This window comes from Rhinoderma darwinii, chromosome 2 (assembly GCF_050947455.1).
Source record: "Rhinoderma darwinii isolate aRhiDar2 chromosome 2, aRhiDar2.hap1, whole genome shotgun sequence".
NCBI lineage: Eukaryota > Metazoa > Chordata > Amphibia > Anura > Rhinodermatidae > Rhinoderma > Rhinoderma darwinii.
Genome location: NC_134688.1, coordinates 331,164,731 through 331,308,909, shown reverse-complemented (window position 1 = coordinate 331,308,909; position 144,179 = coordinate 331,164,731).

The window sequence follows — 144,179 nt, the reverse complement described above, 5'->3', positions numbered from 1 at the left end:
TTAGACCCCACAGTTCTTTCACAGAACTTATTTGAATTGGGCTGTGAATTTAAAAAAAAAAACTTTTTTCCAATAAGATGTAGTTTTGGCTCAAAATGTCTTATTTTCACAACGAATAAAATACCCCATTTTGTTGCCAAATTTGTCCTGAGTGCGGCAATACCCTATTTGTGGCCATAAACTGCCGTTTGGGCCCATGGGAGGTATTAGAAGGAAAGGAGCGCTATGTGTTCTTTGGAGCCCAGATTTTGCTGGATTGGTTTTCGGGTGCCATGTCGCATTTGCAGAGCCCCAAAGGTATCAAAGCAATGGAAACCCACCAGAAGTGACCCCATTTTGGAAACTACACCCCTCAAGGAATTCATTTATGGGTGTTGTGACCATTTAGACTCCACAGTTTTTTCACAGAATTTATTTGAATTGGGCTGTGAATTCAAAAAAATGTAATTTTTTCCAATAAGAGGTAGTTTTGGCTCAAAATTTCTTATTTTCACAAAAAATAAAATACCCCAATTTGTTGCCCAATTTGTCCTGAGTGCGGCAATACCCCATTTGTGGTGATAAACTGCCGTTTGGGCCCATGGGAGGCCTCAGAAGGAAAGGAGCGCTATGTGTTCTTTGGAGCCCAGATTTTGCTGGATTGGTTTTCGGGTGCCATGTCGCATTTGCAGAGCCCCAAAGGTATCAAAGCAATGGAAACCCACCAGAAGTCACCCCATTTTGGAAACTACACCCCTCAAAGAATTTATTTATGGGTGTTGTGACCATTTAGACCCCACAGTTTTTTCACAGAATTTATTTGAATTGGGCTGTGAATTAAATTTTTTTTTATTTTTTCCAATAAGAGGTAGTTTTGGCTCAAAATTTCTTATTTTCACAAGGAATAAAATACCGCATTTTGTTGCCCAATTTGTCCTGAGTGTGGCAATACCCTATTTGTGGTGATAAACTGCCGTTTGGGCCCATGGGAGGGCTCAGAAGGAAAGGACCACCATGTGGCCTACTGGGAATTTTCTGGTGCTAAGTCGTGTGTGCAGAAGCCCCTGAGGTATCAGTACAGTTGAAACCCCCGAGAAGTGACCCCATTTTAAAAACGACACCCCTTAAGGAATTCATCTAGAGGTGTAGTGAGCATTTTGACCCCACATGTATTGTGTCAAAGATAATGCGCAGCAGATGGTGCAGAGTGAGATTTGCAATTTTCTATATATATGCCATGTCAGTGTCCGATATATTGTGCCCAGCATGTGCCACCGGAGACATACACCCCATAAACTGTAATGTGGGTTCTCCCGGGTACGGCAATACCCTACATGTGGCTGTTATTAGCTGCCTGGGCACACGGCAGGGCTCAGAAGGAAAGGACCACCATTTGGCCTACTGGAGCTTTTCTGGTGCTAAGTCTTGTACGCAGAAGCCCCTAAGGTACCAGTACAGTTGAAACCCCCAAGAAGTGACCCTGTTTTAAAATCTACACCCCTTAAGGCATTCATCTAGAGGTGTAGTGAGCATTTTGACCCCACAGGTATTGTGTAAAAGATAATGTGCAGCAGTTGGTGCAGAGTGAAATTTGCAATTTTCTATACATATATGCCAATTCAGTGTCCGATATATTGTGCCCAGCATGCGCCACAGGAGATATACACCTCATAAACTGTAATGTTGGCTCTCCCGGGTACGGCAATACCCTACATGTGGCTGTTATCAGCTGCCTGGGCACACAGCAGGGCTCAGAGGGGAAAGATGAGGAGGGGTAAGCTGTGCGAAGTGGATCAGAGCGAGTAAAACTGGGGTAAATTAAAAATAAAGGGATGGATGATAAATTTTAAAACACTTTCATACAGAGCTCTGGTTTTTCGGGACACGCGTCACATTGATATATTGTGTCCTTCCTTATCCCCCTCTTATAGCAGACTCTGCACCTCTTTTGACTTTTTCCCTTCTTGCCAGTTTGGGGAACTTCTCCTAAAAAGTGTTGCCCTGGTACGATGCCTGTGGCCCCGCTTCCAGAAGTACTGTAAGGCTTCAGGACTTGATCTGACAAGTCCACCCCTCCCATGTACCTATTGTAGTCCAGGATGCAGTCTAGTTTGGGGGCCCCTGTACTGGTACCTCGTACAGGTACATGGGTACTGGTGTGGCATCTCTCTTGTCCTTGTACTTGACACACAATATGTTGCTGCTAGATTGTGCCCTGCTCTCACCCCTTCTGAGTGTTTGCCCAAGCAGAGTCTTAGGGAGGCCTCTCAGGTTTCTTCTAGCAGTGCCGCATGCCGCAGGACTTCTGGAAGCGAGGCAGTTGAAGAGTGGGACGCTGGTCTAAAAATTATCCAGGTAGAGGTGGTAACCCTGGTCCAGCAGTGGGTGCACCAAATCCCACACAATTTTTGTATTAACTCCCAGTAAGGGGGGGCATTCTGGGGGCTGAGTACTGGTGTCCTTCCCTTCATATATCCTAAATCTGTAGGTATGCCCTGATGCACTCTCGCACAGCTTATACATCTTCACGCCATACCTTGCCCTCTTACCCGGCAGGTACTCGCGGAATTGAAGCCTCCCTTTCAAATGTACCAGGGATTCATCTATAGAAATACACTTCTCGGGGGTGAATGCTGGGAAAACCGGGCACTGAAACGGTCTAATAGGGGTCTCCGTTTATACAAACGGTCAAAACTGGGGTCATCTCGGGGTGGGCACGGCTCATTATCAGTATAATGTAAGAAGCGAAGTATTGCCTCATTTTTATTTTATTTTTTAGTTTCCAGCTCAGTTCTGAAGTTGCTTTGAGGGGCCCATATATTAGACACCCTTATCAAACACCCCATTTCAGAAACTAGACCCCTCAAAGTATTCACAACAGCATTTAAAAAGTTTATTAACCCTTTAGGTGTTTCACAGGAATTTAGAGCAAAGTAGAGGTGACATTTAATTAATTTAATTTAATTTATTAGGCACCATGTCCGGTTTGAAGAGATCTTGTGGTGCTAAAACAGTGGAAACCCCCCAAAAGTGACCCCTTTTTGGAAACTAGAGACCTTGAGGAATCCATTGTAGTTTTCTTGGGGTGCATGCGACTTTTTGATCAGTTTTTATTCTAATTTTAGGTGGCGTGGTGACTAAAAAAACAGCAATTTTACTATTGTTTTTTATTCAATTTTTTTTACTGCGTTCACCGTGCGCTATAAATGACACATTCACTTTATTCTGCGTGGCGATACGATTACGGCGATAGCAGATGTTTATAGTTTTATTTCATGTCTTATGGCGTTTGCACAATAAAATACATTTTGTAAAATATAATTTATTTTTTGTGTTACCTTATTCTAAGAGCCATAACTGTTTTATTTTTCCATCAGGAAAGCCGTGCGAGGACTTATTTTTTGCGTAACGAACTGTAGTTTCCATCAGTACCATTTTTAGGTACATGCGACTTTTTGATCTCTTTTTATTCCATTTTTTGGGAGGTGAAGTGACCAAACAATTGTGATTGTGGTACGGTTTATTATTATTTTCTCTTACGGCGTTCACCGCGCGGGATAAATAACGACATCGTTTTGTAGTTCAGGACGTTATGGACGCGGCGATACCAATTATGTATAGTTAATTTGTTTATTTATATATTTTTATTAATAATAAAGAACTGATAAGGGAAAAAAGGGGGACTTTTACTTTTATTACTTTTAAATCTTTTATTTTCTTATTTTTACACAACTTTTTTTTACTTTTTCACACTTTTTTTACTTTGTCCCACTAGGGGACATGAGGGCAGGAGGCTCTGATCGCTATTCTGTGCCGCAACCCAATTCCACCTATTGAGCGAATGAACCGCGACACCCGCACATTAATCAGCCTGCGCACTCTCTCCAATGCCGCCATGTTCCTCGCTCCTCGCCACACCGTGCGCGCCACTATCTCGGACCAAACCACAACACAACGGGCGAACAGGTCCTGAAATCGCGCCAAATCAGTCCGTATAAACGATAATAACTCAGCCATTTTTACTTGGCCGATATCATTCCCCCCAGACTGGATGATCAGGACAACAGGTCCTTCCGTGTGCCTCATAACTGCCACAACCTCTGGCAGTAACTGCACCCACCGTAGTCCCCGGACACCTCTCCAGTGGACGTCGGCCTGTGAGAGGCCCAAATTCGGACCCAACGGCCTCCGTACTGCTCGGACCGCCGCCCAATGCACATATGAGTGCCCCAGGATCCACACCTGGGGGCGCCGAGACCCTAACAAAAGAAAAGTCAAACTAAATTCCCGGACAAATGCGAAAAGGATACAGACAGGAATAGCATAACACGATACCCTAAGGAAACGAGGAAGGAGGGGAGGGGTGGGGAGGGGGGGGCATCAGGGGGAGGAGGAGAAAAAGGAAACTAACAGGGGAACCACCATGATTAATCACACTTTAAAACCAAATCCGGTCGCACATACGACTAATATCTATTAGAACACCATCTACCCAAACGCATGATAGCCACTGAATCCAAGCCCAAGGCATCTGCTTCCGTGGCAGCGCCAATCCTAAACGAATGCGTGCCAAACTCGCCCTGTGGCAGCCCCAGGTACTTTAGCCCGGCCTTAAAAACCGCCTCAAATTGAAAATGCGACATCGCTGAACCATTTTGATGTATCAAGAATTGAGCCCTTGGGCGCCCGTACAGACATAAATTCTTGGACCAACCTTACCGGACACTCCTGGCCCCCAATCTTCCTAATTGACAACCAAGCTCCCCTCCCTGCCGTATCTGTCTTTGACCTCCGAACGCAGACCCGGAGGGAATCCCCCAAAACCACCACATCAGATCCGAGGAGCCCACCGCTTGTGTTCACGCTGGGTGGAACCAGCCCACTAACCCGTAATGCGGCGAAGAAAGCCAAAGAAAAAGCCGCGCCAAACAACGAAACCTCATATTCATCCCGGCACACAAAACACAACACGGATAGAAGCCGACCCAAGAGCGCAAAAGATACTGGACGCCTCGTGTCCCTGGAAAACGCCTCTTTCCTCCACCCTTTCAAAGACTGCCTAACAACAAATTATTTTGTAACATCTCTACATCCCCACAATTTTAACATAAAGGCCACACCTGCTAAATGTTTTCCTGCAGTGGCCGCACTGCAACCCTCCTGACGTAACTGCACCAAGCTTGCAAGGGTGATATCAAGGTGACAACCATCCTGTGATGGGAAATTACCCCCCGCAATCTCCAACCACCGATCCCACGCTCTGCAATGACTCTTCCAAGTCGCTGGCACCACAGAACCCCTCAACAGTCTCATAAGTTGTCCTCGACCATGGCCCATAAGTGAAGGGGGGGGGACTCCCCTTCTGCCAAAGCTGCCGGGTGCAATTCCCGAAACCAGGACATCTGTGAACGAGACAAAGCATCGGCCATCACATTACGGACTCCCGGAACATGTTTTGCACGAAACCACACATTTAACTCCAAACATTTCAAAACCAACCATCGTAATAACGCTAATACCGGCAATGAACTAGACGACAAACCGTTCACCGCGTGCACCACCGCCATGTTGTCTGTCCAAAATACAATCCGCTTATTCACCGTCACGCTACCCCACAACTCTATAGCAACTATAATCGGAAACAACTCCAATAACGTCAAATTACGTACCAAACCTAACTCCCCCCAATGCGAGGGCCAAGGGGATCTACACCAACTTCGGCCCAAAATTGCTCCAAAACCATCACTCCCAGCTGCATCCGTAAACAATTCCAAATCTATATTAGACAACTCAGCGTCCTGACACACCGACCTACCATTAAATGAACTCAAAAAGGAATGCCAAACAAACAAATCCTTTTTCATCCAGGACGTTACCCGGATGAAATGATTCGGTTTCAATATACCCCTAGTGGCTAAGGACAAACGCCTAGAAAAAACACGACCCATTGGAATTATCCGACAGGCAAACACCAGCAGTCCCAATAACGACTGTAACTGTTTTAACGTCACTTTTTTAGACCCCATGACCTGGTCAACTTGCGACACCAGACTTGCCAATTTGTCATCAGGCAAGCGAAAAAACATCTGCACGGTATCAATCTCAATGCCCAAAAATGACAAAACAGTTACCGGGCCTTCAGTCTTGTCTTCCGAAATAGGTACCCCAAAACGCGACATTACCTGTCTAAACACCCGTAGCAACGTGCTGCACAACCCAGAGCCCGCAGGGCCCACAAAAAGAAAATCATCCAAATAATGAATGACCGAAGCAAAACCAGATTCCAAACGAACTACCCATTCTAGAAAGGACGCAAACATTTCAAAGTAACTACACGATATGGAACAACCCATGGGAAGGCACATATCAACATAAAAAGCATTATCTAAACAACAACCCAGCAGGTGAAAACAGTCCGGATGAACCGGCAGCAAACGAAAAGCCGCTTCAATATCAGACTTAGCTAACAACGCGCCCTGTCCTGCCGCCTGTACCAGCCTCACTGCAACATCGAAAGATGTATACGAAACCGCCGCATCCGCCCTGGGAATCCCATCGTTAACAGAACTGCCACGAGGAAAGGATCAGCCTAAACTTCCCCCGCTCCTTCTTCGGAACTAAGCCAAGGGGGGAAACTCGCAGATTCGGATACGGCGGCTCGCAGAATGGACCTGCCATTCTCCCTAACTCCACCTCTTTCGCCAACTTTAGACGCGCAATGCCAACATTCTCATTGATCGACTTCAAATTGTCAGCCAACGACAATGTTGCAGAATATTCAAAAGGAATCTCAAAACCAAACGAAAACCCGCTAGTGAGCACCTCTGCTTCCCGCCTCCTGTGGTATCGCTCTAACCATGGGACCATCTCGAGAACGTTCACCGGCGTTCTCCGCTGCGCCGGAAGGAGGTGCCTTGACCGGCTGCTTGCCTCTCCGGAAACACCGGAGCGCCGAATGAGCGCCCCCACAGATGGAGCATTCATGTCGGAATTTGCACGTGGCAAAGAACCGACAGTGGCCCTCGTTGTAGAGCCAACAGGCCCCCGTGGGCCTAGCGGCCGCAGCTCCAGGGGCGGGACCTGGCGCTGCGGCCGCACCGGGAAAGGGTCGTTGCTGTCTGCTCCCTTGCGCTAAGATGAGCTGCAACCACACGTCCGTTGCCTTAGTCGCCCAACTAATATCGGGCGACAAAGCCAAACGACGCCGAAATTCTTCATCATAACGCCACCAGGCCGCACCACCGTGCAGCCTGTGCGCGCTGAAAATTGTGTCAAAATAAACAAACAACTCGGCCCCTTTCCCGGGATACCGCTGGCAAATCACGTGAGCCAGTGTAGCATAACACTGTACCCAGTTGCCAAACGTTTTCGCGACTTTTGCTTTCCTATCCGAACCTCTCTCAAAAACCCGCTCCTTATCAACAGTCACCTGCTCCACTGAGACCAAAGACCAAATATCCACAAATTCATTCTTCCAAATCTTGTCCTTGGTCTCAGCTGACAAATGAGTCCCGAGAGGAGCGACCCCACAAAACAAAGAATCTCAAAACGTCAAACTAGCTAAAGTATTTTCTCTCTCAGACGGGAGCTTAACCCCCCTGGTGGCACAGAGGGAACCGACGTTCCCTCATTCACATTCAAACCAGCCACCACGGCTTTTAAAACGGAAATCAAATCAGCACCCGAAGCATTAGATTTATTAAGCCATGCGTCACCGCAGGCCGACTCACCGCTCCCAGAGGTCCCACCGACACCAGGGGGTCCGTCAGCCACTTGCCGCGGCACTGGAACCACGGCCTGAACCTCCTCCACCGGCCCGGCGGGAGGGACAACCTGGGACAGCTGCTCACGATCCACCGACAAGTGCCGCACCTCCCGGCGTCGACTGTGTCTCTGCGGTCGTGACGATCTCCGCGACGACCTCCTCCACGACCCTGACGAGGCAGATGCCGATGTCGCTGACGAGGAGGAGAATCCCTCACTGGAAGACGAGGAAGACCGCCGACCATGCCTCTTCACTCCACCTGATCTGCGACGTCTGTGATGGCCGCGATGACGATGTCTTCCAGCTCGGCGTTTCCTCCCTCGCCTGGAACGCTCCCTCACCGGACCTGCAGGAGAAAAATGAGACAAGGCAGGAGAAGGGCAAAACGGGTCTACCGCTCCCCTGACCCTATCCTCACTAGCACGCTCCCCTCCCGGCCTCGACCCCTGCTGACAGGGAACCGGGGGAGATTGGAGTTGAGAAGCAGCAGGCGCAGCAGAAGCCCCCGCCCCAGGGCTATGCCGCGTATTCACCGCTCGCTTCCTTGTACTCGCCGCCATCTTCTTTCCATGGGCGCCGCCATCTTGTTTCCTGGCCGACCTGCGCCGGCCAGGAAGTCCCGCCTCTGTTCTCCCCACAGACATTTCCGGCTGCACAGAGAACAGAACGGGGAGCGATGGCGTCGGCCCCTGCGGCTCACGGGAACCGGAAGTAAGTCCCAGCTCCCGCGAACATGCCTCGTGGTACGCGACCATGGCGGACCAGTTACCTGGGCCCGCCATACTCACCCCGCTGTCCCGGAAATCGGCCGCCGTATCCGTGCCCGCAACTGCAGCTCGAGGTGGGTTGTACCGTGCCTGCGCCGGTTTAACAGCAGCCCTCTTACCGCCATGGGGAGGGACGCCAGCGCGACGAGTGGACGGGGGGGGAGGGTGGCACTATGTCGACCGACGAGGCGCCAGGCGAAATAGGCCTAGGGGACATGCTGGGACCAGCGCACAACGGTGCAGCAGTCATAGCGCCCCGAACAGCAACGGGGCTAGGGCTCAAACGAACTGGGGGGCGAATAACGCGTTGCGGCCTACCTCGGGTAGCCGCTCCCGGCTGTTCCATGACACGCTCTGATCCACTTCGTCCCCCATCAGCTAGCAGGGATTCCAGCCAGGCAGGCCCTTCCAACGCCACCCGCTGTGCAACCTGCCGCAAAAGATCTTCCGCCATCAGTCCTGAAGGATCACGCTCCGAATCTTCCAGCAGCAGCAAAGGTGTTTCGTCCACTGCAGCTTGAAGGTAAGAGGGCTTTCTGCCCCAAACCCCTGCCTTATATCTTCTTAACCACGCCCCTCTCAACCCCTTGTTCACCAATCCTGGTCCTGGGCATTATTAAAACGTTCCATCCTTCTTAACCCCTTGCAGTCCCTGACACTCTCACTAGGCGCTTCAGTGTCTGCAAAGACCGGTGGACCAGGATCTGCAAGATGGCGATGGGGAGGAAATGCGGGCTGTGCAGCATGTTGAGCCGGTGGTTACGATCGCGGACAGACTGGAGCGTTTTGCCCGTACTGCAAATGAGCCCAGGGAAAGGTGCACTGGGGAGCAGCATATTCCTGATCCTGTTGTTCTCGATGGAACTGCAGCAGTGAGTGCTACGGCCTCCAGGGCAGCTGAGAAGCCGGCTGGTGAATCAAGGAGGGAGTCGATATCTGTGCAGCAGGCAATGGAGGGAGGTGAGCCTACATTAAGAGACGTTTTCTTGGCTATTAACTACTGCAATTCCACACTGTCTACCTTGAATGTGAAGGTGGGTGCCATGAAGGAAGATATCGCTATTATTAGGCACGATATGCAAAAAGTTAATGAGCGATTAGGTGAAGTGGAGGGACAGGTCACAGACCTGGAAGATAATATGTTTAAAACCAGGAAAGATTCGAAAAAATCGACACAAGAAATTGTGGCCTTATTTAAGAAAACCGACGACCTAGAAAATAGGTTACGTCGTAATAATGTCAGACTGATTGGAATACCGGAAAAATCGGAAGGTCTGAACTGCACGGAATATCTAGAAAAATGGCTGCGTACTTCTTTTGGGGATGACACCTTCACACCATTATTTGCTATTGAGCGGGCTCACCGTGTGCCGACTCGCCCATTTCCACCTGGGCACCCACCGAGGCCTATACTGGCTAAGTTACTACACTATAAAGACCGGGATATTATTCTACGGAAAGAGAGGGAATGCCTGGATCTGGTTATAAATGGTGGAAAAATTTCCATATTTCCGCATTATTCAGCAGAAGTACAGCGTAAAAGAGCGAGATTCCTAGATGTCAAGAAGAGGCTGAGAAATCTTCAAGTGGCGTACTCTATGCTATACCCAGCGAAGTTGCGTGTCGCAGCTTTGGGAGGAATTCATTTTTTTGAAAATCCGCAAGTGGCCATGCAATGGCTTGATGGACACGAGAGGCAACTATGTGTCAAGACGCCCTGAAATATGTTTCATATATCCTATTTTGCTGGTCATATATCCTGTATTTTGATTAATGAAATGTAAAGGAATGAATATGTGATCTAATCTGTTGCTATTTACTGGTCTCTCAGGCAGCACTGATGGGCTTTATGCCCTGCAAGTTTATTGTTATATTTTTAATGCAGGATACGTGTTTAGATAAAATGGTCATACGATCTGTACCATTCTATTATGGTTTCGTATATTTCATCAGTAGGAATCTCAACGCCCACTCTCTCGGTGAGAGAGGTTTACTATGTTTATATGTGGGGTTTTCTTTTGGGGGGATTTTGGTAATAAAGTCGGCACCTAGTTGGATTGTACACTGCTGTTTACAGATGACACATGTACGGCTAAATATTGTGTTTTATTCTAAATATGGCGAATTCAGTCAGATTTATTAGTTTGAATATTAGGGGAATGGCTGATGCCACAAAACGTCAGGCCATTTTTCAACTTATTAGTGAGCACCAGCCGGCGATTGTCTGTCTGCAAGAGACACATATGATAGCTGAAAGATTACAACAGTTAAAGAGGAGGTGGGTGGGATTTAGTGGTCACTCTACATACTCAGTATATTCTAGGGGAGTAAGTTTTTTTAGTACATAAACTGATTCCATTTAATTGTCTGGACATGGAGGTGGACGCAGAAGGTCGATATATTTGTGTACTTTGTACCATATATTCAAAAATGTTTATAATAATATCTATATACATACCTCCTCCTTTTTGTAATAGAGTCTTATTAAAGGCCATGTCTTTTGTGGCGGATAAACCAGGGATACCTTTGCTCCTACTCAGGGATTTCAATAATATTCTTGATTCCAACTGGGACAAATGTAGAGAGGGGGACAGGAGTGAAGAGAAGGTCGGGACTCCATTTGGTACATTGGTACAAGAAATAGGATTGTTGGACATATGGAGATTACAACACCCTTGTGAACGGGAGTTTTCCTGCTGTTCATCCACGTATTCTTCTTTATCCCGTATAGATCTGGCCTTGGGGAATGAGGGTATGATGCCCTTAGTTAATCAGGTGGAGTATCTACCTAGAACGTTATCAGATCATTCTCCCATTAGGGTCACGGTTGATATTAATAACCAGAGTCCCCAACGCCCGAGAATCTGGAAGCTGAACCCTTTCTGGCTGACTTTGGTTGATGGGCAATGTTTCATTGCCCAAAGGCTAGAGGACTATTTTCAAATTAATTGTGGCTCTTCTTCTGTTCCCTATGTATGGGATGCAATGAAGGCGTATTTGAGAGGCCTGTTTATGCAGGCAATTAGCAGGCACAAAACAGCTACTAGGGTGGAGGATGCGAGATTACATGAAGAAATGAGTAAGGCAGAAGCAGCATTTATTTTAAAACCTACTGTGGTGCAGCAAATGGGTTTGCGAAGAGCACAAGAGGCACTTAATTTACATCTGTTAGGCTGTGTTCACACTGAGTTTTTTGCAGGAGGAAAATTCCTCCTGCAAAAACTGCTCCAGTAGGTTTTTGCACAGTGGTTTGACAAAAACTCGTCAAAACACTCGTCAAGGTTTTTTTTCCCTCTTTCTGACTCATTGAAATGGGGTTTTGGAGGCGGAAACCGCCTCAAGATGGGTCATATTGCTTCTTTTTACCACGACAAGTTTTTTTTACTCGTGGTAAAAAAACTCGTCTGCCTCCCATTGAAATCAATGGGAGGCATTTTCGGGCGGTTTTTGAGGAGTTTTTTGGCGCGGTTTCTGCCCCAAAAAACTCGTCAAAAAACTCAGTGTGAACAGGGCCTAAGCTGTAGCGAGCAGAAAACTGCAGTTTTTTGCACAGAATACCTTTGAAGAAGGAGAAAAGGCTGGTCATATGCTAGCAGTGGTAGCAAAGGCACAACAGGGGGTAACATATATCACTGCTTTAAAAACGGCAGAGGGCTATTTAGTTACAGAGAATTTGGAAGTTGTAAAAGTTTTGAGAGACTTTTATTCAGACTTATATACCTCCAAGGTGCATCCATCTACATCTGATATTTATACATTCTTAAATAAAGCAGAGCTCCCTAAGCTGTCAGGAAGCGCCGAGGCACTTCTGGATTCTCCACTCACGTTGGAGGAACTGGAAGAAGCGGTCAAACAGATGGCTAATGATAAGGCACCTGGGGCGGACGGGCTACTAGTTGAAATTGATAAAAAATACTCTGAGGTGCTCTTGCCCAAATTATTAAAAGTATTTCATTATTCATTGGATTGTGGTTCTTTGCCGGCTTCTATGCAAGAAGCCATTATTGTGGTCTTGCCGAAACCCGGGAAAGATCCTCAATTAGCTGATTCTTATCGACCGATTTCATTATTAACATCTGACGTTAAGATTCTGGCAAAGGCATTAGCTCTGCGGTTGAATGGTGTTATCTCTACCATTATACACCCGGATCAGACGGATTTTATGCCTGCTAGGTCGACAGCCATGAATTTGAGACGTTTATTTTTAAATCTTCAGCTGAGGGCAGACAATGTAGGCGAAAGAGCCATTTTTTCACTGGACGCTGCTAAAGCGTTTGACAGTGTGGAATGGCAATATCTTTGGTGCACCTTGGAGGCTATGGGTTTTGGACCATCTTTTATAGCATGGATTAAGGTCCTGTATTCTTGCCCTACAGCCAGAATACAGGCAAATGGAGGATTGTCTCCCCGGTTTGCTCTTGAAAGAGGGACTAGACAGGGATGCCCATTATCGCCCCTCCTGTTTGCCGTGGCAGTAGAGCCCTTGGCAGCGCGCATACGTGTGTCAGACGATATTAAGGGCTTCTTGTATGGCTCGTGCAAGAAAAGGTAGCGCTTTATGCAGATGATATGCTTTTGTACTTGGGGGATGTGGGTAGCTCTCTGGCAGAAACAATATCCCTAATTGAGAAATTTGGGGCATTGTCTGGGTTCAAAATAAATTGGGATAAATCCCATCTGCTCTCTGTGGATTCAATGTGCTCTATATCAGGGGTGCATGGGGTACCTGTAGGACGCGTTAAACATCTCAAATATTTAGGGATCAAGATCTCGACCTCCCCTTCTGAATATGTTGCTCTCAATTTGCAACCCCTTCTGGTCAAATTTAAAATGAAAATAATGGCCTGTTGTAAATTACATCTGACAATTGTGGGTAGGGTCAATCTTATTAAGATGATCCTAATGCCACAATTATTGTATATTTGACATAACTCCCCTGTATGGACCTCATTACATAGCTTTTATTATATTAATGCACTTTTTAGGGACCTAATATCGCGCAAGGGTCGCTCAAGAATTAGATTAGAAATTCTACAGCGCGCAAAGCATGATGGTGGTTTGGCCCTACCCAACCCTTGGATATATTTTCTTGCCTCCCAATGTCAGCACTTTAAGGGGTGGGGGGAAATTATATCAAAGGGATCCAATGGATCGATTCTACAGGCACAGTTTGGATCATCTGTTTTATTCTCAGTTTTGGAGGCAGGTCACTCTATGTTGGCGGGCAGGAATACTCCCACATATACACTAATGCGTAAAGTATGGGATAAGGTCCGAGCTATTAGAGATATGGGGGTTTGCATAATTTTTACACCTTTATGGGGGAATAAGGCACTTCCGGAATTCTTCTCTCTTGAAGGATTTGAGGGTTGGAAAGCAAGAGGCATCCTTTATGTCTCACAGTTGCTCCAGGAGGATGTATTTAAAACAGATCCAAGAGGAGTTTGAATTACCTCGAAATTCCCTCTATCAATACTTACAGATATGACATGCTTTTGATGCCCAGAAGAAGGCAGTGGATTTGGCAATACACGCAGATGGGGTGTTGTCTGTTTTACATACCGGGAGTGTTACATCGGGGGTTATTTCACATATTTATCAGTTGTTGATCAGTAAATTTTTTGATAAATACCCCCTGATGGCTTCTAAAAAATGGGAAAGAGATATGGGTCCCATCTCTGAAGAACAATGGATAGATATTATGAAAGCAGTTCCGAATATTTCTCTTAGTGAGGCTGGGCGCCTTTCTCAATTATATATTATCCATAGAGTATACAGGACTCCTAAATTTCTTTTTCATATTGGGGTAAGGAGTGATTCGAAATGCCCCAGATTCGCGGAAGAGGGAGCTGATCATATGCATATGTTGTGGTCCTGCCCACAGTTAACCACGTACTGGATGGATGTACTGAAGGTGATTCAGGAGGCCTATGAACCTGTGTTGCAAGGGACTCCTATGGAGTGCGTTTTGGGATGTATTATGGACACCCACCCTCTACTTTGGAGCAGTTGGCTATTGTAAGGTTGTTATATATAGCTAGAAAACTAATTGCACTACATTGGATATAAGGCGCCCCGCCGACTAGGAGCGAATTCATTGCAAAAGTGAATAAAATGATTGTATTGGAAAAGGTTGTCTATGTAAAGCGCAAAACGCTTAAAAAATTCGAATCCATATGGGGACCATGGGTAGGGGTAATGGAATCTATATTATAAAATTTATTCAGGGACTCTGTATGACCGCCAGCCTTTACACGGTATTGGGGTTATGTATATAGATGTGGGATAAGGAGAAGGGGGGAAATAGAGAGGATTAAATATCTGCTATATATTATATCTGTTTTGTATTATACATGCTTGTAGATGATTAAGCTACTTGACATTTGGAAAATGATCTGTCCCATGTACCTTGTATTTTGTGAATAATGTATTCGATATTTGGTAAAATTTTTATTTCATATACTATCTAAATTTGGAATTTTGTGACGATGCCTGGGGGGAGGGTTTGGGATAGGGTTTGTTTAATATGTTTTGTACTATATAATTTTGAAACTTCAATAAAAAAATTATCTGATTTAAAAAAAAAAAAACAATTTTAAAACAAAGAATAATAAGATTGCAAAAACATTCAGTGAGGGAAAATGTACAGAAATAAATGTACGGTATAAACAATAAAACAGATACAAAGTATATATAATCTTAAAGAGAGCACGAAAAGAGGGAATTAAACATTCCAGGGGAAATAAGCGAGACAACATTGCCAATAACAGTCGATCACCTGAAAAAAGAAAAATGGGTATATGGTAGACCAATAATCAACAATACAGTAAACAATACATAAAATATAATATATAAAATAAATTTCTAATAAAAAAAAATCGCTGTGTTATTGACAAAAAGTCGGGTACCTGAGATATTATAAATAGGGCAGGTAAAAGAAAAAAAACTAAATTGAAATAAAAATAAAAATAATGGGAGGTAGGGAAGGATAGAAGAAGGATGACGTTCAAAGCAACAAAGAGGAAGGCGACACCTGAAAAGCAGCTAAAGCAAGGAGCAAGTTCGAATCAAGAATTGTCATCCAACCATCGAGGAAGAGTATCATTGTCTTTAAAAACAATCCAGCAGGTCCATGATCGTAGAAATTTGTCAGTTCTACCCATATCACTCACTAAAAGACTTTCCATTCTCATAATATGGTTCAGTTTTGAAACCCATTCCTGTAAGGAAGGGCATATAGTAGATTTCCAGTGCCAAGGAATTACAGTTCGAGCGGCTGACGGGAAATGTATAAATATGCCTCTTTTCAAAATTGCCTCTTGACACGGAATGAGAGATAAAATGTCTATCGATGGCAGCACAGGAAGGTTAGGTCCAATGAGAGATTTCTAAAGAGTAAAAATGCATTTCCTAAAATGGAGAAGGGCTGGACAGTCCCACCACATCTGTAGCATGGTTCCAGGAGCAACGAGGCATCTCCAACAAGGATCTGACACGGAGGGAAATGCTCTATGTAAGTAAAATCGGATATTGGTACTATCTGGTAAGGATTTTATCGTTTGTTTTCCTGAACATAGCAGGGAGATGGTAATTTATGAGTGAGGAGGAATATTTTGTGCCAATTCCTGTTCCCAGGCCGTACATAATTAAAGTGTAGGGTACTGGAGGAAGAACACAGCAGACCATGAAATGTTGACAGAAGTTTGGAAGGGAGAGATGGTAGTAATAAGTATGTCTTTATCAATGTTTTTTCTTTAGAGCAGAGGGATTCGGGAACGCAGCTACAAATGCCCGAAGTAGTAAAAATTCCAGCCACGTTAAATGCCTATCAGGGCAAGATGCACGAAGGGATGTGTTCCAGATTGACAAAAAAAGAGGAGGGGAAAAGAAAAAAAATTCTGGTATAAGAAGGCACTCGGCTCAAGTTGACTATAAAAATATGAAATTTATTAGAATATAATAAAAACGTAACGTTTACGATCTTGCATAAACTGACAAACAGACCAACATCACAAGCCCGGCCGGGTGGTAAATAACATGATTCACAAAAATTGAGAGACAATCCTAATCAAAAAGACCATATATTGGGCAATCTTTGCTTAGTGCATCAATATATTCATCATAATAAAGAGAATAATTACATACAAGTTGGATGAGAATCATGAAGTGGTAAAACTCTCAATCAAATAGAACCACTGAGAAAAGAGGAGGGCTAAATATAATACCATGGACTGATAAATAAAGTACTGACTTTAAATAGTATAATAACCACAGGGCAACTGCTACACATAAACATGAGGAATTATGCAAATAAATGGAGCCTTGTCGGACATAGGTATAAACTGCATAACATAACTGCATAAAATAACATTCAGACAGTCAAGGCATATAGTGAATGTATGAAAGGATATACTTATCATAAAATATGTGCATGACAACCGACAAGGAATCCTGAGAAAGGTTCTGTCAGTGGAGACGACTATATCATCCCTATGCAAATAAGAACCACAGTTCAGGGAGGTTATTTCCCAAGGCCGGAGATCAACAACGGCAGGGCGATCACACTTCCACTATATTCGTCTTTTAAAGTCTCCCAGATGGTAATAGTATCTTGCATCAATGTGATGATAGAATTTTCAATCCTAATTATGCGCCAAAAAGCGTACACAAAATGCGTAAAAAAACACGCAAAAAAAGTGTCAAACACTTAATCAAGCTTCCCATTTACATCAATGGGAAAGCGAGCTGTTCATTTTTTACGCAAGCGTTTTTAAAAAACGTGTTGCGTAAAAAAGGACAGTGGGGTGTTGTGTGTGGTGCAGTTGCATGTTTGGGGAGATTTGTGTGTGTGTGTGTGGGGGGGGGTGCTCGCCGCTGATTCTTCAAAACAGCTGATAAGCAGCTATGAAGGATCAGCGGTGCCCGTGCATACTCCGCTGCACAAAAATAGGACACAGCTCTGCTGCGCACACTACACACATACACACAGCTCTGCTGCGTGCGCACACATAGCTCTGCTATATAGACACACAGCTCTACTACACACACGCGCACACACACACACTCCGCTACACACGGACAGCTCTACTACACACACACACAGTTCTGCTACACACACAGCTCTGCTACACACACACACACACACACACACATACACACACAGATCTGCTACAAACACACACACACACACACACACACACAGCTCTGCTATACACACACACACACACACACACACACCTACACACAGCTCTACTACACACACAGCTGTGAGAGAGAGACAGACAGACATACACGCACCTTACCTGCATGGCGTCGGCTTTCCCCATACAAATCAGCTTCTTTGCTTGGTCACTCTGAACTGCGTTTGCGCAGTACAGCGCAAGATGGCAGAGGCAAAGGACATAATGAACAGCTGCCGTTCATTATGTCCTATGCACTGTAGCTGCCATATTCCATCTGTGTATGTGTCGTTACGAGACACATACACATATGAAATAAAACATGGCAGCCCCCAGTACAGTAAGAAGGTGTTAATAAAAAAAAACAATGTGTGTGAAAAAATAAAGTCAATATAATATTTTAATATTAAATCAAAACACATAAATAAATAATAAAAAAAAATCATGACACCTTTCCTTTAACCCCTTCCCTCTTTGGCCGCTTTTGACCTTCCTGACAGAGCCTCATTTTTCAAATCTGACATGTTTCACTTTATGTGGTAATAACTCCGGAATGCTTTTACCTATCCAAGCGATTCTGAGATTGTTTTCTCGTGACACATTGGACTTTATGTTACTGGCAAAATTTGCCCGATACATTCAGTATTTAATTGTAAAAAACACCAAAATTTTGCAAAAAATTGCAAAAATTAGCATTTTTCTTAATTTAAATGTATCTGCTTGTAGGACAAGCAGTTATACCACACAAAAATGTTGCTAACTAACATCCCCCATATGTCTACTTTAGATTGGCATCGTTTTTTGATCATCATTTTATTTTTCTAGGACGTTACAAGGCTTAGAACTTTAGCAGCAATTTCTCACATTTTCAAGAAAATTTCAAAATGCTATTTTTACAGGGGCCAGTTCAGTTGTGAAGTGGCTTTGAGGTCCTTAGATATTAGAAACCTCCAATAAGTCACCCCATTTTAAAAACTGCACCCCTCAAAGTATTCAAAACAGCATTTAGAAAGTTTCTTAACCCTTTAGACATTGCGCAGGAATTAAGGCAAAGTAGAGGTGAAATTTACAAAGTTCATTATTTTTTTCCAGAAATTCATTTTGAATCCATTTTTTTTGTACCACAGAATGTTTTACCCAAGAAATGCAACTCAATATTTATTGCCCAGGTTCTGCAGTTTTAGGAAATATCCCACATATGGCCCTAGTGTGCTACTGGACTGAAGCACTGGCCTCAGAAGCAAAGGAGTACCTAGTGGATTTTGGGCCTCCTTTTTATTAGAATATATTTTAGGCACCATGTCAGATTTGAACAGGTCTAGTGGAACTAAAACAGTGGAAACCCCCCAAAAGTGACCCCATTTGGGAAACTACACCCCTTGAGGAATTTATCTAGGGGTGTAGCAAGCATTTTGACCGGCCAGTTTTTTTGCAAAAATTTTTGGAACTAGGCCATGAAAATGAAAATCTACATTTTTTCAAATAAAATGTAGGTTTAGCTAATTTTTTTTCATTTCCAAAAGAACTAAAGTAGAAAAAACACCACAACATTTGTAGAGCAATTTCTCCCGAGTAAAACAATACCCCACATGTGGTAATAAACGGTTGTTTGGACACACGGCAGGGCTTAGAATGGAAAGTGCGCCATTTGGCTCTTGGAGCTCAAATTTAGCAGGAATGGTTTGCGGAGGCCATGTCGCATTTGCAAAGCCCCTGAGGTGACAAAACAGTGGAAACCCCCAACAAGTGACCCCATTTTGGAAACTATACCCCTCGAGGAATTTATCTAGGGGTGTAACAAGCATTTTGACCGCACAGGTTTTTTGCAGAAATTTTTGGAAGTAGGCGGTGAAAAGGAAAATCTAAATTTTTTCAAATAAAATGTAGGTTTAGCTAATTTGTTTTAATTTCCACAAGGACTAAAGGAGAAAAAGCACCATAAAATTTGTAAAGAAATTTCTCCCGAGTAAAACAATACCCCACATGTGGTAATAAACGGCTGTTTGGATACACGGCGAGGCTGAGAAGGGAAAGAGTGCCATTTGGCTTTTGGAACTCAAATTTAGCAGGAATGGTTTGCGGAGGCCATGTCGCATTTGCAAAGCTCCTGAGGGGACAAAACAGTGGAAACCCCCAACAAGTGACCCAATTTTGGAAACTACACCCCATGAGGAGATTATCTAGGGGTACAGTGAGCAGTTTGACCCCATAGGTGTTTTACAGAACTTATTGTAAGTAGGCCGTAAAAATGAAAATCTACATTTTTTCAAAGAAAATGTAGGTTTAGGTATTTTTTTTTCATTTCCCCAAGGACTGAAGGAGAAAAAGCACCGCAACATTTGTAAAGCAACTTCTCCCGAGTAAAACAATACCCCACATGTGGTCACAAACATCTGTTTGGACACACGGTAGGGCTCAGAATGGAAGGAGCACCATTTGGATTTTGGAATGGTTTCTGGGTGTCATGTCATATTTGCTGAGCCCCTGTAGTACTAGTACAGTGGAAACACCCCAAAAGTGACTCCATTTGGGAAACTGCACCCCCTGAGGAATCATCTAGGGGTATAGTGAAAATTTTGATCCCAAAGGTTTTTTGCTGAATTAATTAGAATTAAGCCATGAAAATGAAAAATATTTTTTTTTTCCAACACGATGTAGTTTTAGATACACATTTTTCATTTTTACAAGGAATAGAGAAGAAAAAGCACCCCAACATTTGTAAAGTAATTTGTCCCGAGTACGGTAACACCCCATATGTGGTTATAATCAGCTGTTTACATATATGGGAGCATTCAGAAGAAAAGGAGCGGTATTTATCTTTTGGAGCGTAGATTTTGCTGGAATGGTTTGCGGACGCCATGTTGCATTTGCAAAACCCCTGATGTACCAAACAAAAGTGACCCCGTTTTAGAAACTACACCCCTAAAGGCATTTATCAAGGGGTGTAGTGAGAATTTAGACTCCACAGGTGTTTTGCAGAAATTAATACGCAGTGGATTGTGCAAAGTGAAAATTGCAATTTCTCCACTGATCTGCCCATTCACCGCACAAGATGTTGTGCCCCTAGAGAATCTTACCCCATAAATTGTTAAGCGGGTTCTCCCGGGTATGGTAATGCCTTACTTGTGGCCATAAATTGCTGTTTGGGCACACTGTAGGGCTAAGAAGGGAAAGACCGCCATTTTGAGCATGGATTTTGCTTGGTAGTAGTTCTGTTTGGGGTTTTGCTGGTATTTTAGTTTATAATGTGGGGGCATATGTAATCTGTGTGGAGTACATCAGGGTATATGTAATCTGTGCGGAGTATATCAGCGTATATCTAAGCTGCGAGGAGTACATCAGGGCATAATAAGAGGGTATAATATTTGGGTAAATAATACAATTATCCATAGATGTGTGTTACGATGTGAAGCGATCTGTTATGCGCAGGCCGGTGTCACACTGATAAACAGTTTTCTTTCTTATCCCCCTTTTGTAACGCTCTGCACCTTTTGGGGACTTTTTCTCCTTCGTAGTTTGGGAAATATTGCTGAGAAAGTTTTGCGCTGGTATAATACGGGCGCCCTCGTTTCCAGCGGATGTGCTGTGTCCATTCCCTTTCGTAGTTCCTAAATACTAGGGCCCTGAAACTGAAGGAATGTTCCCCTCCGGCCTGCGCATTGAGATGTTTTTCATCACCGCATTACTAGTGCCATAACTTTTTTGTTTTTCAGTTGATTGAGCGGTGTGCGGGCTTGTTTTTTGCGAGACGGGCTGTAGATTTTATTGGTATCATTTTGGAACACATACGACTTTTTGATCACTTTTTATTTCATTTTTTGGTAAAGGAAATTACCAAAAACAAGAAATTCTGGAATAGTTTTTTATTGTTTTTTTTATCGGCATCCACAGGGCGCCATAAATTACATGTTAGCTTTATTCTGCGGGTCGATACGATTACGGCGATACCAAATTTATATAGTTTTTTTTATGTATTGCAGCTTTTGCACAATAAAATCACTTTTTTTATCAAATCATTTGTTTTCTGTGTCGACATTCTAAGACCCATAACTTTATTATTTTTGCGTGCACAAAGCGGTGTCAGTGATTATTTTTTGCGGGACGGATTGCTGTTTTTATTAGTACTATTTTGGAGTAAATGTGACTTTTTGATCACTTTTTATAGCATTTTTTGGAAGGAGATGTGACCTAAAAACAAAGACTCTGGCGCTGTTTTTCATGGTTTTTTTTTACGGCGTTCACCGTGCGGGATAAATTACATAATTGTTTTGTAGTTTGGGTCGTTACGGACGCGGCGATACCAATTATGTATAGTTTTTTTTATTTTTACGGTTTTTCCCATAATAAAAGACTTACTATGGGAAAAAAGTCAGTTTAGCTTTATTTTTATTTGAAATGTGTGTGTTTTTATTGTTTTACCACATTTTTATTTACTTTTTTTTACTTTTTTTACTTGTCCCACTAGGGGACTTGAGGGCCTGATGCCCCGATCGCTAATCTAATACACTGCACTACATACGTAGTGCAGTGTATTAGCGCTGTCAGTTATTCACTGACAGCAAGCCTATGAGGACACGCCGCAGGTGGGTCCTCATCGGCTCCCGTACAAGGCAGACTCGGACGCCATTTTCTGGTGTCCGATTGCCACAGCAACCCAGCGATTGCATCACTGGGTTGCCGATCGGGTGAAAACCTATCAGATCTATTGAGCGCAGCATCTGAGGGGTTAATCTGCCGGATCGGAGGCTAGCTCCGGTCCTGGCAGTTACAGGAGGGTGCCAGCTGTATAATACAGCTGTCAACCCGCGGTGATGGTGCCGGCTCTGCTTCTGAGCCCGCACCATCACTGCGCCGTACATATACGGCGCTTTGCGGGAAGCACCTCCCGACAGCGCCGTATATATACGGCGGATGTCGGGAAGGGGTTAAGGTCAGGTAAGCCAGCACCACCCTCCTCTTTGGGTCTACATAACACAGACATACTGATCCTTGGCTTAATAGGCCTCCAAACAAATTTGTTCATAGCTCTTTGGAGTTGTCTAAAATAAGACTGAGGCTCTATTCACACGACAGGGTCCGAGTGTCGGACGATAAAAACGGCCGTTTTGCATCCATTCCGTTTCCGTTCCGGGCCGTGTTTCCGTTTTTATCGGCCGATTTTACCCGTTTTGCATCCGCTTTTTTCTCTGTCCTTTTTAAAAATGGATGAATTTCATTTGTATATCTTTTGCCACACACTTCCCTCTGTAGATAATGCCACACACTGTCCTCTGTAGATACTAACAAAGCTCCCTGTAGGTAGTGCCACACTGCGCCCCTTGTAGGTAATGCCACACAGCCTCCCTGTAAGTAGTGCCACACAGCCCCCTGTAGGTAATGCCACACAGCCCACTGTAGGTAATGCCACACAACGCCCTGTAGGTAGTGCCACACAGCCCCCCTGTAGGTAATGTTACACAGCCCCCTGTATGTAATGCCACACAGCCCCCTTAAGGTAATGCCACACAGGCCCCTGTAGGTAATGCCACACAGCCCCCTGTAGGTAGTGCCACACAGCCTCCATAGGTAATGCCACACAGCCCAATGTAGGTAGTGCCACACAGCCCCCATAGGTAATGCCACACAGCCCCCTGTAGGTAATGCCCCACAGCCCCCTCTAGGTAATGCCACACAGCCCCCATAGGTAATGGCACATAGACCCCATATGTAATGGCACACAGCCCCCTGTAGGTAATGCCACACAGCCCCCTGTAGGTAATGCCACACAGGCCCCTGTAGGTAGTTCTACAGAGCACCCCCCTACCTTTCTGTAGATAGCGCCACCGTTCCAGGAGAAGTCCCTGACTTCACTGTCCATATATGGACAGTAAAGTCTGGGACTTCTCTGGGAGCAGAAACACCGGCCGCAGCTTCGGGAATTCCACAACAGAAGTCCCTGACGTCACTGTGTCCATATATGGACAGTGAAGTCAGGGACTTCTCCTAGAGTGGAAACACCGGCCGCAGCGCCAGGGATTCCGCTTCAGAAGTCCCTGATGTCACTGTGTCCATATAATTGACTTCTCCTGGAGCTGAATCTCCAATCCCCGGCCACATCGTTGCCGAAGCTGTGGCCGGGGATTGGGGATTCAGCTCCTACAGGGAGAAAAAAAATACCCTCCATCTCCTCAAATGCACTTCGCACTGTGAGGAGAAGGAGGAGAGAGAGCGAGCGACAGAAAACATGGCCGTCACTCTGAACACATTCCACTGATGGCCGTGTATTACCCGGCCCCATAGACTTCTATGGGAACCGGGCGGCCGTGAGAATGGCCGAAAATAGGACATGTCCCATTTTTTGACGGTTCGCTTTCCCGGGCCGTCCAAAAATCGGTCGTGTAAATAGCCCCATTTGGGGTCTGTTGTTCCTACTGCGGCCATGTGACGGTTGTTTTTTGAACGGCAATCGGGAAACCCTGTCGTGTGAATAGGGCCTGAGGTGCGAGTATAGGCACAGTTTGAAAATATGTAGGAATCTGGAAAAAACATCCAATTTGATGGCGTTGATTCGACCGAACTAGAGTTATATTCATCCAAATCTCTCAATCACCATTGTTTTTTGAGTTTTGCTTTCACAGCATTTATTGTGCAGTTCGTTACAATTAAGGTGATATCAACTTTATATAATTTTTTTATGGTTTACTACTTTTGCACAATAAACACACTTTTTATAAATATAGTGCACTGACATATGCTTTGCACTAATCTGTATTCAGTGGAGCACCCAATTGCAGAGGATAAAGTCCAGCAGTCCATCCAGAAATTCATATATAAAGATTATATGCAATGGGGCTACACACTGTGTGGTCCAGATAAAAATTCAACACACTGACTGCAGGAAGAGTTCCTCGCCATCCCCAATATCAAGGAGGTTAGATGTGGTAGATAAGGTATCAGAACGCACTTGGTGTTTCTACTGCTTGGTTCTGCAGAGGATAAAAGCAGACAAACATAGTGCAGACTGCAGCGTTGGATAAAAATCTTTTGGTACTTTGTTCCATATACTCAGGGCCGCCATCAGGAATTTCAGGGCCCCCTACAGCTAAATTTTCTGGGCCCCCTACCGTGGCACCGCCTGTTAACGGTACTCCGTCCAGCACTATATCATGGTACCCAGGGCCGCCATCAGGGGGGGTATTAGGGGTACTGATGTGAGAGGCCCGGCCAAACCTAATTGAAAGGGGGGCCCGGCAAACTGCCGCGACTTGCCTTTGGTAGAAAAAAAAACGTTTTTTTCACCAAAAGAATGTCATGAGCTGCGGGCCCCCCTTTCAATTAGGTTTGGCCGGGCCTCTCACATTAGTACCCCTAATACCCCCTAATACCCCCCCTGATGGTGGCCCTGGGTAGCATGGGGGCCGTCAAACACCGCCGCCCGTGCGACCGATCACGCGCACCCGCAAACTCCCGCGCATGCGCACCGGCGACCGCCTGGAACCGCGCACCGAATTTTGAGGCAGATTTTGACCTGCCCACACTATCTTGCCGCGTTTTTTGCCTGCGGCGATTGAGGACAGCAGACAGAAAACGCAGCGAAAAATGCATTTTCTGCCTTCCATTGATTTCGATGGGAGGTCAGAGGCAGAACCGCGGCAAGAAAGGACGTGCTGCTTTTTCTTTTTTCCGCGACTGGCTCCCATTGATTTCAGATTAAATCAATGGGAGGCGGTTTTGGAAGTTGTTTGGTGCTGATTCTGACGCAGTGTCCGAGTCAATATCAAGGCCCAAAAACTCTGTGAACTGGGCCTTATTGTTAGGGCTTATTCAGACAAACGTGTAATACGTCCGTGCAATGTGCGTGATTTTCACGCGCCTCGCACGGACCTATGTTACTCTATGGGGTCGTGCAGACTGTCAGTGATTTTCACGCAGCGTGTGTCCGTGAGTCCGCTGCGTAAAACTCACGACATGTCCAATATTTGTGCATTGTTCGCGCATCACGCACCCATTGAAGTCAATGGGTGCGTGAAAATCCCGCCCAGCACTTCCGCAGCCGTATAAACTATGAATGAAAACAGAAAAGCACCACGTGCTACAAACATACAAACAGAGTGTCATAATGATGGCGGCTGCGTGAAAATCACGCTACCACGCATAATACGCTGCTGACACACGGAGCTGTTATGGACCTTTTGCAAGCGCAAAACGCCACGTTTTTGCGCGCGCAAAAAGCACACGCTCGTGTAAATCCGGCCTTAGGGTAGGAACACACTAGGCATGAACGCTGCGGGTTTTATGCAACACATTTTATTGTGGAAAATCCGCAGCGTATTACAGTCGCAGCAGAGTGGATGAGATTTGAACAAATCTCATCCACACGCTGCAAAAAAAATGGACCTGCCGTGTGGCTTTTTAACCCCTTCCCGACATGCGCCGTACATGTACGGCGCTGTCGGGAGGTGCTTCCCGCAAAGCGCCGTACATGTACGGCGCAGTGATCGTGCGGGCTCAGAAGCAGAGCCGGCACTATCACCGCGGGGTGACAGCTGTATTATACAGCTGGCACCCTCCTGTAACTGCCAGGACTGGAGCTATTCTCCGATCCGGCAGATTAACCCCTCAGATGCTGCGCTCAATAGAGCGCAGCATCTGATAGGTTTTCACCCGATCGGCAACCTAGTGATGCAATCGCTGGGTTGCTGTGGCAATCGGACGCCAGAAAATGGCGTCCGAGTCTGCCTCGTACGGGAGCCCATGAGGACCCGCCTTCGGCGTGTCCTCATAGGCTTGCTGTCAGTGAATAACTGACAGCGCTAATACACTGCACTTCGTATGTAGTGCAGTGTATTAGAGTAGCGATCGGGGCATCAGGCCCTCATGTCCCGTAGTGGGACAAGTCAGAAAAGTTAAAAAAAGATAATAAAAATGTGGTAAAACAATAAAAACACACACATTTCAAATAAAAATAAAGCTAAACTGACTTTTCTCCCATAGTTAGTCTTTTATTATGGGAAAAACCGTAAAAATTAAAAAAACTATACATAATTGGTATCGCCGCGTGCGTAACGACCCAAACTACAAAACTATTATGTAATTTATCCCGCACGGTGAACGCCGTAAAAAAAAAAAACATGAAAAACAACGCCAGAATCTTTGTTTTTAGGTCACATCTCCTTCCAAAAAATGCTATAAAAAGTGATCAAAAAGTCACATTTACTCCAAAATAGTACTAATAAAAACTACAATCCGTCCCGCAAAAAATAATCCCTGACACCGTTTCGTGCACGCAAAAATAAAAAAGTTATGGGTCTTAGAATGGCGACACAGAAAACAAATGATTTTATAAAAAAAGTGATTTTATTGTGCAAAAGCTGCAATACATAAAAAAAACTATATAAATTTGGTATCGCCGTAATCGTATCGACCCGCAGAATAAAGCGAACATGTAATTTAGGGCACACTGTGGATGCCGATAAAAAAACCAATAAAAAACGATTCCAGAATTGCTTGTTTTTGGTAATTTCCTTTACCAAAAAATGAAATAAAAAGTGATCAAAAAGTCGTATGTGTTCCAAAATGATACCAATAAAATCTACAGCCCGTCTCGCAAAAAACAAGCCCGCACACCGCTCAATCAACTGAAAAACAAAAAAGTTACGGCACTAGTAAAGCGGTGATGAAAAAACATCTCAATGCGCAGGCCGGAGGGGAACATTCCTTCAGTTTCAGGGCCCTGGTATTTAGGAACTAGGAAAGGGAAGGGACATGGCACATCCGCTGGAAGCGAGGGCGCCCGTATTATACCAGCGCAAAACTTTCCCAGCAATATTTCCCAAACTACGAAGGAGAAAAAGTCCCCAAAAGGTGCAGAGTGTTACAGAAGGGGGATAAGAAAGAAAACTGTTTATCAGTGTGACACCGGATCGCTTCACATCGTAACACACACCTATGGATAATTGTATTATTTACCCCATTATTATACCCTCTTATTATGCCCTGATGTTCTCCGCACAGCTTACATATACCCCTTATGTGCTCCGCACAGATTACATATACCCTGATGTACTCCTCACAGATTACATATACCCTGATACACTCCGCCCAGCTTACATATACCCTGATGTACTCCGCACAGCTTACATATACCCTGATGTACTCCGCACAGCTTACATATACCCTGATGTACTCCTCACAGATTACATATACCCTGATGTACTCCTCACAGCTTACATATACCCTGATGTACTCCTCACATATTACATATACCCTGATGTACTCCTCACAGATTACATATACCCTGATGTACTCCGCACAGATTACATATACCCTGATGTACTCCTCACAGATTACATATACCCTGATGTACTCCTCACATATTACATATACCCTGATGTACTCCGCACAGATTACATATACCCTGATGTACTCCACACATATTACATATACCCTGATGTACTCCTCACAGATTACATATACCCTGATGTACTCCGCCCAGCTTACATATACCCTGATGTACTCCTCACATATTACATATACCCTGATGTACTCCTCACATATTACATATACCCTGATGTTCTCCGCACAGATTACATATACCCTGATGTACTCCGCCCAGTTTACATATACCCTGATGTACTCCACACAGATTACATATGCCACCACATTATAAACTGAAATACCAGCAAAACCCCAAACAGAACTGTTACCAAGCAAAATCCATGCTCAAAATGGCGGTCTATTCCTTCTTAGCCCTACAGTGTGCCCAAACAGCAATTTATGGCCACAAGTAAGGCATTACCATACCCGTGAGAACCCGCTTAACAATTTATGGGGTAAGATTCTCTAGGGCCACAACATATTGTGCGGTGAATGGGCAGATCAGTGGAAAAATTGCAATTTTCACTTTGCACCATCCACTGCGTATTCATTTCTGAAAAACACCTGTGATGTCTAAATTCTCACTACACCCCTTGATAAATGCCTTTAGGGGTGTAGTTTCTAAAACGGGGTCACTTTTGTTTGGTACATCAGGGGTTTTGCAAATGCAACATGGCGTCCGCAAACCATTCCAGCAAAATCTACGCTCCAAAAGATAAGTACCGCTCCTTTTCTTCTGAATGCTCCCATATACGTAAATAGCCTATTATAACCACATATGGGGCGTTACCGTACTCGGGAGAAATTACTTTACAAATGTTGGGGTGCTTTTTCTTCTCTAGTCCTTGTAAAAATGAAAAATGTTGATCTAAAACTACATCTTGTTGGAAAAAAAAAATATTTTTCATTTTCATAGCTTAATTCTAATTAATTCAGCAAAAAACCTTTGGGATCAAAATTTTCACTATACCCCTAGATGATTCCTCAGGGGGTGCAGTTTCCCAAATGGAGTCACTTTTGGGGTGTTTCCACTGTACTAGTACTACAGGGGCTCAGCAAATGTGACATGGCGCCCAGACACTATCCAAAAGCCAAATGGCGCTCTTTCCCTTCTCAGCCTCGCCGTGTCTCCAAACAGCCGTTTATTACTACATGTGGGGTATTGTTTTACTCGGGAGAAATTTCTTTACAAATTTTATAGTGCTTTTTCTCCTTCAGTCCTTGTGGAAATGAAAAAAAATTAGCTAAACCTACATTTTATTTGAAAAAATGTAGATTTTCATTTTCACAGCCTAATTCCAAAAATTTCTGCAAAAAACCTGTGGGGTCAAAATGCTCACTATACCCCTAGATAATTTCCTCAAGGGGTATAGTTTCCAAAATGGGGTCACTTGTTGGGGGTTTCCACTGTTTTGTCCCCTAGGGGGCTTTGCAAATGCGACATGGCCTCCGCAAACCATTCCTGCTAAATTTGAGCTCCAAGAGCCAAATGGCGCTCTTTCCCTTCTAAGCCTTGCCGTGTGTCCAAATAACCGTTTATTACCATATGTGGGGTATTGTTTTACTCGGGAGAAATTGCTCTACAAATGTTGTGGTGCTTTTTCTACTTTAGATCTTTTGGAAATGAAAAAAAATTAGCTAAACCTACATTTTATTTGAAAAAATGTAGATTTTAATTTTCATGGCCTAGTTCCAAAAATTTTTGCAAAAAAACTGGCTGGTAAAAATGCTTGCTACACCCCTAGATAAATTCCTCGAGGGGTATAGTTTCCAAAATGGGGTCACTTGTTGGGGGTTTCCACTGTTTTGTCCCCTAGGGGGCTTTGCAAATGCGACATGGCCTCCGCAAACCATTCCTGCTAAATTTGAGCTCCAAGAGCCAAATGGCGCTCTTTCCCTTCTAAGCCCTGCCGTGTGTCCAAATAACCGTTTATTACCACATGTGGGGTATTGTTTTACTCGGGAGAAATTGCTCTACAAATGTTGTGGTGCTTTTTCTACTTTAGTTCTTTTGGAAATGAAAAAAAATTAGCTAAACCTACATTTTATTTGAAAAAATTTAGATTTTCATTTTCATGGCCTAGTTCCAAAAATTTTTGCAAAAAAACTGGCCGGTCAAAATGCTTGCTACACCCCTAGATAAATTCCTAGAGGGGTGTAGTTTCCCAAATGGGGTCACTTTTGGGGGGTTTCCACTGTTTTAGTTCCACAAGACCTGTTCAAAGCTGACATGGTGCCTAAAATATATTCTAATAAAAAGGAGACCACCAGGTGCTCCTTTGCTTCTGAGGTCGGTGCTTCAGTCCAGTAGCACACTAGAGCCACATGTGGGATATTTCCTAAAACTGCAGAACCTGGGCAATAAATATTGAGTTGCATTTCTTGGGTAAAACATTCTGTGGTACAAAAAAAATGGATTCAAAATGAATTTCTGGAAAAAAATAATGAACTTTGTAAATTTCACCTCTACTTTGCCTTAATTCCTGTGCATTGTCTAAAGGGTTAAGAAACTTTCTAAATGCTGTTTTGAATACTTTGAGGGGTGCAGTTTTTAAAATGGGGTGACTTATTGGGGGTTTCTAATATCTAAGGACCTCAAAGCCACTTCACAACTGAACTGTCCCCTGTAAAAATAGCATTTTGAAATTTTCTTGAAAATGTGAGAAATTGCTGCTAAAGTTCTAAGCCTTGTAACGTCCTAGAAAAATAAAATGATGTTCAAAAAACGATGCCAATCTAAAGTAGACATATGGGGGATGTTAGTTAGCAACATTTTTGTGTGGTATAACTGCCTGTCTTACAAGCAGATACATTTAAATTGAGAAAAATGCAAATTTTTGTAATTTTTCGCTAAATTTTGGTGTTTTTCACAATTAAATACTGAATGTATCGGGCAAATTTTGCCAGTAACATAAAGTCCAATGTGTCACAAGAAAAACAATCTCAGAATCACTTGGATAGGTAAAAGCATTCCGGAGTTATTACCACATAAAGTGAAACATGTCAGATTTGAAAAATGAGGCTCTGTCAGGAAGGTCAAAAGCGGCCAAAGAGGGAAGGGGTTAAGCCGCAGCGTGTCAATGTATTCTGTGGAATCGCTGCTCCTCTGTTGCGGAAATGCTGCGGTTCTGCCGCAAAAATCACACATGAGAAGAAAAAAAAGGTACTTTTTTAAATTGATAAAGTTTAGACTTGCCCCGGCCGTAGTCCTGGTGACGCGATCCTCTATTCTTCGCGCAGCCCCGCCTCCTGTCATGACGTTTCATCCCATGTGACCGCTGCAGCAGTCACATGGTCTACAGCGTCATCCCAGGAGGTGGGGCTACGTTCAGAAGAGAGAGATGCGTCACCTAAACTACGGCCGGGGCAAGTCTAAACTTTTTTTTCCCTGCAGGATTCCCGCAGCGGACATGCGTCACGAAACCTGCGCCACTATTTGGTGCGGTTTTGCTGGCAGAATTCCCTGCGGCTCCCGGGGTGGATAAGCTGTGTAGTTTTACTCAGCATATCCGCCTAGTGTGTCCCTTATGATGTCGCTCCTGGAGCTGCTGCCTGTCTCTAAATAGGCAATTGGTTCAGTAGAATTTGGAATTATTTTTTTTTGTGAACCAGCTCAAAAAAATACAAAACTTTTGTGTTAGGGCCTGTTCACATCACCGTTCGCTTTCGTTCCGGGGTTCCGTCTGAGGTTTCTGTCGGGTGAACACGCTGCGGCTTAAAAAGTCACACTGCAGGTCCATTTTTTTTGCAGCGTGTGAATGAGATTTGTTCATATCTCACCCACTCTGCTGCGACTGTAATACGCTGCGGATTTCCCACAATAAAATGTGTTGCATAAAATCTGCAGTGTTCGTGCCTAGTGTGTTCCTACCCTAAGGCCGGATTCACACGAGCGTGTGCTTTTTGCACGCGCAAAAAACGTGGCGTTTTGCGCATGCAAAAGGTCCATAACAGCTCCGTGTGTCAGCAGCGTATGATGCGCGGCTGTGTGATTTTCGCGCAGCCGCCATCATTATGACACTCTGTTTGTATGTTTGTAGAACGTGGTGCTTTTCTGTTTTCATTCATAGTTTATACGGCTGCGGAAGTGCTGGGCGGGATTTTCACGCACCCATTGACTTCAATGGGTGCGTGATGCGCGAACAATGCACAAATATTGGACATGTCGTGAGTTTTACGCAGCGGACTCACGGACACACGCTGCGTGAAAATCACTGACAGTCTGCACGACCCCATAGAGTAACATAGGTCCGTGCGAGGCGCGTGAAAATCACGCACATTGCACGGACGTATTACACGTTTGTCTGAATAAGCCCTAACAATAAGGCCCAGTTCACAGAGTTTTTGGGCCTTGATATTGACTCGGACACTGCGTCAGAATCAGCACCAAACAACTTCCAAAACCGCCTCCCATTGATTTAATCTGAAATCAATGGGAGCCAGTCGCGGAAAAAAGAAAAAGCAGCACGTCCTTTCTTGCCGCGGTTCCGCCTCTGACCTCCCATCGAAATCAATGGGAGGCAGAAAATGCATTTTTCGCTGCGTTTTTTGTCTGCTGTCCTCAATCGCCGCGGGCAAAAAACGCAGCAAAAAAACGCGGCAAGATAGTGTGGGCAGGTCAAAATCTGCCTCTAAATTTTGAGGCAGATTTTTTTTTGCCTGCAAAATACTGTGTGAACAGGGCCATACAGAAACAGCACTTTGAGATAATTTACTCACTGTGTCAGAAGAGAAGCTCCCACTCCAGTCCTCTTCCGGCGATGTCTTCCAGGCGAGGTCTTCGGTCCAGACGTCCAGTCCTTCACCTCCAGCCAGGCTCCAGGTAAGTTTTGTCCATGTGTGTCCGCGGCTGCGCGCGCTTCGTTCGCGGTTGCGCGCGCGGCCGATCGCGGGTGCGCGCGCGGGCGGTCTCCAGTGCGGGCGTTCGTGGGTGCGCGCTCGCGAGTGTGCACGCGCGGGAGTTTCCTTGTGCGCGCGATCGGGTGCGCGCGCGCGGACGGTTTGACGGCCCCCCATGACGATGGGAGGGGGCCCGCAGCAGCAGCAGCTCACGACATTCTTTTGGTGAAAAAAACGGGCCCCATTGCAGGGGCCCGTTTTTTCCTACCAAAAGAATGTCGCGGCAGTTGCCGGGCCCCCCTTTCAATTAGGTTTGGCCGGGCCCCTCACACCACTACCCCATATACCCCCCTGATGGCGGCCCTGCATATACTCACAGAGTGGCAAAGTAAAAAGCGCTCATAAATATATAAAATCTCCACGTTACACGCCAAGCCTCTCCTTCTCGACCCTGAGTTTCGCTTTGTCCAGCTGTTTCTGCATCCGAAGAAGCTATACAAGGCTTGCAGTAGAGAACAGTACCACTGATAAGGTAGGTATAAAAGAAGGAACAGATGATAATTCGAAAAGGGGGTATGAGATACTATTTAATTGTATTGGACCAATGCATTTCTGCTGGTGATTCTATTGGGCCCAGTTCTTTTAAATCTTTTTGGCACCAAATGCCAAAAACGTACAATTTAAATATAGTATTGGCCCTATAGATACCATTTTAAGGACATCTTGAATAGATATGAATAGGGTCAAGACTCTCAGATCGGGGTGCTAGCTGCATCTGGTGAATATTTTCATATTTGTCAATGCGGAATCATGAAACTGAATTGGTGCTGGGGGAGATTAGTGTGTCAGTACTTTGTATGGTACACTTAGAAGGTGCTGGGCAGCCCGCCTGGTCTTATAGTATGGGTGTAACTAATAGGCTGTATGCCAGCATTGTGCACTACATCTAACCATGTGACTGACACACTCATAAAAGTTATATCTGCTTGCAATAATAATATTAAGAAGCCACCCACCTCATGAAAAGTAGGCACGAGAGTGTCTGGTCATCAGTATATTGTACCTCTGCAATCTCCCTCTATGTAGCATTGTGGTTTATCTGCGTCCTGCTGGGGAGTGGTGTGTGTACATGCCCTTGTGAGTAAGTATGGCCTGTTCAGCTTTTTTAAATGAACCCTTTCATGACTAAGGGTCATTGATACCACTGTGTCCAGGTCAAATTCTCCATTTCTGATATGCACTTTTTTAAACTATAATATCTTTGCAACCGCTTTGAATATCCTAACTATTTTTACTTTGTTTTTTTTACAAAGACTTATGAGGCTTTAATTTTCTGGATTAGTTTAATCAATTCCATGTTTTAAATTTTTTTATTAGCAGACAAATCACTAAAAATGAGAAAAAAATAACACTTTTGTAATTTTTAAAAATATATTTATCTATGTTATTTATCTGTGTGTGTGTGTGTGTGTGTGTATGTATAATATATATATATATATATATATATATATATATATATATATATATATATATATATATATGTATATTGTGAAAGTGATTAAAATAATGTTTAATTGATTTAATTTTGTGCAGCAGCCATCTTGTCTGGAGTCTTCATCTTGTTTCTTTTGTAATGAATAAGAAAGTCGTTACTCCTTTAAAGAGGCTCTGTCACCACATTATAAGTGGCCTACATTGTACATGATGTCAGGGGCGTAGCTAGGGGGGGGCAGGCGGGGCATGTGCCCCGGGCGCAGCTTAGAGGGGGACGCCAGCGCCCCCTCCTCCTGCACTATAATTGTACCTGTGTCGCAAGGACACAGGTACAATTAGAAGCAATGAATGACCGGGTACGTTCCGTGCCCGGCCATTCAGCGTCTTTCCAAGTATGAAGCGACTGGTACCTTTTGTACCAGTGACCCTTCCGTCGATGAAAGGTGCTGACTGACTGACAGGGAAAGTCATCCTGCCCAGCCAATCAGCGCCTTTTATAGACGCCGCGTTCAACCCCCTGGAGACCTGCGCAGATGAGAGCAGGTCTCCATGGCTGCCGGACGGCGTGGGAGCGGGAATAAGGTTACATAGTTACATAGTTACATAGTTAGTACGGCTGAAAAAAGACACATGTCCATCAAGTTCAACCAAGGGAAGGGAAAAGGGAAGGAAAAATTTCTACACATAGGAGCTAATATTTTTTTGTTCTAGGAAATTATCTAACCCTTTTTTAAAGCCATCTACTGTCCCTGCTGTGACCAGCTCCTGCGGTAGACTATTCCATAGATTCACAGTTCTCACTGTAAAGAAGCCTTGTCGCCTCTGCAGCTTGAACCTTTTTTTCTCCAGACGGAGGGAGTGCCCCCTTGTTTTTTGAGGGGGTTTTACAAGGAACAGGATTTCACCATATTTTTTGTATGTGCCATTAATATATTTATATAAGTTAATCATGTCCCACCTTAGTCGTCTTTTTTCAAGGCTAAATAGGTTTAATTCTTTCAATCTTTCCTCATAACTTAAATTCTCCATGCCCCTAATTAGCTTCGTTGCTCTTCTTTGTATTTGTGAGTTTGAATAGTTGAGTTTAGGTGAGTTTGAATAGTTGTATTTTTTTTATTTTTTTATTGTAATAAAAGTGTGCGGCTGTATCTACGGGGGGGGGGGTGTCTATCTACAGGGGGGGCTATCTACAGGGGGACTATATCTACAGGGGGTGGGCTATCTACAGGGGGACTATATCTACAGGGGGTGGGCTATATACAGGGGGACTATATCTACAGGGGGGCTATATCTACAGGGGCGCTATATATATAGAGGGCTATATCTACAGGGGGGGCTATATACTGGGGTGGGCTATCAATGAAGCACCATATACAGGGGTGGGCTATAGCTACAGGGGGTGCTGTATAGTATATAGACCCCTGTAGATATAGCCCACCCCTGTATATGGTGCTTCATAGATAGCCCCCCCCCTGTAGATATAGCCCCCTGTAGATATAGACCCCTGTATATAGTCCCCCTGTACATATCCAAGCCCTGTATATAGCCCACCCCTGTAGATATAGCCCACTCCTGTATATAGCCCACCCCTGTATATAGCCCACCACTGTATATAGCCCAGCCCTGTATATAGCCCAGCCCTGTGTATATAGTCCAGCCCTGTATATAGCCCAGCCCTGTATATAGCCCACCCCTGTAGATATGGTCCCCCTGTAGATATGGTCCCCCTGTAGATATGGTCCCCCTGTAGTTATAGCCCACCCCTGTATATAGTCCCCCTGTAGATCTAGCCCACCCCTGTATATAGTATCCCACAAATAGCTCCCCCTATAGTGCTCCACAGAAAGCCCACCCCTGTATATAGCCCCCTTGTACATATAGTCCACCCCTGTATATAGTGCTCCACAGATAGCCCACCCCTGTATAATCTAGTGGAGCACTATATACAGGGGTGGACTATATGTACAAGGGGCTATATACAGGGGTGGGCTATCTGTGAAACCCTATATACAGGGGTGGACTATATGTGGAGCACTATATACAGGGGTGGGCTATATCTACAGGGGGGCTACATACAGGGGTGGGCTATCTGTAGAGCACTATATACAGGGGTAGGCTATATCTACAGGGGGGCTATATACAGGGGTGGACTATATGTACAAGGGGGCTATATACAGGGGTGGTCTATCTGTGAAACACTATATACAGGGGTGGACTATATGTGGAGCACTATATAAAGGGGTAGGCTATATCTACAGGGGGGCTATATACAGGGGTGGGCTATCTGTAGAGCACTATAGGGGGAGTTATTTGTGGGACACTATATACAGGGGTGGGCTATATGGGGGCACTATCTACAGGGGGCTCTATGGAAGGCACTATCTACAGGGGGCACAGTGTGTGTGTGTGGGACACGGTGTATGGTACTATTATAATTAGAGGTGCAGTGTATGGCGCTATTATATTTAGGGGCGTAGTGTGTAGTATAATGATAACTTTATATTTATTTATAGGTGCAGAAATGTTGGTAAAGTGAGAAGCTGAAGACATGTGAGCGGCAAACTGCAGAAATGAGCTGTCCTCGGGAGAAGTCGTCATAGAGGTCTGGACCGGATGGAGGAAAATAACTAGAATCTGAGACGTCACCAGTGAGTCACTTAATGTAAATGTTTATTCTGCCTCTATTCAGTAATGTAGTCACTGTGTGATCTGCAGCGAGATGATGGGTGGTGTGATTATAATATGATTTATTTTTTGTGAAAATACATCTCCCAGCATATCCTCACCATTGTTCAGGCCATGCTGGGAGCTGTAGTTTTACGCCGTACACACCTATACGGCAGGGGTTGCACTAAATTGAGCTGTATTTGTTCTGGTGCTGTATATATGTATTGAGCTTGGTTCTGGTGTTGTGTATAGAATCATATTGCTTGTAAAATGTACAAATGTTTTTATGCTCGCGTTACATAAAAAGAAATGACACGTCGATTGGTAGAGAAAACAAACACGGCGAGGGGGAAGGAGATGTCGGGAAAGAGGTTGGTGTGGGGGCGCCATACTGAATCTTTGCCCCGGGTGCTGGAGAACCTAGCTACGCCTCTGCATGATGTGATCGGCGCTGTAATGTAGATTACAGCAGTGTTTTTTATTTCGAAAAACGATCATTTTTGACGGAGTTATGACCTATATTAGCTTTATGCTAATGAGTTTCTCAATGGACAACTGGGTGTGTTTTACTTTTTGCCCGACCATTCAACGCCTTTCAACAGCGCTAGCAGCGCGATGACGTCATTGCTCCGCTTCCATGCTTGAAAGGCTCTGATTGACGGGGCAAGTCATTCTGCCCCGCCAATCAGCGCCTTCGAACGACGCGTCGTTCAGCTCCAGCAGACTTGCTCAGAAGAGAGCAGATCTGCATCGCCACCGGACGGGATCATGTGAGTATGTAAAGTTTTATTTTTTTCTGTACTAAAACTGTGAGTGGCATTATCTACAGTGGGGGCTCTATCTACAGGGGGGGGTCGTCTATATGTGGGATGTGGGCCTCTGTATACAGGGGGGGGGGTCGGGTCTATATGTGGGGATGTGGGCCACTATACACAGGGGGGATCTATATGGGGATCTGGGCCACTATATACAGCAGGGTCTATATGGGGATGTGGGGCACTATGTACAGGGGGGTATATATGTGTGGGGATGTGGCCCACTATAAACAGTGGGGTCTATATGTGGGGATGTGGGGCACTATCTACAGGGGGGTCTATATGTGGGGCACTATATGAAGGGGGGTCTATATGTGGGGATGTGGGGCACTCTATACAGGGGGAGCTTTGTGAGGGGATGTGGGGCACTATATACAGGGGGAGCTATATTTGGGGCACTGTATACAGGGGGAGCTATATGTGGGACACTATATACAGGGGGAGCTATATGTGAGGTACTATCTACAGACACAGTTTATGGTACTATTATAATCAGGGACACTGTATGGCGCTATTATATTTAGAGGTTTTGAGAATTTTAACTTTGTTTATAGGTGCAGCAATGTTTTAAAAGTAAGAAGCTGAAGACATCTGAGCGGAAAACTGCAGAAATGGGTCATGGCCGGAAGAAATCCATCATAGAAGTCTGGACCGGAGGGAGAAGAAAAGAACTAGAATCTGAGACGTCACCTGTGAGTCACTTAATGTAAATGTTTATTCTGCCTCTAATCAGTAATGTAGTCACTGTGTGATCTGCAGCGAGATTGTTAGGGATCTGCCAGGTACTACATCTAGGTATACTCCTGGGATTAATCAATCCACACCTGAGGCCAGACCTGTTCGACTGACACCATCTCCCACCAACCAGGGTGGCAGGCTCAGGAGTGGGAGAGCCTATCGCGGCCTGGTCAGTCGGAGTTAGCTCCGCCCCCTGTCCTTAATTACCTGCTGTGTTCTCCTCCTCAGTGCTTGTAATTCTTTTGGATTCCTGGCCCCACTGCTGCTTGCTCCAGCCTGCTTCTGCCGTGCTTCTGCCTTGCTGCTGTTCTGCTTAACCCGCTTTGCTTTGCCTCCGGCTTCATCCTGGTCCTGACAACTCATTCACCGCTCCGTTTCCTCGCGGCGTTCCGTGGGCTACTGCCCCTTCCCTTGCGTGTTCCCTGTTTGTTCTCCCGTGCACTTAGACAGCGTAGGGACCGCCGCCCAGTTGTACCCCGTCGCCTAGGGCGGGTCGTTGCAAGTAGGCAGGGACAGGGCGGTGGGTAGATTAGGGCTCACTTTCCCTTCACCTCCTTCCTGCCATTACAGAGATGATGGGTGTTTTGTTTTTTTGTCAAACAGCATCTCCCAGCATATCCTTACCATTGTTCGGTCCACGCTGGGAGCTGTAGTTTTACGTCGTACAAACCTATACGGCAGGGGTTGCACAAAATTGAGCTGTATTTGTTCTGGTGCTTCATATATGTACTGAGCTTTGTTCTGGTGCTGTATATATGTATGAGCTTGGTTCTAGTGCTGCATGTAAAGGATCTGCCAGGCACTGCGGGGTTAACTCCCAGAACTAATCAGTCAGCACCTGAGAATACATCCCTGAGACTGACTCCTGCTTCCACCATTCAGGCTGGCAGGCTTAGGAGTGGGAGAGCCTATCGTAACCTGGCCAGACTCAGCTAGCTCCCGCCCTCGGTCTATTTAAGCCTGCACTTCCTGTCCCTCGGTGCTTGTTATTGCTTTTGTTTCCTTCCTTGTGGTTCCTGGCCCAGCTACAGCTCCTGCTATTTTTGATCCTGCTCCATACCGACCCTGGCTTACCGACTACTCTTCTGCTTTTCGTTTTGTACCTCGCACACTCCTGGCTTGACTCGGCTCGTTCACCACTCTGGTTGCTCACGGTGTTGCCGTGGGCAACGGCCCCTTTTCCTTGCTTGTGTTCCTTGTATGTTTGTCGTGTTTGTCGTGCACTTACTGAGCGCAGGGACCGCCGCCCAGTTGTACCCCGTCGCCTAGGGCGGGTCGTTGCAAGTAGGTAGGGACAGAGTGGCGGGTAGATTAGGGCTCACTTGTCCGTCTCCCTACCCCCTGCCGTTACATAATAACAAGCCCATACCTAGTCTACCCCTGGTCCCTGACACCACTATGGATCCCCGTGAGACCCTGGCTCAGCAAATGCAGGGTCTCTCCCTACAGGTCCAGGCCCTGGCTCAGAGGGTCAACCAGCCTGATGCTACCCTGGTAGTTCCCCGCACCGCACCTCTTGAACCCCACCTCAAGTTGCCCGACCGGTTCTCAGGGGACCGGAGGACTTTTCTTTCCTTTCGGGAGAGTTGTAGGCTTTACTTTCGTTTAAAGCCTAATTCCTCAGGTTCTGAGAGCCAGCGGGTGGGTATAATTATGTCCCGGCTCCAGGAAGGGCCCCAAGAGTGGGCCTTCTCCTTGGCTCCTGACGCCCCTGAACTTTCCTCCGTTGATTGTTTATTTTCTGCTCTCGGACTTATTTATGACGAGACTGACAGGACTGCCTTTGCCGAGAGTCAGCTGGTGACCTTAAGTCAGGGTAAGAGACCTGTTGAGGAGTATTGCTCTGACTTTCGGAAGTGGTGCGTAGCTTCTCGGTGGAATGACCCTGCCTTAAGGTGCCAGTTTAGGTTGGGTCTGTCGAATGCCCTGAAAGACCTGCTAGTTAGCTATCCCTCTTCTGACTCCCTAGACCAGGTTATGGCTTTAGCGATACGACTTGACCGACGTCTCAGGGAACGACAACGTGAACGTTTATGTGTTTTCTCCTCCGACTCCCCCATGATGCCTCCCGAAGCTCCGTTGCTTCGTTCCTCCCCGAAAGATTCTGAGATACCTATGCAACTTGGGGCCTCCGTGTCCCCCCAACAACGTAGAGAATTCCGCAGGAAGAATGGTCTCTGCTTCTACTGTGGGGACGACAAGCATCAAGTGAACAACTGTCCTAAGCGTAAGGTTGCAGCCAGAGAACTTCCGCGTCTAAGTGATCATCGGGGAGGTCACTTGGGCGCACAGGTATTTCCCGTAAATATGAAACGTACTAAGATCTTGCTTCCCTTTCAGGTCTCTTTTGGTGGTAGGTCTGCTACCGGCAGTGCTTTCGTGGATTCAGGGTCCTCTACTAATATCATGTCTGTGGAATTTGCTATGTCCCTTGCTATGCCTCTTATTGATTTGCCTAAACCTGTCCCGGTAGTGGGTATCGACGCCACTCCTCTTGCTAATGGTTATTTTACACAGCATACCCCTGTTTTTGAACTCCTTGTTGGCTCCATGCATTTGGAGCAATGCTCTGTACTGTTGATGCAGGGATTATCGTACGATTTGGTGCTAGGTCTTCCCTGGTTGCAGTTGCATAATCCTACGTTTGACTGGAATACTGGGGAGCTAACCAAATGGGGTAATGAATGTTGTACGTCATGTTTTTCTGTTAATTCTATTTCTCCCCCTAAGGAGGCGAATACGCTACCCGAGTTTGTTCAGGACTTCGCTGATGTTTTCTCTAGGGAGGCCTCCGAAGTGTTACCACCTCATAGAGAATACGATTGCGCTATCGAATTGGTACCAGGAGCTAAGCTTCCTAAGGGTAGGATATTTAATCTTTCTTGTCCCGAACGTGAAGCTATGAGAGTGTATATCCAGGAATCCCTGGCCAAGGGTTACATTCGTCCCTCTTCTTCTCCGGTAGGTGCTGGCTTCTTCTTCGTGGGGAAGAAGGATGGTGGTCTTAGGCCATGCATTGACTACCGTAGCCTGAATAAGGTCACGGTAAGGAACCAGTATCCCCTTCCTTTGATTCCGGATCTCTTTAATCAGGTTCAGGGGGCCCAATGGTTTTCTAAATTGGATCTACGGGGGGCGTATAACCTTATTCGCATCAAAGAGGGGGATGAGTGGAAGACTGCGTTTAACACGCCCGAAGGCCATTTCGAATACCTCGTCATGCCCTTTGGGTTGTGTAATGCCCCTGCGGTCTTCCAGAATTTCATAAATGAGATTTTGAGAAATTACCTGGGGATTTTTCTGGTAGTGTACCTTGATGACATACTGGTGTTTTCCAAGGACTGGTCCTCCCACGTGGAGCATGTCAGGAAGGTGCTCCAGGTCCTTCGGGAAAATAAACTGTTTGCCAAAACCGAAAAATGTGTGTTTGGGGTACAGGAGATTCCATTTTTGGGTCAAATCCTCACTCCTCATGAATTCCGCATGGACCCCGCCAAGGTTCAGGCTGTGGCGGAATGGGTCCAACCTGCCTCCCTGAAGGCGTTACAGTGTTTTTTGGGGTTTGCTAATTATTACAGGAGATTTATTGCTAACTTCTCGGTCATCGCTAAGCCCCTTACGGACCTCACTCGCAAAGGTGCTGATCTCCTCCACTGGCCTCCTGAGGCTGTCCAGGCTTTTGAGGTCCTTAAGAAGTGCTTTGTCTCGGCCCCGGTGCTGGTTCAGCCCAACCAAATGGAGCCATTTATCGTGGAAGTTGACGCATCTGAGGTGGGAGTGGGGGCTGTCTTGTCCCAGGGTACCAGGTCCCTCACCCATCTCCGCCCCTGTGCCTACTTCTCCAGGAAGTTTTCGCCAACTGAAAGTAACTATGATATTGGCAACCGCGAACTCTTAGCCATTAAATGGGCATTTGAAGAGTGGCGCCACTTCCTGGAGGGGGCTAGGCACCAGGTAACGGTCCTTACCGACCACAAGAATCTGGTGTTCCTAGAATCTGCCCGGAGGCTAAACCCGAGACAAGCTCGATGGGCGTTATTTTTTACCAGATTCAATTTTTTGGTTACCTATAGGGCTGGGTCTAAAAATATTAAGGCTGATGCACTGTCGCGTAGCTTCATGGCCAGCCCTCCTTCGGAGGAAGATCCTGCTTGTATTTTGCCTCCAGGTATAATCATTTCCTCGATCGATTCTGATTTAGTCTCTGAAATTGCTGCTGATCAAGGTGCAGCTCCCGGGAACCTTCCTGAGAACAAGCTGTTTGTTCCCCTGCAATTCCGGCTAAGGGTACTTAGGGAAAATCATGACTCCGCACTATCTGGCCATCCAGGCATCCTGGGTACCAAACACCTCATTACCAGAAATTATTGGTGGCCTGGGTTGCCTAAAGACGTTAAGGCCTACGTCGCCGCTTGTGAGGTTTGTGCTAGGTCCAAGACTCCCAGGTCCCGACCAGCGGGCTTACTGCGTTCGTTGCCCATTCCCCAGAGACCTTGGACACATATCTCCATGGATTTTATCACCGATTTGCCTCCATCCCAAGGCAAGTCAGTGGTGTGGGTGGTGGTGGACCGCTTCAGTAAGATGTGCCACTTTGTGCCCCTCAAGAAACTACCCAACGCCAAAACGTTGGCTACCTTGTTTGTGAAACACATCCTGCGTCTCCATGGGGTCCCTGTCAATATTGTTTCGGACAGAGGGGTACAATTTGTTTCATTGTTTTGGAGAGCCTTCTGTATGAAGTTGGGGATTGATCTGTCCTTCTCCTCTGCCTTCCATCCTGAAACCAATGGCCAAACGGAGAGGACTAATCAGTCTCTAGAACAATACTTAAGGTGTTTTGTCTCTGACTGTCAATTTGATTGGGTCTCTTTCATTCCCCTCGCCGAATTTTCCCTTAATAACCGGGTCAGTAACTCGTCTGGGGTCTCTCCTTTTTTTTGTAATTTTGGGTTTAATCCACGGTTCTCCTCCGTTTCACCTGGTAGTTCCAACAATCCTGAGGTAGAGGTCGTTCATCGGGAACTGTGCACAGTCTGGGCCCAGGTTCAGAAAAACCTAGAGGTGTCCCAGAGCGTACAAAAAACTCAGGCTGATAAAAAACGTTCTGCTAACCCCCTGTTTATGGTCGGGGATCTGGTGTGGTTGTCGTCTAGGAACTTGCGTCTCAAGGTTCCGTCCAAGAAGTTTGCTCCCCGGTTTATTGGGCCGTATAAGGTCATTGAGGTCCTCAATCCTGTCTCCTTCCGGCTGGAGTTACCCCCGTCTTTTCGGATACACGACGTGTTTCATGCCTCCCTCCTCAAACGCTGCTCCCCGTCCTTGGCTCCCTCGAGGAGACCTCCTGTTCCCATCCTCACCCCGGAGGGGGTGGAATTCGAGGTGGCCAGGATTGTGGACAGCAAGATGGTCCAAGGCTCCCTCCAGTACCTGGTCCATTGGAGAGGATACGGGCCCGAGGAGAGGACTTGGGTACCCGCCCGGGATGTTCACGCTGGGGTATTGGTCAGGAGGTTCCACCTGCGTTTCCCCAGTAAGCCAGGTCCACTTAGAAAGGGTCCGGTGGCCCCTCATAAAAGGGGGGGTACTGTAAAGGATCTGCCAGGCACTGCGGGGTTAACTCCCAGAACTAATCAGTCAGCACCTGAGAATACATCCCTGAGACTGACTCCTGCTTCCACCATTCAGGCTGGCAGGCTTAGGAGTGGGAGAGCCTATCGTAACCTGGCCAGACTCAGCTAGCTCCCGCCCTCGGTCTATTTAAGCCTGCACTTCCTGTCCCTCGGTGCTTGTTATTGCTTTTGTTTCCTTCCTTGTGGTTCCTGGCCCAGCTACAGCTCCTGCTATTTTTGATCCTGCTCCATACCGACCCTGGCTTACCGACTACTCTTCTGCTTTTCGTTTTGTACCTCGCACACTCCTGGCTTGACTCGGCTCGTTCACCACTCTGGTTGCTCACGGTGTTGCCGTGGGCAACGGCCCCTTTTCCTTGCTTGTGTTCCTTGTATGTTTGTCGTGTTTGTCGTGCACTTACTGAGCGCAGGGACCGCCGCCCAGTTGTACCCCGTCGCCTAGGGCGGGTCGTTGCAAGTAGGTAGGGACAGAGTGGCGGGTAGATTAGGGCTCACTTGTCCGTCTCCCTACCCCCTGCCGTTACACTGCATTTATGTACTGAGGTTGGCTCTGGTGTTTTATAAATGTACTGAGGTTTTATTCTAGTGCTGTATATATGTACTGCGCTTGGTTCTGGTGTTGTATTTATGTATGAGCTTCGATCTAGTGCTGTGTATATATATGTGTATGAACCTTGTTCTGGTGCTGTATATATGTCAGAGCTTGGTTCCAGTACTGTATTTATGTACGGAGCTTGGTTTTGGAACTGTATATATGTTAGAGCTTGGTTCTGGATCTGTAGTTTATATAGCATATATCTATAATAACAAAATTGCAGGGCAGATGGAATTGTTCTTAATTCATTGTATATTTCATGGGAACCTGTCTGGTAGTTTTATCCCCTTGAACCACCACCATGCGGTAATACATGACCTGACAATATTTCCCCTGTATGTTTTTTCTCAGATGCATCAAAATCTTTAAAATCCACTTTTAAAACGGCGCACACTATATGCCAATTACTCATTAGAGGGTCATGGGGCGGTGCCGCTATCCTGACGAGTCACATAGTCCTGCCTCCAAACCCAACTTTCCATGTTTGATTGACATCCCCTGGCTGATACAACTTTCTCGGATGCGCCATTGGGGGGGTTGTGTGGCACTATATACAAGGGGAGCAGTGTGGCACTGTACACATGGGGAGCTGTGTGGCACTATATACAAGGGGCCGTGTGGCACTACTAAGGGGGGGCTGTGTGGCACTATTTACTAGATGGAGGACTGTGGCTCTATCTACAGGGGGCTGTGTGTGGTGCAATCTACAGGGGTCTGTGTGGGGCACTATCTACTAAGGGGGGGGTGGGGATGTGCAGCACTATATACAAGGGAGGGGGGCTGTGTGGCACTATATACAAGTGGAGCGTGACACTGTTTATAGGTGGGGCTGTATAGCACTGTCTACAGGGGGGCTGTATGGCACATTCTACAGGGGGCACTATCTAGGAGGGGGGCTGCTTGTGGCGCCTGGGGGGGCCTAGTCAAGAGTTTTTGTCCTTCTGCTATGGGGCCCAGTCTTTCCTAGTTACGCCCCTGGATGGCATTTTGAACCAGGGACGGCCTGGACCGGGGGGAGGGGGCATGCCTTATTTTACTTACCTGATGTGCCGCATTATGGTGCCCATCTGTAAGAACACTCCTCCTCCTCTCTGACGCTGTACGCAGCACGCGCCGCCAGAGAGGAGCAGGTCTGCAGAAGGAGTGGTCGAGTGCTCTCTCCTGAAGAAGAGGAGTAACGAGATGCACGATGCACGAGGTGAGCGGTGAGCGGTTGCCTGTATTAAAAACTGAGCGCCACTTACTGCCTTCACTAATTTAAAAGGTGTCGGTCGGCGGTAGCTGGGGGACCGGGACCTGGGAGTATACTGGAAGGGAAGTTTGGGCATTTTACTGACAACCAAGGGCTCTATGAGGGGAGAATAATCCACCCCATAGAGGCCTCACGTTACTATAATGGAAGGATAGGGGGATGCAGGGGAGGGTCGGTCTGAGCGTCTGACTTACTGCAGAGGGCTTTATGGGGGGGAGTATTCTGGCCCCTTTTTAGAGCAGTCAGTCGGATGCTCAGACCGCCCTAACCTTTCATTATAGTAACTAGTGAGGGCTCTATGGGGGGAGTGCTATTAAATTAGTAGGGGCAGGATCGAGCTGTTACCGATCACATCTAAGTTCATAACTTAGATGTGATCGATAATAGGCAACCTAATGGATTCAGGCCTCAGCACTAGATACAGCTGCTCTGTATACAGGATACAAAGCAGCTGTATCTCAAAAAGTAAAAATAATTTTCAATAAAAAGTAATAAAAATTTGCACCAATCACATCATATATATATATATAAAAATAAAAAAGTTTATAAAGGTGTACATAGCCTTTAAATTATAACTAAACTTTTATCATGCTATACTGACATGTCAGAAGTTTTCATTTGTGGGGGACCGAGCACTGAGACTCCCACCGATCGCTAAAACGAAGCAGCTGAAGTGCTCATGTGAGCGCTCATCTGCTTCATGTCTGGAAATAAGTGTATCGGTTTACGGACTCAATAGAAAGTCTATGAGCCCGTACACAGATACATTTATTTCCGGAAAAAGCCGAACAGACACGAAGCAGCTGAGCGTTCACACGAGTGCTTCAACTGCTTCGTTCTAGCGATTGGTGGGGGTCTCCGTGCTCGGACCCCCACCAATCCAAACTTCTGACATATCACTATGACATGTCAGAGGTTTGTCGAACGTTTAGCGGCACTTTAAGATTTTTTTCAATACAATGGTAAACGTGGGAGAGTTATTTCAATAAAACTTTTTTTTTTATGTCTCTGTTTTTTAATACTTCCTTACCGCCTTAGTAATGGCAGTTGTCCGATTGAGAGCGTCCATTACTAAGAAGGGGCTTCGTATTAGCTAGTAAAAAGGCTATCACTAATCCTCTATTATTACCCCTGTACCCACCACCACCAGGAGTACCTGGGAAGAGCTGGGTACGATCCAGTACCCGACCATCTGAAGTGAAGGGTACTGGGGTGGCCGCAGGCTGGTACTATCAGGGTTGGAAGGGACAAAAACCATGGCCCTTCCCACCCTGGTAATGCTAGGCTGCTGCTGCTTTATTGTATCGGGCTGGTTATGAAAAATGAAGGGGATCTCACGTATAAAAAAAATTCTATTTATTTTGAAAAAATGACGTGGGGTTCCCGCTATTTTTCATAACTAGCCAGATACAATAAAGCAGCTGCATCCTAGCATCACCAGGGTGCGAAGGGCCACGTTTTTTTGGCCCTTCCCAGCCTGATAATACCAGCCTGAGGCCTAACCGTCCTTTCAGATGGCCAGGTACTGATTCATACACGACTCTTCCCGGTATCCCTGGCGGCAGTGGGAACCAGGGTAATAATAGACCTACTGAAAGCCTTTTTACTGGCTAATGCTAAGCCCCAGCCTTAGTAATTGAACGCTGTCAATCAGACAGCAGCCCTAAGGCCATAATAAAGTATTAAAAAAAACAGACAAACGGTCCAGCGGAACCTACCAGAAAAACTTAGCAGTATAAAATGTAAAAAAAAATTAAATTTGCCACAATAGAAATCCCTGCTCCGCCGTTTGCTCTTGTAGGCCACAGCCTGGTTTAGGCCTGAGGCCTACAAGAGATCGGGAGCACGCTGATGATGTCAACTGCCCGGCACGATGACGCCACTGCATCATGCCGTCCACGCCGGGCCACTGAACTCTGTTAAAAATCATAAGTCAATTAGGTAATAAAAAGGGGGCATAGGAGTTGTGTTAAACCATTTTCAGTGTTACTGCTGCATTGCTGATCTATGATACTAAAGTAACACAGTAAGTAGACTTCTTTAAATCTTTTCTATACCTCAAACAGCACTTTAGCAAATAAACAAATAAACAACAAATGTTTACCTATTTAAAAAAATGTATATATTGCGTGTTTGTTGTGTAAAGCTCGTAATGAGAAAACTCTGATAGATTGGGGGGGGGGGGGGGGCGTCTTTTTATAGTTCGCCTCAGGCAGCACAGAGGCTAGGTTCACGGTTCACCCCTGCTTGTGAGACAATATAAATGTAAATGTGTTTTATGATGTTATGCAAGATGGTATGTTTCTGGAAGTTTCCAGAAGGTGGGAGGAGTTTAGTTTATATATATATAGTAGACCTTTTCCCCTCAGCGTGGCAGTTGGGGCTAGTTGACAGTGAAAGCAGGTAGTGACCAGTTCTGATGAAGATCAGCACATGGCAGTTCAGCCCCTGAAGACAGGCTAGAGCAGCTCAAAGAGGCGTGTTCTTTCTTGCCGTGGTTCCGCCTCAGACTTCGCATTGAAATCAATGGTAGGTAGAGAAAGCGTTTTTTGCAGCGTTTCTCTTTTTTTGCCTGCTGCCCTCAATGGCCGCGGTGGAAAACGCAGCAAAACACTTGGCAAGAAAGTGCAGGCAGGTCAAAATCTGCCTCAAAATTCCTTCTGGAATTTTGAGGCAGATTTTTTCTGCCTGCAAAATCCTCCGCTTGAACTGTGCCTTAGGCTACAAAATCTGTGAAGCTGAGTAACCCCAGGAATTGGGAATAGAGCCAGGGTGCCTGCCAGGGTAAAGAGGTAATGATTTGGGTCAGAAAAGCCCTATACAGCATATGTTCCTGGGATCAACCACGGGTAGCAGCAGAGTAATGTGGAAGATGCCATACTTGCACTTCGCTGTGTCATTAGCTTTGCTACAGATTGAGATTATCACAGGACCTTGTATCTCCATTTTGTGTGAACTTGTGTTGACGCAATCCTGGCCAAAATTTATTAGACTGGAGGTTTAGGTGGGTGTGTTAACTGACAGCCGTCAGTACACTTATCCAGATCCAAATCCATATGTTATATCGGTAAATCGGTGAGAAGTAAGACACAAAGAGACAATGCTTTGTATACCCAAAAAAAACCTTCTCTGCATTATTGATAAAATGCAATTACAATAATATCTTTCAAAAGGGGAGTAGCCTTGAGCTCAGCCAATTACATACAATAGGGAGTTGGTTGTGCTTAGCCAATCACAAGAATGAAAGGTTTTTTACATGTAAGAGTACAATTTCCCATAACATGCAATGTCACCTGGACTGATGGGTCATAATGACCCCACAGCTGTCATGTCACCAATCTATTCTCCACAACAAAAATGGTAAACAAACTGGGACAGTGATGTGTCTTAGGGCAGATTGACACGAGCGTTGCGTTTTTGCGCGCGCAAACAACGCAGCGTTTTGTGCGCGTGTCAGCAGCGTGTGCAATGCGTATTTTAACAATGTATGCGTGTAATACGCGCGTAAGACATGCGTTTTTCCCGCGCGTGTAAAAAACGCACTCAGCTGTTCTGTTTACGCCAGGCTTCAAAAGGGCCATGAATGCAATACCCCTGCTTCATGTGTGCACCTGTGTTAATTCATTTGTGTGCTTTGGTGGCAACCCACTGTTTCTACCAGTATTTTAGGGAAGTTTGTCTGCCACACTGCATTGATGCCACCTAGCTCTCTGGCCCGTGTCCTATTAGCATGGATGCTATCCCGGAGGTTTGGGCAACGCGGTAGCCTTCTACGGCCACACCGGCGGAGATCAGGTAGGATGTGGGTTCACCCAATAGTGGCCCAACGCACCTCTAAAGGGCATTTTCATACCCTCCATGCTGACCTCCGTCGTCACCCTGAGAAATTTCGGGCCTTTTGCCGCCTGTCTGTGCATGCCTTTGATATGCTGCTGGGGCTGGTTCGGCCTGGAACACAAACATGCGACGCTGTATTTCCCCCGAGGAGCGTCTCCTTCTGACGTTACGGTATGTGCAGTTTTGTGATCCAGGTTACACATTATTGTATGTCCTTAATGTCCTAACTAACATGTTTGCTTTGTGGTTTGCTTGTATGATTTCCTGTAGATTTTTGGCGACCGGCAATAGCTACCATGCCCTTCATTTTGAATTCCTTATTGGAGTCTCCACTATTTCCGGCATTGTCCCAGCAACCTGTGTGGTCCTGTGGCAGAGATTGAAGAGCAGCGTGATCCCTCAGCCTACGGCCCAACACTGGCTTCGAATAGCGCAGCAGTTTGAACGCGACACCCAATTTCCAAACTGTATTGGTGCACTCGATGGGAAGCACATCCGTGTGCAGAAACCGCCCCACTCTGGCTCTCGCTACTTCAATTACAAGCAGTTTTTTTCAATAGTCTTGCTTGCCTTGTCGGACTGTAATTTCTGCTTTACCATCGTGGACATCGGGTCCTATGGCAGCTCTGCGGATGCACGCATTTTTCGCTCATCCAGAATGGCCCAGCGTCTAATGTCCAACCAACTTGATGTCCCCAAGCCTAGCATCCTCCCTGGCACCAGCGGTCCACCCGTTCCTTATGTTATGGTTGCAGATGAAGGTTTTGCCCTCAGCAGACACGTAATGCGGCCATTTGCGCGGAGGGGCTTGGATAACCGTAGGCGCATTTTCAATCAGCGACTATGCAGAGCACGGAAAGTCGTGGAATGTGCCTTTGGCATCATGACCAGCAAGTGGAGGGTCCTGATGACATCAATGCAATTGTCGCCGTCAAATGTCACATGTGTGATCAAAGCCTGTGTTGTGCTGCACAACTTTACCCGCATCCATGATGCCGCTCATGATGGGGAATATATGGTAACATCTGCACCCACCACCAACCTGGGCCAGGCTGCTCGGCCTGGCCGGGCACCGACATGTGGGCAGCGAGTGCGCCACCAATTTGCGGAGTATTTTGACAGGCAGGCTTGAGATGTAACCTGCCAGAACGCTGCCATTTGAGGTGTGGTGAAGTTACTATTCTTTGAGAGAACGTCTGTTTATCCCTCAAGGCCTTTTTTGTTTTGGGGGTGTGGGGGAGGGTTAGGGACTCGCAAAACTTGAGGCCCCTTGACGTGGGTTGCGAGCTTAAAGCTCGGTAGGCGCTTGGAATACCCTTTTTAGACGGCAAGAATGCATGGACATCACATCCTCTTGTGGAAACTATGTATTTCCTGCCCTATATGTATGTGAGCCTTTCGGGGTGAGTAAAGTTAGTTATGGCCAAACACTAACTATACTAATTACAGCTGAGTTCCTGGTATTCCAAACCCCTTCCGACCAACGAAGACCTCAAAGATGTGGTGGAGAAATATAATACCGTCACAACCTCTAACGCAATGGCACTTCATAGCGGTAGAGGCAGTAGAAATGGTGCGCAAGGTAACAAAAGGATTGTCCACACAGAAGTTAAAAATATCAAACTTTAGCGGTCATGTTTGTGGCACATACACGCCATATCAGCAAAATACAGAGGCGGGAAAACATACCCGAACTAAAAAGTGCACCAACATGATGCATATACAACAAATACATGTAGGGATTCCTAGCATGTCATCGCTTTGTAACATGTGCCCGTAGAAAAAACTTGCCCCTACAGATTCTGATAGGCATGGGGCGGCGAGCTGTAACCAGACAGTTCCGCACCACTATGCTGTCCCCGGCCCTGAGGAGCCTGTTCCTGCACAGCATATTGGGGTTGATACTGCGGTGGGTAGCCCTGAGGCTGCATGTGAGCCTGTAAACTTGGCCCAGCTATGGAGTATCGAGGAAAGTGACGGACTGGCCCAGGCATTGGGGCAGGGGAGAGGTATCTTGGGGCAGGAGGGTATTGCGCCATCTGCGAGAAGACGGGGGCAGGTTGGGAGGGCCGTGGCACATGGGCACGCGCTGAGGGCATATAGACACTACGCCAGTGCTCAATAGAAGTAAAGCACCGGCCTGGACTTAGCGGGGGTGTCGCACAGTCGATTAGCGACAGCATATTTATTTGCAGCCGCACCAACCTATCCTCTGGTACCCGCCGCATCAAAGGTGCCATGCTCCGACAAAAAAAATCATGATGGTCCTCATCAGCAGCACGGCGCAGGTACTCAAGAATACGGGCGTCCACCTGTGCAGCTGCGGGTGGGTTAACAGGACGTCTGCGGCGGGGTGCTGCTTGACTAGGTGCCACTTGGTCCGGTTGTCCTGCTTCAGGCGCTGGGGCGACTGGACCAGGATCCTCTCTGGTGGCCTCCGGGGTTAGGGCGACCAGGGGAGCAGCGGATTCGGACGCCTGGCTACACTCGTGCCGTGCCTCCTCTTCTGACGCATCCAGAGTGTCGCTAGTTCTATAATATAGGGGACACGTCAGTTGAGGAACCAAATGTCATGTGCAAACACAAAGGTGTTTTGGCGTATCTAACATTTTTGGAAGGTGACGTGGCCACAAAGGGACAACAACGAGTACTTACGGTCGCATGTCCATTATTTCCCGCAGGAACAACAGCTGGTCGTAGTAAATGTAGCGCCGTTTTCATGGACCACCATCTCCGCTACGGGCGCCGGATCCATGTTCTCGACGGAACTGGTCCCTCGAGCTGCGCCACCGTCTCTTTACATCGTCCACTGTATGATGAATAAAGAACACATCATTGAATAAACTCAGCAGATGTGAGTGCGCACACAGACAGTGCATATAAACTGGTGTACCACACGTCTACACAAGAACAAACCTAAGTTGATGATACTATATAAAGATGGCACTGAACCGAAACGTTGGCAATGACAGGCAATTATTCAGCAGGGACGCAATATCCAATATGGATGTCATTATACACATCAATGGCGACACACAGATATCCACTCACCAATTCGTTGCCGGTCACGGGTGCGGCTGTCGGCCCACTCCTGGTCGAATAGCGCCTCTGCTATCTGCTCCCATGCTGCCTCCTTCAATGTGCGGTCATGGTACGACTCCGCATGTGTGTTCCAGACCTCCGGACGCTCCTGAACTAACCTGATGAGCTTCGCCACATCCATCTGCCGAGGCATGCCTGCAAGGTGCTTGTGGTGCTTTTGCAAACGGTGTAGCCTCTTTTTCAAAACCTGCTGTCTAACCAACTTCCTGCTTTTATGCTGGTTTCAACTAGTTAGTTCAAACTCCTTTGCATTGAGACAACGTGTCCTGCGTGAAAAACGCGCGTTCGCAGCTGCTGCCAGCGTATGACATGCGTGATTTTCACGCACCCATTGACTTCAATGGGTGCGTGATGCGTGAAATACGCAGAGTTATTGAACCTGTCGCGTATAGTACGCAGCGAACAAACGCTGCGCAAGAATCACGCACTGTTTGAACTGCCTCATTGACTTCTATAGTGCTGTGCGTGACGCGCAGAAAATACGCGGCCTGCACGCGCGCAAATCGCGCTCGTCTGAATCCCCCCTTATTCTGTAATTTAGCCTATGACTTATTGGTTGCGCAACTATGTAACTATATGGGGGCTCCATGGATCAAAATTGTTTATAAAGCACATTTGGAAGCCAAGTCAACAACTTAAACTCTTTTTTTGTGTTCCTCAAACAATTCCGAAACAATTTTGAAGTGTGGGAGGGCGCATTATCCTGCTGAAAGAGTCCACTTCCATTAGGGAATACCATTGCTATGAAGGGTTGTACTTGGTCTGCAACAATGTTTAAGTAGGTAATACGTGTCAAAGTAACATTCACATGATTGCCAGGACTGAAAGTTTCCCATCAAAACATTGGTCAGAGCATCACACCGGCTACCCTTCTTCCCATTGTACATCCTGTTGCCATCTATTTCCCAGATAAGCGATGCACACACACCTGTTGATCCACATGATGAAAAAGAAAATGTTATTGATTAGACCAGGCCACCTTCTTCAATTGCTCCATGGTCCTGTTCTGATGCTGAAGTGGCCATTGTAGGTGCTTTTGACTGTTGACAGGAGTCACTATTTGCACTCTGACTGGCCTGTGGCTACGTGGCCCCAAACTAAGTAAGCCTCGATGCACTGTGTGTGTTCTGACACCTTTTTATCATAGCTAGCAGTAGCATTTTCTGGAATTTGTGCTACAGTAGCTCTGTGGGATCTGACTAGATAGGCTAGCCTACACTCTGCATGAGCATCAATGAGCCTTGGGCGCCAATGACCCTGACGCCAGTTCACTTGTTGTCCTTCCATGCACTACTTTTGGTAGGTACCAACCACTGCATACCAGGGACACCCCACAATACCTGCTGTTTTGGAGATGCTCTGAACCAGTCATCTAGCCATCACAGTTTGGCCACTGTCAAATTTGCTTAGATTTTTGTGCTTGCCCATTTTTACTGTTTCCAGCACATCAACTTCAAGAACTGACTGGTTACATGTGGCCTCATATATCATACTCCTTGACAGGCCCCATTGCAACAAGATAATCAATGTTATTCACCTTACTCCAAAAAGCAACCTTAGGGCTCAAGCACACAGGGCCAGCCTAGTTTAGTTGGTGCCCTATGCAGTACCCCCCTATAATGTGCCATATTTCTCCCACATAATACAGTCAGAGTTCTCAAACACAATTGCTGCAAGGCGCCAAAATAACACTGCCAGACAGTTACCTAAGTAAGGGTGCACTCACATATATCAGTTGCATCAGCATCCGTTTTTTTTTGTCTCTCTTTGATTACAATTGATGCAAAAAGTGATGCAAAAATCAGGCTTTTTCACAATTTTTTGCTACAAAACCCTTAGTTGTCATCGGTTGTCACAAGGCTCCGTTAACGTCTGCGTCGGAGGCTCCGTTAGGGGCCGCCATTGCAGGTACGGTAGGGATTATCTAAGACAATAGCGCAGCATTTGTTTCCGGTAAAACTACGGGTAAAAAAATTTGTTCCATCGGCCGCCGGCAGTGTCCGTTGTGCAACGGAACCGTTGCTTCCGTTATTCCCTTGTTCTGCTCCTTTGATGGAGCAGAACAACGGAATGTCACAATGCAGGTGCTGACTGAGCAAGCAGTTAGTGGGGTAGAACTGGAGGGTTAAGACATGGGTCAGCAGGATCAGGCAAGAAGCTGGGTTAATGTAGTTAGGGGCAGTAGAAAGGGGTCCAAGAAAAGGAAGGCCAATCCTGTTTCTGATATTCCAAGCAAAATTGCCAAATTGGGTGACGATGCAAGGGTGTCGGTCACGTTAATGGCAGCCCTAGTGGATACTTATCTCCCTAATAGCCGGAAGAACAGCCAAGCTAGTAGTCGGCGGGATGGTAATGCAGGTAAGGCAAGACCATTTCTAGTTGTAGGGGATTCTATAATCAGGAAGACGGATAGAATAATTTGTCGCCAAGACTAACGGTTTGCTGTCTCCCTGGTGCCAGAGTTCGGCATGTGGTGGAACGGATGGATAAATTACTGGGAGGGGCTAGTGATGATCCAGCTGTCGTGGTCCATGTTGGTACCAGCGACAGAATAAATGGTAGGTGGAGAAGCCTTAAGAATACTTTTAAAGAACTAGGCTGCAAGCTGAAGGGAAGGACCACCAAGGTTGTATTCTCAGGAATGTTCACAAATGCCAGAAGTCTAGCAAGCAAAATGGGGGAGCTGGAGGCCTTGATACTAGAGGAACATACTGTATGGATATAGTTGGTGTTGCTGAAACATGGCTAGACTCTTCATATGACTGGGCTGTAAATCTACAGGGTTTTACACTTTTTCGGAAAGACAGGACAAATAGGAAAGGCGGTGGTGTATGTCTGTATGTGAGAAGTGACACGAAGATGAGTGTGAAAGAGACAATAGTGGGCAAAGATTGTGAGGAGGTTGAAACCTTGTGGGTGGAATTACAAAGGGAGGTAAACACTGAAAAAATTACTTTTGGTGTAATCTATAGACTCCCCCAATATAACTGAGGAGATGGAAGGTCAGCTATATAAACAGATGGAGTTGGCTGCAAACGCTGGTACTGTAGGGATAATGTGAGATTTTAAGTACCGGGATATTAATTGGCGTCATGGTTCGGCTTCAACTGCAAAGGGGAGACATTTCCTCAACCTGTTGCAGGAAAATTTTATGGGCCAGTTTGTGGAAGACCCAACTAGAGGTGAAGCTCTGTTGGATCTGGTCATTTCTAATAATGCAGAGCTTGTTGGGAATGTCAATGTTTGTGAAAACCTTGGTAACAGTGATCACAATATAGTTAAATTTGACTTATACTGTAAAAAACAAACACAGGCTGGGAGGGCAAAAACACTTCATTTTAAGAAGGGCAATTTCCCCAGGATGAGGGCTGCAATTCAGGATATAGACTGGGAAGAACTAATGCCAAATAATGGTACAAATGATAAATGGGAGATTTTAAAATCTACTTTGGGTAATTATAGTGCAAAATTTATTCCTATAGGTAACAAGTATACATGACTAAAATTAAACCCCACATGGCTTATACCTTCTGTAAAAAGGTCAATATATGACAAAAAAAGGGCATTTGAAAAACACGAAATACAAATCTGAGGGTACAGCAGTAGCCTTTGTAAATTCTAAAGAGCTTATAAAATCTGTAAAAAGGTAATAAAATCATCCAAAATACAAAATGAAAGGCAGATGGCCAAGTATAGTAAAACAAATCCCAAAAAATTAGTATATAAATACAAAAAAGCCAAGGTCTGAACATGTAGGACCACTGGATAGTAGTAATGGGGAGTTGGTCACAGGGGATCAAGAGATGGATGGGTTCTTAAGATCTGTATATACAACAGAAGAAAGAGCAGCTGATGTAGCCGGTGCCAGTGCTGTTAATATATCAGTTGATATACTGAATTGGATGAATATAGATATGGTTCAAGCTAAATAAAATAAATGTACACAAGGCCCCGGGACCAGATGGGTTACACCCTAGAGTACTTAAAGAGCTTAGTTCAGTTATTTCTGTCCCCCTCTTCATAATATTCAGAGATTCTCTAGTGACTGGTATAGTGCCAAGGGACTGGCGCAGGGCAAATGTGGTGCCTATTTTAAAAAAGGGCTCTACGTCTTCCCCGGGTAATTATAGACCAGTAAGCTTAACATCCATCCATGGGGAAAATGTTTGAGGGGCTATTGAGGGACTATATACAGGATTATGTGACAAAAAAATTGTATTATAAGTGACAGCCAGCATGGTTTTACTAAGGACAGAAGTTGCCAAACTAACCTGATTTGTTTTTATGAAGAGATGAGCAGGAGCCTAGACAGAGGGGCCACTGTGGATGAAGTGTTCTTGGACTTTGCAAAGGTATTTGACACTGTCCCTCATAGACGTCTAAAGGGTAAATTAAGGACTATAGGTTTAGAAAGTAGAGTTTGTAATTGGATTGAGAATTGGCTCAAAGACCGTATCCAGAGAGTTGTGGTCAATGATTCCTACTCTGAATGGTCACCGGTTATAAGTGGTGTACCACAGGGTTCAGTGCTTGGACCACTATTATTCAACTTATTTATTAATGATATAGAGGATGGGATTTATAGCACTATTTCTATTTTTACAGATGACACCAAGCTATGTAATATAGTTCAGTCTATGGAAGATGTTCGTGAATTGCAAACGGATTTAAACAAAGTGTTTGGGCGTCCACTTGGCAAATGAAGGTTAATGTAGATAAATGTAAAGTTATGCATCTGGGTACCAACAATCTGCATGCCTCATATGTCCTAGGGGGAGCTATACTGGGGGAGTCACTTGTTGAGAAGGATCTGGGTGTACTTGTAAATCATAAAAAAAAATACATGCAATGTCAATCAGCTGCTTCAAAGGCCAGCAAGATATTGTCGTGTATTAACCCCTTCCCGCCGCAGCCCTTTTTCAGATTTTCATTTTCGTTTTTTCCTCCCCACATTCCAAAAGCCATAACGTCTTTATTTTTCTGTCGATATAGTAGTATGAGGGCTTGATTTTTGCGGGACGAGTTGTAGTTTTTCATAGCACCATTTATTTTGCCATATAATGTACTAGGAAATGGGAAAAAATTATTTGTGGTGTAGAAAATGAAAACAACAGCGTTTCCTCCATGTTTTTTTGCACGCCGTTTTTACGGAATTCACTGTGCAATTAAAACAACATGTTAACTTTATTCTGTGGGTCAATACAATTACGGCGATACCAAATATATATAGTTTTTTCTATATTTTACTACTTTTACAAGTAAAAACCTAAGTGTAAAAAAGAAAATTTATTTTGTGTCACCAAATTCCAAGAGCCATAACTTTTTTATTTTTCCGTTGATTAAGTGGTATGAGGGCTTATTTTTTGCGAGATAAGCTGTAGTTTTTAATAATATCATTTTGGTGTACATGCGATGTTTTGATCACTTTTTATTGAATTTTTTGTGGGAGATTAGGTGACCAAAAAATAGAGATTCTGGCGTTTACAATTTATTTTTTTTCGGCGTTCACCGTGCGTGTTGAATAATGATATATTGTAATAGTTCAGACTTTTACGGACGCGGCGATACCAATTATGTTTATTTATTTTTTACTATGCTATAGGGGGAAAATGGGAAAAGTGAGGTTTTTGGAAATTTTAATATTTTACAAAAAAAACTTTATTTAACTCATTTTTACTTTTTTTCATTAGTCCCCCTGGGGGACTTAAACCAGTGATCGTTAGATCACTTGCACGATATACTGCAATACTAATGTATTGCAGTATATCGTGATTCTGAGGCTTAATAGGTGTACAAATATGGCGGACCTGGGGGCCTTCATTAAGCCCCCAGGCAGCCATAGCAACCATCGCCCATTGCGTTCCGGGGGGCGCGATGAGCCTTTAGAGGGGTCACCCCCTCTTTCTAACGATTTAAATGCTGCGGTCACTATTGACCGCAGCATTTAACGAGTTAAACGAGCGCTCGAGCGCGATGCCGCTCGTTACTCTGAAGTGTCGGCTGTAACAAACAGCCAACACCGGCATCGTATGGAGCAGGTTCTCTCCGTGAGCCTGCTCCATATTTCCCCTACCCGACTTTGGCGTATGGATATGTCAAATGTCGGAAAGGGGTTAAAAGAGGCATGGACTCGCGGGACAGGGATATAATATTAGCACTTTACAAAGCATTAGTGAGGCCTCATCTAGAATATGCAGTTCAGTTCTGGGCTCCAGTTCATAGAAAGGATGCCGTGGAGTTGAAAAAAAATACAAAGAAGAGCAACGAAGCTAAACAGGGGCAAGGAAAATCTAAGTTATGAGAAAAGATTAAAAGAATTAAACCTATTTAGCCTTGAAAAAAGACGAATAAGGGGGGACATGATTAATTTATATAAATATATTAATGGCACATAGAAAAAATATGGTGAAATCCTGTTCCATGTAAAACTCGCTCAAAAAACAAGGGGGCACGACCTCCGTCTGGAGAAAAAAAGGTTCAACCTGCAGAGGCGACAAATTTTCTTTTCTGTGAGAACTGTGAATCTATGGAATAGTCTACCGCAGGAGCTGGTCACAGCAGGGACAGTAGATGGCTTTACAAAAGGCTTAGATAATTTCCTAGAACAAAAAAATATTAGCTCCTATGTGTAGAAATGTTTACCTTCCCTTTTCCCATCCCTTGGTTGAACTTGATGGACGTGTGTCTTTTTTCAACCGTACTAACTATGTAACTATGTAACCCAGCCTTAGTAGTCATAAATTTTTACCATGTGTTTTTAACATCAATTTTTACAACAATGGTCCACCAAAAAGATAGTCTAGGATCTAAAAATGTGCCAATTTTTATCAGAGTGGTGCATAGTTTGTGATAGATTAGATACATGATAGATTAGATAGATGTTGTGTACTTGTAATTTCAGAAAACTTCTGGCGTGATCCTGGCATGTCACGGCTCTCCTTCTCTGCTCCTGCCTCAGCGCTACAATGAAGTCTGTCACACACATTGTAATGTCACGTGTCATATTCAGTGCAACCCCGAGAGGGAGAGTCCAGAAGGCAGCTGCTGTCCACTCCAACTCCCATGGAGCCGGACACAAAATCACTGCAGGAAACATTTTTGGATCTGGTTCCTCCACGGCACCAAAACTTATGTCCAATGTACCAGAACAGATCCTTTTCTGCAACGCGCCAGATGGAAACAGACAGGGACAACAGATATATGTGAATGGCCCCTAACACATTCAATAAATAAACTAGGAAATGAAGCATCCGGTGCAGCTGCCTTTCCATAGGTTCAGCCACCAGGTTTGAGAATGGGTGTACGAGTGCCCAGGTCATTAGGACCAGTGGTGACCCCATCAGTACTGATAGGTGATGAGGCCACAGGAAAATAATAGTCGTAATTGGACCACTGTGGACAACAACACTGTATTTATTGGTACTGTTTTTTCTAAATCCTCCATAATCTAGCAGACATGTTTTTATGCTCCCCAGAATATTACAGATCATAATGGAGCATAATAAGTGATATTGTTATAATAATACTAAAAGTCCCTGTATTGTGGAAAATGTGTCCTTTTAATGGTCATTATGTTAGTCCAATGAATACCGCTCAGTACAGTAATTTCACATAATAGAATCTTGTTGCAATGCTGGTGCTAGTTGGTGTATTGAAATATGCAGGTCCTCTACAGCAGAAACTGTGAGTGAGTCTTCATAGAAGTCAAGTGTTGATTTTTTTTTCGATAATTATGTACAATCCTGCCAATCTTAGTGCCCTAGATGATAACAGAAAATACAGTTTCATACACTATCTGGACTTCAGCCAGTATCTTCGCTGGATGATTTCACTGAGCTTAAAAGCAGTCCATAGTGAGCAATACCTGCATAGGAGATTCCACAGCACACAGTGAAAACTGATCTAATGACAGAGGTGTTCATTGCTGTAAGGATTTGGAAGGAGAATATCTACAAGGACCTGCAACTCTACTGACGGTGTTGCTGACAGCTCCTTTCTCAAGCCTTGTATCCTGGCTACTATTGATTTTTATTCTAACAAATCACTTTCACTGCACCTCTGAGCTTCATCTTTCAAACTGTAATAAACTTGCACTGCCATGCTCCAGCCCTGGACCAATCACACTAGAGGGCGCACTATTTAAATCAATTTTGTTTCTTCACTGACTACATTACCTATTTGACACCTTTGTATTTTGACTGTGCCCCCTTTACTGTGTTTTGCTTTGAAACCTATAGAGAAAAGAGGTCAAGTACACTCAAGATATTACAATAGAAAAACTTCTTTATTAACAAATGCAGGAAACAGGACAATTAAAAAATGAGTCATACAATGTAAGTTGGCGTCAGCCCATGTTGTATATAAATATTAATGGTAACACATAATGTCACAAATGAGTAACAAGGCCCGGGATCAATACTGTTGTATATTAGACAGTCTTAAATGCATATGGCTATATGTAACGCATCATAAATAGGCGGTACAGGTGGTGCAGATCCTCAGGTTGAAAACACTATTTGCCTGTTGTGTAGAGTTTATAAGCAGTATAAACAAATATATGTGGCCAATACACATGGATGAAATCATTCACATATAAGATACACAGTTTAACATGGCGTCTCCCCCATGTTGCCTACATGAATCCGGGTACGTAATACTACTTTCTTTCCATGCATCTGGCTATCTGCTGGTAATAGTACTCAGATCTTCGACTTTTCACCTGTATTTGCTTTAGATATACTACATTGTGCTACCAATCACACTTACGACTTACACTATACAACACTTGTTAAACTGTGTATCTTATATGTGAATGATTTCATCCATGTGTATTGGCCACATATATTTGTTTATACTGCTTATAAACTCTACACAACAGGCAAATAGTGTTTTCAACCTGAGGATCTGCACCACCTGTACCGCCTATTTATGATGCGTTACATATAGCCATATGCATTTAAGACTGTCTAATATACAACAGTATTGATCCCGGGCCTTGTTACTCATTTGTGACATTATGTGTTACCATTAATATTTATATACAACATGGGCTGACGCCAACTTACATTGTATGACTCATTTTTTAATTGTCCTGTTTCCTGCATTTGTTAATAAAGAAGTTTTTCTATTGTAATATCTTGAGTGTACTTGACCTCTTTTCTCTATAGGTTTCGTAGTAATGCTATGGTCAGAGTACCAGGTCATATTGGGTTACATGTGTGTTCTCCTTAGTCTATAGGTATAGCTATTTGTGTTACCTTGACTTTTATAGACATATAAAGATATATATTCTTGGAGTTCACACGATTACTGCTTGTGTACATATTGGTTGTCTGTGTTTTGCTTTGGACTATTCCCTACATTAACCCTAGCTCATCTATTACTATCATTCCGGTTTTCCCTTTGTCTCTATATCTGTTTATACAATTTTGACAATGCGTCAAATGAGACTATGACTTAATGACTATGAGACTGTCCGCTGCTAACAGCAACTGACTGCTCCTTTTTTTTTTCTACCCTGTTTTCAGTATACACTATCCAGAGAATTAAAGAAGCTCTGTCACCACATTATAAGTGCCCTATCTTCTACATAAGGAGATGGGCGCTATAATGTAGGTGACAGCAGTGCTTTTTATTTAAAAAACGATCTATTTTCACCACTTTATTAGCGATTTTAGATTTATGCTAATTAGTTGCTTAATGCCCAAGTGGACGTGTTTTTACTTTAGACCAAGTGGGCGTTGTACAGAGGAGTGTATGACGCTGACCAATCAGCGTCATGCACTTTTCTCCATTCATTTCTTCAGCTCATAGGGATCCTTTTAGATCACTATTTGCTGTCTTATACTAACACATGATCAGGGGACTGTAGAGTGCGTACACTCCTACCGGGGGCATGTTACTTCACCCACTCCCTTTTCCCCGATTATTGGCCATCCCCTTTACCAACCCCCGTAATGGCGGCGTCCCTCCTCTCTGCCACCCTTAAGTATCCTAGCCTCGCCCCACTAACCTCCGCCCCCCACTACCTCCTAACCACCCCTCCTAACTCCCTTAACTCCTTCCCTGCCTACATCCCTGATCATGGTGGCCTCCCGCTAGGGCATTCTGCCAAGTCCGGCCTGTACTTGATCAGGGGACTGTAGAGTGCATACACTCCTACCGGGGGCATGTTACTTCACCCACTGCCTTTTCCGCAATTATTGGCCATCCCCTTTACCAACCCCCCGTCCCTATAATAAAACTCGGACACCTGGGTTGGATAAATTTGGCCACAGCAGCCATTTACAAACAAACAGAATAAAACAACAATTTACATATAAGAATAACAATGGAAGGGGAGTCCTTGGAGCTACAAAAGTCTATCACCAAACAGCCCACCTGCATCGTATTTTACTCCCAGCCATCACCCTACTGGCTCAAGGGCACATTTATACCTGCAGTTGGCTGACCTAAACTGCAACCACTCCCCGGGACACCACCCAGCAGGAGCCCAAATTGACCAGACTACCAACCATAATAAAATTGGGGAGGGACCGTTCCCCCGATGAATCCCCCCCCCCCCACAGTAATTTTCCACCAACTCCAAGGACCCCCAATCCGCCACACGAACATGCTTAGACACCTTTAAGTATGCGAGCCCCCACCCAACAAGAGGGCCCTTTCAATTCCTTCCTGCAAGTGCAGAGTCCACAGGTCAATCCCCATGGCCGTCAGGTGCACACCATCACCTAGCCAATAATTACCCAGGCCATCCTCGAAGTCGTAATGACGCAAGAAGACCCCCCCCCCCCGCTTCTCACCACGAAACCCGAAACTGCCCTATTAACCTTGACCGGGGCTTTATTTAAACGCACCACTGACCTGGCATGCCGCCAAACTTTACGCGGTACAATCTCCGACCATACCGCCTTACCTCCCGGGAAACTGGCCCACAACCTGAGTTGGTCATATCTAATATCCCTAATCAATTCCCGGAAAGAACGACTACCCAAATCATTACCCCTGACGTACAAAACCAAGACATCCGGGGCTCTGTCCATCTGCGCAAACCTATGCAAGTCAGGCAACACCCGACTCCACACCATCCCTCTACTCCCCAGCCACCGCACAACTACCTCCTCACGCCGAAAACCCAACTGCCGCCCGTCCGGACGAACATCAGTCCACTCTGCCCCCCAATGAAAGTACGAATGCCCGATGATACACACCAATTGGCCTGAGGGACCTGGAAAATAAAAACCAACTGATTAAAACAAAACTACACACGGATGTGATTGAACAGTGAGGAGGAGAGAAAACGAGAGGGAGGGAGAGAGAAGGGAGGAGGGATTAAGACTTTATTATCACAAAAACTGAGGGAGCACATACAGCTGGAAACAACGGGAATCCCATCGACCGATCCGCTTCACCACCACCTCCCCCAACCCCCATGACACCGCCTCCGTCGCCGCCCCAATACGAAATGCCACTGCCGCCTGGAGCTGAGTGAGTAGTGCATCCATGCTTAAAGCAGTACAGGACAAGCTTTCCTGTGCTGCTAGGTGCAATGGCGGCGTCCCTCCTCTCTGCCACCCTTAAGTATCCTAGCCTCGCCCCACTAACCTCCGCCCCCCACTACCTCCTAACCACCCCTCCTAACTCCCTTAACTCCTTCCCTGCCTACATCCCTGATCATGGTGGCCTCCCACCTAGGGCATTCTTCCCGGTCCGGCCTGTACTTTAACAATACTGAAGTGTTTAGACAGTGAATAGACATTCCACGGGATGTCTATTCACAATCTGTTTCCGTGGTACTTACAGCAGAGCAAGCGTAATCTCGCGAGATTACGCTGTAGATGACAGGTTACAACGAGATTATGCTTTGCTGGGCTGTAACTACCACAGAAACAAACATAGCGATCTAAAAGGATCCCTATGCGCTGACTAAATGAATGGAGAGGAGTGCATGACGCTGATTGGACAGCGTCATACACTCCTCTGTACAACGCCCACTTGATCTTAAGTAAAAACACGCCCACTTGGGCATTGAGCAACTCATTAGCATAAATCTAAAATCGCTAATAAAGTGGTGAAAACAGATAGTTTTTTAAAATAAAAAGCACTGCTGTCACCTACATTATAGAGCCCATCTCCTTATGTAGGAGAAAGGGCACTTATAATGTGGTGACAGAGCCTCTTTAGCTTGTGCAGGAAATAGTGATTGTAGTTATCAAGAATTTTCATTTCACAGTAAAGGCTGCTGAAGTGCTGCTATGCTCATATAAGTATTCTGACTTATAGACATACTGTATATAATTTATCTTTATCATTAATTTTGTTTTTTCCAACTTGTCCATAAAAGTTTTGGCTGTCATGGTTTTTTGCTAAGTTGTCCATAAAAAAAGGGGTTTGGCAACCCTGTTGGCTACTGTTTTAAAGTTTACATTGTACTCATCAGTCTTCATTGACGCGTATTGTTCTCTAGACACTAACTTCTCAATCGAACTCATGTGTAGCACTTCTAAGAAGAAAAATAACTATTCGTTGTTTTGCAAAGTCTTAAACGGAATTGTTCATCAGAATATCACATATTATTTAAATCAGTTTGCTATTATAAAAATATTATTTTTTTCTATGTGACTATCCATATAAAAAAAATATCTTGAAACATTCCAGTTTTCACAATGGCCACTGGCGCAGACACAATAGCATGGTGCTTCCGTTTGTTGGTAGCTTACTTGTCAGCTTTGCTGTGTATACAAGCACAGGTTGAACGGAGTCTTCTCATTATCATTATAGGGTAGGTAACTTAATGACTGGTTTATTGTACTGGAAGCCCAGAGAAGGTAGCAAAGCAACACTAGGCTTTCACTGGGCTTGCTGGACGAAGTGGCTTGTGAGTAAGTGGAGTTAAAAAAACAAGTTAAAAGAAGGAGGTAAAGTCTCTTTTAAGTACTCTTGTTTTATTGTTCACTGTTCTTTGTAACTAGGATATCAAGAGTGGAGATTTTCTTCAGTGCACAATTTTCCATATGTATGCATGACTGGAGAAAGAGTTTCAGGTTTAAAGGCTCTGTGGCAGATGTGGGCATGTTGCCCACCTTGGTAGCTCATATTAGAGAACTTGAGGCGCAAAATGCAAAGAGATTAATGGCTTAGAGGGGGTTAGACTATATTGGTAGGTGAAGAAGTGGACTGTGGGTGGAGGTTTAGGTGATAGGATAAGGAGATCCATTTCTTACAAAACAACATTGAAGATAACAATGCCCACACATAGGGGCGTAGCTAAAGGCTCATGGGCCCCGATGCAAAGGTTCTTCTAGGGGCCCCCCCCAAACTTTTCATGGCCGATGGCCCGCAGCTTTCAGCTGCATCGCTGGATCTCCTAAGTGATCCAACAATGCAGCACTAGCAGCTAGGGGCGTCACTAAGGACTTAAAACATCAGGGGGAATAGACCCAATACATATGTGCCCCCCCAACAAAATGTGTGTGTGTATGTATATGTGTGTGCGTGTGTGTGTGTGTGTGTGTGTGTGTGTGTGTATATATATATATATATATATATATGAGACAGCATATCTATAGCAATACGACCCTGAAGCTATGGATAGGATTAGATACAGGGGCTCTGCAGACAGTATCAAACATTATAGGATTAGATACAGTGGCCCAGCAGACTGTATCACACATGATAGGATTAGATACAGGGCCCAGTAGACTGTATCACACATGATAGGATTAGATATAGGGCCCAGCAGACTGTATCTCGCATAATAGGATGAGATACAGTGGCTCAGCAGACAGTATCACACATGATAGGATTAGATATAGGGCCCAGATCGCTGACATTGCAGCTGGACCTAGGAAAGGTAAGTATAAGAATTATGTTCCTTTTTTATGTGTTACGGATTATTTTTGTGTGTTTGTGTTTTTTTACAAGTGTTTTTTAACCCGACAGGACCCCTCAACGGAAGGGCAGCGGTGATGTGAACAGGGCCTTAGATACAGGGCCCATGTGCATGTGTGATAATGTTTGTTGGACCCTGTATCTAAGCATAAGGTAGGCTTACATACAGCGTCCAGCAGACAGTAATCTTCTGCAGTATAAGATAACTGTCTGCTGGGGCCCTGTATCTAAGCCTAACACGCTTTAACCGGTTAAGGACTAGGCTGTTTTACAGCTAAATGACCAGAGCAAATTTCACAATTTTGCTATGCGCTTCTTTAGATGACTATAACTCAGCAGGTGAATAAAGTTCATCTTTGAATTTTACACTCTTTTTAAAGGACAGATAGGGCTTTGTTTTAGTGGCATTTGTCAGTATATATAATTATTTTTTTTTTCTCTAAAGTGGGCAAAATTGGAAAAAAATGCAAGAATTTAACAATTGCGTCGGTTTATGCTAGCATTTTTCACACACGGTATGGACCACGGACAAAATTAATCTCCTTTCACATTCTTCCACTTCTCCCGTGCATGGGGATACCAAATATGTGAGCCTTATTCACTGTGCGGGCATGTGCCAGGGCTTGGCATAAAAGGAGGCTTTTTGGCCTTTTCGGTCCAGGAATTTTGCATTTGATTTTATAGCCGTATACTGTTTTCTGGGGGGCCTAATGCTGCTGAAACATTAGAAACACCCCATAAATGACTTCATTCACACAAGTAGACCCCACAAGGTTTCCTTCAAGGGGTTTATCATATTTTTAGACAGTCCAGTTTTCTTCTGAAAGTTTCTTGAATAAGATGGAACAAAATAAAATCAGCACTTTTTTAGCAAATGCGTCAGTTTAGGCTAGCATTTTTCACACACGGTATAGACCACGGTCAAAATTCATCTCCTTTCACATTCTTCCACTTCTCCCGTGCATGGGGATACCAAATATGTGAGCCTTATTCACTGTGCGGGCATGTGCCAGGGCTTGGCATAAAAGGAGGCTTTTTGGCCTTTTCGGTCCAGGAATTTTGCATTTGATTTTAGAGCCGTATACTGTTTTCTGGGGGGCCTAATGCTGCTGAAACATTAGAATCACCCCATAAATGACTTCATTCACACAAGTAGACCCCACAAGGTTTCCTTCAAGGGGTTTATCATATTTTTAGCAAGTCCAGTTTTCTTCTGAAAGTTTCTTGAATAAGATGGAACAAAATAAAATCAGCACTTTTTTAGCAAATGCGTCAGTTTAGGCTAGTATTTTTCACACACGGTATAGTCCACGGACAAAATTAATCTCCTTTCACATTCTTCCACTTCTCCCGTGCATGGGGATACCAAATATGTGTGCCTTATTCGCTGTGCGGGCATGTGCCAGGGCTTGGCATAAAAGGAGGCTTTTTGGCCTTTTCGGTCCAGGAATTTTGCATTTGATTTTATAGCCGCATACTGTTTTCTGGGGGGCGTAATGCTGCTGAAACATTAGAATCACCCCATAAATGACTTCATTCACACAAGTAGACCCCACAAGGTTTCCTTCAAGGGGTTTATCATATTTTTAGACAGTCCAGTTTTCTTCTGAAAGTTTCTTGAATAAGATGGAACAAAATAAAATCAGCACTTTTTTAGCAAATGCGTCAGTTTAGGCTAGTATTTTTCACACACGGTATAGACCACGGACAAAATTCATCTCCTTTCACATTCTTCCACTTCTCCCGTGCATGGGGATACCAAATATGTGTGCCTTATTTACTGTGCGGGCATGTGCCAGGGCTTGGCATAAAAGGAGGCTTTTTGGTCCAGGAATTTTGCATTTGATTTTAGAGCCGCATACTGTTTTCTGGGGGGTGTAATGCTGCTGAAACATTAGAATCACCCCATAAATGACTTCATTCGCACAAGTAGACCCCACAAGGTTTCCTTCAAGGGGTTTATCATATTTTTAGACAGTCCAGTTTTCTTCTGAAAGTTTCTTGAATAAGATGGAACAAAATAAAATTAGCTTTTTTTTTTAACAAATGCGTCAGTTTATGCTAGCTTTTTCACACACAAAATGGACCACGGACAAAATTCATCGCATTTCACATTCTTCCTCTTCTCCCGTGCATGGGGATACCAAATATGTGTGCTTTATTCATGGGCATGTGCCAGGGCTTGGCATAAAAAGAGGCTTTTTGGCCTTTTCGGTCCAGGAATTCTGCACTTGATTTTATAGCCGCATACTGTTTTCTGGGGGGTGTAATGCTGCTGAAACATTGGAAACACCCCATAAATGACTTCGTTCACACAAGTAGACCCCACAAGGTTTCCTTCAAGGGGTTTATCATATTTTTAGACAGTCCAGTTTTCTTCTGAAAGTTTCTTGAATAAGATGGAACAAAATAAAATCAGCACTTTTTTAGCAAATGCGTCAGTTTATGCCAGTATTTTTCACACACGGTATGGACCACGGCCAAAATTCATCTCCTTTCACGTTCTTCCACTTCTCCCGTGCATGGGATACCAAATATGTGTGCCTTATTCACTGTGCGGGCATGTGCCAGGGCTTGGCATAAAAGGAGGCTTTTTGGCCTTTTCGGTCCAGGAATTCTGCACTTGACTTTATAGCCGCATACTGTTTTCTGGGGGGTGTAATGCTGCTGAAAGATTAGAATCACCCCATAAATGACTTCATTCACGCAAGCAGACCCCACAAGGTTTTCTTCAAGGGGTTTATCATATTTTTAGACAGTCCAGTTTTCTTCTGAAAGTTTCTTGAATAAGATGGAACAAAATAAAATTAGCAATTTTTTAGCAAATGCGTCAGTTTATACCAGCATTTTTCACACACGGTATAGACCACGGTCAAAATTAATCTCCGTTCACATTCTGCCACTTCTCCCGTGCACGGGGATACCAAATATGTGGCCTTATTTATCACATAGAGATGTAGGAGGGCGGACGATAGAAGAAGATTATTTCACATATCGCTTTTTTTCAAAGCTGGTTTTACAAAACTCAACAGAGTTTCTATAACACTTCCAAAATATCTGCTCGTCCACACTTACATTCTGCTCAGGGGTGTAGAGTTGCAGAAATAAATTATTCAGGGAATTTATTAGCGGTCTTATTTTGAACAACCGATCCCGGTTTGCATCGGTACTTGGGGGGGCCTGTGCGTTGTCATTGAAGTGGAGGAACCTCATTATTGTCTCATAACGAGACCTGGGCATTACTGCAGAATATACTGGGGTGGCTTGGGCGGGTCTTGTTGACCAGTAAGACCTAATGGAGGGCTTTTTGACAATACCCATATTTAGGGTGAGCCCCAAATTTTTTTTTAATTCCTGCAAATTGGTGGGCGTCCAATCTCTGGCATGGGTGGATGAAGGTTTCTGCCTTATATATTGCGTGGCATATAAATTTGTTTCGTGGACAATCTGATTTAGGATGTCGTCCGTTATAAATAAATGGAAGTAATCCATTTGGACAAAATTTGTATTGTCCACGGTTATGCCAGGAGTGGCAGTAAATCCGTGGATTCTAGGCCCAAAAGATGGGGCAGGTGCCCATACAAGAGCCTGGACTGGAGGGACCAGGCTGTCCCGTGCTACAGCGCTACTTGGCCCTGCGCTTTCATGTTCTGCAGTTTCGACTGCATCAGGGACAACGTCCCCTGAAGATGAACCTGAAGTGACGCTGTCATCGTCACTACCTAAAACAGGTTCCATCTCGAACGCCATCTCTGATGCGGTCTCCGACTCAGACCACAGCATGGCGTATGCCTCCTCGGCGCTAAACAACTTCCTCGCCATAACGTAACTAACACTAACACTAACTAAACAAATTTTATTTTTTTATTTTTTTTATAAAACACACAAACTAAGGCCCCATGCACACGACCGTGCCCGCAATTGCTGTCCGCGATCGCGGGCACGGCCGGCCGCTGACTGACAGCCGCATTTTCGGGCCGTGCTCCCATACAAAGTATGGGAGCACGGCCCGCAAAATGCGAAAGAACGGACATGTTCCATAATTCCCGGAACATTTCCACGGCACTGACACCCTTCCGTAGTGCTACTGAAAGGTGTCAGCGTTCAATGAAAGTGAATGGCTCAGTTTTTGCGGACCGCAATTGCGGTCCGCAAAAACGGAGGTTTTTTGCTGTCGTGTGCATGGGGCCTAACTGCTATATATATCTACACTACCGCTAACAAAAAAATAAACCGCTATTGCTATATATATTATATATATGTGGATATATATATAATTATATACTCCCTACCTGCCTATTCTAATAGAATAAAAGAAAGAAAGGTAGATAGATAGAAAAAAAGATAGATGGATAGATAGATTGTATAGATAGATAGAAATCTATCTATACAGAGAATGTTTTATAGTGTAACTGTTTGTTTTTTTTTCACTGTAATCTTCTGGCAGCAATTCTCCCGAGTCTCTTTTTCTCCTCAAACTGAAACAATATTTGAGGAGAAGAAAAGAGGCAGGAGATTTACTGCCAGAAAACTCAAAATAAAACAAATGTGGTCGCTGTGATTTTCACAGCGACCACATGTTCAGGGACCATCAGATTGGTCCCTGATACTCTGCCCAGTGCCCAGAGCTGTTGGTAACAGCGAGGGCACAGGGCTGTGTGCACGCGATCGCGGGCACAGGGCTGTGTGCACGCGATCGCGTGCACACTGTTTTATAAGCAGAAATGCATGTGATCGCTGTGATTGGTTGTCACAGCGACCACATGTTCAGGGACCATCAGATTGGTCCCTGATACTCTGCCCAGTGCCCAGAGCTGTTGGTAACAGCGAGGGCACAGGGCTGTGTGCACGCGATCGCGTGCACACTGTTTTCTAAGCAGAAATGCATGTGATCGCTGTGATTGGTTGTCACAGCGATCACATGTTCAGGGGCCAAAAGATTGACCCCTGACATTCTGCCCAGTGCCCATGGCTGTTAGCAACAGCCAGGGCATAGAGCTGTGTGCACGCGATCGCGCGTGCACAGTCTCTGAAGTGCGGCCGTATATATACTATACGCCGGACTTTAGAGACCCTGACCGCTGGCCGTATATTTACGGCCAGCGGTCGGGAACCTGTTAAAGGGGTTGTCCAGTCACTAAACACTGATGGACTATCCATAGGATAGGCCATCAATAGCTGATGGGTCAGTGTCCGACTCCCGGTACCCCCACCAATCAGCTGTCCGTGTCGGCGATTCAGTGTGAGAAAGTGACCGGAATGAAGAGGAAGTAGCGCTCGTACGAGCTCTGCACCCCCTTCAAAACAGCTGATTGGTGGGGGTCCCGAAAGTCGGACCCCAACCCATCAGCTTTAGCAAGACAGTGGTATTAATCTTACCCTCCTCTTTGACCACAGCGGAGGTCCTCACTCCATCGAGTGTCGGGATGTTGTGCGCAGCGCATAGCGACGTGACGTCATGCACTGCGCACAGCGTTGTAAAGTTGCAACCTCCGCTGCGCTCCGGAAAGAGGGTGAGTAAGTACTTTCAGTTACTATAGTAACAGGGGCCCGTGTAGTTTATTACATAGGCCCCAGTTACTATAGTAACTTTTCATTGATGTGGTTCGGGGGGCCGCGGGCCCCCCTGGCTTCGGTGCCCGGTCGCAATTGCGACCGCTGCAACCCCTATAGTTACGCCACTGTCCACACAATTTCAAGACATTCCTGAAACTGAATGTGGAAAATTGGAAGGAAACTTAAAGTGCATGTTCACAAATGCCAGAAGTCTAGCAAGCAAAATGGGTGAGCTTGAGGCCTTGGTCCACTAGGAATGTATAGTAGAGGCTGGACGCAGCCTGCAAGGCTTAGGAGGGAAGCCTCCATGACGGACCTAGTAGGGAAAGGGTTAACTGTGAGGGAGAGGTAGGGGGTGGAGGACGAGAGGAGGGAGGAGTTAGGGGGCCGTTACCAGGCTTCCCGCTGCTTTCGGCATCGAGCCGGAAGCAGCGGGAGGAGTAGCACACACCAGTATAAGCTCCTCCGTTGTCCCGCTCTGTGCTATGTCGGAGGCCGACATACTTGCGCGGCTGCGTGCCGCAGCTGTGCACCACGGTCCCGGATGGTTGGAGGAGACCGTGGCGGCACTCACCGCGATCCCGGACGCCGAATCGTCGCCACGTCAGGCACGGCACCCGAGGTCTGTTGCTGAAGGGGACAGGCTCCCCTCCCCCGGCCCCCTTCCTAGCAGTAATATGGCGGCGGGGGGGGAGTCGGCAACACCCGCTCCTGCTCAAAGGAGGCAGAGAGCGTCATCAGGGGCGACGGTGACTCAGGCCGGGTCTACCCGTCGCTCCCGGCGGTCCCGCCCTCCAGAACGCCTCAGCCCTGAGGTGGTCCCGCGGACACGGCGTCGCAGAGGGAGCCCTACAAAGGACGCTTCAGGCCAGGCAGCTGGGGGGGCCGCCTCTTCCCAGGCCCTGCTCCTTCCGGCGGTAATCAGGGAGTCGCAGGCCGGGCTCCCTGTCACCCCTCCCCCATCGGATGCAAGATTTGGAGGACAATCTACGGCCGCCCCGCCTGGTGATGCTCCGGCCAGGGGGCAGGCTTCATCGGGATCGTCTAGACGGACGCCTAGAGCTGCAGCGATGACGAGGCAACAGGTCCGGTCGGAAGTCTGGGTCCCAGAGGTCGGGCGGCAGGTTGCCGGCCCATCTGTCAGCGCGTCGTCATCCCCGTGTAGGAGATGTCGGTGGGATGGCCAGTCGTCTGCGAGAGAGGAGCTGGAGGAAGGTGAACTGGACGTTTATCGGCGAGGTCAGGATGGTCCGGCTGACGGGAACACAGCACCTGTGCAGCCCGGTGAGTGCATAACTCCGTCTTTGCCATATCCTGCGATTTTTATGTCGGGTGTCGGCGGGGGGGCTGCTAGCGTAGCATCAGCGGCCGGTAGCGGCGCGGTCGGGCGCGACGGCGCGGGTCTAGCGGACTTAGTGGGTTGCTTGCGGGAGCTGGTCGGGCGTTTAGATAAGGCGGCGGCTCCAGTAGTTACGGAGGTGTCCCCGGCGGTAGTTTGGGAAGGCCCCCGGGCAGTGGGATCGTTACAGGCGCGGCCCGGGATGGCGGCGAAAGAGGCGGTCGCGGTGTCAGTACAGACCGAGGCCCAAAAGGAAGGCGATAGGGTGCGTATTGATGATCGTGCTCGTGGGGAGGTGTATGTTTGCTTCGAAGGTCCGTTGGGGGCGCATTTAAAGCAGGAGGTGCGTGAGCGGATATGGAAGGACGAATATGTCGAGATTTTTTCTCTCCTGCCACTTGCTAAATTCAATTTGGATAAGAGCAAGCGGGACGAGAGTAAGAAGGATGAGGAGGAACGTCGGCGGTATAGGCTTATCCCGCAGACGTTTGTCAATTGGTCGCAGGCGTTCGCCATATTAGCCAGTGTGATAGAGGAAAAGGCGCCGGAAAATTTTTCGGCGTTGTTTTGCTATTTAGATGCCATTGGGGAGGCTCATAGGGCGTACGGGGGGCAGGCGTGGCTAAGATACGACGAGCAATTCCGTCAGCGGAAAGCGGTTCGGCCGGCGATTCGGTGGGACCAGAAGGATATTGCTCTCTGGTTAAGGGTTACGGCTCTGGTTAGGCAGTCCTTTGCCGGGAGCGGCGGCCAGGGTGGCCAGTCCAGTCAGGTCGGGCAAGGCGTCGGGGCAAAGCTGGGATTCTGCTGGCAATTCAACGATGGCCAGTGTAAGTTCGGGGCCACGTGCAAGTTCAAGCACGTGTGTTCAGAGTGTAATGTTGCATCCCACGGGGCTGCAAAATGTATGCGAAAGAAGAAGTCAGGGAACCAGTCCTCCTCGGTTAGTCAAGGGGTTGTCACCGGTGAGGGTGGAAAGGATGGTCCCTTATCTAAATGAGTATCCGGATAGAGCGGCGGCCAAGTTACTTTACGAAGGGTTTTGTGTTGGTTTTATTATTCCTCCGCCTCCTTATGAGGTCCCGGTTACGCGGAGGAACCTTAAGTCGGCCTATTTGCATGCTCAGGTCGTGTCGGAAAAATTGTTTAAAGAGGTTTCGTTGGGTCGCATGGCGGGGCCTTTTGTTGATCTGCCAACAAAAGATTTAGTGGTGTCCCCGTTGGGTATTGTTCCAAAGTGGGAGCCTCGGAAATTTCGTTTGATTCAGCATTTATCGTTTCCCAGGGGTTCGTCGGTGAATGACGGGATTGATCACGAGTTGTGCTCCGTAGTGTATACCTCATTCGATAAGGCGGTGGGGTTAGTTCGGGCTGCGGGGCCCGGCGCGCTGTTAGCAAAAACCGACATCGAGGCGGCTTTCAGGTTGTTGCCAGTTCATCCAAAGAGCCAATGGCTGTTGGGTTGTTTTTGGAATGGGGCTTTTTACGTGGATAGGTGCCTTCCGATGGGATGTTCCCTTTCTTGCGCATACTTCGAGGCGTTTAGTAGCTTCGTCGAGTGGGTGACGAAGGGAGTAGCTGGGGTCGACTCTTTGATACATTACTTGGACAATTTCTTGTGCGTCGGCCCGGGGGGTTCGTCGGTTTGCGGTAATTTGCTTCATGCACTGCAGAAGGTGGCGAGGGATTTTGGGATCCCTTTGGCGCCTGAAAAGACTGAGGGCCCGGTATCGACTATTTGCTTTTTGGGGATTGAAATTGACTCGGTGGCAATGGAGTGTCGTCTTCCTGCGGATAAGTTGGGGGCTTTGATTCAGGAGGTACGCCGGGCTTGTAGGTTAAAGAAAATTATGCTGCGTGAGCTTCAGTCGTTGCTGGGGAAGTTGAATTTCGCTTGCCGGATTATGCCAATGGGGAAAGTATTTGGTAGACGTTTGGCGGCGGCAACGGCGGGGGTGCGTGCGCCACATCATTTTGTGCGGCTCAAGGAGGAGCATCGAGCTGATCTGCAGGTATGGGATGACTTCTTGGGCCAGTATAACAGTCGCTCGCTATGGATGGCTCCGGCGCAGGATACGAGTGATTTAAATATTTTTACGGATGCGGCTGGGGCGGGCGGTTTTGGAGCATACGGGGGAGGTCCGTGGTGCGCAGGTCAATGGCCGGCTAGCTGGGTGTCCAGTGGACTCACGCGGAATCTGGCCCTGCTCGAGCTGTTCCCCATCGTGGTTGCGGCGACCATTTGGGGGGACAGGCTCAGGGATAAGAAGGTTCGTTTTTACTGCGACAACATGGGGGTGGTGCTGGCCATTAATAACATCACGGCATCATCTCCGCCGGTAGTTCAGTTTAGTGTTGGTGTGCTTGTCATTGAACGCGACGGTGGTGGCGGTTCATGTGCCGGGGGTACGGAATTTTATCGCTGATGCTCTTTCTCGCTCGCAGTGGGATCGGTTTTGGCAATTGGCAACGGGAGCGGACCGGCTCGGTTTGGCTTGTCCGGAACATCTCTGGGATCTGGTCTCGGTCCCGTAGAACGGTTGGTGGAAAGGTCTTTGGCGCGCACAACGTGGAGTGCTTATTCTGCTTGTTGGAGGCAGTGGGAGGAGTGGGTAAGAGAGTTGGGTGATGTCAACACGGATAGAGACAGGTTGGTGGCACTTTTGTACTGGTTAGGGGACGCCTGGGAGGGGGGGTTTTCATTGGCAAAGGTTAATCGTTTCATGTCTGCGGTAGCGTTTGGTTTTAAGTTGCGGGGCTTTCGGGATATATCTAAGGAATTTTTGGTGGGACAGGCCTTGAAGGGTCTGCGCCGAGGTAGGGTTGAGGTGGATCGTAGAAGGCCTGTGTCGTTTTCTCTGCTTAGCTCTTTGGGCGGATCGTTAGCATCGGTCTGTCGTTCTTCGGCCGAGATGGATTTGTTTCGGTTCGCATTTTCTTTGGCGTTCTTTGGGGCATTTAGAATTGGCGAGCTGGTGTCGCCTAGTACCAAGCAGGCAGGGGGGTTGAGACTGGGGGAGGTGAGCCTATATGCGGATCGGCTCGAGGTATGGTTGCGCCGGTCAAAAACTGACCAAGCGGGAAAGGGAAAGCTGATAGTTTTGTTCGCCCTCCCGGGTTCGGCTATGTGCCCGGTCGCTTGCATGCGTGGTTTTGAGCCACGAGGGGGGTCCCCAGAGTTGCCATTGCTACGTCACAAGGATGGGTCATTTTTGTCCAGATTTCAATTTGGAGCGGTATTTAAAAAATGTTTGGCGGCGGTCGGTGTCGCGGCGGGCCCATATTCATCGCATTCCTTCAGGATTGGCGCAGCAACAGAAGCAGGGCGCTGGGGGTTGGATGATGAAGGGGTGCGGCGCATCGGTCGTTGGGAGTCCAGCAGATTTAGGTCTTATGTCCGCCCCCATCTGTTATGAGTCATGCTGTTTGCGGTTGAAAATGTTTGTGTGTTGGTATCTAACTTTCTTTTCCGTTTCAGATCCGCCTCCGTGTCTGGTGTGGTTGTTGGGCCACTCTTACGTGCACTGGGGGGCTTTGAGGGCGGACGTCCGCAAGGACGGTCGCCAGTTGCGCATTCCGCGGCAGGATGCGGTTTTGCATTGGCTGGGATTTAGAGGTATGTCATGGAGCAGGGTGTTAGCGGAATTCCAGACATATTCCCGGCTGGATAGGGTTCCAGAGGTCTTGGTTTTGCACGTGGGTGGGAATGATTTGGGGGTCCGCCCCTTTCGTGAGTTGGTGCGGGATATTAAACATGATATGTTGTGTTTGTGGGTTTCTTATCCCAGGTTGGTGATAGTGTGGTCGGACATTGTCCCGAGGAAACATTGGCATCTGGCTAGGTCAGTGGAAACAGTCAATAAGGCTCACATTAAAGTTAATCAGGCGGTGTCCCGTTTTGTAGCCAAAAATGGGGGCATTTGCGGCACAGGGATTTGGAGTCAGGAGTGGGGAACTACTGGAGGAGTGATGGGGTTCATTTGACCGAGGTTGGGATCGATCTGTGGAGCCTGGCAATAGCAGAGGGAATTGAAAGGGCGGTGGTGGTGTGGCGGAACTCACAGGCTTAAGGTGGTCAAGGCCTGTTTCACTGTGGCAGGGGGAGTCCTTGAGGTCAGTCAGTACAAAATGGTGGGGGGGTCGCATCGGGGGTATGCGTCCCCCAAAAAGGTACATGGTTGAAGGCTTCATCGGGTGTTATCCCTTTGAAGTGGTCTTCTGGTGGTTGGAGCCATCTGCAGAGGTGAGCGGTGCCTCCGAGCTGGTTTACGGCTGGAGGTAATTGGTTGGTGGTGGTTGCAGATGGCTAACTCGGGGTGTTTAAAAAGGAATATCTAAAAATGGCTTCAAGGACTTCCCCTGCTCGGATTAATGTTAACGTTAAATTGTTATTTATGATTCTGACCCATGTTGGGTCATGTGAATTATTAGAAGGAATTCTCTGGTTGGATTCCTAATTAGTTATCCGAATGTTTCGGATTTAAATGGTATTTTATAAAACTGTGAAATTAATAAACGGCTGCTGTGGCCATTTCACATCCAACCTCGGTGTCACGTGTCTTTTCTAAAAGGTGGGGGTGGAGGGATAGGAAGGGATAAGGGAAGGTTCACTAACACACGACTCTACTTAGGCAGGTCAAGATCCAGTTAGTATTGCTGAAACGTGACTAGACTCTTCATACGACTGAACTGCAAATTTTCAAGGTTTTACATTGTTTTGGATGAAAGGGAAAATAGGAAAGGCAGTTGAGTATGTCTGTGTTAGAAGTGATATGAAGGTGAGTGTGAAAGGAGCAATAATGGTTTAAGATTTTGAGGAGGTTGAAACCTTGTGGTGTAATTACAAAGGGAGGTAAACACTGAAAAAAAATTTTTGGGCCATAATATATAGGCCCCCATTATCACTGAGGAGTTCGCTATATAAACAAATGGAGCGGGCTGCACAGGCTAGTACAATTTTACCTACCTAGATATTGATCGGGGGCATAGTTCTGCTTCACCTGCAAGGGGGAAAAATTCCTCAACTTGTTTCAGGATTCATTTTATTGGTAAGTTTGTGGAAGACCCGACAAGAAGTCATGCTCTGTTGGATACAATGGCGGATTATAATATGGGCGTTTCGGGCGGTCGCCCGGGGCCCGAGGCTGCCAGGGGGCCCATCGGGGCCCGAGGCTGCCAGGGGGCCCATCGCAGCCCGAACCGCCCATCGCGGCCCGGACCGCCCATCGCGGCCGGAACCGCGCTGCCCGCTTTCAACTGAATCTGCATCCGCAGGACGCAGATTCAGTTGGGTTGAATGCTGGAGCCTCGCTCCAGCATTCACTCTGTCGTGAGCGGCTCGGTGCAGGCAGGCGCGATGTAGTGACGTCATCGCGCCTGTCTGCACGGAGTCACTCACAGCACAGTGCAGAGGAGGAGAAGCATCGCATCCCCCACCGTCGTGGGAACCGGGATAGGTAAGTAATTATGTTTTCTTTTTTATTAGGTACGCACATATGGGGCATTATGCTGTGTCACCTCTATGGGGCATTATGATGTGTCTTCTATGGGGCATTATGCTGTGTCTTCTATGGGGCATTATACTGTGTCAGCTATGGGGCATTATACTGTGTCAGCTATGGGGCATTATACTGTGTCGCAGCTATGGGGCATTATACTGTGTCGCAGCTATGGGGCATTATACTGTGTCGCAGCTATGGAGGCATTATACTGTGTCGCAGCTATGGAGGCATTATACTGTGTCGCAGCTATGGAGGCATTATACTGTGTCATAGCTATGGAGCATTATGCTGTGTCAGCTATGGGGCATTATACTGTGTCAGCTATGGGGCATTATACTGTGTCACCTCTATGGGGCATTATACTGTGTCAGCTATGGAGGTATTATACTGTGTCATAGCTATGGAGGCATTATACTGTGTCATAGCTATGGCGGCATTATACTGTGTCGCAGCTATGGGGGCATTATACTGTGTCACATCTATGGGGCATTATACTGTGTAGAGGCAGCTATGAAGGGCATTATACTGTGGGGGCAGCTACGGGGGACATTATACTGAGCAATTACAAGAGCTGCAGGTCCAAGGGGGGGAGACGCTGTGTAGCACAATATACAAGGAGGGATTGTTGTATAGCACTATATAGAAGGGATCGCTGTGTATCACTATATCTAAGGGGGATTGCTGTGTAGCACTATATACAAGAGGGGGAGGGCTATGTGATGCTATTTACAGAGGGGGAGGACTGTGTAGCGCTATTTACAGGGGGCTGTGTGTGGTGCTATCTACAGTGTTTGACACAATTATATTCAGGGGCGCAGTCTATGGTGCTATAATATTTAGGGACACAGTGTTTGTACTATTTTATTCAGGGGCGCAGTGTTTGGTGCTATTATATTTAGGGGCACAGTGTGTGGCACCATGATAATATTATCTTTGTTTATAGGTGTGGAAATGTTGCAAAAGTGAGGAGCCAAAGACATCTGAGTGGCAAATTCTGCAGAAATGGGTCATGGCCGGGAAAAGTCGTCATGAAGTCTGGACTGGATGGAGAAGAGGAAAAAAACTAAGTCGTCACCTGTGAGTCACTAGATTTATAGAGAATCTGTCCCCTCTCCTGACATGTTTATTATAGGAAATCCTTGTATTTCACAAAAAGTCTTTCTGCAGTCCAGGACTGATAGACAATTCCCCTTGTCAGGAGGATGTGTCCCTGCACAGTGTGATACTGTCAGTATGTAGGGACACAGCCCTGTGACAAGGGGAATCGTAACACTGTTAATGCTTGCCCAAAAAAGTAGTGTTAAAAATACTTACGGTGCGGCAGGGCGGCGGTGAGGAAGGGTGGCCCAAGTTTGGGTAACAGCCCAGGGCCCATGGTCTACTTAATCCGCCACTGGTTGGATATGGTAATTTCTAATCATGCAAAGCTTGTTGGGAATGTCAATGTTGGTGAAAACCTCGGTAACAGTGACCACAATATCATTTCATTTTGCCTAAATTGTAAAAACCAAACACAGGCAGGGAGGGCAAAAGCACTTAATTTTAAAAAGACAAATTTCCCCTGGTTGTGCTGCACTTAAAGGCTATGTAAGTGTTTGAAAGTGTTTTGTTTATTTAAAATAAAATAAAAATGTGTGTGTTAATAGCAAAACTAACAAATAAATAAATATGTATATGGCAGCTAAATAATGAAAACATGAAAAGTAGCACAAAAATCTTTTATTTCAACAGAAGTACCATATGTACAGAATTAAAATCATTTAAAATATCAAACACATTCTAAGAATGTCTTCTAAAGGGGGAGTTGGTCACCCTGATAAGTAACCAAACAATTGTGTGTTAATAAACTTTGTAAATCCATTTTATGAAAAATGATTTTTACTTATTAAGATACAGCTGCTTTGTATTCTCTATACAGAGCAGTTGTATCTAGCGATTTTCACTAAATCCGTCAGTCCCGCGGACCTGATGGGTCCAGTGACAGCGGGTCCTGTTAGTCCCCGATGCGCAGGATCCACCTGTAAACTATCACATCTAAGTTATGAACTTAGATGTGATGGATAATAGTTAGATCCTGTGTGTCAGAGACACGAAGGACCAGCTGTCACAGAACCCGTCAGGTGACAAATTAAAAAAAATATAATCCTACGGCCTACACCGTGCGGGTTAAATAATGATGGTATACACAAAAAGTCGAAAAAGGTCCGCTCACCTCATTGCAGTGTGGTTACCACGTCCTCTACTTTATCGGCGCAAACGGACAGAAGTCTATGTCGGAGGTAGGTGGATATCCATAGAAGTGAAATGGTTCTGGCACACGATGTAGTAAAATCGCTGTTGCTTTATTGATAACACATTTAAAATAAGATAGATAAAAATCCCGAGTGAAGAAAGCTTATGCGTTTTAAACCTATTGGTTCTTACTCATAGCTGCCCTTCTAGTGTGAAAAGTTATGATTTATAACTCAGATATAGGGAAGACACATGACCACATAACACATGACACGTGATTGTGAGGGAAATTTAACCCATTCAGTATTATTTAGATAAATAATCCTCCCATGTAAGTGTTTATAGTTGCATAGTATCTATATCGGTATATATCCAATTGCTTACTCCATGGTGATATAGAGATTATGATAGTGTAGCAGTTAGGGTATATTCACACGGCCTATTTTCGGCCGTTTTTCGGGCGGAACGGCCGAAAAATTCGGAAGCAGGATGCTTCCAAACATCTGCCCATTGATTTCAATGGGAAAAACAGCGTTCTGTTCCGATGGGAAGAAAAAGAAGTGCAGGACACTTCTTGGGACGTTTTTGTAGCTGTTTTTCATTGACTCTATAGAAAAAAGCTCCAAAAACGTCCATACAAAATGCCGCGAAAAACACAGCGAAAATCTTGATTGCCTTAAAAAATGTCTGAAAATCAGGAGCTATTTTCCCTTGAAACAGCTCCGTATTTTCAGACGTTTTTGAGTTTGCATGTCAACATACCTTTATTGTTGTTGCATGTGCCGTCATATTTGGGTTGAGTATCAAATGTACCGTCATATTTGAGATGAGTATTATCTTATTTTATTTGCAAAATACCCCCCAAAAAAACGCAAGAAAAACACATAAGTGTGATCGAGAGTCATGTGACTCATAAGTTGAAAATAGAAATCACTCCCAATACTAAATGGGAAAAAAAAATCATTTAGAGGTAATAGAGATAATCGTTATATAGGATATTTGATGAGTATTACCTTATTTACTTGCAAAAAAATTATGCATGAAAAACGCAAGAAAAACGCATAAGTATGAACGAGAGTCATGTAACTCATAAGTTGAAAATAGAAATCACTCCCAAGACTATGTTAAAAAAGATAAGATAATACTCATTTCAAATATGACGGTACATTTGATACTCAACCTAAATATGACTGCACATGCGACAACAATAACTGCTACACTATTACTTAAAGAGGCTCTGTCACCACATTATAAGTGCCCTATCTCTTACATAATGTGATAGGTGCTGTAATTTAGATCACAGAAGTGGTTTTTATTTAGAAAAACGATCAATTTACCGAAGTGTCGGGATTGTGAATAGACATCGCGTCCCGGCTGGAAGCGATGTCTATTCACTCTCAGTAACTTTAATGTGTGAGTAAGTGACAGCACATCGTGATCTCGCAAGATCATGATGTCTGAGTGCATGAATGGAGAGAAGTGTATGACGCTGATTGGTCAGCGTCATACACTTCTCTTCACAGCGCCCACTTGGTCAAAAAGTAAAATCACGCCCAGTTGGGCATTAAGAAAGCCATTAGCATAAATATAAAATAGGTCATAACTCTGTCAAAATGTATAGTTTTTCAAAATAAAAACCACTGCTGTGATCTACATTACAGTGCCGATCACATTAGACAGAGCCTCTTTAAATAATGATATATTGTAATAGTTCAGATTTTTACAGACATTGCGATACCAATTATTTTTGTTTGTTTATTTATTTTTTTACAATGCTTTAGGGGGAAAAAGTTGTTTTTTTAACTTTTAATATATATTTTTTTGTCCAGAATTTTTTTTTATCTAACTGAATTAAAAAAATTTCATTAGTCCCCCTAGGGGACTTGAACCAGCGATCGTTAGATTGCTTGCACTATATACTTTCTGACTAAATCGTCCTTCATTAGGCCCCCAGGCTGCTATAGCATAGCAACCTTCGGCACCCCATGCTCACATCATGGGGGGGGGGGTCGATGAGCTGTTATAGTGGGTTGCCCCCTCTTTCTAACGATTAAAATGCCGAAGCCGCTATTGACATCGGCATTTAATGGGTTAAACGAGCAGGATCGCGCTCGAACACTATCCCGCTCGTTACTGTAAAGTGTTGGATGTAATATACAGCCGACACCCGCATTGTATGGTGCAGGCTCAGTCCGTGAGCCCACTCCATACTTCCCCTACCCGGCTGTGACATAGGTATACATCAAATGTCGGGAAGGGGTTAATACATCAATTAATAAACTTAATTGGCTGAATGTCGATATGGTCCAAGCTAAGTTAAATAAAATAAATTGAAACAATTCTGTAATTCTCTTTCCCTGTTTATAAAATTTAGAGATTCTCTAGTGAGTGACTAATATAGTGCCAGGAGACTGGTAAATGCTAATTTTCAAATGTAAAGTTATGCATCTGGGTAGTAATAATTTGCATGCACCATATGTCCTAGGGGAGTTAGGCCTCATTTACACGAGCGTAATATACGCGCGTGCGACGCGCGTGCTTTTCACGCGTGTCGTACGCACCTATATTACTCTATGGGGCAGTGCAGACGATGCGTGAATTTTGCGCAGCGCGAGTGCGTTGCGTAAAACTCACGACATGTTCTATAATCGTGCGTTTTTCGCGCATCACGCACCCATTGAAGTCAATGGGTGCGTGAAAACCACGCATGCCGCACGGAAGCACTTCCGTGCGAACTGCGTGATTCGCGCAAGAGCTGTCAAAAGGATGAATGTAAACAGAAAAGCACCACGTGCTTTTCTGTTTACAAACATCCAAACGGAGTGTCAAATTAGAGATGAGCGCACCGAACTTCACCGGGTTCGGCCGAACTCGTTTTGACCGAACCCGGCAAAACATTTTCCGGTACGCGACGTCGGGAGACAGTCACTGTCCACGGTGCTGAAAGAGTTAAACTGGTTCAGCACCATGGACAGTGACTTCCGATCACAATATACATGTACGTGTAAAAAAAAACAGAAGTTCTGACTTACCGATAACTCAAGGCTTCTTCCTCCAGTCTGACCTCCCGGGATGACAATTCAGTCCAAGTGACAGCTGCAGCCAATCACAGGCCAAGCACAGGCTGCAGCCAATCACAGGCTGCAGCGGTCACTTGGACTGCCGCGTCATCCTGGGAGGTGGGGCCGGATGACAAGAGAGGGACGCGTCACCAAGGCAACGGCCGGGAGACCGGACTGGAGGAAGCAGGAAGTTCATGGTAAGTATGAACGTCTTTTTTTTATTCACAGATTGGTGTATATTTTGATCGGAATTCACTTTCGAGGGTGCTGAAAGAGTTACTGCCGATCAGTTAGCTCTTTCAGCACCCTGGACAGTGACGGACGTCGACTGGCCTCATCTCTATGATGGCGGCTGCGCGAAAATCACGCAGCCGCGCATCATACACGGATGACACATGGAGCTGTCAATTGCCTTTTGCGCGCGCAAAACGCTGCGTTTTTTGCGCGCGCAAAACGCACACGCTCGTGTAAATCAGGCCTTAAACTGGGAGAGTCACTTGTTGAGAAAGATCTAGGTGTACTTGTAGCATGCGATGTCAATCAGCTGCTTCTAAGGCCAGCATAACACTGTAATTTATTCAAAGAGGCATGGACTCTTTACAAAGCATTATTGGGCCTCATCTGGAATATGCATTTCAGTTCTAGGTATCATTTTATAGAAAGGATGGAAAAAATACAAAGAGGAAATAATCTAATAAGGGGCATGAAGAATTTTAGTTATGAGCAAAAATTAACGTAATTAAATTTATTTAGTCTTAAAAAGAGACATCTATGGGGGGATATAATTGACATACAAATATATAAATGGCCCATAAAAATATTATTATAAAAAGCTGTTAATACCAGTAGTTGGCTACAAAAAAGGCTTAGGCTATGTTCACACGGAGTATTTTTGGGGAGGAATATCTGCCTCAAAATTCCGTTTGGAACTTTGAGGCAGATATTCCTCTCCCTGCACGCCGATTTTCGCGGCGATTATCGCGCCGTTTTTCGCCCGCGGCCATTGAGCGCCGCGGGCAAAACAGCGAGAAATACCCTTTCTCCTGCCTCCCATTGAAGTCAATGGGAGGTCAGAGGCGGAAGCGCCCGAAGATAGGGCATGTCGCATCTTTTTCCCACGAGGCAGTTTTACTGCTCGCGGGAAAAAGACGCCGACGCCTCCCATTGAAATCAATGGGAGGCGTTCTCGGGCCGTTTTTGCCGAGTTTTGCGAAGCGGTTTCCGCGTCAAAAAACTCGGCAAAATACCCCGTGTGAACATAGCCTTAGATAATTTCTTAGAACAAATAAAATATCAGCGCCTATGTCAATGTGTAGAATTCTTGTTTGAATTTTGATCAGGAGGGGCATTTTTCTTTTTAGAACAGATTGTTCATGCCTTATAGGATTTTACCTTCCTCTGGATCAGGGCCAGCCTTAGATTGCATCGAGTCCTGTGCGGGACTCTCTATTGCTGCCCTCCACAAACTAAAAATTAACCACATATATAGACACGTACATACTGGAACATATATACTGTACACACATTAACGCAGATATTTAGACAAACAGGCAAATATATATATATAGAGAGAGAAAAACAGAGAACACAGTAACGGCACCAGGACTTCAAGGTAGATGAAAAAGCAGGGTGGATTTATTCACCTCAATACAGCTGTATTGAGGTGAATAAATCCACCCTGCTTTTTCAGCTACCTTGAAGTCCTGGTGCCGTTACTGTGTTCTCTGTTTTTCTCTATTCTAAATTGGGGAAGTGATTCATCCCCTGGTGACGAGCACATGGCCTGATCTTGGAAACATTGGAGTGCTGTGTCCATCTAGTTTTGGACTGTACATATATATATATATATATATATATATATATATATATACACACATTCTGTAATATATACATTAATAAAGATAAATATATAGACATACAGTCACACACACACACATATATATAAATATATATATATATATATATATATATATATATATATATGTATATATATATATATATATATATATATACATATATAAATAAATAAATATATATATAAATATATATATATATATATATATATATATATATATATATATATATATATATATATATATATATATATATATATATACTGGGTGGGCCATTTATATGGATACACCTAAATAAAATGGGAATGGTTGGTGATATTAACTTCCTGTTTGTGGCACATTAGTATATAGGAGGGGGGAAACTTTTAAAGCTGGGTGTTGACCACGGCGGCCATTTTGATGTCGGCCATTTTGTATCCAACTTTAGTTTTTTCAATGGGAAGAGGGTCATGTGACACATCAAACTTATCGAGAATTTCACAAGAAAAACAATGGTGTGCTTGGTTTTAACGTTACTTTATTCTTTCATGAGTTATTTACAAGTTTCTGACCACTTATAAAATGTGTTCAAAGTGCTCCCCATTGTGTTGGATTGTCAATGCAACCCTCTTCTCCCACTCTTCACACACTGATAGCAACACCGCAGAAGAAATGCTAGCGCAGGCTTTCAGTATCCGTAGTTTCAGTTGCTGCACATCTCGTATCTTCACAGCATAGACAATTGCCTTCAGATGACCCCAAAGATAAAAGCCTAAGGGGGTCAGATCGGGAGGCATTTCTTCTGCGGTGTTGCTATCATTGTGTGAAGAGTGGGAGAAGAGGGTTGCATTGACAATCCAACACAATGGGCAGCACTTTGAACACATTTTATAAGTGGTCAGAAACTTGTAAATAACTCATGAAAGAATAAAGTAACGTTAAAACCAAGCACACCATTGTTTTTCTTGAGAAATTCTCAATAAGTTTGATGTGTCACATGACCCTCTTCCCATTGAAAAAACGAAAGTCGGATACAAAATGGCCGACATCAAAATGGCCGCCATGGTCAACACCCAGCTTGAAAAGTTTCCCCCCTCCCATATACTAATGTGCCACAAACAGGAAGTTAATATCACCAACCATTCCCATTTTATTTAGGTGTATCCATATAAATGGCCCACCCTGTATATATATATATATATATATATATATATATATATATATATATATATATATATATATATATATATATATATATAAAGGTAGAGAAATGCAGTACTTTGTAATCTTAACAGCTGGTGCTGTGCGGTCCTGACCTAGATCCGGACGGTCCTATAGATATATGCAAAATGATTGCAGCACTCCAAAAGTTGATTTCAAATAAAGATGTGGTTTATTATTCCATGTTCAATATCAAGCTACGTTTCAGACCTCTCACAGGACCTTTCTCAAGCTAAAGTGACATGTGCAAAGCAGGGTTTTTATGCCCATGTGCAAACATTGCATAATCAGCAGTGATCAGTATCAAAACATACAAATAAGGCCAACATATTGGCTAATACAGTACAAAAAATATGTGCACAGCACTGTGTAACATTATTACAAACATTCTGTCCAATCTGTAATAAAAATTGTTAAAGAAACAATATAATCTCCTAATTGAAAAATATTGAAAAATTTGCAAATTCATGAAGGGGAGGAGTTCAGAGCCACTCACCAATCGCCGAACCACAGAAACACATTAGCAATAACTCGGTAAATTAAGGTCTAGGATCCTCCAGCGTCTGCAACAGTCAACAGCGCATGCGTGACAAAACGTTATGTAAGAAGAGGCCGACATCCAATCAGCAGATGGCGTCTCACGTTGCCATGGCCACTGTCTACGATGGCCTATCAGGTGCCGGATAGTCCCATCGACAAAGTAACAAAGCCTCACCTTTTTACAGCGCTCGTACAATATGTGGTACATACACAATATTTTAAAGGAATCATGACAGCACCAGACTCAGATTAGTACTATCAATAGAGTCATGGAACACAAAATATATTTACTCCAATGAACATTAGTAAGTTTCAGACAGGGTCATTGTCTTACCATCCACATATATAATGTAGTATTTCAGACAAGCTCCATGTCTAATATGGTCTACCACCCACATATTCCTATTAGGGCTTATTCAGACGAAAGTATAATACGTCCGTGCTGTTCAGACAGTCCGTGATTTTCACGCAGCGTATGTCCGCTGCGTAAAACTCATGACATGTCCTATATTTGTGCGTTTTTAACGCATCACGCACCCATTGAAGTCAATGGGTGCGGGAAAATCATTCCGGGTGCCGCGCGTGATGCGCGCTACAGTAGTCAAAACTATGAATGAAAACAGAAAAGCACCACTTGCTTTTCTGTTTGTAAACATAAAAACAGAGTGTCATCATGATGCCGACTGCGCGAAAATCACGCAGCCGCACACCATATGCTGATGACACACGGACCTTTTTTTTGCGCTCGCAAAATGCACACGTTCGTGTGAATCCGGCCTTAGCACGCGACTAGCATGTTAGAAAAACTGGAGGCAATTCATTGATCTATTAATCATTGACATACAATAGGAAAATCAATAAAATATCAATAGATATATATTATATGCAAAGCGATATTCATTAAATGTCTGTTGTTCTTACACGGTGTGTGGCTCATCCCAATACAATATTTCAATTCTAGATAGAGAAGAGAAAGAGAAATTCATAAAAATGACATTCATCATATCAACATTATATTTCATCAAACGTCGACAGAAAGTTGTTGAGGAACGAGAGCAAAACTTCCTATACAAGCGAAATACGACATACAAATTATTTATTGTTATTATCTGGACATCAGCCTAGACACCTGAAAATCAACATTGAGACCTTTAGGTCTCAATGTGTCTAATTTAAAGATCCACTGTAATTCACAGGTTTTTTTTTAGAGCAGTGAGCCTTTCACCTCCACGTTTTAAAACCGGTATATGGTCAATAATCATGAACCGAAGGTCACGTTCACCATGTCCTTTTTAAAAAAAAAATTGGGACACTGGCAGATCTTTTCTTTCTTTACGTATAGTATACCTATGATTATTGAGGCGTGTCTTCATTTCACACATTGTTTCACCAACGTATAGAAGTTTGCAAGGGCACCAAATCGCATATATTATCCAATCTTAACTACAGGTCAAGAAATGCTTGATTTTAAAATTCTGTCCAGTATGTGGATGAACAAAAACACTACCTTTTGACATTAATGTGCAGTTAATGCATCCCAAACACGGAAAGCTCCTGTAAAGGATTTACCAGACAAAGCTTATGTGTCGACGCACGTGGTTAATCAGTCTGCATCTGCTCCTAGGTCTGATAGAGTGACTCGATCTGCTACCACTCAGGCTGGTAGGCTGAGGAGTGGGAGAACCTATCACAGCCTGGCCAGACGGAGCTAGCTCCCACCCTCAGTATATTTATACCTTCATTTCCTGCTTCTCCTTTGCCTGTGATTCTGTCTGGTTTCTTGGCTCTGCTGCTCCTGCTTGTACTATTGACCTCTGCTTCAATATGACCCTGGCTTTATTGACTACTCTCCTGCTCTGCGTTTGGTACCTTGTACACTCCTGGTTTGACTCGGCTCGTTCACTACTCTTGTTGCTCAGGGTGTTGCCGTGGGCAACTGCCCCATTTCCCTTAGCTTCTGTGTACCCTCGTCTGTTTGTCTGTCGTGCACTTATTCAGGCCCATAATCACAGGCCCATATACCTTTTCTACCCTGGTTCCTTCACTACTATGGACCCCCTTGAGGCCCTGGCTCAGCAAATGCAGGGTCTCTCCCTACAGGTCCAAGCCCTAGCTCAGAGGTGCAACCAGCGTGATGCTACCCAGGTAGTGCCCTCCACCTCACCTCTTGAACCCCACCTCAAGTTGCCTGACCGGTTCTCAGGGGACCGGAAGACCTTTTTCTCCTTTCAGGAGAGTTGTAGGCTCTATTTCCGTCTAAGGCCCCACTCCTCAGGTTCTGAGAGCCAGAGAGTGGGTATAATTATGTCCCGGCTCAAGGACGGCCCCAAGAATGGGCCTTCTCCTTGGCTCCTGACGCCCCTGAACTTTCCTCTGTTGACCTTTTTTTCTCTGCTCTCGGGCTCATCTATAACGAGACTGACAAGACTGCCTTTGCCGAGAGTCAGCTGGTGACCTTACGTCAGGGTAAGAGACCCGTTGAGGAGTACTGTTCTGACTTTAGGAAGTGGTGTGTAGCTTCTCAATGAGAATCGATAAAAACAAGGGGACATATACAAAAATACAGAAAAAGGCCATACTTACAAATGGACACAGCCAGGTCAGAAATGCTGATGAAAGTGTGAGCAGGTGTTTTAAATAATAATAGCCACTCCCACTAGTCTTGAGGGGAGTGGTGTGTGGTGCATGGGATGTGTAGTAAGAAATAATAAATGAAAAGTGTGTGTGCAAGTGTAATACTAAAAGTGAAATATAGGGGGCAGTAATGAGTGAAGTGCCTCAATAGAAATAAATGGATAATGGGGTGCAAGTGAGTGAAACATGGAGGGATAGTGTGTACGTCATGAGGCACAACGTGTATAGCCATGTAGAAGCCTATTTGTGACGCCTTGATAATTCATAGAGCGGGCTACCCTGCTTGCTATTCCAAACAACAACACACCATGCTCTCCCAGCATCAAAGACCCGGCTGTGTCCAAGAGAAGCGAATATACATAATAATGAAAAATACCTGGGGTATTGGTAATCATTTTGGCCAAAAGCACGCAAGCTCGCAATCCACGACAAGGATCCCCAGACTTGCGAGTCCCTAACTCCTAAACTGGAACAGAACGTTCCTGATGCACAAACAGAACCGATAAAAACAAGGGGACATATACAAAAATACCGAAAAAGGCCATACTTACAAATGGACACAGCCAGGTCACAAACGCTGATGAAAGGGTGAGCAGGCGTTTTAAATAATAATAGCCACTCCCACTAGTCTTGTGGGGAGTGGTGTGTGGTGCATGGGATGTGTAGTAAGAAATAATAAATGAATAGTGTGTGTGCAAGTGTAATACTAAAAGTGAAATATATGGGGCAGTAATGAGTGAAGTGCCTCAATAGAAATAAATGGATAATGGGGTGCAAGTGAGTGAAACATGGAGGGATAGTGTGTACGTCATGAGGCACAACGTGTATAGCCAGGTAGAAGCCTATTTGTGACGCCTTGATAATTCATAGAGCGGGCTACCCTGCTTGCTATGCCAAACAACAACACACCATGCTCTCCCAGCATCAAAGACCCGGCTGTGTCCAAGAGAAGCGAATATACATAATAATGAAAAATACCTGGGGTATTGGTAATCATTTTGGCCAAAAGGACGCAAGCTCGCAATCCACGACAAGGATCCCCAGACTTGCGAGTCCCTAACTCCTAAACTGGAACAGCACGTTCCTGATGCACAAACAGAACCGATAAAAACAAGGGGACATATACAAAAATACCGAAAAAGGCCATACTTACAAATGGACACAGCCAGGTCAGAAACGCTGATGAAAGGGTGAGCAGGCGTTTTAAATAATAATAGCCATTCCCACTAGTCTTGAGGGGAGTGGTGTGTGGTGCATGGGATGTGTAGTAAGAAATAATAAATGAATAGTGTGTGTGCAAGTGTAATACTAAAAGTGAAATATAGGGGGCAGTAATGAGTGAAGTGCCTCAATAGAAATAAATGGATAATGGGGTGCAAGTGAGTGAAACATGGAGGGATAGTGTGTACGTCATGAGGCACAACGTGTATAGCCAGGTAGAAGCCTATTTGTGACGCCTTGATAATTCATAGAGCGGGCTACCCTGCTTGCTATGCCAAACAACAACACACCATGCTCTCCCAGCATCAAAGACCCGGCTGTGTCCAAGAGAAGCGAATATACATAATAATGAAAAATACCTGGGGTATTGGTAATCATTTTGGCCAAAAGGACGCAAGCTCGCAATCCACGACAAGGATCCCCAGACTTGCGAGTCCCTAACTCCTAAACTGGAACAGAACGTTCCTGATGCACAAACAGAACCGATAAAAACAAGGGGACATATACAAAAATACCGAAAAAGGCCATACTTACAAATGGACACAGCCAGGTCAGAAACGCTGATAAAAGGGTGAGCAGGCGTTTTAAATAATAATAGCCACTCCCACTAGTCTTGAGGGGAGTGGTGTGTGGTGCATGGGATGTGTAGTAAGAAATAATAAATGAATAGTGTGTGTGCAAGTGTAATACTAAAAGTTAAATATATGGGGCAGTAATGAGTGAAGTGCCTCAATAGAAATAAATGGATAATGGGGTGCAAGTGAGTGAAACATGGAGGGATAGTGTGTACGTCATGAGGCACAACGTGTATAGCCAGGTAGAAGCCTATTTGTGACGCCTTGATAATTCATAGAGCGGGCTACCCTGCTTGCTATGCCAAACAACAACACACCATACTCTCCCAGCATCAAAGACCCGGCTGTGTCCAAGAGAAGCGAATATACATAATAATGAAAAATACCTGGGGTATTGGTAATCATTTTGGCCAAAAGGACGCAAGCTCGCAATCCACGACAAGGATCCCCAGACTTGCGAGACCCTAACTCCTAAACTGGAACAGAACGTTCCTGATGCACAAACAGAACCGATAAAAACAAGGGGACATATACAAAAATACCAAAAAAGGCCATACTTACAAATGGACACAGCCAGGTCAGAAACGCTGATGAAAGGGTGAGCAGGCGTTTTAAATAATAATAGCCACTCCCACTAGTCTTGAGGGGAGTGGTGTGTGGTGCATGGGATGTGTAGTAAGAAATAATAAATGAATAGTGTGTGTGCAAGTGTAATACTAAAAGTGAAATATAGGGGGCAGTAATGAGTGAAGTGCCTCAATAGAAATAAATGGATAATGGGGTGCAAGTGAGTGAAACATGGAGGGATAGTGTGTACGTCATGAGGCACAACGTGTATAGCCAGGTAGAAGCCTATTTGTGACGCCTTGATAATTCATAGAGCGGGCTACCCTGCTTGCTATGCCAAACAACAACACACCATGCTCTCCCAGCATCAAAGACCCGGCTGTGTCCAAGAGAAGCGAATATACATAATAATGAAAAATACCTGGGGTATTGGTAATCATTTTGGCCAAAAGGACGCAAGCTCGCAATCCACGACAAGGATCCCCAGACTTGCGAGTCCCTAACTCCTAAACTGGAACAGAACGTTCCTGATGCACAAACAGAACCGATAAAAACAAGGGGACAAAAATACCGAAAAAGGCCATACTTACAATGGAATGACCCAGCCTTGAGGTGCCAGTTTAGATTGGGTCTGTCGAACGGCCTGAAAGACCTGTTAGTTAGCTATCCCTCTTCTGACTCTCTAGATCAGGTTATGACTTTAGCTGTACGTCTGGACCGACGTCTCAGGGAATGACGACTTGAACATTTTTGAGCCTTCTCCCCTGGCTCCCCTATGATGGCTCCCGAGGTTCCGTTGCTTCGTTCTTCCACGAAAAACTCGGATGAACCAATGCAACTCGGGGCTCCCCAACAACGTAGAGAGCTCCGCAGGAAGAATGGTCTCTGCTTCTACTGTGGGGATGACAAGTATCAAGTGAACGACTGTCCTAGGCGTAAGAATACTCCAGCCGGAAAACTTCTGCGCCTAAGTGACCATCGGAGAGGTCGCTTGGGCGCACAGGTATTTCCCGTAAATATGAAACCTAATAAGATCTAGCTTCCCTTTTAGGTCTCTTTTGAGGGTAGGTCTGCCACTGGCAGTGCCTTCGTGGATTCAGGGTCTTCAGCTAATATTATGTCTGTGGAATTTGCTATGTCTCTAGCTATGCCATTGATTGTTTTGCCTAACCCTGTCCCGGTAGTGGGTATCGACTTCACTCCACTTGCTAATGGTTATTTTACACAGCATACCCCTGTTTTTGAACTCATTGTTGGCTCCATTCATTTGGAGCAGTGCTCTGTACTGGTGATGCAGGGATTATCGTCCGATTTGGTTTTAGGCCTTCCCTGGTTGCAGATACATAATCCCACGTTTAACTGGAGTACTGGGGTTCTTACTAAATGGGGTAATGAATGCATGACGTCCTGTTTTTCTGTTAATTTTATTTCTCTCCCTGAGGAGGTGAACACTCTACCTGAGCTTATTCAGGACTTCGCTGATGTTTTTTCTAAAAAGGCCTCCGAAGTGTTACCTCCACGTAGAGAATACGATTGCGCAATCGATTTGGTACCAGGAGCTAAGCTCCCCAAGGGTAGGATTTTTAATCTCTCTTGTCCCGAACGTGAGGCCATGAGAGAATATATCTAGGAAAGCCTGGCCAAGGGTTACATTCGCCCCTCTACTTTTTTGGTAGGTGCTGGCTTCTTCTTCGTAGGGAAGAAGGATGGTGGTCTTGGGCCGTGCATCGATTACTGAAACTTGAATAAGGTCACTGTAAGGAACCAGTATCCCCTTCCTTTGATTCCTGATCTCTTCAATCAGGTTCAGGGGGCCCAATGGTTCTCTAAGTTTGATCTTCGGGGGGCTTATAACCTTATCCGAATCAGAGAAGGGGGTGAGTGGAAGACTGCGTTTAACACGATCGAAGGTCATTTCGAATACCGCGTCATGCCCTTTGGGTTGTGTAATGCTCTCGCGGTCTTCCAGAATTTCATAAATGAGATTTTAAGAGACTACTTGGGGGTATTTCTTGTAGTGTACCTTGATGACATACTTGTGTTTTCCAAGCACTGGTCCTCCCACATTGAGCATGTCAGGAAGATGCTCCAGGCCCTTCAGGAAAACAAACTATTTGCTAAATCCGAAAAATGTGTGTTTGGGGTGCAGGAGATACCATTTTCGGGTCAAATCCTCACTCCTAATGAATTCCGCATGGACCCTGCCAAGGTTCAGGCTGTGGCTGAATGGGTCCAACCTGCCTCCCTGAAGGCGTTACAGTGCTTCCTGGGGTTTGCTAATTGTTACAGGAGATTTATTGCTAACTTCTCGGTCATCGCTAAGCCTCTTACGGATCTTACTCGCAAAGGTGCTGATCTCCTCCACTGGCCTCCGGAGGAGGTCTAGGCTTTTGAGATCCTTAAGAAGTGCTTTATCTCTGTCCCAGTGCTGATTCAGCCTAACCAAATGGAGCCATTCATCGTGGAGGTTGACGCCTCCGAAGTGGGAGTGGGTGCTGTCTTGTCCCAGGGTACCAGGTCCCTCACTTATGTCCGTCCCTGTGCCTACTTCTCCAGGAAGTTCTCGCCCACTGAGATTAACTATGACGTGGGCAACCGCGAACTCTTGGCCATCAAATGGGCATTTGAAGAGTGGTGCCACTTCCTGGAGGGGGTCAAGGCACCAGGTAATTGTCCTTACCGACCACAAGAATCTGGTTTTCCTAGAATCTGCCCGGAGGCTAAACCCAAGACAAGCTCGATGGGCGTTGTTTTTTACTACATTCAACTTTGTGGTCACCTATAGGGCTGGGTCTAAAAATATTAAAGCTGATGCACTGTCGCGTAGCTTCATGGCCAGCCCTCCTTCGGAGGAAGATCCTGCTTGTGTTTTGCCCCCAGGTATAATCATATCCTGTGTTGATTCTGACTTAGTCTTCGAAATTGCGGCTGATCAAGGTTCAGCCCCCGGGAACCTTCCTGAGAACAAGCTGTTTGTTCCCCTGCAATTCCGGCTAAGGGTACTAAGGGAAAATCATGACTCTGCACTATCTGGCCACCAAGGCATCCTGGGTACCAAGCACCTCATTGCTAGAAACTATTGGTGGCCTGGGTTGCCTAAAGACATTAAGGCCTACGTCGCCGCTTGTGAAATTTGTGCTAGGTCCAAGACTCCCAGGTCCCGACCAGCGGCTTTACTATGTTCTTTGCCCATTCCCCAGAGACCTTGGACCCATATCTCCATGAATTTTATCACCGATCTGCCCCCATCTCAAGGCAAGTCGGTGGTGTGGGTTGTAGTAGACTGCTTCAATAAGATGTGCCACTTTGTGCCCCTCAAAAAACTACCCAATGCCAAGACGTTAGCTACCTTGTTTGTCAAACACATCCTGCGTCTCCATGGGGTTCCTGTCAATATTGTTTCTGACAGAGGAGTACAATTTGTTTAATTGTTTTGGAGAACTTTCTGTAAAAAGTTGGAGATTGATCTGTCCTTCTCCTCGGCCTTCCATCCTGAAACTAATGGCCAAACTGAGAGGACTAATCAGTCTCTAAAACAATATTTAAGGTGTTTTATCTCCGACTGTCAATATGATTGGGTCTCCTTCATTCCCCTCGCCGAATTTTCCCTTAATAACCGGGTCAGTAACTCGTCAGGGGTCTCCCCCTTTTTCTGTCATTTTGGGTTTAATCCACGGTTGTCCTCCATTTCACCTGGTGGTTCCAACAATCCCGAGGTAGATGTAGTTCATCAGGAACTGTGCACAGTCTGGGCCCAGGTTCAGAAGAACCTAGAGGCGTCCCAGAGCATACAAAAGACTCAGGCAGATAGAAGACGTTCTGCTAACCCCTTGTTTGTGGTCGGGGATCTGGTGTGGCTATCTTCAAAAAATTTGCGTCTTAAAGTTCCGTCCAAAAAATTTACTCCCCGATATATAGGGCCGTACAAGGTCATTGAGGTCCTTAAAGGGGTTGTTCGAGATACCAAAAAATTTTCAAAAACGGTGTCATACATTACCCCTTATACAGACAACCTAAATAAAGCATTATTTAAAAAAGAAAGAAAATTCTACTTACCACATCTCTTCTTTGAATTCAGCACAGCTTGTTTACATGCAGTTCAGGTCTGGTTTGTTGATCTTTCCTTCTGATGAAACTTGTTTTCCCTGCATGCATTGCAGGCTGCAATGAGCGTGCACGTACCTTCCAAGAGTTCATGTGAGCTGTCCTTGCTCCTCCCCGCTGACATCCTTCACTGGACTTGTGTTTCCTTTCTGACATCCTTCACTGGACTTGTGTTTCCTTTCTGACATTCTTCACAGGACTTGTGTTTCCTTTCTGACATCCTTCACAGGACTTGTTTCCTTGCTGACATTCTTGAAGGATGGTGAGCAAATGTTATCCTCCCCATTATGTTTTTCACATTTATGTTTTCTTTCTCTTTTCAGGTCTATAAACCTCTTTGTGTCTACCCTAACCCTCGTCCACCCTCTTCTATCACATTTCTCTCTCCACTAAGGCTATGTTCACACTGACTTTTTCGCAGGAGGAATATCTGCCTCAAAATTCCGTTTTGAAGTTTGAGGCAGATTAACCTCTCCCTGCACGCTGATTTTCGCGTCGTTTTTCGCGTCGTTTTTCGCCCGCGGCAATTGAGCGCCACTGGCATAAAACAACGCGAAATACGCTTTCTCTGCCTCTCATTGAAGTCAATGGGAGGTCAGAGGCGTAAAGACCTCCCATTGAAATCAATGGGAGGCATTTTCGGGCCGTTTTTGACGAGTTTTGCGACGCTGTTTACGCTTAAAAAAACTTGTCAAAATACTCCGTGTGTACTAAGCCTAATGCTGCCTCCGTTATTGTACTTCATGTACTATTCCTCCTCCTCACATGCACTTTGTGTTATGTGGTGGTTTATACATACAATTATTTATTTATTTATTACAAATTTGTATTATTTAATTATTATTATATTTTTGATATATGATGGGCTTGATGTATCTTTACATTTATGTCACTAATGTATTCCATATATTAATTTCTTTATATCTACTGATTGGGGTCATTAACATTTATAACTATAGTATTACTATTTATTTTATATTTTTATATTTTATATATAATTTTTGTATGTATGTTTATTCCCTTTTGGGTCTATATTTGGGTGTCTTATTTATTTCTTTGGTATATTTATGTTCGGTTTCATTAGTCTGCTCTTTAGCAGGTCATACATACCGTCATATAATCAGATTAACCTGTTCCACACTTGGTTACTCTGTACACGGTAGTTGCCCTCTTCTTTTAGTTTTTGATATTCGTACGGAATTTAGGACACAATAATTACCTTCTTTTTCTTTCCTTGTCTTTTTATTTTCTTTAAATATATTTATAACTACGCGGTCACAATATAAACCGTATATATTCATGTGCTATATGCATTTTTTTGGGGAGAGACAATTTTAGTGGTCTTATTAATACACACATTGTTGATACATTTCATAGTAAGAGGCTAGGGAGATCGTCCAATAGAGATACATTGATGCAGGTTCCAATAACCTTGATTTTGCGGTGTTGTGCGCATGTCCGCTGCGATGGCTCCCTGCGATGCACTCCCCCTCCGCCTCCTTGGGCGCACTGCGCATGTCCGGAACTCCCGTTACGTGTCGGGATTCTGGACGTGTGCTGCCGTGCCTGGAGCCGGATGTGGGGCTTGCCTCGCTTCCGGCCGTCTCAGCGGTGATGCGCCATTGTGCATCGCTATAATCAGATGGTTTAAACACTATAAAAGGGTAGCGACGGGACACACATTATTATACATCCCCTTGAGGAAGCATACGTGGCGAAACGCGCGTCGGGGCTTATACGGCGGAGCAGACACTCTTTCCACTCTTTGTTGCTATTATGGGTAAGTCCTTGATTTTGACCGGTTAACTCTGTCTAATGCACTGTCTTTGGTAATATACTCCAGAAGGAGGTTGGTCTAATACATTCACATGTTTGCCCATAGACTATAGTCAGCAACAATTTGTGTGTGCGGTCTCCGCCTGCTATACTAGAGTCATATCTTCTGTTGATTTTAATTTATATGGTGTTTGTTTAATAAAATAAAAAACTTTTTATATTCATATATTGGCGTCAAAGGCTCTTAAATTGTTTCTCTGTGTTATATTGATTAGTACATGGAGCCGCCTAGATGATATGGAGGGACAGTGGTGGTTTAAACAGTCTCCAGCCTCTATTATAATTCTGTTTGGAGTCTATATATTGATTATAGTTACATAGTTTGTACGGTTGAAAAAAGACACATGTCCATCAAGTTCAACCAAGGGATGGGAAAAGGGAAGTGGGATGGGAAAGGGGAAGTAAAAAATTTCTACACATAGGAGCTAATATTTTTTTGTTCTAGGAAATTATCTAAGCCTTTTTTAAAGCCATCTACTGTCCCTGCTGTGACCAGCTCCTGCGGTAGGCTATTCCATAAATTCACCGTTCTCACAGTAAAGAAGGCTTGTCGCCTCTGCAGGTTGAACCTTTCTTTTTCCAGACGGAGGGAGTGCCCCCTAGTTTTTTGAGGGGGTTTTACTTGGAACAGGATTTCACCATATTTTTTGTATGTGCCATTCATATATTTATATAAGTTAATCATGTCCCCCCTTAGTCGTCTTTTCTCAAGGCTAAATAGGTTTAGTTCTTTTAATCTTTCCTCATAACTTAGATTCTCCATGCCCCTTATTAGCTTCGTTGCTCTTCTTTGTATTTTTTCCAACTCCAGGGCATCCTTTCTATGAACTGGAGCCCAGAACTGGACTGCATATTCTAGATGAGGCCTCACTAATGCTTTGTAAAGTGGTAATATTACATCCCTGTCCCGCGAGTCCATGCCTCTTTTGATACACGACAATATTTTGCTGGCCTTTGAAGCAGCTGATTGACACTGCATGCTGTTATTTAGTTTATGATTTACAATTACACCCAGATCCTTCTCATCAAGTGACTCCCCCAGTGTAGCGCCCCCTAGGACATATGATGCATGCAGGTTGTTCGTACCCAGGTGCATAACTTTACATTTATCTACATTAAACTTAATTTGCCAAGTGGACGCCCAAACAGATGGTTTAAATCTGCCTGCAATTCACAAACATCTTCCATAGTCTGAACTATATTGCATAGCTTGGTGTCATCTGCAAAAATAGAAATAGTGCTATTAATCCCATCCTCTATATCATTAATAAATAAGTTGAATAATAGTGGTCCCAGCACTGAACCCTGGGGTACACCACTTATAACTGGGGACCATTCAGAGTAGGAATCATTGACCACAACTCTCTGGATATGGTCCTTGAGCGAATTCTCAATCCAATTACAAACTATGCTTTCTAAACCTATAGTCCTTAATTTACCCATTAGACGTCTATGGGGGACAGTGTCAAATGCCTTTGCAAAGTCCAAAAACACTATATACACAGCAGCCCCTCTGTCTAGGCTTCTGCTTACCTCTTCATAAAAACAAATCAGGTCGGTTTGACAGCTTCTGTCCTTTGTAAAACCGTGCTGGCTGTCACTTTTAATACTATTTATTGTCACATAATTCTGTATATAGTCCCTCAATAGCCCCTCTAACATTTTCCCCACAATTGATGTTAAGCTTACTGGTCTATAATTACCCGGCGAAGACCTAGAGCCCTTTTTGAAAATAGGCACCACATTTGCCCTGAGCCAGTCCCTTGGCACTATACCAGTCATGAGAGACTCTCTAAATATTATGAAAAGGGGGACAGAAATAACTGAACTAAGCTCCTTAAGAACTCTAGGGTGTAACCCATCTGGTCCTTGTGTACATTTATTTTGTTTAATTTAGCTTGCACCATATCTACATTCATCAACTGATATATTAACAGCACTGGCAGCGGCTGCATCAGCTGCTCCTTCTTCTGTTGTATATACAGAGCGGAAGAACCCATTTAGTAACTCTGCCTTCTCTTGATCCCCTGTGACCAACTCCCCATTACCACTATCTAAGGGTCCTACATGTTCAGACCTTAAGTCAATGTGTGCGTGAAAATCACGCGCACCACATGGAAGCACTTCCGTGGGACGCACGTTATTCGCGCAACAGCAGTAAAAGAATGAATGTAAACAGAAAAGCACCACGTGCTTTTATGTTTACAAACATCCAAATGGAGTGTCATAATGATGGCGGCTGCACAAAAATCACGCAGCCGCACATCCATATGAACATGACACATGGAGCTGTCAAGTGCCTTTTGCGCTCGCAAAACGCCACGTTTTTTGCGTGCGCAAAAGGCACACGCTCGTGTAAATCCACCCTAAAGGTAAGGTGTGTTTGTGGGCGTCATCTACAAGGGGCTGTGTCGCTACCTAAAAGGGGCTGTGTGTCACTATAAGGGGCTGTGTCGCTACCTAAAAGGGGCTGTGCCGGTACCTAAAAGGGTCTGTGTGTCACTACAAGGGGCTAGTAACAGGGACACATGTATTATATTCCAAATGGCCAAATGTGTTTGTCTCGGTTGTACAACACCACACTGGCTTTGTTGCCTGCTTGCATTTGCAACCACTTCCACCCTATGGATACCCCACTTCATAGAGGCTCACCTAGCAACAGGATCCAAATCCTTTTTTTTTTTTGTTTGTTTTTTACCTCTCATTAGTAAACAATTTTTTTTTATTACAAGTGTGATTTAGAATAAGAAACCATTGACGAATATGAGGAATCATCATATCAGTCAGAAGAGGAGGATCAATCTACAGTATGTTATTCTCGACGTAGTCTGTAAAATTATCAAATTTAAATGAATCTACAACTTATTTTATACTTGATATATTTTGATTATTACAGGATGAGTCATCACAAGAACAGAACAGTAGCTTTCCAGGTCACGTGAATGAACCAAGCAATGCTGTAAGTTATCTAATGTTTTAAACTCTTCATTTTAGTTTCATTCTAAAGTAATTTTTTATTCAACTTTTTTTTTTTTAACTGTTTGGCTTTTCAAGCGTTACTACAGAGACTTAGAGATCGTATAGACGAAGAAAACCGTCTTGATCCATGGTGTTTTCAAAATGAGGAAATGAGGAATGTCCAATGCCACCAGTAGATGTTGAAGGCAGACTCCAAAACACAAATTGCTGTCATTGTGGCCAATGTAAAATAATGCCAACGCTCGAGGAAAGAATTTGTTGCAAATCATTTGAATGTATAACCAGATTCATGCAGGATTCTGATTGCATTTGGAATGTTGCAGATTTTACATCCAATGTCTTATCTCGCGAAAGACTAATTGACCTCCTGCAATTCCATAGTCAACTGAACACGATTCAATATACACGAAATGAAAATAGGTATGTATTTCAGTTACATTTATTATATGTTCTCTTTGTGCATCGGTCTATTTTTATATTGGTTGCTGACCCATGTTGTGAAAAAACATTTTTATAAGTAAAAAATGTTTGATACATTTTTTTTTTTTGTTTGGTAAAGACTTGCATTATGCATATGTAAAGAAATGTAAGTATGTCTATATACTTTTATATGCAATGATTAACCATTTGAAGTGGTTCGCATGTACAAACCAAATGATGATTGTTCCATGTACAACTATGGCCAAGTACCACGACCCCCACAGACCAGCTGTTTTGAAAATACTCGTGCTTCTTCCCCTTCATGTCTTCTTTCTTACTTTGAATCGTGGACACATAAGTAACATCTAGTGACAGATACCATATATTTTTCTGACATTTGCTACAATGGCAGAATATGATGCTGTATCTGTGGATTGCCGCTAAAAGAATTGTTGGTGATTCACAGTGATCAAGAAGACATGAAGGTGAAGCAGCGCTTGTACGACCTCGGTGGCCCTTCCAAACAGCAGATTTGAAAAACAAATGATTATCTATTTTTACTGACTCGAAAACCGGGAGTCAAAATGACAATTTTTGGGATTCTAAGTAAATTAAAGCGATCTTAGTGGAAGCAACCAAACTTACTCTGCAATTCAAATGTAACTATACAATATTAGTTATATTTATTCTTTCAGATTGTACTCTGTCATGCAGAAAGCATGTAGCTTAAAATGTTTTTTTTTTAGGTACTTATGCCTGGCCGCTTATCGTCGCTTTACAAATTTGATTTATGGTTTCCTTGGACGTGCACATCAAATTCCTATACCGTCATGTGTTGTGAATAAAATCAGGGCAAAGTTTCCAGACCCTAATGGAACATATACTGGCTTTCGGTGGTATGAAGAATACTCTAGTGGAAATCTATCAACACATTTGAATTTCTAGATTTATTTACACAAAGTTTATATTTCACAATAATTATTTATTTTTGAAAGGACAACGTTTTTATTGATTATAACATAATAAAAACATGTAATGAACAATTTTGACTGAAAAAGTTATTTCAAACAATGTTGTAGTTTCCTTTTATTAGAAACGTGTTCGATGCTTTTTGATCATCTCTTCTTTATTAGGTTTTGGAATTGGCGCAATGTTATGTGGTAATTCACTTCGATGTGAGCTCCAATTGCTGACAATCTCTTTCCGAAATAACCGCACAATATAATCAAAAATTTTGTGAATGAAATTGTTAGATGTTGGTTCATACAATGTTTTCAATACCCAAGCTTTTCTTCCTTTGGAAAACTCAAATCGGTGTCGATTTGTTCATACAGGATCTCCTGAAACTGAGGCCTTCTTTACCACTGCCTGTACACGAGCAACATTTCGGTTGTGATCAATAGCTGCAAGTTGACTTCTTGCTACCATAGCATCCATGAAATAATGGATTATTTTTGGACGATATTTCAGACACATGCTATGGTATATCTCCAATTCTCCGGTATGGCAAAAACAATTAATTTGTTTGAGATCCCGCAGCAATGCTTTGTTCTCCACTATTTTTGTGATTGTTTCTGATGCAGAAGCTTTCTTGGTCAAACATTTTGTATCTCGTAGTAAACTTTCAGAGAGTGAAGGATGAAGACAAGCATTGTAGGAGTGATCAGTGGTCCATTCGTGCTCATTATGTATGTGATGAAGTAATGATTTCCATCGCATTACAAGATCATTTCCATCCTCGGCACATGATCGAGCTGACCACCATAAATGGTTCTTGATGGCTTGAACCCAGTGACACAGTATATTATCGTTCTTTGATTTTGAAGCTGTGAGAACTTTGTTGCCAACTGACTTTGCTATATGCCATACATCAAATTGGTGATTTATTTGTGGATATTTTTCTCGCAAAATTTTTCGAATAGAAACATGGCGGTCAGTAGCTATACTGTTTATTTCAACGCCATTCTCCAAAAGACATTGTATGTTTTTTTCAAAGCCAATTTTCTCTAATGATACAGAAGTATTCGGTGGAAAAACTTGATCCGCTGTAAATGAACAGATTTTCTTTGAAGGGATATCCATAACAGAATAGATACAATATTTTGCTGAGAAACCGGGGCTGTCACATTGTCCATCACCAGTAAGTATAGCAGGACATTCTTTTATTTTTGAAAGAACTGATGCTTGTTCTTTCTTCCACTGAGAATCAATAGCAGGGAAAAGGTAATCCCTTTGCTGTTGATAATACAAGGACTTACCAATAGATCTCATATTTAAAATCCGAAAAAAATGTTGCATTTTTAAAAAACTTGATCCACTCAAAAGTACAGCAGTGGAAATTAGGACATTGCCTATTGCCAATTTAGCATGTCTGGGTTGACTTTCCCAAAGTTGGGTGGTATGTCCTTTCCTACATTTCACCTCAATAGAGATCAGACTTCCATTGAATTTTTTTTTTAAACTTACTAGAGGCACATTACCTTTCTTTCGGTTTTGGCATGGTATCAACAGAAAAAGTTTTCGTAAACATGATTCGAATACAAGGTATTTTGGTTCTGAAAAGACATCTCCAAAAGTCGTATCCAAAGGCTGAAATGCATCTGGTATGTCTAATCCTTCATCGCTGTCAACCCAAAAACTATCGCTAGTATCTGTATCACTAGCAGACAATTCAAAAGTTTGGTTCTTTTCCTCAACATAGATAGAAGTATGTTGGCTGACATTTGCATCTCTGTCCTCTGTATCCACAGTTTCAATGGTATTGTCTCCAGAAACCTCATCGATATTACTGAGAATTGGAGATAAAGCAGTGTCCTCAGATCCAAACATGGGATTGTTTTCAAATTCGTTTTTGTTCCTAAAGCCGTTTCTTATTTAAATTACTCACTGTATCGTCTTTTTTTAATTTTTTTAAAGGAGTTGAGGTGCTTTTAACCCCTTCCCGCAATTTCACGCACAGTTACGTCATGGGAGATGGTGTTTTCCCGTAATTCCACGTAACTGGAGCTGAGCCAGCGACATCACCGCCGGGTGACAGCTGTATGTTACAGCTGTCACCCTGAGGTATCGGCCAGGATCGGAGCTAGCCTCCGATCCGACCTATTAACCCCTCACATGCTGCGTTCAATAGAGATCGCAGCATGTGAGGAGTTTATAGCCACTGGCGCCCCAGCAACGTGATCGCCGGTTGCCGGTGGCTAGAAAGGCGATCGGAGGGCTAATACTTACCTCCTGGTCTGCCTGTAACGGAATCCTCCTATGCCCCATCGTCGGCGGGGCCCAGGAGGCTTCCGGTACCATCGGCAAGATGGCGGCGGCTCAGCTTCCGGCTCAGAAGCTGAGCCGGCGTCATCAGCAGTGGGTGTCCGCTGTATGTTACAGCGGACACCCCGATCTATCGCCAGGAACCGGAGCTAGATCCGATTCCTGGCTTTAACCCCTTCGATGCAGCGATCCATTGCGATCGCTGCATCCTAGAAGTTTGTAGCAAATCGGCAGCCTTGCCATGCGATGGCAAGGCTGGCGACTGTAACTATGGCAACAGGAGCCCTAACAATGGACTCCTGTCTGCCATTACGTAAGCTGATAAGGCCCCGCCCAGAGGCGGAGCCTGATCGGCTTGCTGTCAGTGAACAACAGACAGTTCTAATACATTGCACTACATAGGTAGTGCAATGTATTAGAACATCAAACAAACAGTTGAACCTTCAAGTCCCTTAGTGGGACTAAATTGAAGTGTAAAAAAAAAAGTGTAAAAAAAGTAAAAATAAAAGTTGTAAAACATACAATAAAAGTTTCAAGTAATAAAATAAAACACAATCGCCCTTTTTCCCTTATCAAGTCATTTATTATTGAAGAAAATAATAAAGCCATACATATTTGGTATCGCTGCGACCGTAACGACCTGAACAATAAAAATATTATGTTATTTATTCCGCACAGTGAACGCCGTAAAAAAAAACTAAAAAAGACTGACATAATTGCTATTTTTTGGTCACTTTGTCTTCCAAAAATTGAAATAAAAAAAATTGGCTGTGTCCTGAAGGCCAAAACAGGCTGTGTCCTTAAGGGGTTAAAAGACAGCTTTGGTTGAACAATCGTAATCGGTTGTAATGTTTCAGTTGGATTTATAAAATTTTCCTGATTGTCTAAAGTTTCTTGGCTAATTTCCAAATCATAATCAACCGTCTCTGATGTTGGAAAACATGTTGAAACATTATGTGTGATTTCTTGCACTTCAAAGGACTTGTGAGGGGAAGTAACTAATAATTCTTGTGGATCTGGAATTGAAATGGTTTCATCACAATCTGGTTCGGGCAAACGAGTAGATAATAGTGTACACTGTACTTTCTTGTGTTGATTTTTACATTTTGTTTGAGTAGAAGCATTCCTCATAAATCGTGAAGAAATGGTTTGTGTAGCAAAAGAACGTTTTTCAATCAAGATATCTGTATTTTTAAATACAGACGTTTCAATTGTCTGCACTGCGGCATGTACATTCGTTTTTTTACTAGTTGAAAGTAGTTTGGAATGTTCTTTTGAATTTGAAGATTTTTGTTCCTGAGAAGTTTCTGGGCTGCAAATTACTGTATGATGTGTTTTCAGTTTTTTCTTCAAAGACTGACTGCTGGTTTCTGAGGCGTGTTCTGATTGCGTTGTTGTCGTATTGGAGGCTAGAATAGAGCTAATTGACTTAGAACATTCTACAGACTTTAACAAATGTGTCATAGCAGATGGATTGGTATAACACACTGTGGTACTTGTACGGCTAGAATTTGACAAACAATTGGATAGATATACAGATGATCCTGTAGTCATTGTACCTGTAGGTGTTATAGTCTTTGAAATAGAATTGGTTTCCATTGGCTGTGTATCAGTCATGCTTGTCGATGCAAATAAAGTCGGAAGTGCATTTGGTAGAAGAATTCTACGACTTTCTTCATAACGATAACAATCATTAGAAAAATGTAATGAACACATCCGATAAGTGTCATTCACTTTTCCATTCCACACTTTTTTTACCACATCCTCAATGTTTAGTCCATATTGGGCAGTTTGGAGTAGCCATTGTCTTATACGCTCCGGCTGCCAAGGGAAGGCATGACTGATGACAGAAGGTTGTTTTTTTTCCCCCTTGTGGTGCATCCACGCACAATGCAAGACGGCATTCTATAGAAAAGAAAAAATGATGTTGAACAAAACTATAGTAAAATACATGATAAAAGTTGTTATTTGCAATATAGAAGATGATTTTGTTTGTTTAACAATTTTTGGATATCCTGCATACATTTTCAATGCATATCCATCTTAGATCCAACTGCTAATTTATTTAAAAAAACTATAGAAAATGTAAACATTTTTTAAACAATTTGTCAATACTCTCCTAATTAATCACGTCGATGTATGACTTGATTTGTCTGTAAAATCCTGTCTAGCAAGATGACGCAATAGAAAATGTGAATGTGGAAGCCTTTACTTATCTTCAGCTGTTAAAAATAAAAAAAAGTAAGTTAATAGCAGACGTCTGCCACCAACGTTGTAGCAGACGTGACGTGTGCACGTCTGTTACGATTACCAGCCACCTCTTCCCACTAGAAGCCTTACGAAGGGTGAGGAGACATGCTGTGCAGGGTAAGTCATTATTTCTGTCCCGTACAGAAATCATGTTTACAGTACGGGACAGTTGTCCCGCAGCGAGGCAGCGAATCCTAGCGTCGTACATAAGTATGACTTTATTGGGGGGGGCTGAGGCTGATGGTCACTTTACTGAGGGGTCATTTTACTGTGAGTTGGGTGCTAATTGAAATTTTAGGCTGGGTTCACACAACCTATTTTCAGACGTAAACGAGGCGTATAATGCCTCGTTTTACGTCTGAAAATACGGCTCCAATACGTTGGCAAACATCTGCCCATTCATTTGAATGGGTTTGCCGACGTACTGTGCCGATGACCTGTCATTTACGCGTCGTCGTTTGACAGCTGTCAAACGACGACACATAAAATGACTGCCTCGTCAAAGAAATGCAGGACACTTATTTGAAACGTAATTTGAGCCGTTTTTCATTGAATTCAATGAAGGACAGCTCAAGATCACAGGCGTCAATGACGCCTCGCAAAATGTGAGGAGGAGCATTTACGTCTGAAACGACGGAGCTGTTTTCTCCTGAAAACAGTCTGTAATTTCAGACGTAAAAGCCAGTTATCGTGTGCACATACCCATACTGTTAGGGTATGTGCACACGTAAACTGCATTTACGTCTGAAATTACTGTGCTGTTTTCAGGAGAAAACAGCTCCGTCATTTCAGACGTAATTGCTCGTACTCGCATTTTGCGAGCCGTCTTTGATGGCCAGAATTTAGAGCTGTTCTTCATTGAATTCAATGAAAAACGTCTCAATTTACATCCAAAGAAGTGTCCTGCACTTCTTTGACGAGGCAGTAATTTTACTCGTCGTCTTTTGACAGCGACGCTTAAAATTACAGCTTGTCGGCACAGTACATCGGCAAACCCATTGAAAACAATGGGCAGATGTTTGCCGACGTATTGGAGCCGTATTTTCCGACGTAATTCAAGGCATAAAACGCCTCGTTTACGTCTGAAAATAGGTTGTGTGAACCCAGCCTAAGGGTATGTGCACACGAGAACTGTCTTTTACGTCTGAAAAGACAGACAGTTTTCAGGAGAAAACAGCTGCGTTGTTTCAGACGTAAAAGCTCCTTCTGGCATTATGCGAGGCGTCTTTGACGCCCGTAATCTTGAGCTGCTCTTCATTGACTTCAATGAAGAACGGCTCAAATTACGTTGCAAAGAAGTGTCCTGCACTTCTTTGCCAAGGCAGTCAATTTACGCGTCGTCGTTTGACAGCTGTCAAATGGCGATGCGTAAATGACAGGTCGTCTGCACAGTACGTCGGCAAACCCATTCAAATGAATGGGCAGATGTTTGCCGACGTATTGTAGCCGTATTTTCAGACGTAAAACGTGGCATAATACGCCTCATTTACGCCTGAAAATAGGTCGTGTGAACCCAGCCTAACAGTGTAATGCTTGTTTTTAGTCATTTGTTGTGGATTTGTAAACAATTTTTGGTATGGTTGGCCTAAGAAATTTTTTTTTTCCTGGGCTGACTCAAGGCTGAAAAGGTTGTAAAACTCTGCAATAGAGGATGGTGTCACTTGGAATAAGCATGTGGCTAATGCATTATTCACACGGCAGGAATAAATGGTAGAGTGAGTTCCTAAATTCACTGTCAGGGTATGTTCACACGCACTAATTACGGACGTAATTCGGGCGTTTTTGCCCCAAATTACGTCCGAAAATAGCGCCTCAATAGCGTTGACAAACATCTGCCCATTGAAAGCAATGGGCAGACGTTTGTCTGTTCACACGAGGCGTAATTTACGCGCCGCTGTCAAATGACGGCGCGTAAATAGACGCCCGCGTCAAAGAAGTGACCTGTCACTTCTTTGGCCGTAATTGGAGCCGTTATTCATTGACTCCAATCAATAGCAGCGGCAATTATGTCCGTAATGGACGCGGCGTTCAAGCGCCTGCACATGCCGTTACGGCTGAAATTACGGGGATGTTTTCAGGCTGAAACATCCCCGTAATTTCAGCCGTTACGGACGCCCTCGTGTGAACATACCCTCAATCAACCCTGTATGGTTCCACACACAGTCCCCCTGCAATACGTCGCCCTTGTAGAGAGTGCAATGCAGCACCCTGTCGGTATTCCCACATACCAACCTAATGTCAACACACAGTATCATGCTTAGTAATATTTCACTATATGGCAGGAAGCAGACAGTATAACATGTGATAGTCTTATGCAACATACAACGCTGCGGACCGCGCTGTAACTTCGGAAGGTAAGTTTATGTTTTATTTATTTTTCTTATGTGTTGAATTTTTTTTTACAATGGATACAGTTTTTGAAATGTTCGCTTCATGGAATACTTGTGACATTGCGGACTACTTATATGAGTGCTTGAATTTTTTTTAAACAAAATGGTTAACAATGTTTGTGTCAGTGTTTTCTATTTCAATTCAATATTTTTTCCACGTCCAATATTGAAAATTTGGTACTACCGCCATTGTAATGTCCATTTGCTGACAGAGACGCCTATTAATTAATTAGCAGAGGCAAGCACTAACCACCATTATTACACCAGTACCCACAGCCACCAGGAGTAGCGAGAAAAGTCATGTGAGATCTAGTACCCGACCATCTGCAGTGATGGTCGGGCAATGGGTCGGCAGCAAGCTATGATTATTAGGCTGGGAAAGGCCAGAAACACAGGCCCTTCAAAACATCTAGCCTGCTGCTCCTCTGTGGGGTCTGCCTGGTTTTGAAAACTGATGTTTAATTCACGTTGGTTTTTAAAATTATAATTCAAAATTTAAAAAAAAAAGGACGTTCTGTCACCCCCATTTATGACAACCTGGCAGGCTGACATTAGCATGATGTGAAGTGTCACTGTTTTTGGTCTTTCCTAGCCTAAGGGCAGGTTCAGACGTGGCGGAATTGCTGTTGATTTAGGGCTTATTTACACGAACGTGATATACGTGCGTGCAACGTGCGTGATTTTAACGCGCGTCGCACGGACCTATATTAGTCTATGGGGCCGTGCAGACAGTTGCGTGATTTTTATACAGCGTGTGTCCACTGCGAAAAACTCACGACATGTCCTATATTTGTGCGTTGCGCACCACACGGATGCACTTCCGTGGGACGAGCGTGATTCACGCAACAGCTGTCAAACTATGAATGTAAACAGAAAAGCACCATGTACAAACATCCAAACGGAGTGTCTGAATGATGGCGGCTGCACGAAAATCACGCAGCCGCTGTTGACACACGGAGCTGTTAAGTGCCAAAACGCACACGCTTGTGTAAATAAGGCCTGACGCTGAGTGCAGTCCGCAGTGGAATTCTCCAGCGGACGTTTTTTAAATAGTATTCTACACATTTTTAGGCAAGTTAGTTCAGACATTGATGAAAACATTGATGAAAACTCCGCTGCGGACCATAGGCAGCGGTGCAGAAATTTCTGGCCGCAGCATGTACTGTCTGTTGCGGAGAAGTGGAATGGCACAAAGTATTTCAGCCTTTGCAATGCAAAAACTGAAATATGTGGCAATTCAGCAGTGTTTTCTGCAACGTCTGAATTACCTGTCAAAACTGCAAATATTGGTGCAGATGCGTACTTTCCCCTAAATCTGCAAGAACATTTGAAGCATAAAAACTCTGCCACGTGTGAACGTGCCCTAATAATAACAGCCAGCGCTGTGGTCACCACAGTATTAGCGATGGTCAGCTACTGGATGTTACCCAGGTATGCTATTCCCAGTTTCCCTGGTGGCGGAGGGTACCAGGGTCATAGTGATGGTTAGTGTTCGTCCAGCCCCGTCTTATGCCTCATGCACACTTAGGTGTAAGATTGACGCCCGTGAGAAACGCGTATGAATCGGGTCAGTTTGTGTGCGTTATGCATCAGTGTGCTTAGCAAGTGGCATGCGTTATTCACGCACTCAGAAAGGCCATTTTTTGGTTACACCAAATTGCTGTGTAAATCACGCACCAAACACTCGTGTGCGGTGCGTGGTTTTCACGCACGCATTGACTTCAATGTGAGTGTAGGTGCATGATAACGCACTAATAGAGGACATGCAGTATGTTTCACGCAGCGGATTCTCACTGCGTGAAAAGTCACGCAAGTGTCAACGGCCCCATTGAAATAAATGGGTCGTGTGTGCTGTGCGTGGTTTCGACGATCAGCACACGGACGTGATTCACCCTCGTGTGAATGGGGCCTTAGGCACGATTTACACAAGCGTGAATCACGTCCGTGTGCTGTGCTTAGAAAAAACGCACAACACACGCGACCCATTTATTTCAATGGGGCCGTTGACACATGCGTGTTTGGTGCGTGATTTACACAGCAATTTGTTGGAAAATAGAAGAAAAAAATGGGCTGGCTTTGTGAGTGCGTGAATAACGCATGACAATCGAAAAGCACACTGATGCATAAGGCTATGTTCACACGGAGCATTTTGCCGAGTTTTTTGACGCGGAAACGGCGTCGCAAAACTCGGCAAAAACGTCATGAAAACGCCTCCCATTGAATTCAATGGGAGGCGTCGGCGTCTTTTTCCCGCGAGCAGTAAAACTGCCTCGCGGGAAAAAGAAGCGACATGCCCTATCTTCGGGCATTTACGCCTCTGACCTCCCATTGACTTCAATGGGAGGCAGAGAAAGCGTATTTCACAGTGTTTTATGCCCGCAGTGCTCAATGTCCGCGGGCGAAAAACGACGCGAAAATCGCCGCGAAAATCGGCGTGCAGGGAGAGGAAAATCTGCCTCAAAGTTCCAAACGGAATTTTGAGGCAGATATTCCTCCTCCAAAATACTCCGTGTGAACATAGCCTAAGGGTGGATTTACACGAGCGTGTGCGTTTTGCACACGCAAAAACCGTGGCATTTTGCATGCGCAAAATGCACTTGAGAGCTCCGTGTGTCATGTTCATATGGATGCGCGGCTGCGTGGTTTTCACACAGCCGCCATCATTATGACACTCCGTTTGGATGTTTGTAAACAGAAAAGCACGTGGTGCTTTTCTGTTTACATTCATTCTTTTACATCTGTCGCGCGAATAACGCGCGTCCCACGGAAGTGCTTCCGTGGGGTGCGCCTGATTTTCACGCACCCATTGACTTCAATGGGTGCGTGATGCGCGAAAAACGCCGAAATATAGAACATGTTGCGAGTTTTACTCAGCGGACACAAGCTGAGCAAAGCTCACAGACAGTCTACACTGCCCCATAGACCACGCGGGTTGCACGGACGTATAGCACGTTCGTGTAAATCCGTCCTAACGCAAACACACCGTCGGGATTGACGCAAGTTTTTCACGCGCGGAAAATACACACGCTGGTGTGCATAAAGCCTTACTAATGGACGCTGTTAGACAGTGGCCATTAATAATGCACTAGTAATAAAATTTTATTTATTTTTTTCTTTATCAAAGATTTTTATTTTGAAAATATAACAATACAAAAACATTTCACGGTTTGTGCAAAAAAAATAAATAGAAATTTGCACGCAGTGCAATACATTTAAGTGAAGTATCATAGTCTAACAACAGTATTCATATATATATATACATGTATAAGAACAACAGTAGGAGGTAGCCTCCCACCTATCAGAATTGAATGATAAGAGAGATATAACGGCAATAACTGTAGTATGTTCGCATCAAATCAGTGCAATAGTCAGGGTAGTAATAAATTTTTAAATAAATGAGAAGGACATAGAAAAAATATTGTAATGAAATAAAATAACACACACAACACTGGTTAACGATTTTATTAAAAATAAAAAAGGTGTCATTGAAGTAGTCCTTGAACTTGATGTAGTACCAAGGACCCAACCTGTAAAAAACACATAATAACAACTAAGACAAAAAAAAAAGAGGGATGCTTAGATACACTGCTCATGTGTGATACTGGCTGTTAGACCATGTATCTAAGCCTACCACAAGGTAGCCTTAGATACATTACCCAAGCAGACAGTGTCACACATGAGCAGTGTATCTAAGAATACCACATGTTAGGCTTAGATACAGGACCCCAAAACACTAATACAGGAATAAAAAGAATGTCATCTGGGGTCCTGTATCTAAGCCTACATTGTGTTAGGCTTACATACAGGCTCCATGTGTGACACTGTTTGTTAGACCCTGTATCTAAGCCTAATAATGTAGGCTTAGATACAGGACACCAGAAGATCTTATACAGTGTACTATTATAGGCTCTGCTCCGGGACTCGCCTGACATCGGAGCAGAGCCTATACTAGCGTAGTGCGGCTCCTCCTTGGGCCTGCTCGGTCCTACGGCGCAACGGTGTCCCGTGAGCCGCAGATAACAGCCTCAATGGCTGCATGCGACCCGTGTGCTGCGTGTTATATAATCCCCTGTCAAAGCCTACTATGTGTAGGCTTTGGCAGCGTAACAACTAAAAGTACAGATGCCACTGTACTACGTAGACTGGGCTAGTCCGCAGGTGCAGTCCCTTTTCACTTTTTTCACTGTGAACACGCATAGGCGCGCTCAAAGTGAAAAGCTACTTAGGCTGGGCAGGCAGTCATCAACGAGCACCCACAGAAACGACACGTCACCAGTGACGTGTCGTATCCCATCCGAGGTCTCGCTGGGGCGAGACCATGTGATCGGGATACGACACGACAGTGGAGGAGGAAGAAAAAGTGATGTCAGAAGTCATGTGATCCGAAGAAAAGAGCTGCCAGAACGGAGAACAGAAGCAAGATTGCACAGGTAAGAATATTATTCAATAATAAATATGTGCATTGTGTGTTTAAATTTACAGTAAAAATATATCTCGGACAACCCCTTTAACCTTGTCTCCTTCCGGCTGGAGTTACCCCCGTCTTTTCAAATACACAAGGTGTTTCATGCCTCCCTCCTGAAACGCTGCTCCCCATCCTTGGCTACCTCGAGGAAACCTCCGGTCCCTGTTCTCACCCCTGAAGGGGTAGAATTCGAGGTGGCCAAGATTGTGGATAGCAGGATGGTCCAAGGCTCCCTCCAGTACCTGGTCCATTGGAGAGGAAACGGGCCTGAGGATAGGACTTGGGTACCCGCCCGGGATGTTCACGCTGGGTTATTGCTCAGGAGGTTCCATCTTCGGTTCACCAATAAGCCAGGTCCACCTAGGAAGGGTCCAGTGGCCCCTCATAAAAGGGGGGTAATGTAAATGATTTACCAGACACAGCTTCTGTGTCGACGCCCGTTCTTAATCAGTCTGCATCTGCTCCTAGGTCTGATAGAGTGACTCGATCTGCTACCACTCAGGCTGGTAGGCTGAGTAGTGGGAGAACCTATCACAGCCTGGCCAGACGGAGCTAGCTCCCACCCTCGGTCTATTTATACCTTCATTTCCTGATTCTCCTTTGCCTGTGATTCTGTCTGGTTTCCTGGCTCTGCTGCTCCTGCTTGTACTATTGAACTCTGCTTCAATTTGACCCTGGCTTTACGGACTACTCTCCTGCTCTGCGTTTGGTACCTTGTACACTCCTGGTTTGACTCGGCTCGTTTACTACTCTTGTTGCTCACGGTGTTGCCGTGGGCAACTGCCCCATTTCCCTTAGTTTCTGTGTACCCTCGTCTGTTTGTCTGTCGTGCACTTATTCAGCGTAGGGACCGTGGCCCAGTTGTACGCCGTCGCCTAGTACGGGCCGTGCAAGTAGGCAGGGACTGAGTGGCGGGTAGATTAGGGCTCACCTGTCTGTCTCCCTACCCCTACATTACAGCTCCCCATTCTTTGAGGTTTCAAATATAGTTGTCTTATTCCAGTATTACTTTCAATATCGGACTTGACCAATCTATTATTCAGATTAGTGGGACATCTATATGACATAAGGGGACAGATTTTAAACTGTTTAATCTCTCTATGTCCATCCCTTACTATTGGCCAATGATGTCTAATGATGTTGCCTATCTTGTGGCTAAAATCATTGTATGTAGAAACAAAAGACATTCTATCCAGACCCTGATTTTTACGGTTCTTATGTAATGCCTGTTCCCTTGTATATTGATGTACCCTATTTTTTTGTTTATCTATGACTCATTGCGGATATCCTCTTTCTAAAAAATTGTCGATCATGATCCTTAAAGTAGGATCCACTTTTTCTTCCTGATCAACTATCCTTCTGATACGCAACATCTGACTAAACGGTAAGGAGTCTATGATTTTTCTCGGGTGGCAACTGTCATAATGAATCAAAGTGATGCGATCAGTAGGCTTAGTAAAAAGCTCAGTATGTATCTTAGTGTCAGAGATAGTCACTTTGGTATACAAAAATTGTATGGACTCATTTGAAAAAACCAAAGTGAATTTAATATTAGGATCCATCTCGTTCAGAAATGTATGAAAATCCAAAAGTTGAACTTCTATACCCAGCCGAATGAGGAAGATGTCGTCGATGTATCGCCACCACCTCAGCACCAGGCTGAAGTGGTGGGATACATAGACCGATATCTCCTCAATATAGGCCACAAAAATGTTTGTGTATGTGGGTGCAACATTCGAACCCATGGCCGTGCCAACTTTCTGCATATAGAACACATCAAGGAACCTAAAATAGTTATTGGTAAGTATAAGTGTAAGCAATTAAAAATGAATTCCATACAATTAGTGGCAAATTTGATTTGGAAAGCGTATATTTAACCGCATTTATGCCCCTAGTGTGATTTATTGAGGTATAAAGGCTTACTATATCAAATGAAGCCAGAATGGCTCCTTTCGGTAAATCTACCTCCTGTATTTTCCTTAAGAAATACCTGCAGTCCTATGTAACACCACAGATAACAGTGATAACCCTCCGAATACAGATAATGTAGTAGTGTTAAGGAGGTTTTTCACTGGACGATTATCGGGCAGATGATCGTTCACAGAACGCTCGTTGACGATAATTGGCCAATGTAAACAGGGGAACCATCAGCAGATGAAGCAAATGCTCGATCATCTGTTGGTCGTATAATTTTAAAAAAGTGAAATATTATCGTGGTCGGCAGCACATCTCCGTGTTAACAGGGAGACGCGCTGCCGACATAATAATAATGTATGGGGATGAGCGATCGGAGTAATGACCGCTTGTCCCCATCCATAGCTCCGTGTGACTGGAGCAAACGAGTGCCGATGAACATTGTCTTGTTGATCGGTGCTCGCTGCACCACCTGATTATTGGCCGGTGTAAAAGGGCCTTTACCTGCAGTCCTATGTAACACCACAGATAACACAAAGCGAAAACTCTCTGAGTACAGATAATGCAGTAGTGTTATCTGCAGTCCTACATAACACCACAGATGACACTCTGATAACTAAACCCACACGGGCACACACAGAGGGATATATATATATATATATATGTGTATATATATATATCTGTATATCTATCTATCTATCTATATATATTTATATAAATATATATATATATATATATATATATATACATATATATATATATATATATATATATATATATATATATATATATATATATATATATATATAATGCAGTGCACCTAAAAAGCATAGATAGCGCCACTGTAGATCCCTGTGGCTGGGGATTCCGCTCCTTGATGGAGTGCTTGATGTCTATATCCATATATGAACAGTGACATCAGGGGCAACTAAGTCCTGAAGTGGAATCTCTGTCCAGAGCGTTGCCGACGCTGTGACCGGGGATTCCACTCCAGGAGAAGCCCCTGACGTCTCTGTCCATTTAGTCGGGGGGTGCTATCTACAGGGGTTCTGCAAAAAATCTCCTCCTCCTCACATCCACTTCGCGCTATGAGGAGGAGGAGAGAAAGCACGTTCGTGGCAGTTGTCCAGAGGAGTGTCGCGGAACCCCTGGAGGGTTCTCATGGGAACCTTATGTTGGGAACCACCAGCCTAGTAGATCACAGAGTAGAGAGATACCTCCCTGCTCTGCTATAGTGTTCAATAGTATCTGCGTCTTTAGCAGGGCCGTATTTACAACTCACGCTGCCCTAGGCACTAAGCCTGAATATACCCCCATTAAAGGCCTATTTAGTTTAGCCAATTATCATCATGATTCGCTAGTTTCTGACCAATTATAACGATATTTGGTCAGTGTTAACAAAGGAGAAGATCAATGATAAGAACTTTGCTTATCGTTAATCTCAAATGAGAAAAAAAAAAGGTAATACACCCGGCCGTAGTCATAGCGATGTGCATTCTGTTCTGAGCGTAGCCCGGCCTCCAGGGATGACGATTCATCCCATGTGACAGCTGCAGCCAATCAAAGGCTGCAGCGGTCACTTGGACTACAGCATCATCGCAGGAGGCCGGGCTACGCTCAGAGAGAGAGAGGGACTACGGCTGGGAGTATTAGCTTTTTTAAAAATTTATTTCTGTAGTCTTTCCGCCAAAAAACTGCACCAAAATTTGGTGCCGTTTTTCAGGTGAAATTCCCTGCAGTTCTCAGGACGTATACACTGTGTAGTTTTACGTATCCGCCCTGTGTGTTCCTACCCTTATAATCCAGTTGCTCTCCCCCACAAATATTATCTCTAAGGGTAAGGACACACGTTGCGGCCCTGACACGGTCGCAACGCAGCTAACAACCACGCCGGAACCATGTCAAACAGCCTGTTAGTGGCCGCACGTATTCCAGTTACATTCGCATGCGCACTGCCGCTCCATTCATACTCTATGGGAGTGCCGGAGATAGCCGAGTACAGTGTTCGGCTTTTTCCGGCGCTCCCATAGAGAATGGTTAGGGGGTAAGCTGTTGTAATTTGCAAAATCGTGCGGCCATAAAGGGTGTATTAATTCATTGCCGCACGATTTTGCAGATAAAGGGACGGTTTACCCGCGTTAACCTGCGGCCATGAATTAATACACCCTTTATGGCCGCACGATTTTGCAAATTACAACAACTTACCCCGTATTCATTCTCTATGGGAGCGACGGAAAAAGCAGAACACTGCACTCGGCTATCTCCGGAGTTCCCATAGAGAACGAATGGAGCGGCAGCGCGAATGAGCATGTAACCGGAATACCCCTTAACGAGGTATTTGACAGCCGCTCCTATATAGTGCCAGCGCGGTTGTTGGCCGCGTTGCGACAGTGTGAGGGCCGCTCCGTGTGGCCGTACCCTAAAGAATCCTTTCTCCCCATATATAACGTCATGTTCCCCTCCCCCATGATTCATAATAAGCTCCTACACCACTAAATAAACTATACAGAAGTCCCCCTCCTCACAAAATACATTTATAAAGAATCCCCTCACACTCCTATAGCATTTAGGCCAATGTCCCCTCACCTTCAAAATCGATCTGTAAAAAATAAACACACACAAAGCACCTATAACCTAGTATTCCCCCCCCCCACAAAATCGATCTTTGAAAAAAAACAAAAAAAAAACATTCTGTTACACATCACTTAAAGAGGCTCTGTCACCAGATTTTGCAACCCCTATCTGCTATTGCAGCAGATAGGCGCTGCAATGTAGATTACAGTAACGTTTTTATTTTTAAAAAACGAGTATTTTTGGCCAAGTTATGACCATTTTTGTATTTATGCAAATGAGGCTTGCAAAAGTCCAAGTGGGCGTGTATTTTGTGCGTACATTGGGGCGTTTTTACTACTTTTACTAGCTGGGCGTTCTGACGAGAAGTATCATCCACTTCTCTTCAGAACGCCCAGCTTCTGGCAGTGCAGACACAGCCATGTTCTCGAGAGATTACGCTGTGTCGTCACTCACAGGTCCTGCATCGTGTCGGCCACATCGGCACCAGAGGCTACAGTTGATTCTGCAGCAGCATCAGCTTTTGCAGGTAAGTAGCTACATCGACTTACCTGCAAACGCCGATGCTGCTGCAGAATCAACTGTAGCCTCTGGTGCCGATATGGCCGACAGGATGCAGGACCTGTGAGTGACGACACAGCGTGATCTCTCGAGAACACGGCTGTGTCTGCACTGCCAGAAGCTGGGCGTTCTGAAGAGAAGTGGATGATACTTCTCGTCAGAACGCCCAGCTAGTAAAAGTAGTAAAAACGCCCCGATGTACGCACATAATACACGCCCACTTGGACTTTTACTTTAAACACACCCACTTGGACTTTTGCGAGCCTCATTTGCATAAATACAAAAATGGTCATAACTTGGCCAAAAATGCTCGTTTTTTTAAAATAAAAACGTTACTGTAATCTACATTGCAGCGCCTATCTGCTGCAATAGCAGATAGGGGTTGCAAAATCTGGTGACAGAGCCTCTTTAAAGCTCCCTCTTTCCTCCTCCCTCACACTGCTGCACATAAATAAACATGGATTAACATAAAGCTGCTGCTCTTACCTGACACCGGAGCTCCGTGGAGGAGTCTTCACTGTGGCAGCAGCACAGCAGGAAGGAGCTGCGGGAGGCTCTGAGTCTGTGTGACTGTGCAGTACAGGCTGTCCTGATTGGTGGAGCAGACGAGGCCCCTGCTGCTCCACCAATCAGCGCTCACTTCACACAGCAGGAACATTTCTCCTCTCTGATGTGCGGCTCGTACCCGCTGGCGCCCCCCTTACAGCATGGCGCCCGGCGCCCTGTGCGACCGCACGTGTCACACATAGCTAAGGGCGGCCATGTATGTATGTGTATGTGTGCGTATGTATGTATATATATATATATATATATATATGTCCGCATATCTATAGCACTAAGACCCTACAGCTATGGATAGGATTAGAGACATTGGCTCAGCAGACACTATCACACATGACAGGATTAGATATAGGGCCCAGCTCGCTGACATTGCGGCTCGAGCCCTGGACCCAGGAAAGGTAGGTATAAGAATTGCTTTGCTTTTTTATGTTACTAATTTTTTGGGTGTGTTTGTGTTTTTTTTACAGGTTCGGTTGTTGGACTACGTCAGATTCGAGGACTACTTCGATTACGGCTGCTTTTGGTCTTTCCCAGCCTAATAATACCAGCCTTCGGCCGCCCCAGTACCCGACCATCACTACAGATGGTCAGGTACTGGATCATGCCCGCTCTTCCCGGCACCGCTGGTGACGGTGGGTACCGGGGTAATAATGGGCGTTAGTGTTAGCCTCTGCACTGGCTAACACTAAGCCCGCCTTAGTAATGGACGCTGTCAAGCAGCCAGTGGCCATTACTAAGGCGGCAGTAATGAAGTTTAAAAGAAAGTACAAAGACATGGAAAAAATATTTTATTGAAATTAAAAAAAACACACAACCCTCATTAACTATTTTATTGAAAATAAAAACAGCCGTCATTGAAGTAGTCTTTGAATTCGACATAGTCCAACAACTGAACCTGTAAAAAAACACAAAAAAAAACATTAGTAACACAGGTGGTAGGCTTAGATACAGGGCCCATGTGTGATACTGTCTGTTAGACCATGTATCTAAGTCTACCACAAGGCAGGCTTAGATACAGGACCCCAGTAGACAGTAATTTTATACTGTATCAGATTACTCTTTGCTGGGGCCCTGTATCTAAGCCTACAACGTGGTAGGCTTAGATACTGGGCACATCAGACCGGAGCACACATTGGCCGAGTATCTAAGCCTACCATGTGGTAAACTTAGATACAGGGCCCAGCAGACAGGATCACAACACGTGTGATTCTGTCTGATGGGCCCTGTATCTAAACCTACCACATGTTACGCTTAGATACAGGGCCCCAGCAGACAGTAATCTTATACAGTATAAGATTACTGTCTACTGGGGCCCTGTATCTAAGCCTACAATGTGATAGGCTTAGATACAGGGCCCATCAGACAGTATCATACATGGTCATGTATCTAAGCCCACCATGTGGTACGCTTAGATACAGGGTCCATGTGTGATACTGTCTTGTATACTCTGTATCTAAGCCTACCACAAGACAGGCTTAGATACAGTACCCCAGCAGGCAGTACTGTTACACTTACCCTCCTCTTCGGCTCCGGGTGCAGCGGATGTCCCGGCACTATCCAGCGTTGTGACGTCATGACACGAGAATACGTCAGGGCTACCTCTGCGCTCGGGAAGACCATTTAAAAAAAAATATAAAAACTTTATTTTCCTGTTACATTCTCACATATAATTAATGATATTAAAGTTAAAGTTTTCTGGCAGAATGTGAAAGGGCTTAATTAGGCTAATTGAACCATAATTGCTACTTTATGCTATTAACCCCTTCCTGCTCTGGCTGTACATTTACCGGGCTGGCGGGTGGTATTGCCCACACTGCACCATACATGTACAGCCCAGGCTTTTGCTCAGCTTTCCCTGGCAACCACTTACTGCAGGACGAACCTCGTCCTCCCTGCCCTCTCATTGGGCAAGGAAGTGATTTATTGTATCTATACCTGTACGTACAGACCTCATGGCTGTGCTTTTGTTAAAGTTATATCTAATTAAAAAGTTGCATCTAAGCTTAAACCAGGAATAGCTTCAAAGAAGTAGAATCTGTCCTTTAGACTTTCTCTCCCTTTATGATTTACACCTGGTCTAGGCTTCAAAAACAGCAACAAAAAACCTGCGGGTGTGAATACACCTTTATAAAACTGAAGACAAACGTCTTGAGCACAAACAGCTGAGTTTAACTACAGACATTGCAGTGACATTTTAGTGCAATTAGAAATGACACAAATACAGGTCCTTATCTTGTGACGTAATTCAGTATAAGGATAGTAGTCTATGTTCTTTTAAAGATTTTCTTTTGACCAATGGCATTAGCCCTACAATAAAATGGAGGAAATTTACATAAAGAAAATGTATTAACCCCTTTTCGACATTTGTCGTAAGTATACGTCATGGAAAGCTAGTGCTTCCAGCAATTTGTCGTATACTCACGACAAATGGATGGCACAGGCTCAGAAGCTGAGTCCGTGCCAACATCCCTGGGTGTCAGCTGTATGTTACAGATGACACCCTGCTGTAATGGCAGGGACCAAAGTTAGCTCCGATACCCGCCATTAACCCCTTAAATGCAGCGGTGAAAAGCGAATGCTGCATTTAAAGTGTTTGCAGCTAATCGCCACCCCAGCGACTAAATCGCCGGGTGCCAATGGCTGGAATGGCAACCGGAGGCCTCCCGGTCTGCCTAGTATGGAAGCCTCTTAAAAGGCTTCCAGTACCGACTGCAAGATGGCGCGTGCTCAGAAGCTGAGCCTGCATCATCAGCGGCGGGTGTCAGCTGTATGTTACAGCTGACACCCTGCTGTAATAGCAGGGACTGGAGCTAGTTCCGATCCCTGCCAATAACCCCTTAGATGCAGCGTTCTAAAACGATCGTTGCATCTTAGAGGTTTGATGCAATCGCAGGGCTGCCGACGGCTGTTATGGCAACAGGAGGCCTAACAATGGCCTCCTGAGTTTGCCATTACAGAAGCAGATTAGGCCCCACCAAGAGGCAGAGCCTAATCAGCTTGCTGTCAGTGAACGACTGACAGTTCTAATACATTGCACTTCATAGGTCATGTGATGTATTAGAACATAAATCAGACAATTGGACCTTCAAGTCCCCTAGTGGGACAAAAAAAAAGTGTAAAAAATAAAATAACCGCTTCAAGTAATAAAGTACTTTATTATTAATAAAGGGATTTTTCTCCTTTTATTTATTGAGAAAGATGACAAATTTTGAGCTAAAGCTACGTCTTATTGAAAAAAAATGTTTTATTTTATTTTCACTGCCCAATTCTAATAAAAACTATGAAATACTTGTTGGATCAAAAAGCTCACTACACCCCTAGCTGAATTCCTCAAGGGGTGTAGTTTCTGAAATGGAGTCACTTTAGGGGAGTTTCCACTGATCTGGTACCTTAGGGGCTTTGCAAATGCAACATGGTGCCGAGAAACCAATCCAGCAAAATCTGCGCTCCAAAAGCCAAATGGCGCTCCTTCCTTTCTAAGCCTTGCCATGTGCCCAAACAGCAGTTTATGACCAAATATGGGGTATTTACGTACTCCGGAGAAGTTTCTTTACAAATGTTGCGGGGCCTTTTCTTCTTTATTTCTTGTGGAAATTATTATTTTTTTTTAGCTAAAACAGCCTTATTGGAAAAAAAATTACATTTTTCATTTTTACGTCCAAATTCTAATAAAATCTATGAAACACATGTGGGGTTAAAATGCTCACTACATCCCTAGATTAATTCCTTGTGGGGTGCAGTTTCCATAATGGGGTCTTTTTGGGGGTTGTTTCCTTTGTTTTGGCATCACAAGGTGTTTTAAAACCTGACATGGTGCCTAAAATATAATCTAATAAAAAGACGGAGTGGAACTTTACTTTTCTCTTCCACTCCAGCAACTCATATCTTTTTCCAGAGTTTTACTATAAAAAATAAGGACAAAGGATACTTCCTCTAGTAAAATTCCTTTTGATTATTACATTCTGGGCTCAAATCCTGCCTCTTAGTAGCCGCACTGCTACACCACATAAAGTGAGACATGTCAGATTTGAAAAATAAGGCTCTGTCAGGAAGGTCTAACGTGGCTGCAGCAGAAGGTGTTAATTTATTTACGTTAAAAAGGTGCAGAAACTGGCAGAAAAAAACATAAATCTTAGTGAATGTGAGCCATTAGCCCACACCTTTTTTTCATGTCAGTCTAAGTAAAGGAGGTAATTAGAGTGATTTGCGCCAAATGTAACAAAAGGCGATCTCCTAATAAATTTGGTGCATTTTCATATGTAAACAGGCAGAAAATCAATAGATCAATGGACACTAACTTTTCAAATAAGCCATGCCAATCTAATAGTACAACTGCCACGACAAGGCGACCTCTGTAAGGTGGGAAACTACGCTGCACATACACCCAGTACTGGGACTAAGCCTACATATATACCTGGGGATGGTAGGATCCAGCATTGAACTAATTAAAATCACCCAGGGCAGAATGGGAGGAGTGCAAGAACAAAAATGGAGGCAGTCACTAACACCACATATATGGATCACATAAACACAACAAAAATGTAAACAGCACATTCCAACTAAATTATATAAAATGTGTATGCAGGTGCTTAGTCCCAGTTCTGGGTGTATGTGCAGCGTAGTTTCCCACCTTACAGAGGTCGCCTTGTCGTGGCAGGTGGGCAAACACTTTTTGATCAAAATGTGCACTAATAACCTCCCTATTATAAGTAGATTTAGCTTTAGTGCATATTTATTTATATTTAGTGGTTTAGGTGGCATTAGTGTCGCAGTGTGCTGTCGCCATTCTTTTTCTGCTGTATATTTGCAGTCACAGGTGTTCCTGCACCTGCATACACATTTTATATCATTTAGTTGGAATGTGCTGTTCAAATTTTTGTTGTGTTTATGTGACCTATATATATATATATATATATATATATACATATATATATATATATGTATATATATATATATATATATACATGTATTATCTTTGTAGTTACACTTACTGTTAAAATTTAGTCAACTAATCCATGCAAATTCTATGTGAAGTTACTGCCACTAGGTGTCTCTCTTCCTGTACTCTGCTGTCCACCCCCTGTTGTAAAGTAAAATCTGTCTTTAGTTACACAGCAGAGGAGATGGACGGCAGCAAGTGAGAGTGTTTGTCTCTCCCAAAGCACATTCTATGGTCAGGCTGTGTTGAGACTGTAAGTCTGTGGAAAGGGTAGGAGGGAGCAGTAGCAAAGAGAGAGAGACACAGATGTTGCTGCCCAAATAAGTCTATGAAGAGCGGAGGGAAAGTAGGAGCAGCAGTTAAGACACTGATGCTGCTGCCCATAGACATCCATGGAGTGGGGAGGGGGGAACAGAAGTAGGGAGCAGGGAGAGAAGGACGGTCAGGCTCCACCCACTAGCTCGGGGAAAACTGAGAATTAGAGATAAAGCCTAAAAACTGCTTAAAAAATGCCTTATACAAGTCATATAATGGACAGGTATCGTGTTATTTCTCATGTAACACGATTGCTTATTCTGAAAATTCACCTAAAAAGTTAGGTACGCTTTAAACTGAGTCTCCTTGGAGACCACATTCACTTCTCAGCATTGAAGGGAAAAGTTGCATTTGTGACTATATTTGTTGCAGTTTATGCTAAAAACTGGTTTAAAATTGCTTAGAAAATGTCGGCCAATGTATGTAATTATTAGACTAAAAATACAGATTGCGGGTGCGGTATTGTTGTGGCAGGCAGTGCTGCAACCAATTGAGTAGGGACCCACTTATCAGAGGTCGCCGTGAAGTGGTAAGTGGGCTTATACAATTTGATCAAAATGTTAACTAAGAACCTCATGTTCATTGATTAATATTGTGGATGTGCGGTCCTTAGTTTCTCCTCTTCAACCACCAAATTTTAAAAGGGAGGAGTCTTGTCCTGTAGCCTATTATGCAATGTTCGCATTTAGTTCTCGAGACTGATCATCCCAATACAACTCTGTATCTAGCCTAACTCTTTGTCTCTTAAAAGTAAGACAGGGCAGTTTGCTCACAAACTAGCAACCATATTTATTCCATAGAAACATTTCATTTCTGTCTTAGCTTCACAACCTACCTACACACACAGACACACACACATTTTTTTATTTTTTTTATCTCAAATGCCTACAAAAAAGTTGCACTTCTTTGAGGTTTAGGAGTTAAATCATAGTCTCCCTGAAATTACATAATAAAAAAAATTGAGAGAATAATAAACGCATATAAATATAAATTTGCTAGCATTAACATTACCCCTTCAGGACACAGCCTGCTTTGGCCTTGTGGACATAGCCGATTTTCTCAAATCTGACATGTTAATTTATGTGGTAATAACTTTAAAATCATTTTACCTATCCAAGCGATTCTGAGTTTGTTTTCTCATGACATATTGTATTTTACGTTAGTGGAAAAATTTGGTTGATAAATTCAGTATTTATTTGTGAAAGACACCAAAATCTAGTGAAAATTTGCACAAATTAGCATTTTTCTAAATTAAAATGTATCTGCTTGTATAACAGATAGTCATACCAAACAAAATAGTTACTAGTTAACACTTCCCATATGTCTACTTTATGTTGGCATAATTTAAGAACATCCTTTTATTTTTCCAGGACGTTACAAGGCTTAGAACTTTAGCAGCAATTTCTCACATTTTCAAGAAAATTTCCAAAATCTATTTTTGTAGGGACTAGTTCAGTTCTGAAGTGGCTTTGAGGGCCTTATATATTAGAAATCCTTGATTAGTCACTTAATTTTAAAAACTGCACCCCTTAAAGGGAATGTGTCGCTAGAAAATTATTATTTATTTTTTTTGTTAAACCTTTAGTATATAAATGATTAGACATTGTTCTAATTTTTTTAACTTTTTCACAAGTCAGGAAATATTATAAATTCGATTCTAATTTATAACATTTCCATGTGCTGGTCACTAGAGGGAGCAATTCCCAAAATTGCAGCATTGCAACGTTGTAAAGCAACCACATTGCTTTATGCTGCAAAATTGGAGAAGACACACTCGCTCTAGTGTGCTCAATTAATCCCCCTCCTTTATCCTGGCTAGTGCCAGGAGAAAGAAGGGGGTTGAATGTTCAATCCTCCCACACTGTGTGCCGCCATTTTTTGCGCGAATGCACAGTGTAGTAGGCTTACATACAGTGGTAATTACACAGTAAAACACAAACAAACACAAACATAACTTACCTGCTCCTGCCGCCGCCGCTGCTGCCACTACCTCCGCTCCTAGTCCTTGCTTCTGAACACATGTCCTGAAGCCGCGACCGGAAGTAGTCATCTTACTGTCCGGCCGCGGCTTCCGGTCCACATGAAAATGGCGCTGGATGTCGCACGGCCGAAGACCTTCCTTTTGGACTGTGTGGGAGTGGCGCATGCGCCGTTCCCACACAGACGGCGTACACCATAGTGAATGGAACGGCTCCCGTTCGCATTCTCTATGGGGATGTAAGTGCCGTATTCCATCTCTGTATGTGTCGTTAATCGACACATACAGAGATGAAAAAAAAATGGCAGCCCCCATAGTGAGATAAAAGTTAGAAAACAGAAAAAAGTAAAACACAAACACACAAATAACTAAAATTTATCTTAATAACACACTAAAAGCGAATTTATATTAAAAAAAATGTTTTCAACACAGAAGGTTTTACCAGACACAACTTAATATTTATTGCCCGGACTCTGCAGTTTTTAGAAATATCCCATATGTGGCCCTACTGTGGTAATGGACTGAAACACTGGCCTCAGAAGCACCTAGTGGATTTTGGTGCCTCCTTTTTATTAGAATATATTTTAGGCACTATGTCAGGTTTGAAAACGTCTTGTGGCGCTAAAACAGTGGAAACGCCCCAAAAAGACACCATTTGGCAAACTACACCCTCAAGGAATTTATGGAGGGGTATAGTGAGCATTTTGATTGCACAGGTTTTTTGCTGAATTCGTAAAAATTGAAATCTAAATTTTTCCCAATAAAACATAGAAATTATCAATTTTTACAAGGCAAAAAGAAGAAAAAGCACCCAAACATTTGAAAAGCAATTTCCCATAATTACAGCAATACCCCATACTTAGCAATAAACTGCTGTTATTTGGCTTTTGGAGTTCAAGTTTTGCTGGAATGGTTCTCGGGTACCATGTCACATTTGCAAAGCCCCTGAGGGACCAAAACAGTGGAAACCCCCCCCCCCAATCGTGACCCCATTTAGGAAACTACAGCCCTCAAGGAATTTATCGAGGGGTATAGTGAGCATTTTAACCCCATGGATTTTTGTGCTGAATTTAGTGGAATTAGACAGTAAAAATGAAAATCTAAGTTTTTTCTAAAAAATGTAGTTTTAGCTCTGATTTTTCCATTTTCACAATAGATAAAGGAGAAAAAGCACCCCAATATTTGTAAAGCAAACTCTTCTGAGCATGGCAATACCCCATATGGGGTAATAAACTGCTGTTTGACACACGTCAGGGCTTAGAAGGGAAGGAGCACTCCTTGGATTTTGGAGTTAAAATTCAGCTGGGATGTCACATTTGCAAGCCCCCTGAGGGACCAAAACAGTGGAAACACACCAATAGTGACCCCATTTGGGAACTGCATCCCCTAAGGAATCAATCTAGGGGTATAGTGAGCATTTAGATCCCACAGGTCTTTGCAGAATCTTATTAGAATTAGACCGTGAAAATGAATATCAACATTTTTTCCACTAAATTCCTGTTGATTATTTTTAATTTTCACAAGGGATAAAGGAGAAAAGGCACCCCAACATTTGTAAAGCAGTTTCACCCGAATACGGCAAGACCCCACATGTGGTAATAAACAGTTGTTTGGATGCACGGCAAGGCTCAGAAAGGCAGGAGCGCTGTTTGGCATGCAGATTTTGCTGAATTGGTTTTTGAGGGCTATGTCGCATTTGCAAAACCCCTGAGTACAGTGGAAGTCCCCAAGTAGTGACCCCATTTTGGAAACTAGACCCCTCAAGGCATTTATCATTTGCCTGGACATATGACAGGGCTCAGAAGTGAAGAGCAACATGCGCAACATGCGCAACATGATGGTGATTTTCACAACATTGGCCTACAATTGCAGGGCTCTGAGGTCAAATAGTAAAACAAACCCCCAAGTTGTGACCCCTTTTTTGGAAACTATGCCCCTAAATAATGGTATATTGTAATAGTTCGGACTTTTACGGATGCAGCGATACCAATTATGTTTATTTATTTTTTTTACATTACTTTAGAGAAAAAATTGGAATAGGGTTTTTTTTTTTAACTTTCAATTTTTTTTCACTACTAATAACTTTATTTAACTTTTTTTTACACATTTTGTTAGTCGTTAGATCGCTGGTACAATACACTCCAATACTAATGTATTGCAGTATATAGTCATTTTTACAGGCTTCTGTAACAGTGCGATCGCTGTTCCTGCTCATTACACCCAAGTGTCAGCTGTAATACACAGCTGACACCCACAGCGTATGGAGAGGGCTCAGCGCGCAAGCTCGCTCCATACATCACTCCCTGCACCACGACGTCATGATGTGCGAAGGGGTTAATGCGCAGAGGATGATGCAAAGTGAAAATTAAAATTTTCCAATGATATGCAATTTTAGTGCTTCAGGCATATAGTTTCTGGCCTTAATAATGAACTAACCTGTGGGTGAGGTAATGCAACAAAAGGTGCTTTCAACCTTTTAGATATAGCGTATAAGGAAATAAGCACTAGTTCAGACAGAAATGTCAAAAAGTTTCATGACAATTGACAGAAAACAAATGCAATACAATTGCCAAATGTGATTCAAATATATCACCCACCTGAAGGTTAGAGTCCTGGAAATGTCCTGGTTAGATTTCCTTCACAGTCTTCTCAGTTAGATCCAGGGCTTTAGCCGATAGCAGAGACACCACACGTGGAGGATTGGCGTCTGACAACACCTGTGCGACTTTTCAGGGGACCGTCCCCTTTCTCAAGCATACCTGTCGGACGTTCCGTGCTTGTTTAAATAGTGATCCTTCAAGGTAAGTGTAATCAATATAATATATAACAATTTACAAACATGTGAATATTTAAAAGTGTGTAAATAATTAAAAACAACCATTGCTTTTCACATTGAAGTTAGAGAAATGGATTATAAAAAGGTTTTTCTAACTGATTTAACAAATTCTTAATAAAGGGTTAAATGTTATTTCTTTTTCTCTCTTTGTTATTTCCATGAAGGAGTTTTCCTTTTTTTATTTATGTGTGAAAACCATTCCATTAATTCAATAGTCAATAAATCAGATGTAAAATTAGAACGATGTCTCAATATTAAAGTACATAGTGTTATCTCTTATTAAAATGTATTAATACTTTATATGTTACCAGTTTATATAATATTATAGAGATAACAATTTATACTTTAATTATGGACTATGCAATTATTTGGAGGAAGTAAAAGGCAATAGTGTAATCTTAGAATAATTATGTATTATGAATGGCAAAGGAGAATTATAGATACACTCCGAAGTTACAATTTTCATTCATACCTGTAGGGTTAAAACTTTTCATTGTATGTATCCAATATACTTCTCTTTATAAAAGATTTCTCCCTATGGATTCATCATCGTTGCCTGTTATTTCCTCCAAAATGCACCATTTTAGGTCGTAGACCTTATGTTTTGCCTCAAAGAAATGTTTCTTCTTTCTATTGTTCTTGTGGGGGTACTTTGATTTGTGTTTTTTTGTCCAAAAGTTACATAGTACGGCTGAAAAAAGACACATGTCAATCAAGTTCAACCAAGAGATGGGAAAAGTGTTTTTTGAGGGGCACTCCCTCCGTCTGGAAAAAAAAAGGTTCAACCCGAAGCCTTCTTTACTGTGAGAACTGTGAATCTATGGAATAGCCTACCGCAGGAGCTGGTCACAGCAGGGACAGTAGATGGCTTTAAAAAAGGCTAAGATAATTTCCTAGAACAAAAAAATATTAGCTCCCATGTGTAGAAATTTCTACCTTGCCTTTTCCCATCCCTTGGTTGAACTTGATGGACATGTGTCTTTTTTCAGCCGTACTATGTAACTATGTAACTATGTAGAAGATAGGGCACTTATAATGTGGTGACAGAGCCTCTTTAACATGTCCCTGTGGAAAAGTATACATAGGATAGACTATGCAGTTTATAAAAACACGCCTAAACGAACATTGTTCAGAAATGAAAACTTTTGGACAAAAAAAAAGATCAAAGTACCCCCACAACAACAATAGAAACTAGACACTACTGTAGCGAAACATTTCTTTGAGGCAAAACATAAGGTCTACTACCTAAAATGGTGCATTTTGGAGGAAATAACAGGCAACAATGACGAATCCATAGGGAGAAATCTTTTATAAAGAGAAGTATATTGCATACGTACGGAAAAGTTTTAACCCTACAGGTATGAACTTTTATACACCACATTACCGGGGACCATTCAGAGTAGGAATTATTGACCACAACTCTCTGGATACGGTCCTTGAGCCAATTCTCAATCCAATTACAAACTATACTATCTAAACCTATAGTCCTTAATTTACCCATTAGACGTCTATGAGGGACAGTGTCAAATGCCTTTGCAAAGTCCAAAACACTATATCCACAGTGGCCCCTCTGTCTAGGCTTCTGCTCACCTCTTCAAAAAAATCAGGTTGCTTTGACAACTTCTGTCCTTAGTAAAACTGTGCTGGCTGTCACTTATAATACTATTTTTTTGTCACATAATCCTGTATATAGTCACTCAATAGCCCCTCAAACACGATGAATGTTAAGCTTACTGGTCTATAATTTTCCGGGGAAGACCTAGAGCCCTTTTTGAAAATAGGCACCACATTTGCCCTGCACCAGTCCTTTGGCACTATACCAGTCACTAGAGAATCTCTAAATATTATGAAAAGGGGGACAGAAATAACTGAACTAAGCTCTTTAAGAACCCATCTGGTCCCGGGGCCTTGTGCACATTTATTTTATTTTATTTAGCTTGGACCATATCTACATTCATCCAATTCAGTATATCAACTGATATATTAACAGCACTGGCACCAGCTACATCAACTGCTCTTTCTTCTGTTGTATATACATAGCTGAAGAACCCATTTAGTAACTCTGCCTTCTCTTGATCCTCTGTGCCCTACTCCCCATTACCACTATCTAAGGGTCCTACATGTTCAGACCTTGGCTTTTTTGCATTTATATACTTGAAGAATTTTTGGGATTTGTTTTACTATCCTTGGCCACCTGCCTTTCATTTTGTATTTTTGATGATTTTATTACATTTTTACAGATTTTATTATGCTCTTTATAATTAAAAAAGGCTACAGACGTACCCTCAGGTTTGTATTTTTTAAATGCCCTTTTTTTTGTCCTGTATTGCCCTTTTTACAGAAGGTGTAAGCCATGTGGGGTTTAATTTTAGTCGTTTATACTTGTTACCTATAGGAATAAATTGTGCACTATAATTACCCAAAGTAGATTTGAAAATCTCCCATTTATCATTTGTACCATTATTTAACATTAGTTCTTCCCAGCCTTTATCTTGAATTGCAGCCCTCATCCTGGGGAAATTGCCCTTCTTAAAATTAAGTGTTTTTGCCCTCCCAGCCTGTGTTTGTTTTTTACAGTATAGGTAAAATATAACTGCAACAGGTTGAGGAAATGTCTCCCCTTTGCAGTTGAAGCTAATCCATGACACCAATTAATATCCCAGTAATTAAAATCTCCCATTATCACTTACAGCACAGCAAGCGTGATCTAGCGAGATCACGCTGTAAATGGCAGCTTACAGCGAGATTACGCTTGCTGTGCTGTAAGGCTGGGTTCACACGACCATGTTACGTCCGTAATGTACGGAACGTATTTCGGCCGGAAGACCCGGACCGAACACACTGCAGGGGGCCGGGCTCCTAGCATCATAGTGATGTACGACGCTAGGTGTCCCTGCCTCGGCGTGGAACTACTGTCCCATACTGAAAACATGATTACAGTACGGGATAGTTGTCCTGCAGCGAGGCAGGGACTCCTAGCATCGTACATCACTATGATGCTAGGAGCCCGGCCCCCTGCAGTGTGTTCGGTCCGGGTCTTCCGGCCGAAATACGTTCCGTACATTACGGACGTAACATGGTCGTGTGAACCCAGCCTAAATCCCACACAAATATTACCGAAGTGTCGGAATTGTGAATAGACATTGCTTCCCGGCTTGAAGCGATGTCTATTCACTGTCAAGACACTTCAGTAACGTTAATGTGTGTGTATGCGACTGCACATCATGATCTAGCAAGATCGATATGTGCAGAGTAAATGAATGGAAAGAAGTGTATGACGCTGACACTTCTCTCCACAATGCCCACTTGGTCAAAAAGTAAAAACAGGCCCAGTCGTGCATTAAGAAAGTCATCAACATAAATCCAAAATAGGTCATAACTCTGTCAAAAATTATAATTTTTCTAAATAAAAAACACTACATTACAGCGTCGATCACATTATGTGGAAGATAGGGCACTTATAATGTGGTGACAGCCTCTTTAACAGAGTTCTTACAGTTACAATTGAAGTACCCTTTAATTTTAATTGAATAACCTTTTCTTTGGATGGCAAATAGAATCTCCTTTAACCCCTTAAGGACGCAGCCTAGTTTTGGCCTTAAGGCTCAGAGCCCATTTTTCAAATCTGACATATTTCACTTTATGTGGTAATAACGTGGGAATGCTTAAACCTACCCAAGCGATTCTGAGATTGTTTTCTCGTGACACATTGGGCTTCATGTTCGTGGTAAAATTTGGTCGATATATTCAGTGTTTATTGGTGAAAAATTGCAAAATTTAGAGAAAAGTTTGAAAAAATTGCATTTTTCTGAATTTAAATGCATCTGCTTGTAAAACAGACGGTTATACCACCCACAATAGTCACTAGTTCACATTTCCCATATGTCTACTTTAGATTGGCATCGTTTTTTGAACATTCTTTTATTTTTCTTGGACGTTACAAGGCTTAGAACATAAACAGCAATTTATCATATTTTTAAGAAAATGTCAAATGCCTTTTATTTAAGGTACCTGTTCAGTTCTATGTATTAGAAACACTGATAAAACACCCCATTTTAAAAACTAGACCCCTCAAAGTATTCAAAACAGCATTTAGAAAGTTTTTTAACCCTTCAGGCATTTCACAGGAATTAAAGCTAAGTGTAGGTGAACTTTGCAAATTTCATTTTTCTTGCGGAACTTCAATTTTATTCATTTTTTTTTCTGTAACACGGAAGGTTTTACCAGAGAAACACTACTAAATATGTATTGTCCAGATTCTGCAGTTTTTAGAAATGTCCCACATGTGGCCCTACTGCGCTCGCGGACTAAAACACAAGCCCTAGAAGCAAAGAAGCACCTAGTGCATTTTGAGTCCTCTTTTTTATTAGAATATATTTTAGGCAGCATGCCGGGTTTGAAGAGGTGTTGAGGTGCCAAAACAGTAGGAATCCCCCAATAGTGACCCCATTTTGGAAACTAAACCCCTCAAGGAATTCATTTAGGGTTGTTGTTACCATTTTGACCGCACAGTTTTTTCACAGCACGAATTTGAATTGGGCTGTGAAATGAAAAAAATGTCATTTTTCCCTATAAAATGTCATTTGTGATCAAAATTTCTTATTTTCACAGGGAACAAAATACCCCATTTGTTTGCCCAATTTGTCCTTAGTGTGGCAATACCCCATTTGTGGTGATAAACTGCCGTTTGGGCCCATGGGAGGGCTCAGAAGGAAAGGAGCGCTATATGTTTGTTGGAGTCCAGATTTTGCTGGATTGGTTTTCGGGTGCCATGTCGCATTTGCAGAGCCTCAGGGGTATCAAAGCAATGGAAACCCACCAAAAGTGACCCCATTTTGGAAACTACACCCCTCAAGGAATTAATTTATGGTTGTTGTTAGCATTTTGAGCACACAGTTTTTTCACAGCACCTATTTCAATTGGGCTGTGACATTAAAAAAATGACATTTTTTCCAATAAGATGTAATTTTTTATCAAAATTTCTTATTTTCACAGGGAACAAAATGCTCAATTTTGTTGCCCAATTTCTCTTGAGTGCAGCAATACCCCATTTGTGGCAATAAACTGCCGTTTGGGCCCATGGGAGGCCTCAGAAGGGAAGGAGCGCTGTGTGTTCTTTGGAGTCCAGATTTTGCTGGATTGGTTTTCGGCTGCCATGTCGCATTTGCAGAGCCCCAGAGCTATCAAAGCAATAGAAACCAACCACAAATGACCCCATTTTGGAAACTACACCCCTCAAGGAATTCATTTATGGGTAATGTGACCATTTAGACCCCATAGTTTCTTCACAGAACTTATTTGAATTGGGCTGGGAATTAAATAAATATATATGTTTTCCAATAATATGTCATTTTAGCTCAAAAATTCTTATTTTCACAAGAAACAAAATACCCCATTCTGTTGCGCAATTTGTTCTGAGTGCAGCAGTACCCCATTTGTTGTGATAAACTGCCGTTTGGGCCCATGGGAGGGCTCAGAAGGAAAGGACCACCATTTGGCCTACTGGGGATTTTCTAGTGTGAAGTCATGTATGCAGAAGCACCTGAGGTACCAGTACAGTTGAAACCCGCAAGAAGTGACCCCGTTTTAAAAACTACACCCTTATGGCATTCATCTAGAGGTGTAGTGAGCATTTTGACCGGAGACCTACACCCCATAAACTGTAATGTGGGTTCTCCCGGGTATGGCAATACCCTACATGTGGCTGTTATCAGCTGCCTGGGCACACAGCAGGGCTCAGAGGGGAAAGACGAGGGGGGATAAGCTGTGCAAGGGATGTATGATAAATTTTAAAACACTCTTTCATACAGAGCTCTGGTTATTCGGGACACGTGTCACATTGATATATTGTGTCATCCATTATCGCCCTCTTATAGCAGACTTTGCACCTCTTTTGACTTTTTCCCTTCTTGCCAGTTTGGGGAACTTCCCCTGGAAAGTGTTGCCGCCCTGGTACGATGCGTGTGGACCCGCTTCCAGAAGTACTGGGTGCCCCCCCTTCTTGGTCCCTAAAGATTAGGTTCTTGATAATCACCTCTTGAAATTCCAGGAAAGTTCCCGTCTGGCCTGCACATCGACGTAGCACGTACGCATTGTACAAAGCCATCTGTATGATGTGCACGGCCAGCTTCTTATACCACACCGCATAGCGCTGTAGGGCTTCAGGGCTTGATCTTACAAGTCCATCCCTCCCATGTACCTATTGTAGTCCAGGATGCAGTCTGGTTTGGGGGTGGCCTTTCCTTCATATATCCTAAACCTGTAGGTATACCCGGATGCACTCTCACAGCTTATACATCTTCACACCATACCTTGCCCTCTTACCCGGCAGGTACTCGCGGAATTGAACCCTCCCTTTAAAATGTACCAGGGACTCATCAATAGAAATACACTTCTCGGGGTGTATGCTTGGGAAAACCGGGCACTGAAACGGTCTAATAGGGGTCTCCGTTTATACAAACGGTCAAAACTGGGGTAATCTCGGGGTGGGCACGGCTCATTATCAGTATAATGTAAGAAGCGAAGTATTGCCTCATTTATTTATTTTTTTAGGTTCCAGTTCAGTTCTGAAGTTGCTTTGAGGGGCCCATATATTAGAAACCCCTATCAAACACCCCATTTTAGAAACTAGACCCCTCAAAGTATTCCCAACAGCATTTAGAAAGTTTATGAACCCTTTAGGTGTTTCACAAAAATTTAGAGCAAAGTAGAGGTGAAATTTACATTTTTTTTTGTCAGAAAATCCTCTTTATACCATTTTTTTTATAACACAAAAGGATTTATCAGAGAAACGCAAATTAATACGTATTGCCCAGATTCTGCAGTTTTGAGAAATATCCCACATGTGGCCCTAGTGCGGTAATGGACTGAAACACCGGCCTCAGAAGCAAAGGAGCACCTAGTGGATTTTGAGGCCTCTTTTTTATTAGGCACCATGTCCGGTTTGAAGAGGTCTTGTGGTGCCAAAACATTGGGAACCCACCAAAAGTGACCCCAATTTGGAAACTAGACCCCTTGAGGAATCCATTGTAGTTTTCTTGGGGTGCATGCGGCTTTTTGATCAGTTTTTATTCTATTTTTAGGTGGCGTGGTGACTAAAAAACAGCAATTCTACTATTGTTTTTTTATTTATTTTTTTTTACAGCGTTCACCGTGCGGTATAAATAAAATATTCACTTTATTCTGCGAGGCGATACGATTACGGCGATACCAGATGTTTATAGTTTTTTTTTATGTCTTATGGCGTTTGCACAATAAAATACGTTTTGTAAACAATCATTCACTTTTTGTGTTACCTTATTCTAAGAGCCAGAACGTTTTTATTTTTCAAACAATAAAGCCGTGCGAGGACTTATTTTTTGCGTAACGAACTGTAGTTTCGATCAGTACCATTTTTAGGTACATGCAACTTTTTGATCTCTTTTTATTCCATTTTTTGGGAGGTGAAGTGACCAAAGAATTGTGATTGTGGTACGGTTTATTATTATTTTATTTTACGGCGTTCATCGTGCGGGATAAATAACAAAATAGTTTTGTAGTTCAGGCCGTTACGGACGCGGCAATACCAATTATGTATAGTTTATTTGTTTGTTTATATATTTTTATTAATAATAAAGGACTGATAAGGGAAAAGGGGGGATTTTTACTTTTATTACTTTTAAATCTTTTATTTTCTTATTTTTACACATCTTTTTTTAACTTTTTTTTTACTTTAGTACTTTGTCCCACTAGGGGACTTGAGGGCAGGAGGCCCTGATCGCAATTCTAATACACTGCACTACATGCGTAGTGCAGTGTATTAGAACTGTCAGCTACTCACTGACAGCAAGCATAGTGGGTCCTGACGTTGTCAGGACCCACTAGGCTTCCGTCTATGGCATAGCCGGACGCCATTGTTTGGGGTCCGGTTGCCATAGTCACCATCGCCGGCCGCTATCGCGTAGCAGGCCGGCGATGGCAGCTTAACCCCTAAAAAGCCGCGATCTCTATAGAACGCGGCTTTTAAGGGGTTAATCGGCAGGGGACACAGCGATCGGTCCCCGCTGTAGGAGCTGTGACAGCTGCTGAACAAGACAGCAGCGTCACAGCTCCTGTATGTGTCGGGAGGACGGCCGAAACGGCCGTTACTCCCATGACGTACTATTACGTCATGGAGCGCGAACGATACAGCTGCCATGACGTAATAGTACGTCAAGGAGCGGGAAGGGGTTAATAACAGAACTATAATTCATGCAAGAAAGACATGTGAATATGCCATTGTTGGGTGTATTAACCCCCACCCGTCGTTAGATTTTCATTTCCGTTTTTTTCTCCCCAAGTTCCAAAAGCCATAACTTTTTAATTTTTCCATCGATATAGTCCTATGAGGGCTTAATTTTTGCGGTTCGAGCTGTAGTTTTTCATAGTAACATTTATTGTGCCATATAATGTACTAGGAAACGGGAAAAATAATATTTGTATTGTAGAAATAAAAAAACTGCGATTCCTCCATTGTTTTTTGTGCTTCGTTTTTACGGAATTCACTGTGCAATTAAAAAAACATGTTAACTTTATTCTGCAGGTCAATACGATTACGGCAATACCAAATATATATAGTTTTTTCTATATTTTACTACAAGCAGGGCCGGCCCTAGGATAGATGGCGCCCTGTGCGAAATGATCTTTCGGCGCCCCACCCCATCATTAAAAAAAAATGCCCCATAAAAAAATTATAATGCCCCTTTAGTGCCCCCATACAGTATAATGATATATTACAACCCCTTCAAGGACACAGTATTTTGTCCTCTAATTGTGCCCACAGTATTATGCCATCTGTAGTGCCACTACACAGTATAATGTCCGCTTAGTGGCCCCCACACAGTATAGTGCCCCCCTGTAGATTTTGCCATACAGCCTCCCTGTAGACAGTGCCATAATTCCCCACCTCCTTTTTGTAAATCGTGCCATACAGACCCCACCTCCCCCTTGTAGACATTGCCATACAGTCCCCCACCACCTCCCCCTTGTAGACATTGCCATACAGTCCCCCACCTCCCCCTTGTAGATCGTGTCATACAGTCCCCGCACCTCCCCCTTGTAGACAGTGCCCCAAACAAAAACAAAAATTGTACTCACGTTGGCCCCGTTCCCATGACGAACTGAGCTGCTCCATGACGGGACACTGTAGCCTAGTACAGGGTTTCCCAACCTTTTCGGACTCGAGGCAGCACTGGAAAAACAAAATCTACTCAGGGGCCCCCTACCAAAAATTGTTTTGAGAAAGACAAAAAACAGCTAAGAACTAACACTACACTCGTAGGGTATGTTCACACACGTTTTTTGTAAGGCAAAAAAAATCTGCCTCAAAATTCCTTCAGCAACTGACAGCGTTGTGGGACCTTTTTTTTGTGTTTTTTCTTAAGCTGTTGAAGCGAATGCAAAAGACGCAGGAAAAAAAACTCCAAACGGGCGCTGCAGGTATTTTCTGCCTCCTATTAATTTCAATTGGAGGTCAGAGGTGGAAACCACTTGAATACCATCAGCCCCCCACTCACAGTAATGACCGTCAGCCCCCCACTCACAGTAAAATGACCATCAGCCCCCCACTCACAGATTTCCCTGTGGGTAGCGCCACACAGCCCCCTGTAGGTAGCGCCACACAGCCCCTTGTGAGTAGCGCCACACAGCCCCTTGTGGGTTGCGCCACACAGCCCCTTGTAGGTTGCGCCAGACAGCCCCCTTGTAGGTAGCGCCACACAGCCCCCTTGTAGGTAGCGCCACACAGCCCCCTTGTAGGTAGCACCACATAGCCCCCTTGTAGGTAGCGCCACACAGCCCCCTTGTAGATAGCGCCACACAGCCCCCTTGTAGATAGTGCCGCACAGCCCCCTGTAGGGAGTGCCGCACAGCCCCCTGTAGGGAGTGCTGCACAGCCCCCTGTAGGGAGTGCCGCACAGCCCCATGTAGGGAGTGCCACACAGCCACCTGGTAGGAAGTGTCGCAAAGACCCCTGGTAGGGAGTGCCCCACATCCCACAGCCCCCTGGTAGGGAGTGCCCCACAGCCCCCTGGTAGGGAGTGCCCCACAGCCCCCTGGTTGGTAGTGCCACACAGCCCACAGCCCCCTTGTTGGTAGTGCCACACAGCCCACAGCCCCCTGGTTGGTAGTGCCGCACAGCCCACTGCCCCCTGGTTGGTAGTGCCACACAGCCCACAGTCCCTTGGTTGGTAGAGCCACACAGCCCACAGCCCCCTGGTTGGTAGAGCCACACAGCCCAAAGCCGCCTGGTAGGTAGTGCCACACAGTCCCCTGGTTGGTAGTTCCACACAGCCCACAGCCCCCTGGTTGGTAGTGCCACACAGCCCACAGCCCCCTGGTTGGTAGTGCCACACAGCCCACAGCCCCATGGGTGGTAGTGCAACACAGCCCACAGCCCCCTGGTAGGTAGTGCCACACTGCCCACAGCCCCCTTGTAGGTAGTGCAAGGACTACGAAATGACCCTGATAGCTGACGGGCAATAGACATTCAAAAAAGGACAACTGTGCAGGAGCACACAAAATACCCAGCTTTCCCAGCTATCAAATAAATGTGTCGAAATAAACTAAGATATAACTTTTATTTAGTCTGAGTAAAGGATTAATCCTTTTAGCTAGATTAAATAAAAGTTATATCTTAGTTTATTTCCACACTTTTTTTTGATACCCGGGAAAGCTGGGTATTTTGTGTGCTCCTGCACAGTTGTCCACTGTAGGTAGTGCCACACAGCCCACAGCCCCCCTGTAGATAGCAACCCCCCCCCCCTTCCAGTAAAGATAGCGCCACTGTAGCTCCCTGAAGGAGCGGAATCCCCATGTGGCCGGGGATTCCGCTCCTGGAGCGCTGCTTGATGCCTCTGTCCATATATGGACAGTGACATCAGGGAAAACTCCTGAGGCGGAATCCCCGTCCACAGCGTTGCAGACGCTATGACCGTCGATTCCACTCCAGGAGAAGCTCCTGTCGTCTGTGTCCATGACGTCATTGGCTTCTCCTGGAGTGGAATCCCCGGTCATAGAGTCTGCAATACTGTGACCGGGGATTCCGCTTTAGGAGTTTCCCCTGATGTAACTGTCCATATATGGACAGAAACATCAAGTAGCACTTCAGGAGCGGAATCACCGGCCACACGGGGATTCCGATCCTTCAGGGAGCTACAGTGGCGCTAGTAGACAGCAGAGCAGGGAGATACCTCCCTGCTCTGCTATAGTGCCCCCTGTAGATAGCAACCCCACCTTCCAGTAAAGATAGCGTCACTGTAGCTCCCTGAAGGAGCGGAATCCCCGTGTGGCCGGGGATTCCGCTCCTGGAGCGCTGCTTGATGCCTCTGTCCATATATGGACAGTGACATCAGGGAAAACTCCTGAAGCGGAATCCCCGGTCACTGCGTTGCAGACGCTATGACCGTCGATTCCACTCCTGGAGAAGCTCCTGTCGTCTGTGTCCATGACGTCATTGGCTTCTCCTGGAGTGGAATTCCGGGGATTCCGCACCTTCAGGGAGCTACAGTGGCGCTAGTAGACAGCAGAGCAGGGAGATACCTCCCTGCTCTGCTATAGGGCCGTCGCTACCGCTTTAGCAGCCACAGCAGCTGGTAGCGGCGCCACCGCCCTCATGCCCCGTGTCACCGCTAGCAGCCGCTATGGCTGCTACAGCGGTAGCGACGGCTACTAAGTGAAGAAGCGCAAGGGTGGAAAGGCGCCTGCAGTTAGTATCCCCGCTGGTAGTTGCAACGGCGCGGGGATACACACACCCGCTGGCGCCCCTCTTGCAGTGTGGCGGCTGGCGCCCTGTGCGACCGCACCGGTCGAATATAGCTAAGGCCGGCGATGTTTACAAGTAAAAAACAAAGTGTAAAAATTTTTATTTATTTTGTGTCACCAAATTCTGAGACTTTCATAACTTTTTTATTTCTCCGTCGAATAAGTGGTATGAGGGCTTATTTTTTATGGGATAAGCTGAAGTTTTTAATGATACCATTTTGGGGTACATGCAACGGTTTGATCACTTTTTATTCCATTTTTTGTGTGAGATGAGGTGACCGAAAAAATAACGATTCTGGCATTTCCAATTTTTTTTTTACGGCGTACACCATGCGGGTTAAATAATGATATATTGTAATAGTTCAGACTTTTACAGATGTGGCGATACCAATTATGTTTATTTACTGATTTTTTTACTATGCTCTAGGGGGAATATTGGAAAAGGGGGGTTTTTTGAACTTTAAATTTTTTTTTTACATAAAAAAAATCTTTATTTTCTAATTTTTACTTTTTTTATTAGTCCCCCAAGGGGACTTCAACCAGCAATCATTGGATCGCTTGCACGATATACTGCAATACTAATGTATTGCAGTATATCGTCTTTCTGACAGGCTTCTATTAAGCCCTGCCAGAGACAGGGCTTAGTAGGAGCACAAAGATGGTGGATCTGGGGGCCTTCATTAGGCCCCCAGGCAGCCATAGCAACTATCGCCACCATGCGATTGCATTGCGAGGGGCGCGATTAGCTGCTAGAGGGGGCACTCCCCACTTTCTAATCATTTAAATGCTGCAGTCGCTATTGACCGCGGCATTTAACAGGTTAAACTAACTAACATACAGTCGATACCCGCATCGTATGGTGCGGGTTCGCTCCGTGAGCTGTACCATACATCCCCTATCCGGCTATGACGTAACCATACGTCAAATGTCGGGAAGGGGTTAAGAAATGTTTGTTTGGATATAGGTATTTCTTTAACCCATTAGTGACCGCCAATATGCCTTTTTACGGAGGCCACTAATGTACTTTATTCTGATGCAATAGCCTTTTCACTGCGCTGCATCAGAATAAATAAACAGAGCAGGGAGCCATTAAATGCCCCTGCTCTCAGCTACCAGAAGTAGCTGAGGGCTGGGGCATACCTGCTAGAACGGGTGAGATCGATATAAGTATCGATCTCACCCGTTTAACCCCTCAGATGCGGCGCTCAATAGCGAGCGCCGCATCTGAGTTGTTTTGGAGAGAGGGAGGGAGCTCCCTCTCATCCCACTGACACATGGCGATAAGATCGCCGAGTGTCTGTGTCTCCGATGGCCACCGGGGGCCTAATAAAGTATTGCAGTGTGTTATAAAAGCGATCGGATGATCGCATATTAAAGTCCCCTAGTAGGACTAGTAAAAAAAAAAGCTTAATAAAGTTAATAAAAAAAAATGTGAACAAAAACGGAAAAACCCACTTTTCCCCCTTACAAAATGCTTTACTATTAAAAAAAACAAAATAAAGCAAAAAAGTTAAACATATTTGGTATCGCCGTGTCCGTAACGACCGTGACTATAAAGCTATTACATTATTTAACCCGCACCGTGAACGCCGTAAAAAATAAAATAAAAAAACAATGGAAAAAATGCTGTTTTCTGTGAATCCTGATCAAAAAGTCGCATCTACTCCAAAATGCAGGGGCATCACTGGGGGGGGGGGGCAGGCGGGCATGTTCCCCATGCGCAACTTAGAAGGGGGCGCCAGTGCCACCCCCTCCTGCACTATAATTGTACCTGCGTCTATAGGACACAGGTACAATTAGAAGCAATGAATGGCCGGGTACATTCAGCGC